We start from the raw sequence: 121,896 nt of genomic DNA, 5'->3' as shown, positions 1-121,896 counted from the left end.
ACCCTATCAGTGCAGCTACAGCTAATTGGTGTGAACACGGCCAGGGAGAAGCCATCAGGCAGGCAGTGCATTTAGCTCTGCTCTTTCTTCCCCCCTTCACTCATGAATTCATCTACACTATTTCTGAATTGGAGTCTCCAGGCGCCTTGTTTAATTTATGCTGCAACTTTCTTATCGTCCCCGGAAATGCGCTCGGAAAGGAAAAATCCATGCAGAGGATCTTGGCGAGGGTGAGGTGACGGTGATTATGTAGCGAGATGATCAGAATGAAGAGCAGCGAGTACCCCTGAACAAACAAGTTATTGGTAAAAAATGGCAGCTTTGATCAATTTGTGTGTTCATTTGCCTGCATGTGAAGCTGTAACTCTTTAACTTCAAGTCCGGCCGTTGAACTGAAGCCGCTGTTTCTTAAAAAAGAGCTGTGCAGAGAAACCTCTCCTCCCCTCCACCTCCCTGTTTCAGGCATTTAGGATTAGCACAGCATCTCTGAGCTTATGGCCGGTGATCTCACTGTTTCTTCACCTCCTTCTGAGCTTAGGCTTTTGTCTTTGGCCTGTGTTGCTTTCCTGTGCTTTGTCCTGTTTTCACTCATACACAGAGCATGAAGAGCCCACACGTCTGCTGTGCCTTGGGGGCTGGCGAGCACACAACCAGCAGGGAATACACGCCGGGGAAGGAGGCTGGAGCAAGACCTTCGAGATATTGCTTGGGGGTGCTTCTGTGCTTGTTGCCTGGGGTATCTGCAGAGCTGCCATCTGCGGGGGGAGCTTCTGCTGCCTCTCGGGGAGTGTCCCCTGGTGCCTGCCTCCAGGCCTTGTGCCTCCCGCAAGGGCACGGAGGGGGGGAACGTCCCCACATGGCTGTGCTGGAGGTCCCTGGCACCAGAGCCCTGGCAGGGGGGTGTTTGGCATTGACACAGCACCACCTTTCCAAGCAGCACTGCTTTTATGGAGTCGTGGTCCCCCGCAGGGCTGCAGGGACAAGGATAAATTAGCATGCATGTCCCCGTGCCTCAGGCCCACAGCATCCAGGTCTCATAACTCTCCTTTTCTCTGTGCTGTCCTGATGCCTCTATTGTTTCTCATCAGCTCTCATTATGTTGATTTAACATCTTCTGCCTTCCTTGGGCAGAAATAGCTCTTGTCCTTCCCCTGCATCTTCAAAACAGCACTGCCCAGCTGCAGAGAGTCCTTGAGAGTGCATTAGTGGCAGTTCTGACCCACAGCCATCTCTTACTCATCCCCCCCAGACAGCAGACAAGACTCCCCAGCCCTGCAGAACATAATGAAAAGATGAAGGGGAGACCAGGATTGTATTCTCTTGTTTTCTGGGTAAAGCAGAGCTGTCTTGTGCCCTGCAGAGGCACTGACGCAGCTTCCCCTTGCTGCTCCACTCAGTGATGTTGACAACCAGGACAGACTGCTGCCGGTTGCCTGTTTGGGCTGTGTGCAAATGTGCAGGGCCTCCACAGGGCACAAAATCCCTAGAAGTGCAAGAGTTGGCCTCCCATGCCGCCTGCTCTTCTGGTGCTGCTTGTGTGCAAGGCGCTCCATGGAGTGAGGAGGTGCCCAGGCACTCTGTGGAGAGAGAAACTGAGGCACGCGATGGCTACAAGGCAAGGCACAAGAACAGCGGGTTTAGTTTGTGCTGAAATGACGTACATGTGACTGTCCTAAGGCCATATACTGTCATAAAGGATTCCTTCTACACAAAGCTTTGGCTCCCTTGAAATGAAGGACCTACTTTGCTGGAAAACTGTCCCCAAAGTCACTCAGAGATGTTGCTGGACTCCATAGCTGAGCACCTCCTGTAGATTTGTTCAAGAGGTAACAAGAAGCTCATCTGAAATGTGGCCTGAGGCTTGCTGGGAAGCTAGCTCCAGGCTGGGAAGCCTGCTTTGCCCAGCAACACCTTGGCCCAGTGCCTTTCGCAACCTGCCTCCGCCCGAGCTGCCTCACTTGTAGGGCAGCCCCAGGCTCCTGGCAAGCCCAGCACCTCTGTGAAACATTCATCAGGCCTGGAGAGCCTGCAGCAGAGTTCATCTTTGTTCCCTGCATGAACAGAAAAGCCAAAAGCATTTCCCTCGGTTTCTCTGCAGCTCCTGTTCTTGGTCTGTGCCTCTCATGCACGTCACACTGTGTCGGTACTTGGAAGCTGCTGGGAAACCCAGGGTAAGAGCTGGAAGCTGGGTCTTGTTTCTGGGCTTTCCAGAAATGGGCACCACTGGGAATACCGCAAGCACAGAAGGTCAGGCAGCCGCGGACTCTGGCCTCAGACAAGATCCACCTGGTGCCCTGCCAGGAACCCTCATCCCTCCCCTTCGGGCCTCTGCCTGCTCGAGGAGGCAGGTGAGGGGATCCTGGGCACTTGGCACCAGCACAGAGCCAGGGGGCACCAAGGGCAAGCAGCTGATGATGGGAAGCTTCACAGGAGTATGCCAAAGACAGGAGGAGAAACAAAACGAGGGGGGAAATTTCGTATTTAAGCCTCTGCTGCAGTTTCCAGGAAAAACAACCTTATTCTCAGCAGTGAAAGGGTTAATTCCCTTGACAACCTCTCCCCCTCCTTCCCAAAGTATGTTTCAAAAATAATCAAAGTATTTAATTAATATTGCAGTAGTCCAAATAAGTACAATCATCTTCCAGGAGTATTTACATGTCGGGCTATAATTAGAAGCCCCCTTGGCACCAGCCCACATGAGCTGACAGGTCACGGTTTCCATTACATACAACATTTTTCCATATCATTGCTCAGTCATGAGTGACTGTGAAGTGAGTTAGCCGGGCTCAGCAGAGAGGAGGGATTGAGTGAGCCATGGTGGAAGAGGAACAAGTAATTTTTCTTGTCAGGAACTTGCTGAGACTCACCAACACCTCAGTTAAATGAATGCTTCCTAACCTGACAATGAGCCATTTCTTCCCTGGCTGAGCTGCGGTGGAGGGTAGTGCTTTGTCCAGCCTAGTGGAAGATCTCTCCTGATCCAACAGAGGTGGGTGGGTGAAGGAAGAATGGCACTTAAAAACAAAACAAAACAAAACAAATGTTCTTGAATGCCTTTAAAAAAAAAACAAATGTTCCTGAATGTCTTTTCCTCCTAGACCCTGAGCTCAGACACGATGGACCATGGAAGGAAGCACAAGAAGCGTGCTTCAGACCAGAAATGACCTTCTGCCCAAGGAGGAAAGTTATTTGGTAGTGATCAGAGCTGTTGGGAGGCTGAGTCCCTGAGCATTGGTGTCCCAGCACTGCACTCGCTGTGGTTTTCCAGCTTGCAGTGTCCCGTACATGGCAGTCGGCTGGGCTATGCTAGGGATGCAGCTGAGAAGCAAAGGTCGAAATAAACCTTTACATATCTTACTTACCAACACTCCCCTTTGCCTAACCACTTAAAATGGAGCTTAATTAATAATACATTCTGGAACTGTAGTCAACACCAGCTTCACAACATCATCATCATTATTTTTTTTTTCTCTCAGGAAGGACAGCACCAATATTATAGTGAAACTAACCAATGCTTTTATTTAGTTTATCAATAACCTATTGCATTTTGGGGGGTAATATTTCTGCTTTTTTCCCTCATTCCAAGAAACTGTTACTACAGATAATCTATACACATGCAAAGAAGTAACAGCTTTTATAGAAATGCCTGATTATAAGTTGCAAAGCAGTACAGGTCTTTGCCAATAGAATAAATAAAGATACAATTTTCAGTGAACAAGTAAGATAATTGGACATTTTCCTGTGGAAGTGGATTTTTTTTTCCCATTGGAAGATAATTCAAAAACTGAAATTTTCCACAGAGAGATGGCAATACAATTAATAACAAACTCTTTTAAAACAAATGAAAAACCTGATTTAAAAATATTTCAACTTGAAATGATCACTTTTGATAATCTTAAATGTCATATTTTAAATGGTTTTCTCTTAATTACACTAATTTAATATAAAATTGTATTATATAATAATAAAAAAAAAGTAAAATGAAATAGTTTCTTTTTAAGTCCAACCATTGGATCAAAATGAAAGCCATTTTTTTTACTAACTTAACAGAATTACTAGGCTTTTTTTTTTTTTCATTGAATTTTGCAACAAAAGAATATTTGAACCATGAAACTCCTACCCTCGAGTGAAAAATATCATTTGCCATGTAGTTCTTGGGAGCAATGACAGCACCTAAAAGATTCCCAGTGAAAATATGAGGTCTTTGCTGTGTCTCTGGAGTCATCCCATTGGCATTTGAAAGATTTGTGATGCTGCAGTAAAAGGTACAGGGAATCTGCTGAGGACTGCAAGGCTTGGTGCTGGAAAAACATGGAGTGTAGAAAGAGTTCATATTTATTATTTTACACAATAAAAAAAGTTACTCAAAAATTTTCAAATTAGTAGCAAGCATAAAACTAGAAAAAATAGTGAGCGGATTCTTACCTTTTTTCTTACAAAAACGAAATGACAGCATCTGAATTTTGTCACTCTGATTTACATGTGGTACATTTGCAAAAGTAGATAAGCAGAAACCTGGTGAGGTGGGCACGTACACTGAAGACGGTCCTCCAGTTTTCCTGGGTGATTTTGCTGGAAATTTGCCCCAAAATGAAGTACAAGGGTTTCTGCAGAAATGGTGGTTCTTGTTTTGGTACCATACTGACTTCTCATTTAACTGGGTTTCTGCTTGGAAGGGGAAGGCTATGAACCACCCTAATGTGATCTCCAAAGATGCCTTCTATGCTTTGCTCCTCACTGGTCCGTTCAGAAGAAGACCACACCACAGTTTAGGTGGGACACAGCAGCAGTGTGTTTCAAGAGAGAGGAGGGAACAGAAGGATGCAGCATTTGGAATCAAGCTGATGCCCTGTCTGACTCCTGTGAGGAGACAGAAATCTGAATGCTGACCTTCACCTACCAGCTCTCTTGCAGCTTCAGCTGGACAAAGATGCCTGTAAGGAAAATGCCTGCGTAGAAGACAGAAAGCTGGGCAGGCAGTGATGGGGGCAGTGGGCTGCCCTTCATGCCTCGGGGCGCGCTGGACTCCGTTACGCACTTGCATGTCTCCCTCCAAATTGGCACCATCTGGCCCACCACCTGAATGCTTCTTTTTTTTTTTTTTTTTTTTTTTTTTTTTTTTTTTTCCCTGCACAGCCTCTCACATGGTTTGCCAGCTTGCATTTGTGATTTGGAGGGGGGCTGAAAAGGTGGTGAGATTTGCCACAAATTATTATTATTATTTTTAAATTATTATTATTATCATCATCATCATTTATTTTATTTTTTATTTATTTATTTATTTATTTATTTATTTATTTGCATAAGCAGTGCCACTGACAGGACTTTTCTTTAGGTTTTGATTGATCTCTGCACCTTTTTGGAAACCTGTGTTGCTTATTGAAAGGAGCTCCCTAAATCAGTGTTCCTCAGGCTCCAGTCAGGAAGATGTAGAGCACTGTGGTCCTGCTACGGGAACAAACACATTGCCTAGCCTAAGGAGACAACCTTAAAAATATTAAGCAGCATTTTGTTTGTAGTGCTTCTGCCGGGGAGAGAGTGTGGCAGGGGCAGTCCGTGCTGGGTGACTGATAGTTCAGGCGGTGTGGGACCCAGCCAGCATCCTTGGGATCAGCTCTCGCTAACCACCAGACTCTGCCCAGGTGAAAACAGGCTGCAGGGAGTGAAATTCTTTGCATACACTGGTAAAACACAGACTAGGAAGACCCACTAGGTTTAACAATTAAACTCTTGAAATACAGAAGTTTAATAATAAATGTTAAATAATATTAAATACACAACTTCTAAGAGGGAATCTCAGAAGGGAAAGATTTTTCCCATACTTCTAGGTGCTTGTGAGCAGTGAACCCAAGGACAAGGATGCCTGGCTACTGCCTCTCTAATGACGCTGACAGAGAGCCAGAAGCCATGGGGAGCAGCAGCATCTCCAGGAAGGGGCTAGTCACGTGGAGTTTGGGTGATGCCTTTCTAGCATTAAGAGGAGAATTTGCTGTTTTGGTTCTACCTAATTACAAATACACTAAAAAGCAGGAGTGGCACAGCTAAGTGGAGTGGGACTGTGGGTCTGTACTGACCAAAGGTTTTGCCATGTCCTTCTGCAGCCAGGCAGGTCGAGGTCAGCCTGCAGATCTGGCACGGAAGGGTCCTGAGTCTCAGCCTCGTACTTGAGGCTTAACTTCATTGCAACATCAAGACCTCGAGTGCTGCTTCAGCACAACCTTAATTAAAACTGTATCTTACAGCCCTTTAATGAATGGTGTAACAAATGGGACTAGACATTTACTGCACACCAAAAGTCGTTTTGTTCTGTCTGCTCTGGTAAAACATGAACGGTGCTTGCACATAGCTTCAGACTGACTCTGAGCCTGACACACACATGGTTTAAGACATAAATGCAGAGGTAATAACTCCAAAGAAACTTAAGGAAAAAGGCTTTTGATCAAGGTATTTGAGAATAGATTCTTTTTCTCCCAGAGTGCTTGTCCTGAATTGAGAAGTAGAGAAGGGATGGATGGATGGAAGAAATAAGACAAAAGAAATGACTGAAGTCACTGGAAGATTACCTTTTTTTTCTCTCTCTCTCTCTCTCTCTTTTTTTTTTTTTCTTTTTTTTTTCTTTTCTTTTCTTTTTTTTTTTTTTTTAACCAAAGGAGCTGTCTTTTTTCAAAAATAATCAATGACATTTCCCATGAAGTTCAGGGACCACAGCTCTTTGCCTCCTAAAAACTGAAGAAATAAAATACTAGCCAGTGGCAAGAAAATGCAGTTGATTTATTGTACACCTTTAAAGTGAGTAGTATTTTTTTTTTCTATGTACATTAAAAACAACAGCTTTTTAATTACAGATTGCTTACTTCTAGTAGCCTTAAGATACAATTATTATCTGTCTGAATGAAAAACCAGCTGGGTGGCAAAGCTAGAATACAGGCCTGCTGGTTTTGCCCAAACAAGGAAACTCCAGCAACTGCCATGGAAGTTTTAGCTCCATAAATACTGCAAGCACCTACCCTGTGTCTCAGGCATGGCGAATGACACCACAGGTTTTTTCAGCAAACAAAAACCCAATGATTTAGCTTTGGCTGTGTTCACACCTCTTTTCTTTCCAGGAATATTCTGAGTTAGTTAGAATTTGACTTAGAGAAATGTTTACAGAAACAGTCAGATTAAAACAAATCATAGGGAAAGGCTGAACATACCCCACTGTAACACTTGTATCCATGTTTTTGGGTGGCAGACACCATACCAGGTGACCTGCATGTCCAAGCAAAGCTAAACAAAGCTCCTTGAGTTTCAACTATTCAATGCCAGTAGTAACTGCTTCGCAAATGAGCTGCAGATCAAGAATTCCTCCAGGAATAAACTCTCTGGCAAGTAAATATTTGGCAAGTATCCTCAAATAGCGAATAAATCTTGGAGATACTGCAATCTACTTGCAGGCAACTTGTTAACACAAGAAGAGATGGAATTTGTCAAAGACATCTTTGCCCAGAAGCAACAGACTTATGGGCTAATAGAAATTAATTTTCCATCTCTAACACTGGGCACTATTTCTGCCTGGTATCACGGGCCTTGACACTTTTTTGGCATGTGATGTTGAAAATGGCCAGTCACAGTTAATTCACTTCTACATTCACAGGTTAGCCAAGGCGGGGGCTAGAAACGCTTCCTGTTGGAGTGACTTTGCCCCTCTGCCAGGCCTGCACAAGGCTTTGAAGCCTCCTGTAAAACCTCGCAGCAGCCCAGGTGTGAGGTGAGACACCCCATGCATGACCCCCAGACATGGCTGGGGCAGGGGAAGTTGCCTTCAGTGGTCGTAACCTCACCACTGCATGCTCTGCCTGCATTGCCAAGCCTTAGAGTTTTGTGGTGGTAAAAAGCCTGGTATGGACGATGGTACTGTAAGGAGGTGATGCTGTTCTGCTCCCTCTGCAGTACACCTTGTCAGTGGAGACCCTGTTGTCCAGGTGCTCCTGGGGTTTTCAACGGGACCAGGTGGATCATTTCCAGTGCCTTCCCACCCAAATGCTCAGCTGGGGTGGGTCACCAGGAGCAGGTGACAGCAATGTCTCATGCCTGGCAGTTGTGCTAGCACAGCACTGAGTGGAGCACCTGGATAAGAGCACCTGCAGGGGGTACTACAGGAAAAAATGCCTGACATGTTTGCCTTATTTTACAAGAAACTTGCCCACAGAAGTGACGTTGGAAATATCTGCATGTGCATATGCATGTGTTGACCAAGCATGGCAATATGGCGTTGTATAAAGCTTTCTCTGACATGACTGCAGGATGGCTGTATCACATGCAAACAAAGAAGCCCTGAGTACATTATGCAAGCCAGTCCTGTGGAAAAACAATTCCAGGAGCAATTTACGTAGCTTTAGCACATTTGTTTGGGACTATTTCAAAAAGACCTTCACTCAGTGCAGCCAGGTACATTAGTTTCCATGAGGACAAGTGTACAGTGTATTGAAGGTATCATGCATGTCACACAGAATTATTTTTTTGAGACTACAGATATTACAGCTTGGAAGCCTTTGAAAATCTGCTCTTCCTGGTCCGGGCACAACTGCTGATTCGTCTCGCAGTGCTGGACACGGCCCCTTTCAGACAGGACTCTGCTCCCCTGTTCATCTACTGCAACAGCATTGAAAACGTGCCCAACAGGAAAGCTGGAATGGGTTTGGCATTGACTCTGCCTTCCCTTGGCACTCTTGCTAGGGTAAATTTGCAACTGAAATTCCAAATTTGGCAAGAAAAGGAGGAACCATTTTCCTGGCAGCCCTCCATAGGTACTGAGGAGTGTGGACTGGGGGAGGTAAGCCACAGAACAGATGGCAGTGTAGGATGGAGGTAGGCAAGGTGGTCAAAGATGGCAATCCGTAGATGTAGCAAAATGTGTTACACCACAACATGTGTGACACATGGATGCACAATGCTAGGGTGCTACCTCGCTTGCAGAAATGATGGGGTAACTGTGCCGTATGGACTAGCACAGCCCTTCTGTCCCACTTTGTTATGTTTTTCTTGACTGATCTTTTCAACAAAGAGAAGGGCAGCAAAGTTGATAGCAATCTTTGAGAAACTGGCATATGAAAAGAGCTTTACTCAGATTTATAGCCTGAGCTGGGGAAAAGACAATAGCCCACAAGTACCTACACTGACAGTGCACAAACATCTGCTCTGTGTCGTGATGCAGGGTGAGAGTGGACGGTGGTGCAAGGAACAATAGGCTCAAGACAGTGCAAAAAAATACATTACGGGAACTACTCAAGGAAAAAATCCACAGTGCTGAACACCTTTGCTATTTGTGGCCTACAGATGGCTCTCACTGTTTTTAAACTCACTCAGAGATGGCTTTTTATGTTTTAGATCAGAGGTTTGGGTTTTATCCTTGCAGTAAGAATGTTTCAAGTATGGAAAAATGTGTTCTTAAGGGCATCTTTTGAGGTCCCATCCCTGGAGATTTCAGAGGCATGGTACATAAAGCAACCTCGGTGAATATTCAGTAGAGAAAATCCTGCTGATTACACAGAGCAATGCAAGATTAGCTGCCAGGTCTTTTATTATCTATGACTCCATGACTATTGGTAGTGAAGGGAGTTCTTACACAAAAGCCTTTACTGGTTTTATTTATGCCAAGGCTTCTTCCAGGAAGGGGAAATCCATCATGTCAGAGATGAATGCAAACACAGAGCTTTCTCTCTTGCCCTCTCTTCCCTTTTGGACTGTCCTGTCATCTGACACGGAGCCTGTGGTGCTCTGCATATGCTCTGCCACTTGATTTGCTTAAGACTCCCCAGAAACAAAGAAACAGCAAGGGCAGGATCAACTTAATATAGTAACACGGCTGTTTTCTGGGAACCGATGGCTTGGTTAGAAGAGAAAGTCGGGGAGGGAAGGGTAAGCTGGGCAGCAGGGAGCCAGCAGGAGGATGCTGGTCCGGCTCCCTTAACCTGCAGCCAGGGCACATCATTTCTGTGACCCAAAGAGACCTCACATTGCTGGCAGATGAATCAAAAGGTCACTCCCACATCACTGCTACAGCAATGCACAATTACTGCTGCGTTCATAACACCGAGGATAAGAGAGAAAGCCCACGTAACCAATGTCATGTTCAATTTGGTGCAGGTAGCTCTGGTGCTACTTGTCTGGTCACGTCCATGGTCAGAAGCCTGTGGTTTGCTGGGCTGCTCCCCACGAAGCTCCCCCTGGGCTGCTCTCTCAAGTGAAGGACTGCAGAGAGCTGCTAAGCCCTGTGTGGTGTTGGCTGTGAGCACTGTGTTGCAGGGTGAGAGGCAAGGCGCAGTGGGGAACTTCAGCGTCACAGCAGAATGGCTTGGTGTCCAGTGGTGGGTCGACATGGGAGGACAGATAATTTGGGGCCGGGTAACTCAGGGAAGAGCCCTGCAGAAGCTCAGGAATTTGGCACCAGGAAAGGACCTGCAATTTGCAGGTGGCCCACAGCAGATGATCCGTCATGCTGAACAAAGAGGGTTTTTTGTTTGTTTGTTTTGTTTTTCCTCCCTGTGTTATCTGTGCCTGTGTACGTATGTATGAGCAGGGCTGGCTGAGGGGCCTTTTTGGCATGGGCAAAGCAAGCTTTCTCTAGGCTGCAGAAAGCTCTAGTTAGCTTGAATTAGCCAGCACATGCCCAAAATATGTCTGTGCCCCAGCATGGAGGATCTAACATCTGGTCTCAGCCATCGACTGCTGCTGGCTGCACAGACAAATGTGCAGCTGCAGAAATGTCCCGGAGGTGGCAGAAGGGCAGTCCTGGACACAGCCAGCAGCCTTTGCTGAGGTGTTCCTACTGCCCTTGCTCAGGACAAGCCTGTCCTGCTGACAGGCCAGGCTGCCCTGTGGCTCTGAAACTGGGACAAAGAAGGGGTGAGTCCAAGCCCACGTATGCATCACCCTCCGCCTGTTTCTTTAATTGCAGAGCAGGTACAGAGCTCAGCCGGCTCCAGCGGGGAAAGCTCAATCTGGCAGCCCCTTTAGGAGCTGCACAGATGAGCCTAGGAGAGGGCCAGAGAAAACAGGAGTGATGAGGCAAAAAGGCAGCTGGGAGCCACAGGAGCTGAAGCAATCACCACAGGTGCTGGGGGGTGCCTGAGGAAGGGTTAAACAGCCTGACGGTGCCCTGAGCAGCCCGGCGGCAGCACCGCAGGCTCCTGCTCGCTCCCCGCCGTGGGCGCAGCTGCGGCCCAGCACCGGCCAGCTGGCTGCCCGCCCTGCCCAGAAGTGTCCAAAGTCTAAATCCTGAGCGGCTGCCATGCCTGCGCAAGGCCAAAAATACTCAGTGGCAGTGACACGTCCCCACTGTGCTGGGAGGTCATGCAAGGGGATGCGTTTTCCCACCTCCCCAGCCTGGGCTATTTCGCCCGTAGCAGGGACCCACAGAGCCCGTCTGTCCCCTGGGAGCGCCCCTTCCTGCACCCTCGTGCTCTCCTCCTGCAGCAGGCCCTGTCCCCACCACCCCATGGGACACCCCCCAGGTCCTGGCACCAGCGAGCCTGCTGTACTGGGCAAGTCCCTGTGGCCCGAACCCAGTGTCCAGGCCTTCAGTTGCACACAGCACATGGGTCAGGAGCCCTTCAGAGTGCTTTCCTTGTAGAGAAATGTCCCACAGTGCCTCGTTTCTCTGTGTTTGACCCCAAATGACCTCACAGTCGGGCATTTCAGAATCCCAAATGCTTTTAGGGGAAGTGCTGTGCCGTGTAAAGCATCATTTGAATGTTTTTATGTGGTGTGCCTTAACCCACGTGGCATCAGGCTGACACTGAGTATGACAAGAATCAGGCCCCAGCAGCACGGGGCTGTGAAGCTATGCGGCACGCAGGAACAACCTGCATGCAGATGGACGTGAGACGTCTTGACAAGGATCCAAAAGGGACCGATCACTCCTGACGTCCCAGCCCAGCCAAGGATTTCCTAGTGCAGCCATGGAAGGAGCAGGCCAGGTCTCTGCCTCCCACAGTTTAGGGAAAGGACGGCTTTAAACTTAGGGACGACTTAAACTTAGGGTTTAAGTCCCCAAAGACAAGAGATGGAAGCTCAGTGTCATGTCTCTGATAGGCAGCAATAGTCAGGGGTCAATGCAGTTGCCCATGGGGAGCTGTTTTCTGCCACACAAGGAGTTCCAGGGTACCTTTGTAGGCCTCCAGTCAGGATGCACTGGTAAATCCAATGACATTGCTGTCAGCCTCATGTGGATGGCTTGGGCACATCCGACCTTCTCCAACAGCATTAAACTCCTTTGCCTGCAACACATTTGAGCCCTGAGCCTGCAAGCTTCTCCCTAAATTCTGCCCACTGACTTCCTCCCTCTGTGCAGGGTGAATCCACAGCTTCCTACTGCAAATGCGAGAGGGCAGCCACACTGACACTTGTGGCAATAGCCATAAATTCACGTTAAAAGGCTGTGAGTAATAGCATTGCTGTCTAAGGCAGCCTTTTCAAAAGCTTGTTTTCAAATGCTCAGCAGCAGGATTAGAAGGTTGCTGGCTCTTAGTGGTGAGCTTTGCAGATGTTAGGGGCTGGCAAAGCAAAATCTGTATCACATGAAAAAGTTGATCAGGTCTGACTCTCTCCTGCCGTGAGATTACTTTTCTCACTACAAAGCATTTCTCCTCACCAGTAAGTTCAAAGTACATATGGGCATGAAGATAGTGTATTGTTCGACAGCTCACTGTTCTGCTGTGCAGCTGCCTCACTTGTTCTCCATCTCAGGTTATAAACAGTGCTGAGAAGCTGCAAAATTGCTCACAGCTTAAGCTATGAAATCATGATAACCCAGCCTATCTTACTCCACTGTGAGCTCTACTTTAATAATCCTACTTAATCATTAAACCACAATAAGAGCAAGCCAAGGAGTTGGAGGAAAAAGCCAAGCCAAGGCGTATCAGAGCACTGCTCAAAATCTGAACCGAGCTCCGTCAGCTCTAGACAGAGGAAGCCATATCAAGGGACAGCAAAGCTGTTGTGTTAGGGGTTGGAAAGACGTGCCACAAAACCCATATCTGTTGGGACCGGCTGAAGGAGCCAGAGCCAGCTGTGAGCTGCTCCCACTATTCATAATTTGCAGTGGTGCCCTATTTACATCCCCTCCCCAGGAGACCAGCTTGTTATCTAGCACACACACTCCAGTCAGGCTTCACAGTTTGACATAGATGCTTTGGCTCAAACCTTATGCCTGATTATTATTGAGCATAGCAGTGGCTTCTGCTTTTTTTTTTTTTTTTTTTCTTTCCAGCACGCTTTACCCTTTTCTGAAGGGTACAAAGACAGCACATGGACACACCTGCTCTTTGCCCACTGTGCTACATGTTGTCTTATGGCAGACTGATTAGACTGATTTTTTCTAATGACATTTCACATAGAGATGATGCTTTTTTTTTTAAAAAAAAAAAAAAAAGGAAAAGCAGGAAAGGCGATAAGAAATAAAACCTGCCTCAGTCACCCAGCTGGAGACACACTGAGAACAGGTCCCACGGGTGCATATGGGACTCACACTGATTCCAGCAGGATTATTCATATACGTGTGTGTGCATGACAGACAGAACAGATTTGGGCCTCATTGCTTTGACTTTTCCAGGATGCTCAATTTATTTGTGCATTTCAGGAAACAGGCCAGTACAGTTGGATGTCCTGTACCTGGGTTCTCCTTCCCCCACCCCAAAACAGAAAGAGTTGTAGGCTGAAAGCACCACCCATGCCAGAAGATGACAGAGCCAAATCCTTCCCAAGGCAGAGGACCACTGAAATTGCTGGGGTGTCACCTGAGTAAGGACCAACCGAAGAACTTTGCCACCACCTGTGACAATTTGGCCAAAGAGATGAGTTGATTTTGTATTTTCAGACCAAAATAATAGACTGGATGGGGGACCTTTCTTGCCTCAGCTTCCTTAAAAGCAGGGACTGATAGGATCAGTATTGCCAAGATTGTTCCAGGATTTTGGTTACTCTGCAGAAAACAGACCCATTATTTGTGGTCCAAAATGGGGCACATTTTGCCTTCATTGTCTTTCTACCATGTCTTGTAGGATTTGACTGCAGCATGGAAGCATCCTGATAGAGCTGTACAGTGCATCATGTTGCTGTTACTGTAGTAACTTATTACTAGAAGACCTCGTGTTATCTTTATTGCTGCAGTACCTGGTACAGATGTACCACAGTTTGTCCACACACGCTGATACTACAGCCTTATTCCCCAAACTAATTTACTGCAGCGCCCTGTTGTCTTATTGCTGCATTATCAAAATGCTACTTCACTGCAGTGGCCTGTGTTACCTTATTGCTACATTTATCCTGGTATTATGTCAGCTTACCGTGACTTTTTATGGCTGCCCTGCTACCATTTTATTACAGTACTCTATGGGATCCTAGCACTGAGTTATACTGAGAGTATATTAATCCATTTGCCTTAGCCTGGCACTGCACTGACTTGTCGAACCTTCCTCGTGCTCGTCCCGGTGCTGATCCACCACAGTAGCTATGAATGCTTTGGATACTCCATTATCCAAATAGCATTGTACGGACATATTTCACAGCCATAGCCCTGCAAGCATGGGACGCCTGGTGGCTAGCTTTCACAGCATGAAGATTGTAAAAGCTTTCCAGTTCTGCCTTTCCTTGAAACAATGCCATTTAGAACACAAATAGAGGTGGAAAGCTGATTTCCTAACTCATCTTCTGGGTGATGAGGTAGTTGGAAGACATGGGATGCTTATAAAGCAGCAGGTTACTGCTTGCAGCACTCAGCGGGGTACTAGTGAGTGTGCAAGAAAAGCATCACTTGCAATAAGCAATGTCATTAAAGAGCAATAATTCAAGGATGCAGTTCATGTGGAAGTCATTATATGTTAGTATCGTCATGTGTGAAGTAAAAGACAGGTGAAGAGCAGTTCATATGTGCTCCCAGGAGGAGGCCTTGTCTTCTCTCATGATGTTTGTTTTAGAGAAATTTGGTCAGGAAACAAGGAGGGGAGCTTTCCTGTCTCCAGAGCATATTGAGCTCTGTCCGCTCAGCTCGCCATTGCGGAGCAGATTAGCTTGCACGAGTGTGCATGTAGATGGCAAGCTGTTCAGCAGCCAGGCCCCCTGATGTACGCCCATATGCATGCTCTCTGTCTCCTAGAAGCTCCCTCCATGCTCTCAACTGTTCAAACACAGCCTGTTCCCTGCGGGCAAAACACTGCGGCAGCTGACATGACTGTCCTGCAGAAGGGGAGAGGGGAGAGGAGCCGGGTACTTTGCTTACAGGGCAGCGGCACGTCTCTGGGTCAAAGCCTGGTGCTGCTGCTCTCTGCATGGGCCAGACCCCGCTCTCATCCATCCCACTGCCATATGCAGCTTGCACAGCACAATGGGGCTGGCAGCCCTCAGCACTGCCTGTGTGCAGGTGACCCTTTGTTCCCCAGCACTGCTCCTCGCTATGCACCAGTTTCATGCTTGATGTGTGCATCCTGCTCAGGATTGCTCTGCAAACTGGTTTGGGATTCACAAGACAGACCTCCCATGAGAGGAACTGGGGGAGTGCCTTGGCCCAGAGTTGCTTGGGGTGTGAGCAGTCGTTGGCTTACAGACCTCCAGCAACGTGTGGCAACGGTGGGCTTAGCACTGAGAGGAGCCAGCCTTTGTTCTTCGGGATGACAAAAGGGGGCATGTATGAATGTGCTTGGATGAACAGCTGGGCCTGTTGCACAAAGCCCCACCATTGCCAGAGGGGAACCTGTGGCTGGGTGGCTGACAGAGAACAAACGGGTCCTGCCAGGACAGCTGGGTGACCATTTGGAGGGAACCAAACACCCCCTTCAGAGGCAGGACACCACCTGAATGTACAGGCACATCCACGATGGTTCTGCAGTCCTGAAGCTCGCTTGTTTGCCAATGAATTAGGCCTGAAGACCTCAGAAAACAGCCTGATTATGGGAATTAGGGGAGTGTAAAGAACAACTATCATACTCAGTCTACTTACAGTCATGCAGGTGTAGAGAGTCCTATGGACCTTAGGTAAAACTGTTAACAGGAGCTGTCTGGGAAAAATAATTGAGGTATCAAAATGAGAAATTTCATGGGTAAAGAGGGAAAGTCCTTTTACTGACAGAAACTATGCTGGCCTGATTTTGTGCATACATAGGCCTTGAATGTTAGGATAATACTTGCCTCAGAAGTGGATATTGTTGGTAGCCAGCTGTCTACTTAGCGAGATAGATAATTTTGCCTAGATAGGAATGCAGACTTGTAGCCATATAGCAATTTCTACCACCTGCACAAAAAGCCAGCTTGGCTTGGCATGAGTGAAGAAGACCAAGTGTCTATTTTCAGATACACTTCAGATCTGAACGGCTTGTAAAATACAGGAGGTTTTGTGGCACTAAGTCAACTGAGTCCTGAAAATTTTGTATATAGGCAATATACTGTATATGAATGCAGTCCATTTTCCATATCTGCAGCTAGTATAACGTGGGTTTTAGCATTAAACAAGTCACTTTAGTTCTGTCCTTATCCTGACCTCCAAAATCCCAGTGTTTTGACACAAGCTATTTGGTCACCTCTTGCAGTTGTATTCATGGGCTCTACCTCAGATGGGAGCTCATTTCCTCGAGTGGTGAGTGCGCTCTTACAGCGGTGCTCCTCAGCCGGGTCAGTTACCTGAGGGTGGCAGCTCGGCCAGGGGTGCTGCTGCTCAGGAGGGGTAGCTGGCACCCAGTGCCTGCCCAGTCTCAAGCTGCTTCTGCCAAGCCCGTCTCCATCAGTTCTCTCCTTGCTGTGGACTGAATTTTGCTCTCCACTACACCTGCCCTCAGCAGTTACCTTTCCCTGTATACGCATGAACAGATTTTGGCTCTAATTAGAGCTGGAGTTATATCTAAGTGGTTCAACTCTATGTACTCGCAGTAAAACTTGAACATCCATCATTGAATAAGTATGCAAAACCTTAAATAAATAGAAAACCAAATACAATATAAAACAACTCACTTTTAAATACCGCATGTGTGTGTTTGTGTGTTTGTGCATAAGTGCATTATACATCTAAAACATGACTCTGAGCATCAGGCAGACTCTGATCACACTTGCACTAAATGTACATGCAGAGCAATCCCGCTGATGTCAGAGGATTTGCATCAAAATCAGAGTCTGACTCCATAGGGCAGATCCTCAGGTGGTGAAAGCCACTCATGCTCTTCTGCCTACAGCTGAGGATCTGGCCATTGTCTTTGGACATGCTACATGCCATTGGAAGGACAGCAAGTGACGAACTTGAGTAGTGCCTTTCTTTCTTGTTATTTTAGATGAGGAGAGACATAGGAAAGAAAAAACAACGCTAAAGTCAATGAATCTGCAGGAGAAATGCATTTGATACTGTGTGGAAAGGAGAAGGAGCTTCCAGCAGATATTTTACTGGATCCAGATGGCCACAAGAAAGGGAGCAAATGGGATTGCGGTGGCATCTATTACAGCCGTGTCTGTGCCAGGGAGAGAAGAGGTGAAGGAAAAACACCAATCTCTCTCAGCTCTTCTTCCTCCAAGCTGCAGTTGGGTCTGTTTCCTTACATAACAAGACACCGTGCGCTTATCTTGTTGCCTCCTGTGTGCAGCGGCACGTGCTCCCCCAGAAGCAAGAAGGCCCCCAAGTACCCGTGCCGAGCTCAGTGTCCTTGCAAGGCTGTACAGGTAAGAAAGTGCCGATGTAAACGGTGACGAGCAGGCTCTCCCCCGGCGAGTTGCTCCCTGCTTTTCCTCGTGCTCTCCCCCGCAGCACCCTGCTCTCCCCGAAACGCTGCAGCTCCGGCAGGGCGGCCGTCGGCGGCTGTCAGGAGGACTGCATCAGGCCCGTCAGGCGCTTGCTAGTCAGAGACTTTCCCTGCAGGAAGGGACAGACAGACAGTGAGAAGAAGCCTGGAGCATGAGTGAAGCTGCCGCCACAGGATGGGGGCTGTGGGATGGTCTGGCTGCAAGTGAGGGTGTTTTGGGTGCTGCATTTTTGCAGTAGAGCAGGTCTACTCCATTCACACACAGTAGGAAAGGAGTGCAGGGGACATTGATGGCTCTGCAATGGCAGCTCCAGCAATGTAAAGATGTTCCAGGTACTTCACCAGGTGCTACACAGCTTTCCTCTTGAAAAATGCTGTTCTTCTCAGAAAATAAAAATTCCTGGTTGAAATAGACATCTGGGGAGTACCAGAGAGTTGTGCAATACCTGGGAGATCTTAACCAACCTCCTGCGTGTTACTCTGTGTAGCCAAGATTTCCTTCCAGGGTCTTGCTAATTGCTGTTTGAAAGAAAAGATCCAGGCAAAGACAAACATTATGCAGTGAAAATGAGCATGTACAAAATGTAGGAAAATTTGAAATGTAAAATTTAGCAAGTAATCTGAAATAATCCTTATTTAAGATGTTAGCACTCCAAGAAAAAAGGACACCTCCTGCTCCTGCCCCTTTGATTTCTCATTCAGGGCTGCAGCGGGAGGATGCGGCAGCTCCCTGCAGAAGCCTGAAGTTGCTGCTCAGATGCGTGCCCTTTACCAAGCAATTTGCTTGGCTGCACAAACACTCGCAGCCTGATCAGACGGGTTTTTGCTGTGAAAAGCACTGCTGTCACATGGCCATCCTGCCCAGGACAGGCATGCCACTGCCACCGCTCTCCTGCCTGCCCAGCCCTGCTAGGCCGAGGGCCGGCTCCCTCCGGGCCCAGCTGCCCACACAGCACAGCCGCCATTTAAGGCAGGCCTGCTTTCCTTCGCCATAAATCAAATTCCTGGTTATTCTTATTTTTGAATGTGCCCCAGGGAAGCCCGGCCTGGTGCAACCCCAGGAGGTGGCCAAGCCTTCTGTGGGGCTTGGGAGCTGCGGCCAGGGCTGCAGATAATGGCAGGCAGGTTTCTCCTGCTATCTTCCCTGAGGCAGGTGGCATGGGGACATGCCAGCTCCTGCTCACAGCTTTCTGTGGCAAATGTTTTCCTCTGTGGGCTCCACCGTCAGCCACCCTGTGGATCCAAGGCCCAGCTCTGCAGCACATGTCCTGCTGGAGGGCAGGGGGAGCCCCGCTCAGCGCAGCACCACCTCCCCAGTAGGGCAGGTGGTGAGAGGATCCAGCATGTGTGGGTTGATCTGAAATTTATGGCTACAAGTGGGAGCCATAAGTATATAGGGGCTAAATATGAGGTTCGGCTTTGGCCACAGAGGCCCCAGCCACAGGCATGTTCATGGGTGGGGTTGTGGGCATCTGCAGGCTGGAGGTTGCTGGGATGCAGGCAGTTGGTTTGGGAGTCTCTCCTTGAAGACATCCTCAGTATAAAAAATAAAGAAAGAAACAAAAACATTAAAAAATACATAAAAAATAATAAAGAGGAACAGGAAAAAACTGCTCTTCATTAGGAGAACAGCTATCTGTTTCCTGTTATTAAAACGAACAGCAAGGGAGTAAAACGTGTCTCAGGTGAAGATGCTGATGGGATCCATTTGCTGAGGGCAGTCACTGTAACTTGGTTGTCTTCGGAGAACTGCTGCTGATTTACACCAGCTGAGGAGCTGGCCCACGGTATTACCGATGTAAAACCAAACCCCTCTCGCGTAATGAGCTTTTGCATGTCTGGAAAGAAGGGCACCTGCACCAGCAGTGGTCAGGTGAGAGGCCAGGCTGGTCAGTGTCCCCTCAGACAACAACAGCGAGACACACGCCTGCATTTTGTGGCCGGAGGGTGGACCTGCAGCTTGGCCACCTGTGCTGGTCCTGCCCGAGGCTTGTGCAGCTCTAGCACCTAGGTTGGGCAGGCAGAAGGCTGCTCCGGGAAGCTGGATGTGGTCACATCAGTTCATAGCTGGGTGCAATATGTGCCAAAAAAATTCTCAAGTCATTTTGGGTCTGATCCGACATTCGGTCAGGATTCCTTTGGTGAGATCATTGACAGAGAGAGGAAGTTTCAGATTATTATGATGTGAAAATTTGGCCCAAAGACCTCACCTTTTCTTTAAAAAGGTTCAACCAGGATAAATTATTTTTTCTTTCCACACGTCTTTGTTTAGCAGGAAGCCAGCTGCTGCCCCCACGTTTCTACCTCTCCTTTCCCCACTGAATGAAAATGTCAACAACTCCTGCCTTATTTCCAGAAGAAATTGTGTATAAGCTGTGCTGGCAGGGGATTTGGAAAGCACAAGATTTTAAGCTCGGCACACTACAGCACTTCTTGTACTCTGCCATAAGCATACACTGAGTAACCTAAGGCAAAATTAGAGTGGATGTAAAGAGAAAACTTTTTACAGAGGGTCTAAGCTTATGAGGAAATCCCCAGTCCTCCAGTTGCAAAATACTTGTCACTAGTAATTAGGGTTACAACAATTAAAAATCCAGGCTGTTGTCACTCAAACAGCATAGCACACGCGGAAGGGCATACGTTGCAGGGCATATGCTGTGTGTCCTGTTGGATTCAGGAACACTTTCTTTTCTCATCGTTTCCACTGTCACACAGCTTCCTGGCAGGGGTCACACACAGGTTCACCATGTCTTGGAGAACCTTTGGTCCTCTCTATGCAGCTCAGTGAATTTTTCACCCCTGACCACTGGAAGCACAGGAGCCTCAGTTTTAGAGGCAGTGTAAAACCTGAATTTGGAGTAGCCTAAGAAAAACGTCAAGGAATTTTTAATAAACATGAAATTTCCCCCTAGAATGTGGCCTCCAAGTTATGTAGCCCATTCTGCTGCTCAGCTACGTGTCAGGCAGGGGACCAGGTCCATGCACCTGGGGACCAGAGGGGTTGTGAAGGGTAACCTGCAGGTTGCAGGTTCTGCATAGCACCTTCGATGGCTGAGCCTTTGATGAGCAGCTACTAAACTAAAATGTAAAATGTAATTAGCAATTATTTGAATGAAACAGAATTCAGCAATTTAATATAAGCAAGAAGCCAAATACGAGAAAATGAAAGTCTGGGATTTGACACAAAAAGGAAGCAGCGCTACTTTCAAACCTCCTGTATGAGCCACCAGTTTCCATCTGGCTGTTATTTTTTTTTGTGTTTTTTTTTTTTTTTTTTTTTTTTTAATATAATTTTAGATAGAAAGTTTAGATTTGCCCCGTACCTGTGGTTTCACACAAGGTCCCAGAGTGCAGCTCACGTGTCTATCATGCAGCCACTCACCACCACCAGCATGCACGGGTTGGCACTGCCATGCATACCATGCACTTACCTGAGCCCCCAGCAGTGCGTGTCCCACAGGGAGCTGTGGCTGCCACTGCAGGGAGAGGAAGCACGCGGGACGCTTCTGGTGCTCCAGCACAGGCTCCCCTCTTGGCCACATCAACACAGACCAAAGTGCTGTCACGCTGTTCCCCTCCACGCTCCCCACCGACTTGGGGTTTTCTAGGACCCCACTGCTTGCTTGCCACGCACTTTTGCCCTTGCTGCTGTCCTTTCCCAGCCCGTTGCCCAGCCAGAAGCATCTGCTGCACCCCCAGCCCTCTGTAACAGCCCAGCAGAGGACTCACAGACCAGGGGCTGGTCTGGGTCTCCGTTGGAGGTGAGCAAATCTTACTTCCTTCAGCTTCAAAGTATTCAGTTTGCTTGTTTTCTTCACATGGGGACAGACTCCGATTTTGTACCTTTTAGCTAATGTACTGCAATAACTATGGTAGTGGGCAGGCAATGCCTTGCCACCTAACATCTCTCCTGAAGAAAGATTTCTAGGGCCCTAGCCCTGCCAGCACTTTTTTTTTTTTTTTTTTTTTTTCAATGTTAGAATACACTGCAGATCTTGAGGAAATTTTATTTTTGTGTAATTAAAAAAAAATTTTATTAGACTTTTTTTCATGAAAAGATACATGGCAAACACAAAATAAGTAACATAAATTAACCAAGTTAAATATGAGAGTTAAAAACATAAACAATAAAGGAAAATAACTTAGTTCAACACAAAATAAGCACGGACACACAAGCTCTGAACACATATCACATAAATTAGCACACAAAAACCATGGTGCACACCACCGCTGATGCCATGCTGACACAGACTGAGAACAAGGAGCTGCAAAGTGGCCGTGGAGGGCAAGCACAACAGCAGCTGCTCCCTGCGTGCAGGATGCTGCCCCATTCCCACCAGCACAGTCCCACCAGTTACCCCCAAAATGCTGCTGCTGAGCGACCCCAGGGTAGGTTTCTACATCTGATGCCCCTTTTTGCTTTTGCACCTTATGTCACGATAGGAGCAGATCAGTGCTTTTTTTAATTTGACTAAAACTGGTATTATCCACACCCATTTTATTGGGAATTTCCCATGCTTCCTGCACAAGTACTCACCCCTCCGAGAGCAGCTTCACGAGCGCTGGAGCTCTCGGCCTTCCCACAGCACTGGGAGGCAGATCCTCTTCTGTTGAGGGGCACTTTGGGCCCTTGTGTCTGAGAATGTGTTAGAGCCCATTTTGGCATTAGTTCAAGCAGCCTTCAGACTGTTTCAACTTATCTCATGGTGGGATGGCCCTAAGAGACCACAAGGGCCAAAGCCCTGGTCTTTATCATGGTGCTGCATCAGGCAGATAGCCCAGGCTGTGTCTCAGCAGAGAGAAGCAGCTTAGTGGTGCTTGAGAACCTGCCCTGCGATGTGCACCATCCCCAGTTATCTTGCAGGGCCCTTCTAGATGTTAGCACATCCCTTCTTTGGCCTCCTCCCTTCCCTATTACCAGCCCAGAACAGTTCCCATGCTGGGGACATCTGAGTACCCAAACTTCGGGACTTTGCTGGGGCAAACACCCTACTGCTATGCAGTAACGGGTGGCTGTGGAGCTGGCTGCATTACAGCCCTTCCACCCCACAGCCACCCCCAGCAGCACGCCTGGTCTCACACACCACATATTGGTGTTTCTAATTTTTTCTGAACGTCCTTCTTCAAAAAAAACCCTGCAAAATGGCAACATTCTTTACAAAGCAGAAATTCCTTTTACCTGTTCCTAGTATTCAGCTGCTAAATCACTGCACAATGGTGTAGTAAGGTGCTTTTTTCAAGCCACCCCCAAAAAATACCCTTCCCGTATGTTGCTGGTCCAGCTCTTGGGCAGGGTGCGATTCTGTTTTTCTCCCCGTGTGCAAAGGACTCGGTTTGTATAACTCCCCCTTCAGTCGGACTGGGAACCAGATGTCTACATAACGTGCATGGTCAGAGGAAAATAGAAATACCGCTGAAGTATCAAACCCCTCTGGGATATCAGAACAAGCTTGGCTGAAATCACAGTGGGGTCTAAGCCCTTTCTCCCCCCAAAACCCTTGCTAAGGCCATGATTCAGTGTTTGCAGCTAGAACTGTCTGGCATGGGGAAGGTACAGTTTTATCCTTTTTTTTTTTTTTTTTTTGCATATAGCTGGAATAAAAGGCAGTAAATGCATAGTAAGTATATCCTGAACTCCACACAGTGCCTTTTGTCCAGAAGGATCCCAAAGACTGTACACACAGGGATCACTCACCCACGGCAGGAGTGCAGCAACCTCTGGGGCTAAGGCAGCTGCCGTTCTGCGCCAGCAGCGCCCCACAGCAGTGTTTTAAGAATGGGAAGTGAAGAGAAACTTATCCATGGGAAATGATGAACACTTATCTTTTCGAGGAGACCTGCACACAGAACAGACATGCAACATGCATGCAGTACATGCAACCCACCATTTCCCGATCCAAGAGTGTGCAGCACAACCCTGTACAGCGCATGCATCGTACAGGCAGGGCACTGTGCTGACACCAGGAAGAGACGTGATGCATTCCAGCATGCAGCCACGAGTCCTCACATGCTCTGTACACCCCATGCCCATGGCCCTCCGTGGGCTCAGGTACCGGCTAGTTGCTGCACACAATAGATGACAAGTTGTGAATGCAGACTGGATCCCCTCGTGCCGCAGGTACATGCTGGTGCTTTCCCCCCCCCTGTGTAACACAGCTACCTTTTTCCCAGTAAAAGCCAGCATTAGCTAATGACTGGAGTGCTGGAGCAAGCAAATTTTCTTTTAGAGCAAAGTATCATCCAAAGATAAAAATAACCGTTTTCCAGATGGCTTTTCTTCGTGCCAAATCTAAGAAACTTTGGCATCCATTCCTACATCCTTCCCTTCTAGCTGTCTGTTCCTGACACCCATTTCATCAGCATCTCAGGGTATCACCTTCTTCTACTATCCACAGTTTATCTGACTTTATTCTCTAACTTAAACTTTTGGCTTTATTACATTGCAGGTCATAAATACGTTCCATGCCCTCAAATGCAGTTATCTCTTTATGCAATTAGGTAGCGCTGCAGAAATGAAAAAGTGGAAAAGCTGGTAAGTATGTCACAGTTCTATGAGATTATCGAGGACCCAGTTAAAAAGAGAGTCCTGATGATATCAGGCAGCAGCTCCTCCTCCAGCCTTATGCCTTCTCCTCTATGTTCATGGGTTAGTTTTTGTAATGCATCACAGTGTGAAATATCACACAGTTCACCTGAGAAAGGTAAGATCCTATCAAGGCATTTTACATGTATGACACCATGCTCATGAATTAAGAATAGGGACTGGGACAGCCAGAGTGTGACTTGGACTCTGATCCAACAGCAGACAAAAGGAGAGGACATAAAAACCAGGACAGCAGGAGACAGCAGCAGTAGCCAAGGGATGAAGACAAAAATTGGGATTTGGGGAAACTGGCATCAGGGAGAAACAAAGGTAACAAGATGGATCTGGAAAATACTGCTGAGAGCATCTAGGAAGGGACAGCCATGCAGGCAGGACAGACACTGAGGCTATCATAGCTGCATAATGCAAGGGCACAGATAAACATGGAGCTGAAACTAAGCATGGGACTTCAGGTTTGCAGAGTACTGTGGGTTCACTACGCTGAATCATGATGCACTTACAGGTCTAAGCCAAGAATAGTTCAGCATGAAATAGCCAAAAGATACCGGAAAACTAAAGCAGAGGAATTGCTCCTGTGAAAATGCCAGTTTGCATCGCTGCAAGGAGGAGGGCGCTTCAGACGCCAGGCAGAAATATCAAATATACCAAATACAGATCAAATACAGGAATCTCCAGTCATATTCTTGTACCTGGAAAACTCTTCCCTGCATGAGAAACCATGGTGGGGTACTGGCTTCACAGTCACCAGGGATGTATGTGTGGGACTCTGCCCACAAGGCTCCTGGAGGAGAATACAAAACTGCCCAGCTGCTGCAGGCACAAGGACTTACAGCAGCTCCTGCTGACCAGCCACTGCCTGCTGCCGACTGCAGTTCTGTCTCATATGGTTAATGAAGCTGAGCCTCTCTGTCGATTCAGTTATTCACCTATGCCTGGGAACAGAGACAATCTTCGGTCTTCATTGACTTGCTGTCCTGCACAAAATGCTCCATCCATAATGTCCAAGATTCTTTAAATGAAAGCTCATTAGAGAACTTCTATTCTTGTAATCTTAACCTACAGTCTACTCCTCACGCAGCCCAAACACAGACCACCTCTTCCTTCACCTTATTCTCTTGCTGCAGCGAGCTGAATTTACCACCTGGAAAAGCTCCCTGCTTCTTCATACCCAATTCCTTGGTACATTTCACAGCGCATCACTTTCCTCTATCTGGTGTCTTCTATTGTGCTGACTTTCAAATAAATTTCCCGACTCTCTTAGTCTCACTACATACACACATTTCCTCTAGGATGTACCAGGAGGGCTCCTTTTCCTATTAACTGTTGCACTTATGAACTGTAACAATGAAAGATAAAATACAGGCAGCTATGCAAGTGGCTGTGACACACCTCTACAAATCACACCGCAGCATACGCTGCACTGGCCTACTATTGCTCATGGAAGGAGGCAGCACAAAGAAAACAGGTAAGGGTACCCTACAGACTCCATTCTGTAGCCAGAAGTCTGCCATTTGCCTTTTTGGTCCCCCACAGCAGCTGCTGGTTTCTCCTGGGAGCTGTCAGCTCCTGCTACTGCTCGGGCTGAGGTCCACGGGGGACTCTGCCAGCAAACACCTCCCCTCTGCCAGGCTGAACCACTCTTCTTTTATACTCCATCAGTGGAAGAGACACACAGGAGCTCTTATATCAGACGTTATAAAAATTCCAGGTAAACACTGTATGCCTGATCTGTTAACTCTCTTGTCCATTAAAGCACGTAGATTGAGAACTCTGGTGCTCTCAAAAGCTGTGTGAGTGCCTTTTGTTCATAAACAAATGTGAGCTGGGAATAAAATGCAGAAATCTGTTCAGTACTGGGTTAGTGCTTTGACACTGCGTTGGACACTTAAACACTGGTTTACTTACGGAGGAAACTCCTTCCTTGAAATATTACAGTTTTAGGAAAGTTTGAAATCAAGTCTGAATATCATGGCCCAGGTTTATCTTTTGAAGGTACCCACTGAGGCTGGTATCAATTGGTTTAATCATTTTATTGCTGGAGTAACCATTGCTGCTTTAGAGTGAAACCTCTACATGCTGCAAGGTGTAACAAAGGAAAATAATAATAAACCCTCCTGTTTTCCCACTCATTAAATGTAAATGACCACCAGCACAAGTTAGGCAGAGACTTGGTGGCTTCTTCTGCAAGACAAGAACGCCAGTGGTTTCCCTAAATGTACTCATTAAAATATATTTTCCTTCTACTCTTGGCCCTGAAGGATCATCTCAGCTTATGAGAACTAAGCTTCTGTCTATCTGATTATTAAATCATTTCTAAAGCAGATGGGAAACTACAGTGGTTTAAACAGCTAGGCTGAGACTGCATAGCTAAAAATAGGGTAGTAGGCTCCTTTTAATTAGTAAGATGATCAAATATGACAGAAGAGGAAGATGTAGATATATGGATTTGTGTGTATGTGTGTCTTTAAAATTAAGTTATTACCTCAATACCAGGTATTATTTATAACATATATGATACATGATGTCTGATTTTTATGATGCCATTTATCTTCACTTGGAAGAGAAGACAGACTAACTCTACTTTCATAATGTCAATCCTTGCTATATTCAAAAGGAAAATTGTAATAAGATAAACCTGCCACCATGTGCAGTGCCATCATTTTTTAAATGAGGTGGATTAGTAAGTGCTCTGGTGCAACAGACTGTCAGATCTCAAACGTGCCGCCCAGAGCGAGCAGAGCTGCCTGAGATCAATCCTGCCCCGTCTCTCCTGAAGCACGCAGAAGAGCCGATCCAGCTCTGCACCTGAGACTTCACACACAGCAGCAGGCACAGGGCTGAAAGGGTCAGGGACTGCTGTATCTACTCTACCATTGCACTGCCCACCTATTTTTGAGGACTCCTCAAAGCCTGAAGAGGGAAGAAAAGATATTTGCCACTCCTCCACTCCTGCAGAGCTGAGCAATGTGTGCCCTGTAGGGTTGTGCTCCATCACACAGAAGCGGCCCTTCAGTGCCCAACAGATTGCCACTTGTGACATTTGGTCCTGAGGCTGCACATCTGCCACCCTGGGCCTCCCTGGCAAAATCTGTCTGTCTATCCTGCTCAATGCAAACCAGATAATACCTGGCATCCAAAAAGATTTGGTGCAAAAACTTGGTGTGTTGGTCAGTCTGATTTTTTTTCACTTCAGAGGAGAAGATTGACTTTCTAAGGAGCCTGGCATGTTCTGCCTATAAACAGGCCTCAGCTGATACAGAAAGCTCCCTGCACACACAGCATCATCAACAAGGGGCCCAAAGCAATCCAACCCCACCTCCACCGGGCTGCTCTGGTCCTACTCCACCTCCACGGTTAGTGTAACTGGGTTCCCCAAATTTGAGTAAAATGATGCAAAAGGAAACTGTAAGATCATAAGATTTGTTTCCCTGTGTTGCTTGTCACAGGTAAAAAGTTATAGCAGATTGAAAAAAAACAGTAACTGCTTTATTTGAAGGAACAGTGAGGTAAAGATTATTTGGGGGAGATTTCAATAGACCTGAGGTGCCAGAGTGCCACAGAAAACAACAACTTATTGATGCTGGAAGAGAATTTGCTCCATATTTTAAAACATATTCTGAATATCCTTATAATCTTACTAATTGTCAAGGTGGTGCAGAAAGAACAAACACAGCATGGCCACTTCACTCTCCACTGTAAGCATCTGGGAGCTATTACTCAACTAATCATTTCCTGACGCTTTTCCTAAATGGTGTTTGTCTTCAAATTTTATTCTCACAATCCACATTTAAATTGTGAGGTTCACATTCAACCTACCTGAAAGTTTACATTTTTATCCAGAACCAAAGTTCCTGGAACTCTGAAATCCCACCCCAAATTTTGTGTTACATTTTGACTGCCAGTGCTGAATCCTGTGCGGACCCTCAGGCCTGGGCCTGGCAGCCGCCCCAGGAGGCCGCATGTTTGCCTAGGCCCCGAGCATCACCAGGTGCAGGACCTCTCATACAGGACCAGGCCTTTGGTGACCCCAGCTCAGTCATTTCCCCAAATGCTGGGTCACACACCACAGTCAAATCTGGAAATTTCTTGGGGGCCTACTACGGTCTCCCCATGCCAAACTGTGCGCAGCCTGGAGGCGGCCTGGTTACACGGGCAGTTAACGGTGCAGCCAGCCTGGCAGCCACCATATCCCACCGATGGCTTCTAAAGACAAATAAATTCAAGCGTTGGCTGTTTTGGGTGTTCTGCTGACAGCCACCACAGGAAATCTGACCTATTCTATTTGTGAAACAGGCTTAGGGCTCCCAGCCCAGCCTCAAGCACATGCTTAGCTTCAGCCTCCCTAACACGAACTGAATTGCTTGACTCCTGCGCAGCCGGGGACTGCAGTGCATTTCAGAGAACTAGAGCATGTAGAATTAACTTTGTCTTAATTTGGGTCTCCTGAGTAGGTGATAAAGTTACTGCTTTGGTAATGCTGGCCTCTGAGGAGATCACGACATGCCAACAGGGCAACTTTTTTCTCATCTAATGGTAGTGACAAACCGTCATTATGCAAAGTATAAAAATTCTAGATCGTTCCTAGTTCTTGTGGCTACCGTGTCATCACAGGATGATATTTTATATCTGTATTTAGAAAAATGAAAGAAAATGTTTACAGTATGCTAGCCAGTATGACAAAAATTAACTAAAGGGCAGACCAATCTACAACAATTACCTTTACAGGTACATTATAATTCTGACCTCCCAAACTGTGGCTTTCATGCTGCCCTTCAAATCAAATTTAAGAGAAAAATCTGGTCTTGGCAGTGTTGCTATAAACTCAGCCAGCCTAGTAAAGTGAGAGTTACTCTTCTATTTGGTGAATCTGGGAGAAGAATTTACCACTCAGTGTAAATATTTCTGCATAGTTTGTTTAGAAAAAAAAAAATCTTGTCTGCTCCTCTTCTGGCAAACTCTTAGAAAGTAGTAAATATGCAGATGGGCATAGTGATATATTTTGTATCAACATATTTTAAATGTGTGCATATGCATTAGCTATATAAATACATTCCTCAGGAAGCCTGCCAGTGGATATACTACAAAGCTCTACATTTGTTTTGCTTGTGCAGTTAGTATGGCAGCATCAGAAAGAACCCCTCCAGGCTTATCTGCTATATAATAGCTCACACTTACCTGTGCAGCTCCCCCTTTTCTATTTGGACATACAAATGCTTTATATTTGTACGCTGTCTGTGCATATAAAGTGTATATATATATAAACATACATAAATACACACACAAATGCAAGCATATGTACCGTATATACATATAGCCCAATACCTTCATTATAAAGTTGTTATAATGCCATGACAAGGTTTATGAACTTTCTACAAAATATCGTTCTGTACAGTAGCATATACAGGAATCAACCCCATGACAACTCTTCTGTCCAGGTGACACCTTACAGCTAATGATGGGCGATACACAAACATCAAAGCAGTATGCCAAAAGCATGTGCTGTATCAAGTCAAAGTGTACTTGATACTGAGCAATACTAGAGTGACTGACCCAGCTGCTGTCTTCAGTGCTAGCTCTCTGCCACCCCATGCACACAGCTGGTTGCATCCTGCACCCTTCCCCTTCCTCTGTCCTCCCTTCCTAATGAGCCAGCTGCACTACTGCACAGCAGGACACCCCAGGGAGGACAGACACACCCCAGAATATACACACCATGCTGGGACCAGCAGTAGGCATCAAACATTGTCCCCTTTTTCATCTGTTCCCTGAGACAAATTCCTGAAAGCAAGCAGGAGAAGTGTGTCTTGCCCATCCCTGGGGTCCTTCTCTGGGGGCTAACACAGAGCCCTGGCAGTGCCCAACATACCCCATGCTGTAGCACCCTTCTAGAGCAGGATCAGATCCCTCACTGCCCAGGTGGCTGGAGGTTGGAGTCTGGTGAAGGACAAGAGGAGAGGACACCTGTCTGCTGCCTCTGAGGTCCCACCGTCCCCTTATCTAAGCTGTTTAACAGCATCACATTTCTCACTGTCACTGCACTCCTTCTTGGGTGTCACTACCATGGTAGTCAAAGGGTATCGCCCATCACTATTTACGCGAGCACTGACAGCGTGGGCAGCTGAAGGAGCATCTGCAGTGCTGTGGGTGGCTATGTATGTGCATATACACAGGGAGCATGAACCATGCACGGAGGTCAACATGGATCTTTTGCAATGGCGCTACTAGAACCATGCTCTTCTACTTCACTGCGCAAGGAAAAGCCACAACAAATACTGTAGTGGGAACGCAGCAAAGAGACATCCTTCCATTTAACTCAGGACAAAAATCAATTTGCTTTTGCAATGATGATTAGCTAGAATGAGCATCATGATGGAATTCTGCTCCCACCCCCGCTTTTCAGAGCTGCTATTTAGATGAGCTACAGTACTAAAAGAGAAGCTGCAAAGATGCTATCTGCAAAAATAAAAGATGAAGTAAGATAAGCATCCGCATTCCCCCCAATGAAAAATGAAGTTCTGAGAAAAGAGAGGAGGGAAAAGAAAAGGAACTTACCACGCTGCGAGTGAACTTTTCTAGAGAAGTTCTACGACCTTGCTCATTCTCTGGCTTAATGGGGAAAAAAGTGGGGAGAAAAAAAATACAGAAAAAAAAAACCTTCAGCTTAAATGCAGTTTTTCAAAACAGCAGCAAAATATGAGGAAGCAGCAAGAAGAAAAAGTTGTAAAAAAAGTAAAAACCAGTAATCAATGTTTGCAGCAGCAAACATAAGAAACCAAAACCCCCTACAGAATGAGACATCACTACTTCTACTCTTGGAGAATGTCACCTTTTCTCCTGTGAGTTTTTTGAACGCTTCAAACAGCGTCTGTGCATTGCCGTGTCTCACAGCTATTGGTATTGATTTCTTGTTCATTGAATTTTCCTTCTGTAGCTGTTTGAGCTGGGACCTCTGATTCTGGTTAACATCTGCCAAACAGCTGATTGGAGGCTCCCATCTACTTGTTTAGAGAGATGAAAAAACACACAGTCACTTTTACAACATTAAAAAGCAATGTGTGAGTGAATACAGTGCTGGAAGGAAAATCCTGCTGAACTCATTGCCAGGGAACCTATACATTCCTCTATTAACCCAGAGGATAGAAGCAGATTTCCAATACGTTTCCCTACTTCAAAACATAAGGCAGCATATGTATGTCTGTGCAAGGCCGTGGAAAGACGCATGCAGATTTAGGGCACTGCTACTTTTGTATCTAGAGAACAGGACTATTGATATGCAAGAAGATATTCAACTTCACCGTGAGAAGACAAGCGTATGTATCATGGCTTTATTAACGTATCCCTGAGAAGGTTGCTCACTGCTGCGCTTCATTCATTTGGCACAAGGGAGATCTAATTGTCACTAACAAGGAAGAACTAAATAATTTATTGGCATGTTTGTTGGCATATCTAATAGAAAAAAATGCTATGGAGAAGAGAAGAAACTCAATAACATGAAGAAAAGCTTATTGCAGTCAGAAAACTGTGAGCACTGGCAATTTCCAAGAGAGAAAATTATTTGAATATGGTGAGTCAGTGAAACGGAGATGATAAGGTGGAAGTAAAACTGAAATGAGGGGGATAAGGAACTACTTTTAAAGGAAAGCCACAGTGGTGCATGGTGCATGATACTGCACTGGAAATAAGCGCTGCACTCGAGCTCCTCAGGGGGGCCCACCCACCACAACATCTGCCACATCTTCAGATGTTCAGCAACAACCCCCAAGAGAAAGCACTCGAGCACAAACAGGTAGAGAAGATGTAAGGAAGCCAGAAATATATCAGATAAATTGGATGAAAACTTGTGCTGGGGAGTCTAGGCAAAGCCTTTTGATTCTGCTTTGTTACAGCTGCCATTAACAGCACCTCTCTGGTGTCCACAAGATGGGTCTGAAGGCCCAGGCAGAGGTGGGCCTGATTCTGCCTGGTGGGTCACCAGAAACAAGAGAAGAACACAAAGCTATTTCAAGACCCGAAGAAGCAGTCGAGCAGTCTCCCTGCTTAGAGCCATTTGAGAAAGCCACAACTTCAGCTCTGGTGTCCCGAAAGTGTTACTGAAAGTGAAAGCTAGAGGTGCTACAAGGACAGATTTTTAGAGCTGCTGAGTGACTTGATTAGACTGTTTTAAAGCATACTGAAACATTTAACAGTAAGGACAACATTTCTGTAGGGATAGAAGTAATCTGAGCTTACTCGATACCAAAGTTCACACATGGGGCTTGTAGCACCACTTCCAGAAACCTATTTAAAACTCGTCAGATGAGTGCTTTGTAACAAGGATGACATAAAATGGCGGCTGCAGGTCCAAAGGAGAGGGGCTGCTCCTTACACCTTACCTCTGACTACCAAGGCGGATAGAGATGGGTGAGAAAGGAGGAATGGGGAATGCTGCCTGGCCCCTACCACAGGCATGGGGTGTGCTGTCCTGTTGGCTCACCTGCACCACCAGCAGCCATTAAAGATTCACCACAAGACAGCAGCAGAGGCTGATGAGGTCCCCTGGGAAGAGCCCCATGCAGAGACCTCTGCCAGGGACCTAGAGGAAAAGCTGAGGGCAATCACTTTCAGCAATGCTGTTACCGCGATCAGGCTTGGCTTTCCCTGTGGATGCAGCACCTCTGGGCTGCCCCATGTCAGGGCCCTGGGGCCACGGGGACCTGACATCAGCTCTGTGTGGCAGACGTCACTTCAGCCAATGCTAAGGACAGAGCCAAGACACGTGTCAAGGGACAAAGCAGGCTCTGTGGCTGGTGGGGAGGCAGTAACATACCCTGGCTGCCACCAGAGCACACGCTGCACCAACCCTGCACCTTTGGCATGGGGATGGCAGGCTGGGACCAGCTGAACGTGTGGAAAACCCATCACCATAGCATCCAGCTCTGAGTCAAAGTGTGACATTTTCTAATAAAATAAAAAGCAGCTGAGGCTGGCTGGCTGCAGAGCGAGGAGCTGGCACAAGCAGATTTCCTGGCACCGGGTGTGGGTGCTGGTGCAGGCTCCCCAGCTTCACCTGCCTGCATCTCTCCAGCACAGGGAAGGAAATTTAAAAATAAACTAAAAAGAAGAGGGAAAAAAAAAAAAAAAAAAAAAAGAAAGAAAAGAGGAAAAGAGACCAAGTCAGATGTTTTTCAGCCCTGTGAACACATCTCGGGTCCAGTGCAGGAAGTGTCTGATGAGGCTGCGGACCCCGGAGCTGCAGCACACCGGCAGTGTTAGCACAAGCGCACACCGCGACCACAAAGTGCCCAGGCAGAGAAACACGTGCACGGCCAAGGTCAGGCAGTCCTCGTGGGTGCCGAAAGGAAAGGGGCCATCCTGGCCAGCAAACACACCAACAAGCTCTGCCAGCTAATGACAAAGGACATGAGTATTTAGGCAAAATATGAAACTCCCACCCCCGCTGCAGATGAAAACATCTCAGCCCAGGAAGGTGCAGAAAAACAGATCTTGCTAATTAGCCATTCGCTAATTATTGACCATCTCCTCCGAGTTTTCCTTTTTCCACGATTAATTATTTATCCAACCATCCCAATTTTAAGTTCCTTTGTGCAGATTCTGCTGGCACAGGGCAGCGTAAGTAGAAAATCTTATGAAAACCAGCTGACACTGATTACTAAAAGTAATTAGGAGAAAATTGCTCAGCATCTTTAATAACATTCAAGCCAAGTCCTGTCGCTGAATCAAACTGGCCATGTGTGCCCTGATGGGATTGAGGAAGGGACAGAATCTGCAGTAGGAAGCGAAATGGACAATACAGAGCACTCAGGACAGAGGCTCTGGATAAAAACAGTGCTTCAAAAAGCGTGTGCTAAAAATGCAGCCTGCTCCTCACTGCACGAAGCTCCTAGCCATTGCCTTGCTGACATTTTATTTATTTATTTATTTATTTATTTATTTTGCCAGGGATTTGAATAGGGGTAAGAAAATGCATCCAAGAGCTTGGTCTTCTGAACTGCAGGTCTGCAGAAATCCCTCCTTCCCTCCCAGGATTCACTTTGTTGGCTATCGAAGGAGAAAAATGTGTGTTGCAGAAAGGCGATGCTGCACAAGAGTGAAGGATGGATAATCACTTCCCTGACACCGGCTCAAGAGAAGGCCAGAAGCAGGTCCCCAGCTTCTCAGGCAGCCATTTACGCCTGTCCAACGTGAGGAAGCGAAGGGCACGGACAATGCTACCAAATGGCTGGAACAGCAGCTTGCATCTGCTCTGTGTTCATGAACACAGGACCCGAGCCAGCTGGTGAGGAAAGTAACACACCAAGCCAAGCAAATACCAACCTGTGCTTCCCCTGGTGCGATGGAGCTCACTCCTGTGACCTTGCAGCCCTTCTGGGATGCTCTCCTGCCTGCAGGAGGCTGCCCCGTGCCAGGCAGTTAGGAACACCGGAGCCGTGACAGCTCAGCTGCTGCTCAAGCTGGCAGCTAATGTGGAGATGCCCACCAGCATCATCACTTCACCTTGCTTTCATGCACAGTAATAGAAAGCAGCTCGAGGTCTTTTCTGCTCCTTTCACAGAATCAGAGAATCATCTAGGTTGGAAAAGACCTTCAAGATCATGAAGGCCAAGCGTCAGCCTGATCTACTCAGTCCCATCACTAAGCCATGTCCCTTAGTGCCCTGTCTCCCTTCTCAAGCACCTTGCAGAGCACACATCTGGCTGGTCTTTCATCATTAACAAAGCCCCTGTGCACCTCCACCCCTTCCCAGATGCACTAACGAACCTACACTGCTCTTTGCCCTGGGAATAAATCCCTGCTCTGTGGCCAAGCCACCCAGCCCAAACTCCTTGGCCTGAGCGAGGAGGTTTGTCACAGCACACGTTCCTGCACAAGGTTCGCTGCCATCTCAGGACGTTCAGCCACCACTCTGGCTAGCAGGGAGGAGGGCAGGGGCGGTGTGGAGGTCATTACCTGCTGCAAGGCAGTCTGCATCATGTGCTATCAGCAGAAACAGGAGCAGGGCGATGCTCGATGCTTGCCAGCGCAAGTGGGGCGTGATGTTCAGATACACAAATAAAAGGCAAGGAGTTGGCTGGGGATCTCGGCACCGTCCAGCTCTTGGCCATGGAGCTGGCTGCTTCCAGCAGCCCTGTGCCTTCTGCCTTGCTGCAGGGCGAGGCTGGCACGGAGGCAGTGAGTGCAGGTCAGGCCAGGCTCTCAGCCCTTCCTGCCTCATCCCCCTCAGCTCCCTCCTGGCAGGGGAGGAAGGCTTCTGTGTGAGGCAGGGAGTTACACCCAGCTCTTCTCCTCTCCAGCATGCTGCTTCCAATCACGCCCGTGCTGGAGGCCAATCTCATGCTCCCTGCTGAGCACCATGAATCTGCAGGACTGAGGCCAATGGTATTGTGGTTGTTTGTAATAACGACACTGTGAAGAACGAAGGGGAAAAAAATGAAATAAAATGGAATAACAAAGTATGTATGTCTGCTCTGTACACAGCCTATGTCCTCCACTGTCTTGCATCAGTGGTGTCAACAATGTGTTCCTTTTATCCTCCCTGGTCCTTCTCATAATTCTGTCATTGTATCTCAGTGTTGACCCACAACTTTTCCTCTTTCTCTTCCCTTCATTGCTGCACTCCCAGAGCAGGGAGTGGAAGCTCCCACATGTGCAGTTATTGTATGATGCAGAACTTATAGTGCCTTCCAAACTCCACATCTCAACAATGTCAAGAATCTTTTGAGGCATTAATTCATTAGTGCCTTGCAATGTTTCCGCTGAGCAGGTCACTCTTATTCTTCCCATTTGACAGAGAAAAGAATATGAGGCAGAGCAAAGCTGAACTTTCTTTTCCCCAAGACCACACAAGAAATAAGTGGGGGAACCAGGGGATGTGCATGGATTCTCTGGCTCCTGGCCCTGTGCTTTAGCCACACGGCCAACCTTTTCCTTTGGCCTGCCCTCACAGCTTGCCACGGCCCAGCTCTGGAGCTAAAGGACTAAAGATACCAACTGATATAAACATACCTATGAAATATTTCTGCATGAATATCAAGCTACAGTCAAAAGCAAAGTTCATTTGCTTTGTGCAAGCAGCTCTTTTAGCCCAAGTCCACACTGCTGTTCCTTCAATAAGCTTATATTTAATAATAAAGCTAAGGCTATGCCATATTGGTGTTGCATACAGGCAGTGTTAGGATAATATTTGTGGGCCAAGGCATACCCATGCCCCAGAGAGATGTACTCACCAAGTCTTAAACAACTGCATTGTATATCTACTTGTAGCAGTGAATCCAGGACATTGTGTGCAAGCCCTAAACAAAATCCTGCACCACTGCAGGCTCTGCTAGCCTGCTGTGTTTCCCTTTCCCTTCCTTCTCCTTTCCAGATATTTAGAAGAACTTTAAAGGGATGCCTCTCAAACAAACACCAAAGGCACTAAAGATCTTACCGTGTACTTCAATGCACAGAAACGTCATGTTCTTTCTGTTAGCATCTCTGTACCTATGCTGCTTCAGAAATGTTCACATGCTAAGCACAATTCAGCACGATTGTGAAGAGCTGGATTCTAGAGTAACATCAGTCCCCTCCTGCATGGTGTGAAGTTGGTGCACAACACATCCACACCGATCTCCTACTGCCTTTTTTTTGTGCTTTGCTGTGTTTACTTGTGCACACAGATCTTTCTAAACGAAACTCGAATCTTGCTTTCATGGCTGTGTTAACATGACGCCAAGTCCTGCTCCTCCGGCATTTTGCAGGGGGATGAGGATTTCACACTGACACATCCAGGGCTTGATCTGACAGCAGACAAGGACTGCAAAAAAAGCCTCTGGTATGAATGGGCTCAGCTGTGAGGAGAAAACTCTCCTGATTTGAAGCACATGAACCCTCACGTGTTCAACAGAGATTTGGGGGGAGGATGGGGATGGCACGATGTAAGCTTATGGGCTCAGAGGAAGGCAAAGGTTTTTATGCTTTATACCATCACAAGACTTTGCCTTGCACTTCCTTCTTTCCCCACAGCCTCTGAACTCTAAGTCAAGTCTAACCTTTTCAAATGTAAGCAGCACTGCTCTGTGCTGTCTCAAATCAGACGTTTTGAAACACAGGGCTGACTGCTGCCCCCTGTTACCTTCCCTAATCCACCTGCCTGTAGTCCCAGGCGTAGTGAACAGAGGGGTTTGTCTCCTTTTGTCACAATACGCATGGTTTTAGGACACACAGTGACAATCAGGACAAAAATATCATTGGGATTTCATCGTATTGTGCCAATGAAATGTAATTTGGCAGCACACAAGAATGCAGCAGAGTAACAGCAGGGAAGATGGTGATGGAAAACCCCACACTCAGGCTGCAGGTGCCAGCTTATGAGTGGTCCTGGAAATCAAACAAGAGAAAGACACATACACGTGTACATGCATGCACATGCACACATGGACACGCAGATTTATGGAAGTCAGGAGGTGCAGGAAGCATTTGAACAAAGCCACAAATGCGGGGAGCAGCAGCTTACCTCCCAGCCCCTCAGGAAGGATGGAGATGTGGGTAGGAGCTGCCACAAATCTAGGTGACCGCCCCTCTGCTACTCTGAACTGGGGGTCCTGGCAGAAAGGCGATGCTGGCAGAGCACATGCGGGCACCAGAAAAGCTAAAGAGCTCAAACCCAGTCCTCCCGTGAAAAAATGTGGCTGAAAGTCTTGATTATTGCACGGGTTGCAATTACTTCTTGTTTCCAAGGAAAAGGAAACATCTCTTGGGTGCCAAGCGCAAGTGAAAGGGAGAAAAGAAGAATGGAAATCACTACAGGGCAGTCTAGAGGTAAGGCATCCAAAGGGAAGATCACATGGGGAGGCTGGGGAGGTGAAAACCAGAAAGGGTGAAATTTGCAATTAATAGATTGATGGGTTCTGCTTCTTGTACCAGACACCATCTTTGTCATGAGGAAGAGGCAATGCAGTTTTAATTGCCTGCACTGCATTGGGAAACAGCTGTGCAAGACAAACATCTTTTTTTTTTTTTTTTTTTTTTTTAATTGTGGGTCATCATATTTTCTCAAAAAAATAGGTTGAGGCTGTGCACACGGATGCCATACCCTGTGCCCCTGGTGAGGAAAACAAAAGTTCTTATTCCTTTCATAAATAAAATTTAAAAAAAGAGACAATATTTTCATTTTCACACTAGCAGCAAGCAGCAGGCGAGAATCAAGACGTGCAAAGAGATGCAAGCATGTCCTTTCCAACAGATACCTTCTTCTTTGCCAGCAATAAGTCCTGGTAAGCGTTTGAACGGAGGAAGCGCGCGTAGCTGTCACTCTTCATCAGCTTGTAAATGTGCTCCTGTGGGACGGGAGGAAATGAGAGACAGAGAATTGTTATCAAACCTCATTTAGACATCACAGGGATTTAAAACACAATGAATTAGAAGGAAGAGAGACTGATCAAAGTTCTAATTAAGTCTGCTATTATTGATTATGCGTGTTGTGGTGGCGTACAGGAGGTCCATCCTGGGGCAGGACCCTGCTGTGCTTGGGGCTGCATAAACACAAAGCACAAAGATGGCCCTCGCCCCAAAGGCTGGCACACATTATTCAGTAATCAGTGTTGTTTTGTGAAGACTGCAACTCTCACCAGTCCCCAGATTACAAACAGGTGTCCAGCCAGACTGAAACTACTGGGATGGCTCAAGGAGGAGGAAATAAATGTCAGAATATGTCCCATAGACTGGGTTGCATTTTACCACTCATAGATACTTGCGCTATCACCCAGCACTCCCCATATTGTTCATGGAGGGGAACTGATACTCGGACACATTTCGCCTCCATTTAAGACAGACACTCAAAATAAAGCCAAACTGTTCATGTCCTGAAAAAGCCTCTCTCTCTAGCTGACTATGCATGGAGTTTATAGGCCTAGCTCAGGCGTGAACGTCTGCATTGTGTGTATAAAGTTGCATCAGATGAGTCCCTCATCACCACAGGGTCTGTTTTCTCCTACCGAGTCAAACTGCTCTCACCAGTTTGCTCCGAGAGTACAGCACCTACGGCATGCATCTTCAGTCTTACGAGGGCATGTTTCACTGCAGCAGAACAGCATGCCCACTCTTTTCCATTTGCCTTGCTTAGTTTTACTTGCCTGATGAAAATCCCTTATTAGAGTCAGCTCTTCTAATTGTCCCTGGATTTGTAAACAGGTATTAGTCCAAACCTCAAAAAAATCAGATCACAATACTTCGGCCAAGTAAGGACTGAGAACGCACTAAGGGAACTCAAAAGAAAAACAGGCACTTTGAGCATTTCTCTTAGACTTTGCCCATGAAAGCACTTTTATAGAGTTAATGAGTTGTTTTACCTATACCGATTTATACAACATGAAATATTCTCTCCTGCCCTATGGACGTTGCAGATGGAACTCTGGAAGAGGCAAACCAGGCTGAAGTCACAAAGCTTATTTCACAGTGTTAATAAGCCAAGCAGAATTCCCTTATCGTCCCCATCACGGCCGATTAGCGATGACCTGTCTGTACACAGAACTGCTTAATTCAGCTTTCTTGCACTATTCAGTGTATAGTCAGCCCTAAGATGGGCAAAACTGCCACCGGTGTTACTCAGATTCAGAGTAAAATGTATCCTTTGAGCTACAGCCTGGCGTGGGACAGTTTTTAATTTCCACATTTGCTTACAGACCTGTCAAATCCTCCTTTCTGTGAAAATATCTGAAGGATAGCACAACATTTCATGAGAGAAATGCTTGTACAAAGTCATTTAGCAAACACGACTCCTTCTCACTGCAAAAAACAAACAGAAGGGAGGGCACAGCTCCACACTTATCAGCACAGAATGAGCAAAGCAGAAGCTGAGACAAGGACAGGGAAAATAATGCAAACCACGGATATGGTCAATAACAGGTTTGTATTTCTCTGGTATGAGTAAGGATTTTCAGCATCAGCTCTCTCTCTCAAGCACTTCAACTAGTAGAAACTCAGCATTCAGTTGATGTAAACCCAGCCACAGTGCAAAGAGCTCAGCTGTATTGTTACCTCTTAAATCTCTGAAGGAGACTCCATCTCCTCCTAATAAGTTCTTTGTAATTAATTGGAAAAAAAACTCACCACCTATCTGCATACCTAAAAGGCTTTTTCCTTCCTCCTCCGGGACCATGGGTGGCTGATGAGTAACTGGGGCAGCCACCTTGCAGCCCCATCAGGAGTAAGGGCTGGAAGGGTCTCCAGAGCCTTCCTCCTCCTGGTGATCCTCCCTCACCACACCCCGTACATGCAGGGTGCCGGTGGGATGGGGTGCGGAACTGGGGAGGAAGGAGCTGTGGGGCTGAGATGAGGCAGCAGGTGACAGAGACATTATGATTGATATTTTGATATACAGGTGATTACATTTTTGACCACCTTTGAACTCCCTGTGGTTTCTTTACCTGTGGTCAGACAACTGGGTCTGCTCTGAAAGGCAGAGATAATATTTTTGGAAAATAACATTAACTTTTCATTTTTGCCCAGGGAGATCACGTTAGCTACTTTCATGTAAAGAGGAACACAGTGGAGCAGAGACTGCTGGCCATATAACCCACCGGCATGCAAGCAAAACCCATCATTCTTACTCAAGTCAAGGTGCCCTCATGTACTTGACCTTAAAACAGTATAAACTCAATAGCTGACTGTTGGAAGGGGGAAAAATTACCTTGATCCTGAGATGAAATAAACCACAAGCCAACTTCTCAGGTGAGGCCACTCCATGAAGAAGAGGAGTACTGCACGCCACATCCCTAGGTAACTGCTATGAGGGATTTCTCTGCTTTTCACATCGTGGAACTGCTGAGCAGCACTGCTACCTTTCAGCCATTCTCCAATGATATAATCAAATGGGGAATAGCTATTGCTAGGCTTTGAATGCTAAGGAAGAAAGAAGGCCAGGCACAGGGAAGGGAGAGACATGTACAGCTTCAGATGCAAACTTTCCTGCTTAATCACAAGGGCTGGCTTTGAGAGGCTCTGGGCTGGAGGCACAAATGAGGCACCGATCATTTGTTTTATAGCACTGCATTTCTGAAGCATCTAGTGGAAATCCGAGCCACTTGCTCAGGTCAGCAGAGACTGCTTACCAATAAGCAAAGGACAGCTTACACCGCTGCAGCCAAACTCCCCACTGAGACTGCACCACGAAGGTTCCTGCTGAAACATGTCCAGCTGCCACACAGCCATCCTAGCTGCAGGACAGGGAAACCCTGCTGACCAGGATGTTTGTTTCCATCTTTATCCTTCCTCTATTCTTTGTCATCAAGCTGTTTTCTGTTACACCTTCTGGAATCCAAAGCTTCCTAGGAGGTGGTGGATCTAGGGTGATCCTCATGGGCTCCTTCCAACTCCGATGTTCCAAGAATTTACGGCTAGCACTGAGCAGCTCCTCATTTCTTAAATGCACTGAAAGCCACCAGAGGTCTAGCAACTGAGGATAATCTTTTGAGACAGCCTGAGCAACGGGCATATTAGCAGAGGTGCGTGCACGGATTTAGCTGCCCTGTGCAACTTTTGCAAATTGGCTTGTCCCCATGCATCACAGATTTTTAATTCACTCGGGATCGCTGCAACCCCCTGGTCTCTCACTTCCTAATTTACCGAGCAGCTGCTTTTGTTTCTTCATTTTATCACACGGTGAAGAGGGAGCATCACTTCACCAAAGACTGCAGCCAGCATTTCCAAGGACTGCACTTGATATGCATGCATGCTCCTTGACATACCTGAGGCTGCTGGCAAGAAACGTCAGCTTCCTATCCGTATGCTGAGAGAACTCTGCGTTTTATAAACTTGCTTATTATAGGGGAATGAGCTCATTATTATTGACTCCCTGAATACACAAAGCAAATTGACTATTTGTGTAATTTTTAACAACGCAGCTGCAGCTCTGGACATCGCAGTCTGTTGCACTGCGAGCAGTCTGGCCAGAATTATCGCTCTGACATTTCTTTGTGAGTGCCATGGGAAGCTGCTACGCCACATGTGCACAGCAGAAGGAGAAGCATTTCACCTCGGAAGCACGGCAGCTCCCAGCCATTTCTGGGTATCACTTCCCAGGCAGGGCTCAGAGTCCCAGCTCGCTGCTCTAGCCTTCAGACAGCCCTCCTTTAGGGAGTCACACTGAAATTAAAAAATACATAACATCGTCTAACAAAAATTGCCTAAGTGATCTATTAAACCATTAAACAAAGTAGCACCCTGCTTTTAAAACCCAATAAAGGGTGGAAAAAAAAATCTTTAAAGATTGGTCCAGGAGTCCACAGGCCCCACACACCCCACTGCTCTCCCCCTGTAGCCCTTCCAGCTCTCAGTGGTGCTTCCCTGGTCCTGAGCCAAGATGCCAGGGGTGATGGGGTCTGTGTGCATCTCCTTGTTAGAAAAAGGCAGAGCCATCTGGTGCCTCGTGCACCTGAACCGCATCTCGTCTGCGGGGGGAAGAAGCAGGCAGAGGGGCTGAGGGCTGTGCAGCTGCACCAAAGCTGCTCCCTGTCCTTAGGCTTGTACAATGGGAGCTACACTTTGGAAAACGCAGCCGTCCCACTTGCCATCACCACCGCAGGATATAAAGGAGGACAAACAGCAAATTTTAAAGGGGAAAAGGCTATGACTTCTGTGAATTAGATAGCAAAGGAACCATAAAGGTAAAGCGCAGCGAATTTATTTTCTACTGTTTTAAGTAGAACCAAGAAGAAATCCCACCTCAGCTCCAGCTGAAGCACAGGGAAATAAAGCCAGATAAGCTCCAGCAGCATCTCTTGGTTTGTTTCCATTCACAAGCCCTATATTTGGAAGGAGATGAAGGACAAGCTCTGTAAATTTTCTTGACAAAAGGGGAATGGGGGGGGGGGGATAAAAAAAAAAAAAAAAAAAAAAAAAAAGAAGAAGAAAGTTTGCAATCCAGACGGGAATGTGGGAGGTGGCTGCGATAGAAGAAACCATCCCAAAGCTGCACCTGCTTCAAATCAATGTGCTGCAACGTGATCGCAGGGCTCTCCCCCTCTGCAGTCGAAGCGCAGTGACCCTGAGGAGGACGGGGTGGCAGCCAAGCAGGACCTTGGGAAGATCCAAGAAATATGTGGGAAAAACCTGAACAACAAAATGTCAGCAGAAAGCGGCTCTCCCAAAGCACCTGGCAGACCTCAGGACGCCTGTTGTCTGCTATGAACAATTCAGCCCAATATCTTGGTTCTTTCCTTGGAAACGTGCATGAGACAAGAGCTGTGTTGGTGGTTAAACATCTCCATTTCTAATCTCACCGCTGTCTTACACACTGGCATTCTGGGACAGGTCTGAAACGTTTTGGGGATTGTGAAGGCCAAGCACAACACGCCCTTTGCACACCAGCTGGATTCCAGCAAGTCCTTACATTTTAGCTTGCTGATAGGAAGTTCTCCATGTTTGTGCCCGAACACAGCCGTAAGCTTTAGATGTTGAGGGGGAGGAGGAGGAAATCACCAGTTCTTTGCTTGTTTCAAGCCCAGGCTTCTTATTTAGCACATTTTTAGCCCATTCTAGGGGAATTAAACTGCAGCTAGATAGCTACTCAGAGTCATTCAAGCCCCATGGCCCCACTTTGCCCTTCACAAACTGGTCAGGAGCTGCCTCGCTGCTCTCTCCCACTCACATCTTCTGGATTGGATTGGCACGTCCCTCACCCTGCCACCAAGATCTGGCATTAAATGAGTCAGGGCTTTTTTGGAGACCTCTTTGTAGTGCAAGCAGGCAAACACAGCAGCTGGCTACAAGGCAGCTACAAGGCAGGTTTGCAGCACATCAGACAAATCCATTCAAAGAAAAGCCCCAAAGCAATGTAAAGCAGTAGACTAAACAAATAAATATACAACAGCAAACCATAATGAATGTTCTACCTGAGTGCTGGGCACTGGGGGAGAATTTTCTGCAAATTCACACATGAGAGAGCAGAGCCTCAGTGAATGCCTTGTGGCCTTCGCTGGAAGGGTGACAGCAGATGCCAGCTGAGACCTGCCTGGGGTTTGTTTGCCAAAGGGATGCCTCTGCTGCACGCAGAGGATGCAGGAAGGAGAAAGCAGGGAGATGCTGTTCTGAGCACACAAAGTGTGACTGCTGCACCTCAAATTAGGCTTGGCAGCAGCCTAATGCCTTTCGGCCAGACCCTCTGCCCTACACGGACACATCTGTGGCAGGTCAAATCCTGTGCCCCAGCACCAGCACACGTGCTGCATGCAGCACAACCCCTAGCCAAGGGCTGGACGAGAGGTACCCTATTCGCTCTGCCATACTTTTCCCAGCCCGTGCTTGGGACACCCCATCCCAGCACCACCAGGATCTTCCAAAAGGTCTATGCCAAAGCACAGCAAAGCAAAGCAGAGCAGCCTCTTGCTTTGGAGCAGTTACCTGTACCATTTCCAAACAGCTTTTAGAAGGAATTCTGATCAGTTGCCATTCAGCCTAAGTGCTGGTGCCAAAACATCCTTTGGAGAAAGTGGAAAAAACCCTACCATATTGACATTGGAATTCAAAGCAGCTGGTAGCAGGCACCGCTGAGGCAAGGCATGCAGCACCCAGCAGAGAAAAGATGTTCATAGTTAGCCTCACTGAACCCAGTGGGAAAACACCAGTGAGGGGAGGAGATGGGGAAACATCGGGGTTTTACCCCAATTCCCCTTACATCTCCAAATCCCCACTAAAAGCACCTCTGCATCTGCTTACTGTGGTCCCTGCATTCAGGATTTTACTCTTCCCAGTGATTCTGTACTGCTTTTTTTGAGCTGTCTGCCTGCATAAACCAGTGGTACCTAGCAGTACTGCCACCTAGCACGGCTAGTGGGGAACGAGTGCTCTTGCTGCTGCTGGAGCGCTGGACTTGCCTGATTTATAGTTTAGGAAAGAAATGTTTCAGGTTGGTAAATGACACATAAGGGTCTTGGCCTAAGTGTGAATTGGTCTGGAAAATTTGAGCAATATCTTTTTGTCCACTCTCGAGTTATTTAAGTGACAAAATTATTTACACTCACAGTTTTAGCTGGTGCATTTTCTTCACACTCAACCAAGTTGTTTTTACTACTACAGAAAAAAAAAGAAGATGAATAATTATACCATAATATAGACTAACCTCCCTGCTAAACTAAAAAGCATAAAACCTCTTTTCAGACCACAAATGAAATTACACCAGGCTGAAGGCACAGTAACGTAAGAAAGAGCTTTAGCAGGAGAAATCACTGTAAGCAATGAGAGCTCATTTTGAGTAATACACAGAAATCCTTTGTTTAGCCCTGTAGATACAGAGTTGGAAACCTAATGTAAATCTCTCTTGTGAAAATGCATTGATAAAAGTAACACATCAATTTAGCCCCGGCTCCTCTGGAAAGGGCTGAGACAAGTGGTTTGCTTCATACCTTCGGAGGTACCAACGGGACTGCAGGGCTGCCGGGGGGCTGGCAGCAGACGCACTGCAGAAGCCTACAGAGGCAAAGCCCAGCTGAACGCTGCGCGGTTTAGGGGTCAGCTTGGTACTGCAGGAGGATTTAGTCCTAAATATAGCAAGGGCTATCCTGGGAGACCAGAGCAGGCTGTCGGGAGCCTAACGCCATATGAGCAGCTTTAGGTTTAGAGAACAATGATCGTGGCTAAGAGGCTGATTCTCACAATGTGGGCCAAATCCTGGCTACTGGCAGAAAGCCCAAGTGAACAGGTTTTGCCTGGGAGGAGGGAACAAGCTCATGTAACATTTGGAAGACTGGCATCTCTTTTCCAAACAATACAGGATCGAGGAGACACAGCGACAAAGATGGCTTTTTGCACTCCTGTACATGCTGCAGTACAGCCAGGAGATGAAATTACTCAACTTTTTGGCTAAGACATTTGCAAAGCTGTTTGCAGCTTCCCCTTTCTGATTCCTCTGGAGAAAATTCCGCCACAAAGTTGACTTCTGCCCTGGGTAGGGATATGCAGCATCCCTGCCACAACAGAAATTAAACTGGGGCCATCTATGTCTGCTAGGAGATGGTGACAGCAGGATGCAGCCTTACAGAAGCAAGCAGCATCCAGCTTCTGAGTGAAGGTGCTGATGCTGAGGTAGGCATGACCAGCCCTGGTGACAAAGAGAATACATCCTGGACACAAAACCAGCCTTCCAAATCTCACAACCATTTTGTCTGTAGGGTAGCTACTGTTGTATCACCTTGGACAAGCCTTTAAATGATTGAGCTCCAGCTCTTTGTCCATGCTACAAATACATATCAAAACCTTGCATCTGTTTGCCAATTAACTCCATCCGTACCTGCTGTGGTCTGAGAAGGGGAGAAGTGAAACGCACTGCTGATAAATCTCCCCAGGGATTTTTTTTTAAATTAGAAGGACGAACACTTTAAGAGATAACAAGCCTTAGAAAAATTAGAGACTGGCGTTCCAGCAGCACATGGGTTTGGCAGGTGTGGAACTGAGCTATCTGTAGGACTTCTCACCCACTGTGCACACTAACGGGACTTGTTGTTTGCCGGTGGAGAGCGATGCAGTTGCAAGCATTTTGCTCACTGCCTGAGAAGCAGAATAGTGTCGGCTACTTCCTGACTCTCACACGAGCAGGAAATTCCCTTGCTCTGCAAGAAATGGTCATTTCTTGCAGTCCAGAAGCACAGTGCACATTAATGGCACAGGGGTCCCAGAGAACCAGAGTCTGAGTGCTGAATACAATTTTAAGCGAGCTAGAGGCTTTCCCATGGCATCCATTTAAAGGCAATCTTTGGTGTTAGGAGATGTCTGACAAAGGCTGCACGTTAGGACATTTTTTTTTCATACCACATGACCACTGAAGCACAAATGAAAATGAAAAGAAAGAATAAAAGAGGTACTTTGCGATGCATGGTGTGTATATACATTTAGGAAAAAGTCTCAGTAAAGTAGGAACACTGAATACCTGCTCCTATATTGACCTCTGCATTGAGTCTTTTATTTTCTGCTTTGTGCAGCACCAGGCACACCAGCAAAACCCTCCACGATCGCTTTCCTATTTTTGTTGCAGGCACCTAATTGCTCTTATGGGTGTACTTGTGGGGCTCTTTGTTTCAGATTCAGTTTCGTTGCAGGTTGTTCTGGGAAATCCACAAAGAAAAGAACTTACATTTTTGTTTGGACGTGTGACAAACGAACAGCAACAGCGACGCACTGGCTGCTGAGGCCTCAGCCCCAAGCACACACCAAGCCCTAGGACTCGCGATCTTAAGATGGCTCAGAGGAGGGCAAAAGGCCAAATTAAGCCACAAAGCGATCTGCTCTCCAGAGCAGAGGCCTAGTGCATGGTAGCACAACCCAGTGCAAGACTCAGGTGAAAGTCATCCTGCTGGGACACATGAATGAGCATCATGCAAAGCTATCAGCTCACGGGGAGGCACAGGACACCTGACCACACTGCAGCTTTGTGCCCACACCACGGCAGCCCTTTTAATTCCCTGCAGCACAAGCACCAGGTCGCTAAGTAGCACTGGCTCAGCTGGACTCAAGACATCCTTCAAAGCTGGACACCTGGGTCTGCCCCACATCCCCTCCTGGCTGCCTTCCTGCCAAGCAGAGCTGCTTGGTGCTACCTCAGTTTGCCATCCTGAGACACCTTCCTTTACAGACGTGCAGGTAACCGGAGTGACTAGGTGAAACTTCAAGAAAATACCACTGACATTTCCCCAAGTTCTCACACAAAAGGTAATACAGATGCACACAATGAATGATTATTTTCATGTTTTCTTTCCATGCTGGGAGTTTGCTCAAGACCTACAAAAGGAGTTCTGTATGCTCAGTGAGTAGGCACCATGCATGTGCTGCTGTACATGTATATGCTTGCTTTTACATCCTGTACATGCTTGAAAACAAACCTAAGTCGGTGGAAGAAAGGTCACCCCTCATTTTGCCTTATTAGAGAATGACATTCCACTTCCAAGAGATCCTTGCTCTCACTTGGAGTTCGTTTTTAAATTCAAGTGTCCTGTCACCTCACATCAACACAGCGCCTTGATAAGACCAGAACAAAACCTGAGGACTGACTGACAAATCCTGCAAGGGCTCATCGACCTGTTACAGCCCAGGACAACCGGACCACCACCTGGGGATGCTGAGAGCACAAACTGGGCCCAGATCTGGGCCAGCTACATTTCTGGTTTGAGCAGCTCAGAATTTGGCATTATGGTCTAAATCTGCTCTGGAATTAGCCAAGGATCTGCACAGTACAGTCAAAATCCCTAACTGAGCCTGGATTAGAACTGAATTTCCCTGAATCATCTTCACAGAAAACACAGCCGATCAGTTCAGGTAGAGGAACATCAATCTAAAACATTATTTCATTTATTAAAGAAGAAAAATAAACAAAGCAAGTAGAAAAATTATTGCAAAGACAACTACGTGGCTTACCTTATTCTAGTATGCCTGGCTGTGATGCCCCTACAAGCAAACATCAATATTGGGCAACAGGACACATCCCTGCAATACTCGCTCACAGTACCAAGGTCTATGGGACTGATGGGACTGAGGCAGGGATTAAAGACATTCTAAAAGCAGAAAGACATTTCAGGACAGGGAAGGAAAAACTGTTAAAAAATTAATATGTGGTACAGATAAGCTGTAATCAGCGTACAGCTCTGGTTTCCCATGTTAAAGATGAATTAGTTGGTCTGTCAGCAGCTCCATCAGCCAAAAGAGGCCATTTGGATGGAGCTGAGCCTGTTTACTTTCCAAAGCTGGCTGTGCCTGCTTCATATTGCAGGTCCCCACATGGGCTGCACAGCGATGCTGATAACTCCCTGGGGAGCTCCAGTCCTGCTAAGTAGTTCACTGTTTAATTGAACTGACCTTTCCCGACAGTGCCCCATGTATTAAAAGCTGCTTCACTCCCAAGTGAAAATGGTTTGATAATCATAATATTTTACTCAGTGGACAGTTGTTTAAGAGCAGAAAATAATCAGCTCGATGACTAGGCTCTCCTCTGGAGGGGCCCAGCACCCAAATGACAGAAGGTGCTGCAGGTGAAGGTAGCTGGCAGAGCCAGCAGCAGGAGCTGTGCTGCTGGAGGATGAGGGGTGTGTGAGGGGCTGGGTGGCCAGGGCGGCTGGCACAGCTCATGGGGGCACACGGGTGGCAAGGCCAGCAGGAGAAAGTGGCTCTGGGCAAGCAGAGCAGTGCAGGGCTGCAGGGCACAGCAGCAGCAAGGGACACTAAACAGGGCAAATTTCATACCCTGAGATTGGGAAAGGGCAAAATGTGTGCTGCTGTGATTTTCAGTGTCACTTTTTTTTGACTATAGACACCACTTGCCTTCAGAGCTTGAGTGGTCTTAGGATGAAGAGATTTCACGTGAGAGACATGTTTGTCAGGAGCCCCCTTTCTCCCCATTTCCTTCAGGTTGTCTTACCAGATTTATCTCTACTGCCTTCTTTGTTGGCCTTCATGGATGTACAGCATCTGGGAGAGCTCTCTGGGGCTGGGAGCCAAGGTTGTGCAAAGCAGCCCATCCTTGTAGACTGTTAAACACCTGATAACAGATGATGCTTTGCTTTGCTTTCAACTTAGAGCTATAAGGCAGTTACCAGCCTGAAGAATACTGTGCTCTGCTGCACATTCCCCTTCCCAGTGTGTTCGTTCTCAATCCTTTTTATATACAACTGGCATTTTGTGGGTCTCCCAGGTCAGTGTAAGGGCTACGGTGCAACATCACTTTGTCCTATTTTTCCACTGCAGGAGCTGCAATTTCCTTTCTCAGGAAAACCCAACCCTTTTCTTTCCTCTTAGTCTTCATGTCTCAGAGTTGCAGGCATTTAAGGAATGCGCTGTTCAGTAAACTAATTTTTTCTTGTCCTTTATTCACAAGGACATTTGTGTTGTTTTCCTCTTTTTGCTAAAGCTACACAGGACAGGGACAACACTCATATTTTCCCTCCCACAGAGGGTTGTTTTGACTGGTTGTGTCTGGTTGAATCCCTAGGAATGTGGGATGTGTGCGAGCTCCCATGGGCTCCTGGTGCCAGCGTGCCGAGATAAGGCAGCTGGGCTACCACCAGCTGCAGACTCGTGAGACAGCAGAGTCCTCGAGGCAGTGGGGCTGACCTGGGGAACACACCAGAAGGACACCTGAGAGACTCAGGAGGACCTACATGGGCTGCCATGAAGAGGATATGCACTAGGAAATTTGGCAATGTCCATTTTGTCTCTGCTTTTGTTAGCCTTCGATATCCAGTCAAGCAATCAGAAACACCTTGCTTGGCCTTTGTGGAGCTACCAGAGTCCACTGCAATGCACAAGCAGGTGAACCAAGCTCACCTTCCACCTTTACCAGCTATCCTATTGTGGCAGACACTGTCTCCGAGACAATCACAGCTGGGCCTGAAGGTCTATCTTTGCTTTGTATTTGTTTCCATGAACCCAAAGAGATGAGTTGAAGACATCAGTCAGCATAAAAATCCTCTGAAATAAAATTAACCCAAGGAGCTAAAATTGCAGTTGAACTGCAAGAGCTCTGGCGTGATTTCATCAACTCCCCTTTGAATGGCAATTACATTGTGAACAGATAGGTTCAAGCCTAAATCCTCAGTGTCTTCTTCTGATTAAATACTCATTGCCTAAACATCCATCTTATTCTCAGTACTTCTACTTATCTATTTAATCAATTCTCCCATTATTCACCTATCTTCTTTAGTCTGCATTTTACCGTTTTTTTGTTTTTTTTTTTTTTTGTTTTTTTTTTTTTTTTTTCAGGTAATGTAAATTTACAGGAGTTCTAGTTCACTACAACAGCAAAGCAAAAACAAAAACAAAATAAAAACCCCACAACATCTTAGCCAGAATGTGTTTATACTCCTGTGTTTCTCAGCTTTAAAAAGAACATTTACGTTGTCTTATATTCACAGGGGATTGCCTTGAGACTCTGCATACTTTCCTTCTACATGGGCCCCAAGGAGCAGGATTGCATTCAGGAAAATATAGTATTTGTTGCTGGTTTGAAAAATTCATTACCTAACCTTGTATAAATGGTCCTCAACATCTCCCCTGAGACGGAAATATTTTGTTAGTGGAGTATTTTGAAGAACTGCCTTTGAATGAAAATTTAAAGAAAATATAAGAACAAGGATTCTTTTCTTTTGTTGTTGGTTTTACTACATGCTTTTGATAAAGAATATTTTAAGGAGAATATCTTATAATTGTGTCCCTAGTAATATTTGCCAAATGATCCCTTCTTCCTTTGTCCTTTTTTAGCCTTTATAAAATGACATTTTCACTTTTTCAGAAGGTTATGCAGCTTTATCCTGGCTTGTAAAAGTTTTTCACAGATTATCTGTTTTCCTAAAGGCATTTTCTGTATACAGTTTATCTGTAAAATTTCCCTGATAAATCTAGGGCCCTTAGGAGGGAAGGATTAAGCTCACTGCATTGCTTACTGTCCTATCATTATTCTAAGGCATTGTCTGCTAGACAAGTTTCTAGTCGTGTTGGAGTGAGATGCTGCATTTGGGGTTTGGCTGGGGAGATACAATTAGTTATAAAGGAATAAATGATAGAACAAGAGTATTAATCAGCATTTTGATATGATATCAACCATTCTGTAAATATGACAGACTGTTGTGACAGGGAGTAGAGAGCCCAACTGAACTTTATAGCACTCTTTCATCTTTGCTTTCTTTGAGACATGGCTCCAGCTCACTGCGCCTTGCAGACTTGTAAATTTTCAAACATCTGTTCCCAGAGGAGCATTAGCCTGTTATAACTGATAGATTCAAAGAAAATATCATTTGCCCAGCTTGAATAGATATCCTCAAAGTCACTTCCAACTGTGCCTCTCCTTTTTCTTACAAGTGAGCAGTGACAATGTGATAGTGGAATATCACGGTAAAACTGAGAGTTTTATTAGCAGTAGTTCTGTACAATCAAAAACAAACCTGTGCATCTTCATATGTGTATCTCCCTGGGTCTTTGACATTTTGGCTTGTTTTCTCATAGCTGTGGGAATCCAGGTTGATAGCACTCTGGGCCCCAGGAGCTAGGAACTCTTGCCAGATTTCCTCCACTCTGGTGGTCACATCCTGTAGAGGTTGTTTTTTCAGATCTTGGACAGCCAACCAAAACCTGTAATGGACAAAAATTGAAAGTGGAAAGAAGAGAAAAAGAGAGATATAAGTAAGACTGTGGATAAGCCCAGGCAGTGTCCAAGATGACAAAGCCAGTATCTAGCTGTATTCACAGAAGACTCTCCCTTTAGCATGATTTCAGGGGAAGGTGTGATAGACTTTACACCAAGCCATTATAACGTGGCAAAGATCAGAAAAGGGACTTTAAGAAGTGATATATTTCTTATTCAAACCATTCCTGCAGAAGTGTGACATTAGGCACACAAACAGGAAACCTCCGGAGCTCATGCAGCTGGAGTGGGCTCTGCCTCCTGCTGCCCCGCTGCAATCTGCTGGTAATTTCTGCCTGCAGGATCTGTCGTCTGGCAGGGATGCAAAATGCAGAACAAACTTAATATTCATATCATTTCCAGGGTGAAGTAGCACTGGCACTTAGAGAAATCTTTTGTTTTGTTTGAGATTTGTAAACTGACCTGCATTCAGATGGATGCCACAGGAAGAGATGAAAATAGAACCCAGTTATACCCATGCCATTGCCCTCTGTAGGAAGAGCCAAGGTTGCTACTTGTTGAGGGCATCTGAAAGTGTTGCACAACCTTGAAAAACCCATGTCCCCCACTTGTCATTATGGGAGACTACTAAACCAGCTGAACTTTTAGCTGAAAGCCTATTTTCCCATCCCAAATTATATAATGGTGCCAGCCTGCTATCACTGAGGCAAATGCTGGTAGGAGGACAAAACTGCCTCTCCTAAAGCAAAACCCTCCTGGCAATGAGGATGGCTTGAAGAGCCAGCAGCCTGGTGGCTCCCGTGCTCCTTCGGTCTCCTGATCAGCTGCCGGCAGGGTTTCCTGGTGCTCTGTGTAACTGCCGCAGAAACACGGGTACGTGTTTAGCCTCATCCCATACCTGCTATACATACAAAGTGCCTGTTTAGGGAAAAAACAACAACAAAAAAACACAGCTGATGACATGAATACTGCATACAAGGCCAGGCCGAGTCCTCCTTGCCCAGCCCCTGCTCCTGCCCTGCCAGGCAGCTGTGTGACAGAGGCAAGGATGCTCGCAATACCCACGTCCCTGCTGCTGTCAGACCAGCCCTGTCCTGTGCACTCCCCCTGTCGCTGCTGTCCCTCTCTGTCACCCAGGCGAGGTACTTAATCCACCCCTGGAGCATGTGATGTCCTGCCTCGCTACACCTTATTATTTGAACACGGTGACACCCCCAGCTATCACATGCTCACTAAGAGTGGCGCTCACAGTGAAAACCTGACACCGTACGCGGCTGTCTTTCCATTACAAATATTTTACCGTTCAATTTCAGATGTGAGGGTAACAAGCGAACACAGAAAAGGCATGGAGAAGAAAGATGCTAATCAACCCAGAGTAGCTGGGACATTTCAGACAAACACTTGGCTAGACGGAAAATTTTCTGCTGGCGTATCTTCTGCCCTGGGAGCCTGGGAGGCGGGCAGGCAAAGCATGCTTGCGGGAGAAGTGGGCGCGCCGCGAGGTGACAGCTTGCCAGCACAGGAGCACCATCCATTTTAATAACCACTTGGCTCAATCTGAAAACCACCCAACCAAACCAACCTGACGCTAACAAGAACAAGCTCTTCCTACTGCAAGCAATTGTGAATTCGTGCCCAAGGCTGGATGGCCTCTTCAAGGCGAAGGGGAGTTTTGTCTCGGTAAAAATTTCAAAGCTGCTCGCTAGAGCTGGTATCTGGAAATCAAGGAACATCAAAGAGGGGTACCCAGCCCCACAGCCACAACTGCCAGGCAAATTCTCTGCCAGGAGAAACCACCCCAAACCCAATGCATAAGCTGGGCTTCCTATGAGATTTCTAGAGCATTTTCAGGGGACCGATGGGTATTTCTGCCCGGGAAGGATGCAGACACACCAACAGCTGCCCTGGAATTTGTGTTCAAAGTGCAAATGCACTCCCTCAGTCAGTCCTGCAAATTTTGGGGCACAAGCCCAGCCCCACGCCCATGAGCTAGCAGTAGAAGATACCACACTGGCTCCCCATTTCCCCTGGGAGGTGCCGGGGCTGATCTGCAGCAGTCACCCTGTGCAGGGGAGGGGGGAGATGCCCACCCACATCCTCCCTGCAGGTGTCCTGGGGAGAGCAGGACCAGCACGAGGTGTGTGCGCTGAGGGGAGGGCAGCATTGATCCCAGGCTCTCTGCCCTTTACACAGCAGCACATTAGAGCTGGAGAAGGCTGGCAATAAGGCATTCCAAACCGTTGTCAGAGGCACAAAGCATTCTAGCCTCATCCAGCATGTAATTAAGCTGCTGTCACTTGCAGGAGATTTCCTGTAATGGTGCTTTACCCCGTGCAGCCTCCTTAAGGCACAGAGAGCTCCCGAACCTCCTGCCTGCTCTGCCTCTCCACGGGGTGCTGCGGGGGTGCTCCATCGCTGTGGGCAGTTTGCAGATGGCCCTTGGCAAAAAGACGGCTGGGGAAGCACTGGGGCTGCTCCTGAGGTACGGTGCAAAACAAAAATGAATTTTAAAACCTCATAAGACACAAAATATGGATGACTCTGGAGACTGGGGAGAGACTGTGGGGAGAGACATTAGGACAGTGTTGTGACCCCATCCTGGGGCAGGATGCAACACCCCTGCTTTGACAGCAAAGTCACTGAGTGACTGGCAGAGTTTGAAATGTGACCACACTCCCCTCTCCTTGCCTCAGTAGCCCATCGTGCATCCCTCACCTTTCACAACCTTGTTCTCACTTCACTTCAGTAAGAGAAAAACCATCATTTTAACTGCACAGCTGGTGGGGGGGAATGTAGGTAGGTAATAAGCACAAATCAACAGGAGGTTCAGACAGGGGAGGCGCTTACACCCTTGTATAGCTTGATGGCCAGATCCTTGGCATGGGGAGTGTAGTGTGGCTGAGACCTGTCCTCATCAGTGCTGGGGGTAGGTAGTGAGGCTGTGTGCTAGTGGCCAGCAGAGCCCTGGGCCATCGCTGCTGCAGCACGTCCAAGCAGCCTGCAGAGCTGGGGCGAAGGAGAGCAAGCTGCCTGCTGCCCAGCTGCCTCCCCCTCCTCCTAGCGAGGCTGTGCACCCCACTTCCAAGCGGCAAGCTCCTCGTACTGCTGCCTTTTTGTTTGCCGGGTGAGGACACGGCTCTCCAAACTCCGGGATGTCCCGGCTCCCACAGCTCGGGATGCCCTCCGGGACGCGCAGCGCATGAGAAGCAAAGGCTCACAAGCCACAGCCGGCGCGGAGAGATGCGGCCACCTCACTCCTGCCTCCCAGCCGAGTGTGTGCGATTTCCCAGGGCAAAGCAGCGCGCAAGCTGCTCGCACCGGGGATGCTTCCCTCGGCCGTGGAGCGCCCGTGCCGCCTGGCGGCCGGCGGGGACCCAAACTCCGCTCCCCGGGCACCGGCACCGGGCGCTGCCGGCTGCGGGGGCAGGCAGCGAGGGCTGCCCACCTCATCTCACGCTACAGCGAGCGCTTGGGATGGCTTTCGGAGCAGTTAGGAACTCTCTGCGTAACTGGTTTGGGTTTGGAGAAGCTTTGTAGAAGATTTTTTTTTTCTTCTTCTTCCTAGGTCTGCTTTCCCCAGTGTCTCAGAATTTCATTTCCTGATGAAAACTAAAGAAAAAAAACAATCTGGCAACAAGTTTCAGCCATTAGGTGTCCTATAAGATACAAACGCTTTCTGCAGATAAAATTGTTTCCCAGCTAACTCCACGTGCAACATGTGTTCACAATAACAGGCAAACCGCCTGCCCTGCTATATTGCAGGCTTTGCAGTACGCCCTATAAAGGATCATGTGTTCTCTGTTTGGGCCCATAAACAGGTGTGCAGTCTCATTTCCCTTTGGGTAAAATTAGCATGTCCCATATTCCCACCTAGCTTTCTCTTTCCAGCTGACACTCTTTGAAGCTGGAAAAAATCAATCCACCGGTTAGATGAACATCTCAGCTATCTCAAGGTGTCTCAGGAGATTTCCAGGTCATAAAAAATGTATAGAACTCTCTGTTGACTTTTTTTTTAATTGAAGCTTGGCATATTCTCTGCTATAGTTTGGGTACTTCAAAAATCAACAGACGCAAAACACATTGTAGATGAAAGATGGCAATAGAGACAGAAGAGAAGAGAGCAAGGAAAAGAGTTAAAACAAAAACAGAACATAAAATATCCAACCGCCTGACTTTCCTGCTCTCACATAAATAATGGACAGCCAGTAACTAAGTAAGTTGCAGGGCTCAGCCAAGCCCAGGAGACTGGTGGACATGATCCTGCAAGTTTATTACAACACAGAAACACAGCTGGAAGGAGACCTCGGAGGTCACTGAGTCGAGTCTGCTGCTATCTCAGGCAGTGCCTCTCTTGAGACCCCCACCAGGACCAATTTTTCTTGGCTAGGAAGACACGGAAATACCCCACCACAATCAAGCCTGTGATTTTGGACTTGCACCACTGGGAATAAAAGCAAAATTTGGTCCCTTTGCTGCACCACTGAATTACATTCAAGACACTCTCAGTTGCATACTTTATGAAATCCCTTTTCTAGCACTACCAGGAATTGCTAGGTTTTCCAGCAACCACTTCCACAGATCTGTCTTGAGGATAGCACAGTGGCCTACAGGACTGCTGCCAACATTAATGAAGATCCTCCTGACATTCCCAAGGAAGAATATGTTCCCACTGTGCCAATTCCCATATTTCTGGATAGTTACTGGGAAGAGGGTCCAAAAGTATTTTTTCCAGCAAGTGCTGTGCTCTCAGAAAGTTCCTTACAGCTTCCAAGAATTTGGGTGGGATACATTGCACTTAGCTATAGAAGCCTACCATGCAGACATTTTAATTTCAATTAGTGTCAGGCTTATAGATGGTAGAGAAAGATGGGAGCTTTCCTGTGTAATTTAGTTGCTTATCATTTTGTTTCCACTTAAAGATAAACCTTCCATTTAAAGATTCCACTTTCCCTGGTAATTTACTGACTTCTCTTCAGCTTCTCTCACTTGAAAAGGAGACTTGGTAGTGGATGGTGTAGAAGGTTTATGCTTCTAAGCTAACTACTTAGGTGAGATAGATCCCAGCCTTGCTGTTGGGCATAAATTAATCCTTACTTGCATGTTTAAGCATCCAGCAGTTATTTTCCTTTCTACTACACACTCTTAATAGGAATTCAGGAGCTTTCTCTGCCACACCTGGGCCTTAGGGAGCCACCTTTTGCTTCTCAACACTGTTAACAATCCATCCTATTCCAGTTTACTTTATGACTGCTTGCGCCTTTACGTCCTGTTAATTATTATTTACAGCCCTAAGCAGGTTTACTAATACTGATCCAGTATTAGGTCATAATGACACCACATTAGCCAACGCCGTGATAATGATACCGTAAGAATGATCGTAATGGTACCATATTAACCAATAATGACACCAGAATCTTCCAAAAAGGATGTGGGATTTAACCTCTTTATCACAGCCCACTAATTTGCAGCCTCCCATTGCTACAAGCTTTCTCATAACCAAAAAGAATGCACATCTGCAGGAGGAACAGCCCTGATTGACCGCAAAAGGCAAATGCTTACTTGGTAATAATGAAAATTCCTCCATTTGTTTGAGTAGGATGAGCCTGGGGGACACCCGCCAGTGGTAAAACCTGATGGATTTCATTAGTGCAACCCCACACATATTTCAGAAAAACCATTTGAGGAGTATTTCAATACAGTATCTTAATTTTGCACTTCATCACTATGATTTAATTGCAAATGAGCATCTCTGTACATAAGTGCAGTAAGTATATACAAGTTCAGTACCTGTTCAGCCACACAATGTCAAGTTCATTTATGTAATTTAGTAACACTCCCTTGTTTATCTTCAAAGTAACTTTTGGGTTTTTAAAAATGACAAACATTAAAGTGCATTGATTTTTCATTGTTTTGTGACTGGCATGCTTTCCGTATTTCTCCCTGGGCAAGCAAATAGGATAAATATGACAAGTCAGTTCCAATGTCATTTAAAGTCACTTTCTGGGGAATTTCACTTTCAGATCTTACAGGCTAGCAGACTGCAATAAAATGGCAATTCTTCACATGCTTTACTAATGCATATGATTGTTGAAGTGAAAGAAGTTTAACAAAACATAAAGTGAAAGCCTGTTCACTTGAGTTCTTAGCTGGTGTAAAGTGAGAGCAGCATCAAACCTTCTCATTACAGCAGCAGCACTAAACCCAACTGCATGTTCAGCTGATAGCAGATTTCCCCCATTGCCTAAGCACGATTCTGATTCCACTAAGTGGGAGTGCTCTGGCTGTGTCTGCCAACGAGCACTAGGACTACTGGAATGGGACTGGGCCCTCAGTGGGCCCTCTGCCCATCCATGTGCAGAGATGGCACCAGAGAACCACAACATGGCCTCAGGGATTCAACTCAGGCTGTGTAAAAAAGTGTTTTTTACTGAACACTACAATATCTAGGGCAGTCAAATGACATTGCTGCTGGGCCCTTCCCTGTCTTCCAGACTAACAAAGTGCAGGTGAAGACCACTGCAGTTCTCTGTGAAGTGCCTCTACGCTGCTGTACCTCAGCTAAGGGGAGAGGGTAAGGATCCCACATGCACAAGACGCACTGACCCCACGCCAACTCAAACCCTCATCCTTCAGCACAGGTCAGTGGCTGCAGCCTGCCCTGGTGCCAACCACAAACCAGGTGGCTGTATGTAGGTAGGGCTGTGGGTTTAGCTCAGGATCTATGGGGGGTATCTAGCTGGACCTCTCTTTTTCTGTCAACATGAGAAGATACCTGGCATCAATAAGGGAAAATGCCTTACTGTGTTAGTTCTGGGTTATGCAGTGTTCACTGGTGAATCCTAAGGCACAGGTAGGTGTGAGTTTAGCCCCTAGTTTTGCATCTGGAAGGGCTAAAGATACATGCATACTCTGCTACACCAGAACAAAGTGTGCTGTTGGTGCTCCCGACATTTTTTAGTTATTAATTCTTCAGTGGGGCTGTATTTTAGGGCAATATGCTAAGGCCAGATATTGGGTTTAAAACAGTGTTACCAACAAGGCTGGGGGGGCTGCATTTTCTAGCATTTCACCCACACGAGACATTATGATTAGCCCCATTTGTTTAGTTTAAGTAAGAAAAGGTTTCACCTGAGGTTTTCTGAGCTGAATTCTGATTCCAGGAAGCGAAGGAACTGGTCTCGTCCTACTGGGTCCTTCAGCACCTCATCCATGGAGAAACCCCATCTTTTCACACGCTGCTGACTAGGTTCTTTGCTGTTTGTAGAGAGAAAGGAAAAACAGATGGAATGTGCATTTCTGCCTGCTGTCCAAGCAGCTGCTGCTGTTTCTGCTAAGCAGCAAAGGGAGGAAGATTGTCAGACGAGGAGATGGTGGTGGCTTTTTCCTCAAGATTTTGCAGAAATACAATTTATCAAATAACATATAAAAAGAAGCTGTAAAGGTCATGGTTAAGGCAGTTGTATTATCTGGGTGCTGCTTATATGGCAAAATGAGAGAGACAGTGAATTATATTATTTTCTGTGACATTTCCTGTACGTTTCACATAAAGAACAATTTCTTCTATGTCGAAGCAGAGATTTGCCAGCAGTGCTCTCTGGGTCATTGGCGAGCTCCAGCGCATCTCCTTGTGCCCCACACAGCACTGGCTGGTCACTTGGAACTGGCTTCAGATTTTCAGTTGCACATTTGCATTAAAAAAGCAGTTTCACTAAAAAGCAGAGAGGACAAGAGTTCTAAAAATGATTACTGGTTTGTGGTCTTTTATTTTTCAGTGCCTCTGATTTTTGGATGCCTGAGTCTCCAAGACTAAAAAGCACCCCTGTCCTCCCCTCCATGATAATCAGACACCATTTTGTGTCTCAGCTGGGACACTGAGATGCAGAGGCACCCAAAATGACTCACAACCTTTCTGCTACATTATTTCTTAATACAACCCTACTTACATAAGCTGTTGTTTGGATTGCCAGACATGTTGCAGAGATGCCTATGGGGAGAGGCAGTGCCTGGGAATCACAATGAGGATCCTACAAGACAGTCTGCATCAGAGTGCAATCTGGATTCACAAAGTGTTTGAAAGCTTCTGGTATGATGGCGTCATACTATGAGACAACCACTAAAACACAGCTCAGCTGCTCACATTTGTGACAGTGGAGCCATTGTAAACAGTACGTATCTATTAAACTGCATGTCTTGTCATGTCCACAGCAATTCCTAATCCGGGAGCCTTAAGGGACGGTGGCGATCTGTGCTGAAGACAAATAAGCCACAGGGGTAAATAAAATGCCCACTTTGATTTCCTCTCGGTATAAAGACTAAGCAACATTGATGGGCACGTCCTCGCTCGAGGCACAGAGCACTGAGGCTGGCTCCTCCTCTCCTGCGTGAGCCAGCCTGGACATGGGGACACGAGAGCCGCGCTGGTGCACAGCTACGCACCAGCCAAGTCCAGGGAACTTCCTGCTGAACACAGGGATCAGCAGCTGCTCTGCTTGCCACTGCACAAACTGAAAAGGCCAAAGGGCTGTCTAAATCCGAAGGCTTTCCAAGGCATTTCCCCAGTGCCACGAAGGATAAGCTGCAGTGGCACAGAGCTGTCCCTGCTCAGAAGCTGCCTTTGCCATCAGAAGGGAGAGGGGTTTTGTGCTCCTGAATGAGGGCTCTGCCCTCCTCACTGAGGAAACAGCCTTGCAGGCAGCACAAGGGCTACCGTAGCTCCTGGGGCTCATTTAATTATTCATGCAAGTTGTAACTAGATGCAGATGCATGGAGGTCTCTTACAATAGGAAATAAAATAGAAATATAGAGATGTTTGTTCTCCTGTCTCTCAACAATATATTTTCTCTTTTCACCAGCAGGAGAATCATCTTCCTTAACTCTGAAATCATAGCAGAAGCCATGCATCTACTTTATATTCCCACAAAGGTCATGACACCGGGTAAATTGTATTCCTCAGGGACACAAAAATATTTTCTGGGATTTCTGGCTACCTCAGAAGACCCAGAAGTAATGGATGCCTGGATTATGTTGTAGGTAGGGTTTCTCCAGAGAAGTATTTTGCTCAAGTTGTATCTGTTCCTAACCCTGCTAGGGAGGATGGAGAAAATGAGAAACTGACTAAAAAGGAAATCCAAAATATTGAATTTATGTAAAAGGAGGCATAGATAAGGGAACTAATTACCAACTTCTGTGACCTTCAGAGAAGCAGGTGACAACACCTTTCACATCCCAGATCACATGGGTTTTACACAGAGAAATAACTTGCCCTTTTCCTGGAACACTGACTCACTATGAATTGGCTCCCTTAGGCTACCAGCATCTTAAAATTTACATTATTATTCAAGTACAGAGAGAATTAGATTTGGTATTTTCAAAGATTTGCTAAAGGGAGCTCCCAGTTCTGTTCAACAATGGCAGCTCAACAGCAGGAGAAGCTGCTGAGCACTTGCAGTAGTCAGCCAAAGGACGCATGAGTGAGCAGCGAAGGTGATAGGGAGCGTGGTGAATCAGAGCAACTTACTACACATCCGGAGCTCATCTTGCTTTAGGCTTACGCTAAAGGCCTAAGAAGCCATAAGCAAGCACTGTCCTGAATCAAATGAAACCAGGTAGCGCTTTTCAGGTACCCTGTTCTCTTGCATGCTGCTGGACACAGAAACAGGTTGACCTTACCCATGCTAACCCAGTAGATCAGTTGGGCTTTGACAAACCCTAGGTTTCATCCAAGTCTGCTGTCATATAGCTGCAAGACAGAGAAGCAGACGGGACAATTCCAGTCCTGCTACAAGGACTGCAGATAGTTACTGATGGCAAGACAGAGAGGCTGGCTGGGTTTCTCTTGCAACAGCATCACATGGGCAAAACGTGATCTAAATCGCAGCACTGTGCTTGTTTTGTTTTTTTGGAGAAACTCTCTAGGGTGCAAGGCAGTGGAGGTCCTACACTCTTCCTCTTCCTTTTCATCTCCAACACTACACACCAGAACAGAGACAAGCCAGTTTGTTCACTAAGGTGAGGTGAGGCCCAAACTCACTTTGTCATTCTATTATCGTTCTGACATGCCAAGTTTCATACATACATTGTGAGCTGCACTGATCTGGCGCCTGTACCTAACCTACCTCTGTGCAGTGGGTATGGCCACTACTCCAACCCTTCCTGTCCTGCCAGTGGAGTCTTGCACGGGGTCCCAGGACTGGGGGAGGACCTGAGAGCTGGCTCTCAAGTGTCCCAGGAGGTGCACTGGAACATGCATCTCTGAGCAGTACTGTATATCCACGGGCTCTCACAGTATAGTCCCTGTATGTCCTTGATGGGCATGAGAACACCCATTACCTGATTTAGAGAGTAATGCACATCAAGTCACATGGAAGTGGAAGGGCTGTATAATCCACTGAAGAAGTAATAGAGTATAAGCTTCTGTTTAAACTTGAGCTATGTGAGTATCTGGTGAAGTTACAGATGTCCAACTTCCTATCCTGTGGGAAGAGCGTACAAATAAAATTGCAAGACAACTCTAATATTACTTAAAACTGCCAATTCTTACCTCATTTCAATGTCCCACAAGGCTGCATCATCACTTATCCAGGGATTGGAAGGCTCAGCAGGAGTTATAAAGGGGTCATATTCCACATACTGCTCTGTGTAGGCTATTAAACTGACATATTAAAAATAAATAAAAAAAAAAATCAGTGCCTGAATACTCAGTCACATGTCAGAGCTATAGATTTTTTTTCATTTTTTTGTGATTTTTTTTTCCTTTTTCCCTTGCTTGGATCGTTCAGTTTCTCAGCACCCACAGGATTCCCTTTTCCCAGGGAGGGTGTATGCAATGATTTCACCCACAAATTCACTACAGCATTTTCCTCAAGCTTGGCCCTGTCGAGATGCTGACAAGAAGCTTGATGTGGCAGCAACTGAATTGATACGTTAGGACTTTGTGCAGGGAGCAACATGACTACGAAGCATGCGTCCTCTTCATTTGTTGCATGCTGCTACTGCCTCTTACCCCCTTTTTATTTTTTTTGCAAAGACTTCTGCACCCACTTACCTTTATGCATTGTGAATGACTCATCAAAATAGAATACACATACACCTGTGAAGGATCACAGTCCTGAGTGTCAGATCTTCACCCTATAGGTTGTTTTGTCATGTTGGTATACTATTTAGCATAAAGGCTCAATTGCAATATACTTCAATGGTAGTTTACAATAATTAATTTAAACATGTAGTAACTTATATAGATATTGGAAAACCACCTAATATTTACACTAGGTTTGCTTTGTGCCTAGTTAGTTAAGAAATACAGGCTCTAATCCTAAGAGCTTCCTGGGAAAAAGGCTGTGCTTGAATAGGCAACTTGGGCATTCCACTGGGGTTGGGACCTGGGGGCAATTTTACAAAAGGTAGATGGCATACATGAAAGAATCAAAAGAAATTTGTCCTAGCCTACATGTGAAATACTCTGAGGCACTTTTTCATTTTTCTGTCTCTGTCTGACAACTAATTAAATAAGTTAATTGAGTCTCACCATACTGAACAACTAATCTACTTTCACTGTGATTGTCCATGGTCACTTTACCTCTGGTCTTCCACATCTCAAAAAGGCAAGAGCACGAAAAGACCCCGTGAAACAAAGGGCCACAAAAGGCAGAAAGTTTCCCTGACCTGCTCTGCAGTAATTATTTCTTTTTGTTTGTCCTAGCTCGTATCATGAGGCATTAAAATCATACACTTTTGTAACCACAGCAGGTTCCCATTGCCCCTCAGGGCACTCAGGGCTGTCTCATCTCATTTCATTAATTACATTTCATGACTGCTGTGGGTCAAGGGTTGGAGGAGAGAGCAGCGTCCAATTTCAGAGAGCAGCAATTCCTGAGACATCAATGAGAGAGAGGGTTGGTTTAAAAAAAAAAAAAACAAAAAAACAACAACAACAAAAAGGATCAATCAGGAGGTATCTGCTGTGAAATTTTGAATTGCTCCTAATAAAATAATAAGGCGGCATCAGAAGTGCTAAGAAAAGTAGCAGCAAAAATAAAAGGGGGAAAAAAAAGCTACATAAAATGAAAGAAGGGAGGATTTGCTAAACACATTTTGCTGATTCAGTATAATGACAGCAGCTGAATCATTGTCTCGTTGTCTAAACAAGGCTACAGTGGGAATCCTACAGGAAAGCATTTCTGCCAAAATGCAAACCTGGACTTTTGGCCTTTCAGGTGCTGCAATGTAATTCTGGCAGAAGAGATGGTGGTTAAGAGTTCGCTGAAGGGTGCGAAGCTTGCACTGAGAACCTGACTGCCTCGCAATCAGGGGGCCCTGCTAAGCCCTCACAATAATTTGGGGAAACTGTGAGAATAACAGAGATTTGTGACAGATTTTCAACTAGGGAGCTGAGATTACTTCCGGTAGGAAGATGCTCGGGTTTTCCCCAGCCATTTCTATAATGCCTCATGTATTGGGATTGCAGCAACACTACCTGATGCAGTCAGGGAAAATAGTAGGTAGAATTTATTCACAGTTTTGCTCAAAAGTTGTCAAATCTCATCGCCAAATCCTAAACCTGACAGCATCCAGGTCTCCCAAGTGGGGAGAAAGGATGTGGAAGAAAGATAAACTGTTTCCCAGGTGCCTGGAGCAGATGAGGGATGCCTCTGGCCCAAAAGCTGGGCCCAGCCTGAAAAGTGCCTTGCTAGTAACAACACCTCCTTAATCAACAGATTTGCTCATGGAGTGTGCATTTAATGTTTTGGATGCAGCTTTCAGTCCACACAGGTTTAATTTCAGGCAACAGATCAACTTAGGCTATCTAAACTCATTTCCCCCCACCCATCCCCACCACTGCTGAGCTGCTTGACCCATCAGCCCATTCCCACCCCTTCCCTCCTGCTCCCTGACCATTCACCTGCAGGCTGCCCTCCCGGCTGCTCCTCATGCCAAACCCTGCAACACTACAGCATCACTGCCACCCACAGCCACTGCATAAAGAGCCCCAAGCCCTTCCAGACCAGGACAATTATTTTCTGTCCAGTTTTATTGAAAACAAATGGATTCTTTTTTTTTTTTTTGTCACTGACATTTGTAAAATCAGTATAACTTGAACAACAGGTTCAAGTTATATCGGTCCTGCCATGTGGACAGGACCTGATGTTCAGAAGTCAGTGAGTTTTAGTGAGCCCCTCTTATTGAAAAAATACCTACCTAGAAAAAATTCAAGCAAAACACAACCGCTTGCCTGCAAATTACCAGCCTGGAAATTATTAGTCTCAGTATATTAAGGTCTCTGTAAGTGAATTCAATACAAAAATGACATTTTCAGTAAAGGAAAAATTTATCAGAACAGAACCAAAAAGCCGAAAACATAAATATGGATGCACTACATTCAATAGAACAAAATAGTGTATGCAGGATTTCAGGAAGCCTCTGAATATTTCCTTTGTAACTGGATAAATTTTCATTTAAATTGTTAAACTTTATGAGCTACTAGGAACTTACTGTTGAGCTCTTGCTATGTAATTTGCCTAGTGCAGTGTACACATCGTAATTACAGGAGCAGGCATGGCAGAACACAAAATTTTATAGGGTAATGTCATTTTAATTTGTTTAAATAAAAAATCTTTTGTTATTTCTCCATAAGAAATCAGCCCTTATCACGCCCATCACGTTCAAGACTGTTTTACTCTAAAAGCAGTTACTGAAAACCGTGCTGATCCCCGCATCTGTCTTAACGATTTTACTGCAAATGTGCAGAACTAACAAGTATCTATCTGAGTAAAGGAGCAGTCATCCTCAGGAAGCTAAGTCTGAGCTTGTTCTTTACTTGTTCATAGTTTCCTATCAGGACTAAATTTTCTGCAAGCCAAATTGTGCCTTGATTTGCCTCTGTGAGAAATCTACTTCTATAAAACCCTGCCTTGGGTAGTCCAGATACCAACCTAGTACTTTCCATAGGGTTTCATGCGAGTAAGCGAGAGCAGAAACTGGCCCTACAACCCCGGTAGGAATAAACTCCAGTATGCATATGAACACCACGCACAGCAAGATGCAAACACAGTACCAGTCTAACAGGAGATGAATAAAGGAAAAATGGATGTTTTTGAACTGAAAGAGGAAAGACTTTTCTGTAAATGAGCTCTAGGCTTGTGAAGGGGTGGGAAACAAAAGCCCAGCAACGGTTCTTTCCTTTGTGAGTCATTTCTTTTGCTTTTACAGTACAACATGCTCATTTTTCACCCATTTTTTTCTGCCTTCGGTGGCAGAAGGGTGAATGCCAAGTGTCAGTGGTCAGCAGACAGGCAGTATGGTTGAGCAATGAGGGAGAAGGATTTGCTGCACAGAAATGGGACCAGACTTTGTGTGTTCCTGCCCACTTGCTGTTTCTGGAAATGGCAGTTTTGAGATGAGGAAGTAATGGGAAATAATGAAAATGGCTACACTCACCTTTCTGCTACTTTGGACATCTTTAAACAATGCCTGTCTATCTGCAGGTTCAGAAAAGTTATCTGAGGAGAGAGATGACAAGGACATTAAGAATCTGGGAACTCCACAGCATGCATTGATCATATCCCAACCCACTATTGATTTCTCATTCCAAACAGCTTGAAAGTAACTCAAAAAGAAATGAGACCCTTCCCTAGGTAGTAGAAGCAGCTTATTAGCTGCTTCCATCAGGAGGCTCAATTTCATGTGGCGAAGTCCCTGAGGGGAGCTTCCCAAGAAATATGTAAAAGTAGGAAAGGCACATAGCTGGGGCTGAGGCTGCTAGACAACTCAGGGTTCAATGTGATCCTCATTTTACAACATACACTTCCATCTCCCTAACCAAGAAAGTCATGGTTTTACAGTACGTTTGTACCGTGCTATAAACTAGCTCTTCACAATACTCTGCAGCCTATGTTGCCTACAATGGAAAAAGCTCAAGAAATGTAGTGTTCCAACTTAGTTCAGAAGATGACCCTAAAACTTGCAGCCTAAGAAACATGTCTAACTGCCTTTACTTAAATGCTGACCCATCGAATCTTGCCCATAGTTCAGTGAGTGCTGTTTGTTGCAGGAAAGCAATTCTGAAGAACTCTGTGAGCAGGGGCAAGGACACACAAGTTGGCTGGCCATTCCTCAGAGTGATTCTTAGTTTTCATTCCTCACGGTGATTTTTCCCGGTTCCCCAAAAGCTTTGACAGTACAGCCTGTAACAGTCACGCACTGAAAGATGCTTTTCCTTGCCCACCCCCAGTCTGTGCTTTGAGCACGCTGGTTTCTTCCCTAGCCTTTGTCGATGTCCACTTTTCTGACATCCTCAGTGATCTGGAAATGAATCTGTCTACTCGCCCACAGACAGAGTAATACTAGAGTCAAAGGTCAGTACTGCCCATAACACGTATCATCACATCACTGCTCAATTAATATGCATCTTTAAATATCTAATGCTTTACATAAAGCACATGAGGATCAAGCAGTTAAAAAACCAGTTGGTTTTACTGATTTCTCAATACCATTAATGCTCCATCTCCCCGATAACAGCTGTCTGATTTTTCTAGATGCACTCAGTCTCAAGAGAGTTGCCACGTAGCCATCTTCTTACCTGTTTCCGGAAATCCTCTTTCGTAGTTTTGCGTACAGGTTGGGAGGGCACGTGTACGGGGCTTTGGGGCTGAGACTCCTCTGTAACCCCATACACTGACTGCAGGGAAGCAGTAAACAAACAGAAGAGATTATGGCCTTTTTCCCTGTTATGCAATGAGGAGAATTGCAGTATGCAAAACAGTAAGACAACAAGCCAACGATTTCCTACTGTTTATTTTCATGCAGGTCAACAATCATTCTGCCTGGAGCAAAACTGACAGATCTGACTGTGCTGCAGATGCCTGCACTTGGGACATCTGCAGGCATGCCAGCGGGATGCTTGGGGCTTCCTGCACAGCCTGCTTTCCAGCAAAACTCTCTCACCTGAGACCTTCCCATTATGTGTGAGGTGGCTGCTCTGTGCTGCTGCAATCTATAGGTCTGTTTCACAGTAAGTAGAAAAAGATTTATCTTAAATATTAAGATGCAGATGATAATTTTCAGGAGCTCTGAGGGCTGCACCTGCCAATATTTGTAGGATGAACCCTGGGAATGATCACTGTGGTGAAATGAATGAAGAAAGGACTAGAACTCAATCACAGGACATTTTCTTCCATTTGGTTGAATTTCTTGTCATAAAAAAACCTACACATTTTAGAAAAAGCTTAACCAAGTGTCTACAGGTAACCTACAGATTGAGTCGTAGCCATTTGTTTTCTGGACAGAGACTTGCACTGAAAGTAATACCAAGTATCCCATCACTCAGTACTTCTGCTTTTTATTTAATGTTCAAAAGAGACGTGAATAGCTCTTCTGCAATTTAACTACCAGGAATCTGGTGACACCTAATTATAGATTCCTAATCTGGTGTCACCTCTAGAACCAATACATACCTAGAAGCTAAGACTTGCTGGAAGTCAAAGGCACAAAAGCTGTTAATGATCAAGCCTTTGAAATGATTAAGACAGGTAAACAGCTCTGAAAAACCTGTGCCCAAATAATTTCTGAAAAATAGTACCTAGACACTTTTGCCAATCGATTTTAGTTTTACGGGAGTGCAAAGCCAGCAGACATTTGGGGCACAGAGTTTCTTATAACCTTCTCAGCTTTGCCAGTCACTCCGTCTGTACCTCTCAGTTGGTAAAACTGCAATAGTAAATTCACCAATTAGATCAAAAATGAACTGACACTTGCAAACCACTTTTTGTTTCTGTTATGGAAGTCTGATATACTATAGGTGTTAAGTGTGATTTACATGAAAAATAAAGAAAACCAGAAACTCAAACTGACCTTTTTAACCTTCTGTGGGTTTTTCATACGACGACACTTTCTAATGTCCATTTCTGTGGTGTTTACGCAACCTGGCTGAAAAGAGATGGTTAAAAAAAGATGGTTATCATACTACTACTTCCTGTTTACAATCTACACGTTACCTTACCTTCCTAAAATATACAGTTAGATCTTGTCTGAAAGTCTTTCCTTAAGTTTGCATCCCATAAATTACGCTTGCTAAATAAGAGAGTGCAAATACCCAAAGCTGGCATCTCAGCATCAAATCCATTTGCTCATAACTTTGGCACTAAGAGGAAATACCTCAGCTAAGAGAAGAGCTTTTTCTAGGAAGCCTGTGCCAAACCGGGTAAGCTGCTTTTCTTTTCATATGCACAAAAAACATCTTCAAAACTTCACATTTATCGCATATTTCTAAGTCAATAGTTCCATGCATGCACAAACCTAAAATGTCTGAAATAATCTTGTGGCAACTTGTTTTGAATTGTAAGGAAAACCCATGTGGTGACTTTAAAGGCAATATCTTTGTGCAATTCATGGCACAGTGTTTACTAGCATTAAAACTTTCCTGTCAAAACCTGGAAAGCCTCATAATTTAAAAAGAGCTTTACCACAGGCCTGTGCACATCCCAGAATGCTCTCTCCTGGCTGTCCAAAATTTTCCTTTCTGTTTTATCCTTTTTCCTGTCGATTCTGAAAACAAAAGCATAAACATGAGTCACCACACAACTAATGTTTTCTTCCTTGTTATACTTCCTAGATGGTTTTTTTTTACCCAACAACAAAAAACATTTTTTGGTGTAGAAATGTCACACACTGTCTTGCAAGGCCATGTGTCATGAACAAAATACGTCACTGATGTTTACTCCAATATATGTCACGAAAAATTTTCCTATTAAAATGGAAAATTTAACCTTAGCATCTCTTTTTTTCTTTCTTTTTTATTTTTCCCCCCCCCATCTGGTGAGGAAAACGCCCTTTCCTGACACACTGTCCCCAGATCTGTAAGTTCACATTTGGCTTTGGCTCTGCCAACTCCACCTGGTCTGTACCTGTTGGCACCTCTTTACTCCGGGTGTAGGCCCACCTTGGGAGGCTCCGTTGCACCCAGTGGCACAACTGCTAAGATTTCAGACTCCTATGGGGCAGCTCTCTGAGGCATCACCCGCAGTGACAGCACAGGCAGCACTTGGGGCCACCTCGGGGATTCCAACAGCCTGGCTCTGCCTGTCCCGGTGCTGGCAGAGGGCAGGATGCCAGCACCAAGGGACAGGAGCCGAACTTGCCGCACGGCGCTGTGCAAGCCAGCACTCATCCAAAGACACGTGATGGGGTTGGCACAGGCCTAACTCGGTAATTTCAGCCCTGATGCAGCCAGTACATCGGCTCGCTCAAAGCGCACACATCAAAGGCCACTGGAGGTTGTTCAAAGCAGCTGTTCCCCTACCTCTCAGCAGCATCTAGCCATTCGCATCTGGTGCTTGGCTCTACACATGAGCACAGCAAATCACCACCGGCTTGCAAAACCCGCCTGCAGAGAGACTAGATGAGATGCGGGAGGAGGAACTGCCCTCGCCTCCAGAGCAGATTTGAGAAGCTGTGTTCCTGTGCTGCCTTCCTGCACAGCTGCCACCGGGCATAATGAAAGCAGCGAGGGCAAAAAAAAACACACCACACAATCTAGAATTTCTGACCCTCAGGTTCTCCCCCTCCTGTTTTTCTCTTGGAGAAGCAGTAATCCTCAGCTGAGTCTGTGCTAGAAATGTATCAAGGGGATAGGAAATGGGGGACAAACTGAAGTTTCTGAGCACCCCTTCCCACCCCACAAAGACCTCGAGTCCTCCACAGTTACCTGTCCCTCTCTGAATAAGCTGAGATGAGAAACCAGCTCCTCATGAGCTCTGTCCCCACAGAAAAGACAGCAGCCACCAGACAGCAGTCGCTGTACTGAGCTGAGTAGCAAGCACGGACACCCAGCCCAAAACCACTTCTGAGCAGCCTTCGTGCCTAACCAAAGAGGAAGGCGAAGCCTTCTGCCTGCATCACCCTGCAGAGCACACGTGAAGTGGAGACGCTCTTCAGAGGCTCCAAGAATTGTCTACGTGGGTGCTTTGTGCTAGACCCAGATTCTTGGCTTCTGTCCCCAAACTTACTGATAACTCAGTGTTCCGCATTTCAAAATATGATAAAGACACAACATATCTAGAGGCTCTGTGGCTGCAGTTTTGGAGCATGACAACAAGTTTCCCTCAGAAGGTGTTTTGCTTTGAAAATACTGTGTGGTCATTGATGTTCTCCTCACTTTGTGCTGTCCCTCATTTAGTGTGTACAACCTGAAGGTTGGTATACGAGTGGAAATCCTGTGTGCAGACAAAGATGTGGGAGCCAGAGCAGAACTTGATAACCAGAGAAAGGTTTCCAGGTGTTTTTGTTTTCTCTTTTAATTAATTTGCTGCCATGCGTTACACCATGAATTCCAACCCAACTTTTCTTCATGAAAAGATGAATAAGTAACGGTGACCATATTAAAAAAAAAACAAAACACACGGAATTTAAATGTCTTTTAGGTGATAATTTGTGCTGTAGACAGAATACAGAATTTTGTTTAGACTTAGATTTTATTTTTCCTCTTGGCAACAAACCTTTACGTAACTGAAAGTACAATTGCTATTGTAACTTCTAATTTTCTCTTCTAAACAGAAAGCTGGTATTCTGTTCAGAAAAAAAATCCCTTAATTACCTTGTTATTTTGAGGATAATTATCATGTGATTAAATAGTGCGTAATTACAAGATGATTAAGCAAAAAATTAATCAAAATTCCAATGAGTTAATCAAAGATAGAGACCAATCCCTCAGCCACACCCTCAAGAAATATTATTCCTTAACTTTTTAGCACCTGATGCTGAAAGTGCAAATTCTTTCTAGTGACACAGACTGTCAGTACTGGTGTTCTGATGTTCTCTTCTTCATCAACCTTTCAATTTTACTGGTGACAATTACATGAACAAAATGGACACGCAGGCTTTTAAGTAGACTAGTCTAGAAACCCTGGACCATACCCATTTTGCGGCACTAATGACAACGTGCTAAAAACATTGAACTGTTTTCAGAAAGATGTGAAAAAATGTGGATTTCAATTATATGTAGAAAGTGGGAAGAAAAGTATTACATATGAATAAGTTTCATGTAAGCGGCACTCGACTCTTTACACAGTTAGGAGCACAAGCTGCAGAGCAGAGAACAGACGTACAACTGAGCTGACTGGGGAATGGTATAAATGAGAAAACTAAATACAGTCTGCTGTACATACCACCTTTATAAAAGTACTTTTAAGTAATAGCATTTATGAACTTCGAAATGCTTAAGCACAGAGTTACACAGACAGATGACGAAGTTTTGTTCTTTCCATTTATCCGAAACAAAAATACTATACCAAAGTAGAAGCAGAATGTGCAAGTGAATCGCCCAACCTCACACAGACAACTCAGGCTCAGGAACTCCCGACCAACATTTCTACACACTGCTTAGCTGCAGTAAAGACAGTGGCAGAGAAGTTTTATCCTCACAGAGCCCCCCTCCCTGCCCAGCCCCAGATACTGGTGCAGATCTGCTCCAGGACTACTCACTTCACTTGGGCCTCAGCTTGCATGAAGATGAATTCCCACTTCCTTGCAAATGCTCTCTGAAGCCTTGCTAAGTTTTCCTGACAAAAGATGAAAATAGTAGAGAACAATTAATTCTGGTAATTATAGCAATTGCTTGAGAGCATAGTTAGCATGTTGGGAGTTTATTTTAATTTATTCTTTTTTTAAGCTGGAAAATTCAAGACATGGAAATCAGCATTGGTTTCAGGTGAATTATCCCATAGGCAAAGCAAGGTTTTGACACATCTTTTCAGTCTGCAGCCAAGAGAACCCTGTCAGGAGAAGTAATAGAATGTGATGAAGACAGCCCGAGCTCTATTAGTAAAATAATGATGGAGTTGTTCCCAAAAGATAGTACTGAGAAGATCTGCAAAGCTGACAACTTTCATTTCTGAGAGCAGATGGCTGCCACCTGCACGTTTTCTTCTCTTCCTACTTTCCCTTCCTCCCCCCTCTGCTCTCTTCAGGCTTTTGCTAAGGTGCAAAGCCCGAGCATCCCTCGCTCTGCTCAACCCTGGTCACTGCGGAGAGCACTGCGCAGCTGCACAGCACTCAAGTCTGGGAATTGCCAGGATGATTCACAAAAGGAAATGGCTTGTTTGTCTCCACAATGAAAACAGCTAACTGTAGGGACCAGATCCAGATGCAGCCTTTCTCTGCATCTGAAATAAGAGCTCTGGTCTAGATCCATTATGGAGAGCATCATGATCTGCACATTTGGAGATGGATGTGACATTCTCACAGCTCAAGGTCAAACTCAGGACATGGCAGAATTTCAGGCACAAATGGCACCCCAAAGTCAAATATCCACAACTGCTTGGAGAAAGAGGCCTACGAGACCATTAACCTGACTCTCTTAACCATTACAGCTGGTTCAACTGTTCCAAATTTTCCTTGAAAATGAACACTGTTAGTTCTACTGCTGTTCTTGTTATGTCTATTCTCTTTGCTTCAAGAAAATGCTTAAGCACAAGCATTTCAATGCTAGGAGAATTCTCCCAGATTTCACTTTGAACTGTCATATAACACATAGCTTGACTCAGTTATCATCAAGTCCACTCAAGAGTTTCAGTCTTATACATGGGGGAAAGCAGTTAAGCAAATGTTTTACAGCTGCACTGAGCTGCGATGATTTCCTTTACTGTGAACTACTTGTAATATCTGCAAAAACAATTTTTTGTGGGTTTAATTTTTTTAATATTTTAAATCATGTTCACATGTGCCCTCTGGAGTAAACATGCTGAAGCCAATGAAACATCACCAAGTGAAACATTATTTGAATCATGCTCATGTTTGGCCAATTATAAACTAAGCTAAATGCAATCACGCAAGCTTAATCATATAATGAAGAACCCTGCTTTAGCACTATAAACTGGGGGTAGGTGCCTATGAGTGATTCAAGCAGAACCTCAAATGAGATGCTGTCCCAAGATGCTTTTTAGTGATTCTCTTTGGAAATGCCAGGTCAGTGCTGATGACTGCAGAGAAGCATCCTATGCTAAATCACCACAAAAATCATTAAACGTACGGAATTCCTTCCCATTCCCGTATGCCTATTTCTCTCACTTGTGCTCAGCTACATCTCCACTGCTGGGTCTGCTTCAGCTCTCATAATGACTAGGAAGAGTTGGTGCCGCACTTATCTGATTGTCTTTAATTAAGAGAGCAAACTTTGAATGCAGAAGCGATCTCTAATTGTGCAATGCAATATTCACAAGAAAAATGAGAGACTGCCAAGATCTAATTATTTGCCATCACTGGTGCATTGCTACTCTCAGAAGACAATGATGTGCAAAAGTACTTAGTCATAGCCTCACTGCATGTGTGTGGGAGTGTGTGCTGCTGAACAGCCTTTTTTTTTTTTTTTTTTTTGCTTTATGATAGATCTTTAGAGTACTTACAAGTTAATTGGTTGGCTGTGAGCAATTTTAATGGTTTTAATAATGAAATCAACAATATGCAGAAGGAAAAATTCAGCAAAATGAGGTATAAATGCATATGGACTATTATATTCATTCCTTTATGTCTGTACTTTGAGATTAGAACTCATGGGAAGTCTGGATACATTAGACAAGTGCCAATTTTTGCATGCTCTTCACTGGAAGGACCAAATGGTGTATATACGTATCTGTGTGTACAGAAGACCTAAAATTGTAAAAGGCGTGGAAGAAATAAGAAGTCTACTCTAGGAAAAAAAAAAACAACTTGCAACATATGCAATACAAATGCATTCATCGTAACAAACATGAACACACAAGTCCACTAGAACCAGTTTTGTACACAAAGACTCCACTGAAACACTCCACACTGGAAATTCAAGTGTTACACCACTGAACTAGAAAGCAAGAAAAAGGCTGTATGATAGAAAGAAAGTTCAGCTGGTCAGCATTACACTGCCAGCATGAAAAGAAACCCACTCCAACCCTACCCCTCCTGCCTCCATTTTCCTATTCCTATAGACCCAAACCCTGCACTATCTGAAGCTGAATTTGGGGATTTTTTTTTTTTTTTTTTTATAATAACTTCATAACAGAAAACACGCCCTGAATAGGCCTGGTTCATTATTCTTACATAGTGCACTGAAAACACAGTCCAGGCTTACTACCTGAAGACTTTCCCTTTAAGGTCTGCGACTGTATGCTACGGGTCATTAGCAATTTAATTACTTAGTAATGCACATGAAAATCCACCATTTTGTGTGTTGGTATCTGCAATATAAACCAGGACCCGTTAACTGGAAACAGGAGGCCTATGTAAGCTTGTGTGTTATTTGCTGCAGTCTTGGAGGGCTGGCTACAACAGCAGATGCTTTAACTGGAGATGCTGCAAAGCCAGTGACGTTCCCCATTCACCTGCCTGATGTTGTCTCCAGATCAACCTTCACACAATTCTGACAACTTAAATAAATAATAATAATAAAAAAAAAGACACAGGAAAGGCTGACCGCAAAGCATAAAACTGCACGATTCAGTTGGCAAACAAAGCCCTCCCCCTGTACCCCCGCACTTCAAACTCTAGCAGCAGTGTACCTACGGCTTCATAATCCGCCAGCTCCAGCCTGGCTTTGTTCTGCATGGTCCGTTTGCAGAGATAGATGGCTAAATGGAGAAACAGAACGGAAAACAATTACAGACAGATTATAAGTACAAGATCTTAAAAAAATAAAACAATAATAATATTGGTCCACGTATTGTTCCTTCTCATCAGAAGGCAACACGAACCAAGGAGCGAGAGGGCTGAATACTCAGCTGACATTATATACTAGCAATCTCAGAGGCCTTAAACATCTGGGATATCTCATTTAAAAGTGCTGAGAGTAGATGCCAGGACCTAACGAGACATCTGAGAAAGGCACAATTACTTCTGGGGCTGGTAAAAGATTTAGTGTTAGCAACCTGCTCTTTTCAGCACTTTAGGAATACGCCTGCCAAAGTGAGCAGCCTTGCAGCATAGCTCTGCATTTCTTTTCCCCTAAAATAAATAAATAAATAAATAATAAAAAATATTCAGGATATTGAAATGAAAACAGAAATACGGGCTAGATCTTAAAGGTACCATGTGACATTCTTTCATCTGCTCCATCCACATGTTCTGTAAATTTCAAACTGTTAAGAAAAGCCCTCTCCCTTTTCACCATAAGCAGACGCTGCCAAAACTGATGTGGTTTGGGATCCCAAGGGTCAAGAGGAGCCCAGTGCACGATTACAAACCAGTCCCAGGCTGCCTCCTGGACAGCCTCGGCTGGATGGCCAGCTCAGCTCAGTTCTGCTATGGGCTGAAACAAGGTCCCCAGCACACCATGAGTACACGGGCAGATCTGAATTGCATAACAGAGGTCCAGTACTCTCATTATGGGATGGATCTGGAAGTAAACTGTACAGCTGCCTTGTGTTTTGGCCCTCTCTCTCATGTTGCTGTGGCAGGTACAAATCATGTCGTGTACCAAATGGTGAGGTGTACCAAACTGGACTGGGGCAGAATGCAAAGCATCCTCTACAGAAAACGACAATAAATCTTGTTCAGAAAACTTCAGCTTTGAAAACCATGGAGTTTTGATTTGCTGATAAAAGCAATTTTCTGACACCTCCATGCATGTTTTTCATGGGATAGCACCTCCTCTATTTAAAACATGAGAAAAATGGTGCTTTGGTGTAATTCTGCTCTATGCTATTCCTATAATTTTAACATTCATATAATGAGCCTACATTAAACATGGTAACCAGAATGGAGCAGGTCACGTATATTTATTTTCATACTTCTCAAGAACAACTTCACTTGTAAGCCGTTTACACCACCAAATAAATTGAGAGCCAGTCATCTCGCAGTACTTCCTCATGTGAGGCAGTGACCTGCCGTTAGCAAGTTCATTCCTGTCCTGTGAGCAGATCCATGCAAATAAAAAAAGTAGGAAGAGCTGCTGGGATTTCAGCTTTACTTGGGCCTACTGCTAGTTTGGGATTATTTCCTGGGAAGACTCCATCTGCACAGACCCCTGACATGCAAAGGCTGATTATAAGCATATGTTAGAGATTTGTGGGATAGATGAAAATCTGTCACTACAGGGCTCAGAGAGCAGTTGCATCTTGTCCAGCTGTGGGTCAGCTCATACAGGGCTTGATTTTGAGGAGTATTGTTCCATCCAATGCCTTTGCAGCACAATAACCTGACAGTGAAACCCAGTTTCTTATCAGACACTACGGGAAAAAACAGAACTCCCGTCTTAAAATTGTTATTCTGATATTTACAGAAAATGTGTTTAGTGCAGTTCAGACACATATATGGTGACTGCTTGTAAAATCTGGAAATTATTTTGCACATAATGAACAGCAACACATTTTCTCCTAAGCAGTTGCCTCACTGGGATAAACACATAAGTCTGTATTAGCTTCCCTGCAGATGAGGACTGCAAATGAACTATCATATGACAGACACCATTGCAAGCTACTTCCCCACCCCAGCAAATGATTTCCAGAATCCATAATGGTGAGTAATTATTGCCTGGGAAAGAAAAAATTATTATTCAGGGAGGAGTTATAAACTGATCTTAGATTATGAGATATTTCAGAAGAGGCATTTCCAGAAGCTCCTGCTTTATGAGCACGCACATGGATTCACTTCCTCTTCCAATGCCACACCAGGATGCACCAATTGATTTTATCATTTAGCTGTGAAAGAAGTGTAGTTCTGGAAGAGACAGCAATATTGCACGGAGACAGCTAAAGATAACAATACTGACATATTTTCTTTATGTATTATCACTGTCTGCAGGCATTCACATGTTTAATACCCCATGCTGCAGTTTATTAGCTCATAAACCACGCTCAGTCTTCTCTTTTTACCAGCTATCAGCTGGTAATCTTAAAAAAAATAGGAGGAATAAGTCTGATGTCATATATCACGGAAGCTTAACTATGGGTTGTCATCAGTTATATACTGGCTTATTGATCAGCCAGATGAGTGCCCAAATGAGGTAACTTTTTATTGATCAACATATCAAATTCAGCTACAGATCAAAGTATATTCTCCCACAAAAGCAATACTGATATTATTTAAGATTCCCGAGGAGCAATATTCTGCTTGCCATAAATCTTGCTGAAACGAACAGAGCTATTGGAGAATGAAGGCAACAGTACGTAACAACCTGGCCCCACTGAACTCATAGGCTAAAGGACATTTTTTTTCCCCAATCTCAAACTTTGTGTACCAACTTTCTGCAATGAAATAATTATAGCCTCACCATAATCTGTGTTTTCTGGTTCCCAGCAGTTTGAAGGCCAAAAGTACGGTGCCTAAGAAACAACATATGCATGTTCATAATTTAAGAGATGAAAAACAAATCAGACGCAGAAAAACATTTTGAATACAAACAGAAGAAACACAAAGTCTAAGGCCCAGTCTCTGCTCTAAGGGGAAACACTGCTACAGGTCTGAGGAAAAGTGAGGATGCTTTTCCGGAAAGGTATCATCACCAACATTCCTCACTGAAGGCAGAGACTCTGTAATACTGATTGAGGATGTCCACCCTGATGACATTTTAGACAGTCTTGCTATCTTATCTGAATATGGACCTCTTACTCTCTATCCCCAGAACCTCCTCTTTCCCCAGAAATTCACAGTCACCCTGAACCTTTTTCTTTTTTTTAGGACCATGAGAAAAAAACAACTTTGTGGCCTTTTATATACATCACACACCACTTGTTTTTTTTGGAGCAGCTACCAGTGTGGTTGACAGCCAACAAAACAATTTACTTTTAAAATAAATCAGATGGCAGAGCTCAAAACTCTTCTGATTACAGTTGTTTTGAAAGCAGAAATCCTGCTGAGTTTACTGGTTTTGTTTTCTGTCCAGGTCTCCATATTGCAGTTGCTACAATTAATTACAAGATTACATGTAGCTGCATTTCAATTTTGACACAAATGAAAAATAATGTGACCACATAAATTACAGAACAGTGTTTTGCATTACTGATGCAATTCCACAAAAGAGCACAGGACATCACATGTATACAAAGACGATTTCTTGCACCAAGGCACAGCGAGAAAACGCGGAGGGATGCAGCAATACACAGTTCAATGTTCCTCACTGATATATATATTCCCTGAACTTCACAACATGACAACTGTTAAAGGATGGACTGATGTTGATGTAGAAAGCAGCAGCAGTGGAATAATGGAAAAGAAAAATGATTTTATCAGGTTATTTCTGCAGAAAGCTGCTGAGGAGAACTGTTGCAGGAAACGACAACAGGCAAGCAGTAAGCAAAATTGCAAGAAAAGATAAGGGAAGAAAAAAGAAAAGTCAATAAGCAGTCAAGACTACTTGATGGCATTGTTTACAGGGGCTTAAAATAAGAAAAATAAATTAAATGATACTCTGCTTTTGAAATCTGGCTTTTGAGAGCTGCACGGGACAGCTTGATAACTTAACTTCCTATGGCATCTCTCTTAAAATGAACAAAAATACAACTAAATAGGCAATCAGCAGTGTCCCTGCTTCTGCCAAGTCTTGCACGATAGGAGGAGTAGGACTTTGTGAAAAGCAAGGGAACTGTCATGAAAAATCTTAGTCTGAGTGACACCAGGTAACCAGAAGGTGCAGAGAGATAAGGGGAGGTCTGCGATTTCCTGTGTTGTTTTTTTTTTTGTTGTTTGTTTTTCCCTGTGCTGTTGGTCTTACATGATAATAAAACCACATTAGCAGTAGGTCTGAGAGCCTGAGCAGCAGATGCAAAGATGAGAACAAGATTTTCAAATAAAAGCTAAAAAAAACAACAAACAAATAAGCAACACCAACAACAAATGAAAAGGAGGAATGGTAGAGTGAATAGAAGTAAGGTCACAGGAAAGATAAGGGAGCTGACAGAGATCATGTAACAGAAAAACAAATTCAACCAGCAAGATTAGACAGTAGGTTTGAACTTACTGCTTCTTTTAAAGTTACCCAATCTGTCTAAAATAAGTTGTGGCAGCACAAGCTTTTGGTTATTGAGGAACTTGACAGCAGCAGATTTTGGAAACGGCATTGAACTCAAGCACAGGATGCTTTAAAAATTGGAGGCATCCAATCTGGGGGCACAGACACTACGGGATAAAGGTGTCTCAGCTAAGGTGACTGACAAGGTCACACATCCTCTGTAAAAGATCTGAAGCCTGAAGTTTGCCCCCTCCCACCTCAATCTGTTACCAGGAGAGGATAAAAACATGAATGTTCTGCTCTACTAGAGCTCCGATGTCCCACTCCAAAGTTTGCCCTTGCCCACTTTGGACAGAAGGGTGGCTACGCAGTTCTGCAGTAGCCAGCAGACAGCAGAAAGGGCCACAAGGAAGGCTGAGGGCTCACCAACCTGAAAACGATAGAACGTCCCATCATCTTTCAGGGTAAGGACGTGGTCTGAGATTGGAAAGACGTAACCCTGTGCAGCAATAAGACTTCCCAAGTGTATTGCTTCCCCTATGAATGAGAAGGAAAAGAGAGAAAAGAGCAGCGATACCTCAGGATGATGTACAACATGCAATCCTCTGCTTTCAGCAGCAGGTCTGGTGATGACTTGCATATGACCTCATGCTCACAAGCCACGTTGTACCCGTGCTGCATCCTTACACCTTCCAGTGGAATCACGCAAAGCAGGAGAGCAGAAAGCAGCCTTACAATACAGATGAAACATTACTCAAACATTTAACCTGCTGTTTTTGTGTATACAAAATGTCTCGCACCAATTCAGCTCTAGAATCTGAATTTCACTTCAAAGCAGATTATCCACCACAGGTGACAGCTGACAAGAAGCCTGCTCCATCAGTGAACCCCACTTGCTTCTGCCAAATTAGAGGAACATCTGCAGCACCAGATCATTATTCAGCATCTTTGTTCATAAAGAGAAATCCTAACGCTGCAGCACTGCCATTTGTTAGAAGAAGCGGTGCTGAGGTAAGAGGTGCTAGCATATGTTAGCTCTGCCAAGGCAACCCTCACCACCGCAGAGGTACCTCTGCACAGATTTTCAACTGATGTCAACTGTCAAAAGCTGCACCTACTTTCTCAGAGTTGCAAAATACACATCAGATGATCATGTGTGCCCAGGCAGATAATAAATCTATTGTTGGCAGCTAAAGTGCAGGTTTGGGATTTGACTGGATTCACGAGAAGGGATGTGTGGAGAGGGTTGCTCCATGTGAGACAACGCTGCCTCTATTTCAGGTTTTACATGGTGACAGCAGAAACAGACTGCGAGATAAGTTGTTGATTTTTAGTCTTTCCAGGAAAGAAAAAGAAACTTCTGGACCTGCAGAAATCATTTCTTTCGTTCTCCAATAGTTCTCAGCTGTGCAGAGGTGATTGTTTTTTCTGAAGTGTGAACTATTTGGACTGCACCCATGCACTGATCACAGTTTATGGCTCATTATTCATGTATCTATCTGACACAATACATCAGCAGCCACCATCTGATCCCGTGCTAGTGCCCATGTCATCCTTGACCAGCATGCCCTGTTAGTCGTGGCTACCTTTCTCCACACCACAGAATCCTGTCGCTGTTTACGTGGTTAACCACACACATCTACCAACTTCCTTTCCAGGTCTGGGAACAGCCTTAGAATAAATCAGACTTTCTTAGCTAGCAGCAGTTTCACAGACAGGCTAGGACTCCTACAAAGCGCTTTCTCTGTGTTGTAGAACAAGGTATTAGACTTAATTAAGTTGTTGATTCTTATCTGTTTTCCTCCTCCTTTTCTTCAAATGCTTAAATCCATCTTGTTGTTCTGGTATATACACTCTGCAGCAAAATAGTACCCACTGTCCTACAGCACACACACAATACAGATTAAGGGTCTGTTTGTCCCCAGCTGTAGTCACCTTACCTGGATCTTCGATGCTGAGGTTCTTCATAAGCCACTGTACAATATCAGCACCTGTAACAACAAAACAAAAAGGAAATATAAAAAGAAAAGAAAGTGCTGAACACCAAGACCAAAAGGTTTCTGAGAGCCCTAGAGAGAGATAACATTGAGATGAGATACAAAAGAACTGACATAATTTTTTTCCATTTTCCTTTTTAGCTCTACTGAGATTTCAAAATGTCCTTCCAGTGCCACACTGTAATTATATATTTATTGATAGGTACTAAGCCCAAGTACTCCCGTGTGCAATTGCAGACTTGCTATACCTTAAGTCAAATATTACTCTAATGGTTCCATGTAACCTCTTCTTTCCCAGTAGCTTCTGTCACCTCAGCATACAGGGAACTGTTTCTGAAAGCACTGCCCAGCAAGGGGACAAAGGAGCAGTTACTGTCACCTTGCACCTTTAATGTCAGGGGCAATCATCTGTACGTCTAGAACTGAGTTATCAGTCAAAAAAAAAAAAACAAATAAAAAAACAAAGACACAGTGAAAAGTCTAGCACATGTCAAAGACAAGTGCTAGAAAGTGGGACTAAGTGTGTCTGAAACCAAGCTAGTGCTGAGTTGGCACTCACTAGCGATCCCACCAGCAGCATGGTGGCCAGGAGCAGAGAAAAAGATCTTTAGATTCCATTTTTTCTTTTTTTTAAATTAGGTTTTCAGGGGTCATCAAGTAGTAACAAAACTTGTTATGATCTTATAAACAGTGGTTTAGGATCCCTCTGTATGAACAGTCAGTGCTTAGCACACTGAGCGTGGATAAGAAATATCCATATGGTCATGAGGACACAGAGCACATACGAACATTGGACTGATCTTAGAGCTGTTTTCCACAGGTTGGAGCCACCTAGGAGTGCTGTGTTGTGGCTGGGCTGGTGGTAAATCTCTCTTGATATCGTCTTCTTCTTCTGGCACTAAGGAACTCGGATGACCCGCAACCATTCACACGGCAGAACCCCAACAGAGCCCATTTGAACTAATTTACAGCCTCACAGACCTCAAGAGTCCTAGCTGACCACTGTTTAGCTCATTTTCTCACACCCTGCATAAACAATAGATAGCCAAGAAATCAGCGATCCTTTCACTAAAGTAACATTACACAATTGAATAACAGAATACATTGGCTCTCACCCATAAAACGTTGTGCTTTAATGTCTGGTGCAATAAACCAGATTTGTAGTGAGCCCTGACTTGTCCACGGACATCATTCTACATGTTCAATACGTGGGACATTTTCTTGTTGTTTTGCTGGCAGATAAAAGCATGTTAGGCAGGGTTTGAGCCAGCCAGAGATGAACCACCCCTGGCCCAGATGTGCTTTCTAGAGCTGAGCCCAGCCCAGCTGGGTCACAGTGTCTGCCTCTGAAATATCATGTAGACATACTGTTACACTGGCTAAGCAGCAAAGACTCAAGAAGAGTTGAGTAAAACTTTTACTGAGTAATAAATTTACTTAGGAAAAGAGTTCTGAGGGAGCCAAAACTACCTGCTAAATGAAAACATGTCCAGTGAATAGTCGGAGCTGAAAAATATATGGGGAAAATATTCAGTCAGTAACTGTTGCGTTTGACATGTTTATAAAACAGAAAATGTTATTAACAAAGAAGGATTTTCCCTTTTGCCTTTTATAACACAAAAATAGCCTAAAGACATAACAGACACTTGGGGCTACAAGAATATTTCAAGAAGACTCAAATTCAAGCACTTCTGTATTGCCAGGAACCAAACAAAAACTCACAATTGTTGTCTTGGTTCAAGGTAAACCAGAATCTTTCTTGTTCTCCCAGACTAAGAAGATCCACAATTTGTTCTGATTTTGGTCTCAGATCACAGGCTTGCAGTACTCTCTTAGTCATTTTATTCCCAAGTGATGTGACAGCTCAAATCTGAAAATCTCCTAGAGAAGTTCATTGTCTTGCTCAAGAGCAAGGGAGGTGAAGTGCGTTCTGACCAATCCCTTTCCAAATATACAGGAATACTTAATGCAGAATTAACTCTCCACAGTGTGATCATGACCCCAGCTCTACTTTTCTTTTGAGGAATTTGCATCAAACTAAAACACAATGCTGAAAGCAGATTCACCAGCCTTCCTTCCCCAGCTTGTTAAGGTTTAAAAAAAGAAAGGTTTAAAGTGGCGAACCGAAAACATCAGCTCAGCCAGAACTACTGCCATCAGTCACCGCAGCATATAGGCAACACTTGAGATCACGGATTTTAATTCCTCTCTGTTAAAAATATGAAGTCATTCCTGAGTGTTGCCAAGAGCCTGGAAGATTTTATAGCTGTTCTCCTGTTGTCCTGAGGCAGACAGATTATCTTTCTGCTGAGTTTGCTGAACCATTATTTATCACCTGCCAAGACTGATTACTCACCCTCGGGACAATGACAAGTCTTTCCTTCCTCTGTTAATTACTGTCATCATTAATAGCCATGTCACTAATTAATATTCAATCATAATGAAAACTCTTTGGTGACATCTCCCACAATACTTTCAATTTTTAGGGTTACCCTCACATTGGCTTTGCTTCTGCTTGTGGCTGTTCCTATCAGCACAACCTGGTTTTGCCCATCTACAAACTTTGTTTATGCCCTTTCTCAAACTAGAAAATTCAGAGTTAGCCTTCTAAGATGCCATGAAGATGTGAATGAATCCTGTACAAGACCTTCCTCTATCAGATCAAGACACAGACTCCTTATCTGTAAGTTTTCCAGAAAATTCATTCTTAATCTCTTCCATAGATTAGGCCCAACTGACAGTCCCCTTTTAATTCACCTTCCCCAAAAGATCTTCTCTGGCTGATTTTCAGATCCCACATTTCACAAGCGCTTTCAGAGGACACCCAAGGGTAACCCTTGATCCTGACACATCTCCACTAAACCCCAACGGGGCATTGGAGATCTTCTGAAAACAAATAGTTGGACACGTTTTCATAGTACAAAGTGTTGCTGGATCTAGGTAGAGGAATGGCTCACATGTTCTCTATGCTCCTCTCTACGTACCTACGCTTTCTCTGAGTCAGTATGCTCAGTTCAAGGATAGACAACAGCCTGGGAACATCTATTTCCTCCTCACCTATTATGAAATTTATCTCATTGCTTTAGGGTTTTCTTTAAAGCTGAGGTAGATGAGGTTGCTTAATGCCAACGGAATAGTTATATCCTCATGCTCAAACAGATTCACAATGACCATTTTTTTCCACCTACCTGGTTTAGAGACAGAGTAGCAGTTTTATACTGCTTGCTATTTTCTCCATTTTCTGTTCAGCCTCAGTGATCCCATAAGAGTAACCAGTGTTCTCACAAGGCCATTGCCTGTCAACATGACAAACGACTGGCCAGCCAAAGAAAGATAAATTAGAAAAAAGTTCACATGGTGTGAGGCCATTGGCAAGATGCAGTTAATGATGTGAGTCACCACCACTTTCCGTACTCAACCTAAGTTGTTCTAGCTCTGCCAGAAAATCCAGGGTTTACTCAGAAAACATAGAGCCATCCCTCTTCTACTCACTGTGTGAAACAGCCAAACACCTCCAGTGCTTTCTAAAGATCTGCTGCCTGGAGAGGAGACTGAGTCTCTGGGCAGAGGGGCCAGGACCAACAGCTTGGGAATGTCCCTAACAAAGTACACACACATTCATGTTGTATATGTCTGTTTAAAGAAATAAAAAAAATGCCAGAGGACTTCTAAGGCTTTAGCAAACGTGTATCTTTGCTTTTTTTTTGAGGCCCAACCGGACAACTGCATTTTTTTCTGAGTATCCTGAGGTGGCAGAGCTGGTAAGTTCTGTGGAGAGGAGCCCCACGGTGACCTGGCATGGACGGGATGCCACATGTCACCCAGACGTGGCATGAGGACTGGGGTGATTTGGGCCTCAGGATTGTTACACGGCCTCACAGCACACTGACAAATATTAGCAATGAACAAAGTGGGGTCTTACTACAAATTGAATAAACAGTGTCAGATCATGCTACAGAAGAGTTTGTCTCATATATACACCTCCGGAAGCAGGCGTAAGATTTCATGGTTATCTCCTGACTTTGTTTTGTCAGTGCTAGCGTAACCCTGATGCGCTCTTGACATATTTTAATGTTTTAGTAGTAGTAGTAGTATTTTTTAAAAAGGAGTATGAAAAAAAATAGTGAAATGTTCAGATCTTTCCTAGACATTATCTACTCACTCCATGACACGCTACATGAGCAAACAAGCTGCGTGCCCAGCCTCTTTCATCAGTCATCTACAAACTCAAGGTTCAGACAGCATTTTGATGCAGGGGTGAAAATGTGTTCTCCTTCCTGTCACTTCGTTTTTGAAAACAGATGAACCCATTTTAGCACCATATTTTCCAAACAATTTGCTCCTGAACTCAGACCAATCTTAAAATATTTCTATCAGAAAAGTAAGCCTGAAAAAAAAAAATCACAAGCAGTCAAAAAGATTTATAAGAATACCTACACGTGTGTATGAGCAGCCACTCAAGCTGCTTTCTACTCTGCCAAACACCGCAATCACACCAATAAATGGATCAAATGGTTTCTTTTTTTTTTTTTTTTTTCCTCTCCACAACAGCAGTGGGTCCTCGGTAAGTCTAGGAACAAAAGGCTAATTAACTGGGGTTTGTGAAAATAAATACATGACACCCATAGTAAAAGGCAAAATGATTTTATACTGAGTTTCTCCAAGCCTTCAGCACTCTCTGCTACCATTTTTCCCCACACAGATCTCCCACTGACTTCCACAGTGATTTCATCTAGGTTGAAAGCACAGAATCCTGCTCACAATAAAGATTTAATGCAAAGCTCTCGTTTTTACGGTACTGGTTTTAAACAAAAAAAAAAAAAAAAAATCTGGGTCTCTCCCTCCCTGGTATTGTGTTACAAATAATGGGGAAACACTTTACAGAACTTGCCTATGATACGCACATAAATAAATACCAATAACAGAGTAAAAAACCCAACACTCAGCAGCTGACTCAGAAAATGTGGTAATTGCACCACTCAGTGTCAGCAAGGAGCATCATCAAAGCTACAACAGCTTCGAGCTCCTACTTACAGAAATTTCCCTTTACATTAGGCTCTCTTTAAAATTCGTTTGTGAATTATTAACATCCATTAGCAGCAGAACTATTACCCCTTTTTGACCACAGCAGCTAAAGGTTTTAAGAAGTATTTATTTTTATTCATCATAACTTTTGAGTGCTTCAATTCACAATTCATTTTTCTCATAATAAAAAATGGAAAATATAATACTTGTGTGAAGCAAGGATGCTGCTTGCTGTAGGGTGGCAAGCAGCACGTGGCACTGAATTGTGCATGGGCACTCCAGGATGATAAAAACAAGAAGAACGGAAGGTTTGTAAACAAAATGGGTTTAAAACCTGCAGGTCCTCTACATTTTCCTGACAAGTGTGGGTTACTTATCACAGGGTTTGGGCTGATATGCCATTCCAACCACTTATTCAGCCCCTCTCTGTCTCCTTTACTGTTATCTACAGAGAGCTGTTCTGCATGCTTGTCCACTTATATCAAATGTCAATATTTCAGAGGTAAGTTCCAGAGAAATACTAATCATAGGTGTTTGTATGTTGCTTTTGAACTTCAGAAGCAAGCTGTGCCTCTGTCACACGAGTGTCCATGCCTGTGTAAACAAAACACTGTGAATCTGATTACAGATTTATCAAAACCCTATTAAATTAATGGCCCTGACATCTGACTCTTGCTTGTTCCTGTTCCTGCCACCAGGCCCTGAAGCAAAATTAACAGCAAGTCTATTAATAAATTCTTTCACAAGAGGGAGCAACGACCCTCAGCTGCACTGCCAGGCATTGGCACTTGTGTTTTAGGGCAAGGGACAGAGGAAAAATTTCCAGGGGAAAGCAATGCCACGGGCTCACCCTGCTAATAGCTCCTTCTGGACTGCTATTTGGAGGGTGTAAGGCTGGCAAAACACACACACTGCTGCCACATAGACCCGTGTTGGCTGACCTGCCTGGGTAACACAGGCATATGCCAGGCCGTAAGATCGTGGAGGTACCAGACCTAGACAGCTCCCGTTATGATGCTGCCCTCCAAGAAGCGGTTCAGCTTTGTACCCTGAACGAAAGCAGCGTGAGATACACCCAAAGACAGGCATCTTGCTTTCAGCACTCTCCCATCAACACCACCTAAGGGCAGGCTCAGCCCCTGCTGAGCAGCTGAGAGCAGTGGCCTTGAAGTGATCGCACGGCGGCCATGTTAGCAGGGCTGTGTCAGTGAGCCCCTTAATGGACACACAGTTAATCCCAGTGGAAGAGGTCTGCCAGCACAGCTTAACCTGGGTCCTCAACTGGAAAAAAAGCAGAACCAGCAAAAGGTCTTCTTCCAGCTGACCTGCACCGACACAAAGCAGTTGGCAGTCGGCATCAGCCTTCTTCTTACCCTGGCCTTCGATAGTGCAGCATCACTTCAGCCTGGGCCCAACCCATGTCATTCAAATGTGTACCTGTAACACCCACAGAAGACAGGCAGGCTGTCTTGAGAGGCATTATAAATGTATACGAGAGGCAGGAAAACTGCATTCCCGGTCTCCCAGCAGCAATAGTTACCACGTGCAACAGTACCTGAAGTCACCTCCTTTTACAAATTGCTAAGAACTGTAGATGTGTTAAGACGTAACTTTACACCTGCAATTTATCATAAATTTACAGTTGCATTTCAGGCTGCTCTGCCTTTACGTTACTCAAGCTACCGAAGTGGCTCGTATAGCTCCACAGCTTGGCTCCATGCCATGCAGCAGCGCTTAGACCCCGTTCCCCGTGCTGTCAAAACAACTCAGCAGCAAAACAGCCGGGGAAGCAACTTCCAGCACTGCTGGAATTGGGGCTATTGAAGGCTCCCGTGTCAGATCTTGTTAGGGCTGAACCATTTTTACTCTTATGCAATTCATGCGCACTGTCTTCAAATCAAAGGCAATCTCTCTGCCATTTCTATCATACTAATATTTTTAATAGCAAATCTTCTCCTGAAGGAAAGGGGAAGATCGATAGTGCACAGAGCTGACCGGTGTATTTCAGCATGGGGTTGTCAGGTCCCTTCACTTTGTGTCCTCACTCCCAAAGTGGTTTCAAATGCTGTCAAATGAAGTTCCCCCCTGCCCTCGCCACTGCTCTCAGTTTCCCTGCAGAGGTGTGAATGTCACTGACTTGTCTATGACAGTGTGTACAGCGCACCCAAAGCTACAGCATTTTGATGATTCTGGTACTGTATTTGTTTGCTAGGAGATCTGACCCTGTTGTCCTTGCATGAGCCAGGTTCCCATGAATTTTGACAGAATTCCTGTTTGCAGCAGCACTCAAATTCTCAGCCTCCAGAAGTGCTCAGGCCATGACAAATCTCTCTTACACAAGATCACACACTCCTGTGTTAACTATGACAACGTTTTCTCTCTATTACAGCCAAGAATAATTAGCATCATCAAATTTTCTAAGAAACCTGCTTTGTCCTGACACGTTGCTACTCTTTTCTTTCCCATTCTTCAGGAGAGGTTGGGAACCACACGCAGTGCTTGTGGTGATGCAATAACAGTCACATTACCTGGAAAATGAAATAACCTGACATCTGAAGCTCTTTTCCCTCCAGGAGTTCATCGTCCTGAAAATGAAATAATCAGGTCTGTACAGCTTTCCCCCCTTGTTTGCCTGCCAGGCCTTTCAATCACGCATTAAGCAGGGTGCACCAGAGAGCAGTTAGCCTCATTGGACCTCTGCACTGGTGCAGCGGTTGGTCAGGAACAATTCTCCAGCAGGATTAAGGTTGCATGTCTAATAACTTCTAGCCAAGGGTAACTCTATATGAATTATGATCATTTAGCAATTGCTGACAATTTACTTAGCGCCACACAAAACAAAAAGGTAACATTAGCACCAGCATTAGAGGCCATAACTCAAGCAGGGCTCCCAAAGCTGTGCATTAGAGGTGTTTGTACTGGCAAGCAGCAGCTAGCTGATTCTGCTGGCAACACCATTCAAATGTGCATTTTAAATACGGGCATTTATCAGTGTGGATTATAAATGTGTAGAACAATTTTATAACACTGAAACAAATCAGCAAGCATAAATCTGTCAGTATTCATAATTATGTTATGAGTTCAAAATGGGTAAATCGTTTTTTCCTTTCTCCTGTTTGATGGATTTCATAGGGCCGCACGTAATAACAGAACCACTAAAGTCAACAGTCTGCTTGCTTCTCTTAAATAACCCCCAACTACATTTTCTGTTAAGTACTCCGAGTGTATTTTACTGAATAATTGAAAATAAGCAGCATTTTGAAAAGCTAAAACATACATTAAATGACTGCCATTCTGTTTAAACAAATGAATCCAGTGTCAAAACATCACATAGCTCAGAACTACAAAATATCCGTCTATATGATATATAAAAGGCATTTTTGTTTCCTTTCTAAGAGCAACTCTAGCTTGTAAAATACTTTTCTTCCTTTTAATTCCCCACTAAGAAGCTGAAGATCAGCATTTTATTTAACTTCTTTCTAGGTAAATGTGGATTTAGGGTTGACAAAGCTGATGTGCTGCTCTGAGGCCATGATGATTTCAGGAAGCACCTGGCACAGCCTTTGTAACACTGTTCACCGGGCAGTGCCCACCAGCCTTGTTTGAGGTGTCAAGCCCTGAGCAGGCGGCGCTTCTGCTCTCCTACCTCTGTCCAGCACAGCCTCACATCTTGAGGCCCAGCAGCTTCACTTGCATCTTTCCCATGCCACACCACACGGTGGTGCTTAGCAGCAGGCACGGCCTGCCTGTGCAGATTTGTAAAAAAAAAAAAAAAAAAAAAAAAAAAAAAAAAAAAAAAACACAAAAAACAACCTTATGATGCAAGAAACCATGTTCTAGTATTTTTAGTTTCCAAATATATAAAACCTCAAATCTTCTCTCCACATAACACATTAAGAAAAAAAGAAGAGCGAGCTATACTGTGTTGTGTAATGCCTTGGGAAGTATTTTGATTCATCAGAAGCTTTGCAATGTTGAGAGTGAGAAGTCTTAAAAGGTCTTCAGAGGAGAGTTATACAACCAATCAGAGAAACTAGAACTACATAAGATACTTTACCAAAAAAAAAGCTGATTGTAAATATCAAAATGAAAAGAAAAGCAAATACATTTCACCAGTTATCACAAGTCTCCCGTATTTGCTTTCCATATTCAGACTGCAGTATCGTCAGGGTGCCAGCAGCAAGCACTGTGCGAAAGCAGACAGAGTTAGCCTGTCTCTGAACTCCATTCCTGGTGTAAGCTGAGTGATGGATCGTCAGGGCAGCGGTTAAATTTCAATGAGCAGTGACAGAAAGCAAGTGCTGCTTTTGCAAACACCTGCATACCTGCTAGAAACCTGTTTAACAAAGTCACAGGCAGAGACTACAGAACAGACACACCGCCACGTGGGCTTTATGGCAAATCAATGCTTACTTAAATAAAAGCAAAGCTTGTCTTAGACATGGGACAGACCAGGCCAGATTACGATTCCCTGCGTCCTTTCAGCCGACACCTCGTCCAGCACATGCTGCCTCTGCTCCAGCCCCTTCCCACTGGCTCACCCCTGGTGGAAGCAGGCAGCCCACGGAGCTGTGGGGTGGAGGGCGGCTGGTGGGCACCCTGAGGGGCTCCTCCTGGGGGTCACAGCCTGCTGACCCAGTACCACAACGAGCTTCTGGCAAATCAGACTGACAGCACCACTTCCAACGTTCAGGTGCGACTCATGACCATCAACAGGCTGAGAGGAGCAGAGGGAGCGGGCACCGTCCTTGCCCTGCCCAGGGAGACACGAGGGGGAGAGGGGACAATGTCTGCGCTGAAGCCACTCACAGGGTCACAGAGAAGCGAGACAGAAAGGTCCCAGCAAATCACCCTGCAGAATTACAGCATCACAGCCAAACACAACAGGTCACACCATCGGGTGGTGCGTGAAAAGAAGCATGGAAAGGCAGAGTGAGGAAAGGGTTTGTTTTTCTTCTGTTTACTTCGCACCGTCCCCCCAGGACCACGCAGTTGGGAGGAAGAGGCTCAGATGCGCGATGCTCCCCTTGTCTCTGAGTCACCAGCGCCTCGTAGGAACAGCCCCCAGAAGTACAGAAGCATGCAGAAGTGTTTGTGAGGTCTTATGGGCTACAGACCTTGCTTTTTATAAATGTATTCGCTTCTGGTTTATCGGGGAGGTAAAAGAAATCGGTTGCTTCTGCAGATCTCAGAAATACAATCACATAAAAGCCTGGGTTAAGGAGGAGGACTCGTGCAGTTGAACTTCTGTAATATGAACGTTTTCCTTCCTCCCAGAGGAAACCACCCAAATTTTAATGGGTTAAAGGTTTGACCTCATGAATTAAACTGAATCATTTATGAGGGGTGAAATGTAAGCAGCAAAAGATACAAAATGCATTGAGAGAAATAGAAGTTTTAAAGAAAACAAGTTTCAAAGTAAAGCACTACAGCAAGTTTATCTAAAGAACAGTACAACAAAAACAGTAAAGAGAGTCAGTTCCAAAAGACATTATGTTAAACCTAGGGAAAAAGTTTGACAAAAGTCACTTCTGTCTAAAAAAGGTTTTGCCATATAGATAAACTTAAAAAAAAAAAAAAAAAAAAAAAAAAAAAAAAAAAAAAAAGATAAGAGAAGTCTCTGTCTCATTATTCCCCCCCCCCCCCCCCCCTTCCTCCCCAAGAGCACAGGCCAGAGAGCAATTAGCTGGACTGCTCACTGTATGGTCTCTGCTGCAAGAATGAGCATGGAAGTGATGTGTGGAAGAAGTGGGACCAGAAATCCAGCTGCACAAGTGTGTGGTAACTTGGAGATCGTTAATCATGAGGTCTGAGTGTAATTACATTGAACACATGTAGTAACGTTATATATATAGATACTATAAATACTATGTACATTGCAATGCAATATATGGTTTCTGAAGGCCACATAAAAATCGTAAGTCCAATCAACTCTGACATTGTAAAGACTTCCCAAGCGGCCTCATATTTTCTATGGAAAGGTACTCCTCCCTTGGGAAGAGTATGGGCCAGCATTTGGGATTCTGTACTGCAAATAACACCGTTGTGACTCTGCTGATGCCAGTCTAAAGCACGGCTGGTCAGTATTTATGGCTGTGGTATCTCACAGACTCAGCAGATTCTGTCTACTATACTGATTTATTCCAAAATAAACTTTTTATCCTGTTGACACTGGGATTAGCAGTAGCTTACGCTGCACACGCACAGACGAGTGCAGACGTACTGGAAAGCAGAGTTCTGCAGTCCCTTATGCAGTGAGCACACAGTTTAAGTCACACACTCTCCTCGAGCAACTGAGATTTGTTCCCCTCTTGCAGTCAAAGAGTAAAAGAGTAGAACTGAAGGACGAAGGGGACTGTTAGCGTTAGGTCAGAGGTTGGACTCGATGATCTTGAGGTCTCTTCCAACCTAGAAAATTCTGTGATTCTGTGAAAACATGCAAGGAGCGAGAGGATATGCATGTAAAACCCAGTCACAACTAATAGCAACACAGATGTTGAAAACAGTAGGTATGCAAAAATGAGTTACTTTTGCCAAACCTAAATGGTTCAAATGCTACTCTGAATAGGAGCCTATAAAACCACTCCCAGCAAATACCTAAACAAAGAGAGTGGCCTCTGTTTAAGAACACATGACTTAAATGTCCTATGTTTCAGCATCAGCAAGGTTCACAAAACTACCTCTAATGAACCTACACCAATACACTAGTCACTCATCATTCATTTGTCATTAGGGACAGCAGTTCAACCAGCGTGTCTGCTGAACAGCAGCGCTGACTCCCCTGAATCACGTATCACAGGGTTTCCTCGTGTAACAAGGACTTTTCCACAGTAAGCCCCAGTGTTGGCAATACCTCCATTTGACACCCAGCTTAGCAACCTACTCCAAATGAGCTTCTGCAGGAGTCTTTCCCTCCCTGTTTTCCACAGGAACCCTAAGATGTCTAAAGCTATGCAGTGCACCAAACAGAAATAATACACTAACACACTACCCCCAGCTACTTGCTGAGGCTCCCTTTTCAGGCTAACATTTTCAAAGTTTTCTCAAAGCAAAGCCTTGAAAATGTGAGTCAGAAATATAAAAGATGACAAAGTCCTTTTCTGCTGCTCATCGTATCTGGACTTCCTCACCTACTATTCTGGAGCTTGGCATCAGGCACGTCTAAGTTTCAGTTCTGGTATGTAATCATACAACTTTGGAAAGACCGTACATAGTGTCTGTGCAGGTCAATTAACTGACTGAAAAAAAAAAAAAGAGGTAATTAAAATATTGAGGTGTCTCTGTGGGTTGTAAAGATTAATGAGTTGCTGTTTACATGGCACACTGAAGACATAAAACACCAGACAGCTCCTCAGCGTGTTGAACATTAATACTAATTCCTGCCAATGGAGTTCCCAGTTCTGCTGTCCTGTGCAGCCTCTGCGCCTTGCAAGTGCTTATTTCTGGTTTTACTTTCACAGACTAAGCCTGTCAGTGCTTTGCAAATTTAGCTGCATTATGCCCAGAACAAACCACAGCAGATCCCATGTCAGGTAAATCAGGATATGGTTTCCAGGCTGCGATAACAAACTCAAAGGCCAGTATTCTCCTTCACTTGCCAGTTTACTCACAGACCATCCTGTGCAAACAGGATCAGTCTAAGAAAAGGCCATGCAAATCTCAAACCAAGATCCCAACCAAGTAACTTACAACTACAAGATGTTACTCAGCATTTGTTCTGTCCTGTCTAGTAGCATTGGGCAGATCCCTTTTGTAGGGCACACAGATACCAAGCTCATTTGGTCAAGGACCACATCCTTTATTTGGCCCGTTCTTCTCACAACACGCAATGCTTCAAGAGTGCAGCCTCACAGCTTCACTCCATGACCACGTTAGTTGTGCTGCACACGTTAGAGCAAAGGCTGCCCACATTAAGGCAAAACCAGCAACTTACTGTCAGGAGGTGGTCAGGAGAGAAGAGATCAAAACAGGAGCTGATATTTGCTTCTCAAAGTCATGAGGATCTTCTAGCCATTTAAATTTGAAAACACAGAGACACATCACATATGCAGAGGTGATACCCTCATGATAAACTGCAGTACAGCATGACGAGCTATTGGCCCATTTTGTAAAGATACAACTCTCACACGAGTAACATTTCATCTTCCTTCAACATACCTTTCCAGTATCTAACACTGCAAGCCACAATATCTGCATTTTAAGTTTTCCTTCTGTGTCCCATAAAAGATCAAAAGTTTTCTTCAAATTACACCTACAAAACCCCACAATGTGAGTCTAGCCAAAGATACATGTGTTTCTGCCAGAGTTGCTTTTGATATTGTGACTTTAATTCTCCTATTTTTTTTTTTTTTTAATTGTCTCACCTATTATGCAGAGTTAGAAGTAAACAGCTGAAAGCCTAAGAATGAAGGATCTTACCCTCATAACAGAGAACAGTCACTCCTCTTATTTTTGGAGTCCTTAACACAGCAGAGCTAGTTATCAGAATTTCTTTATACAGAAAAAAAATGACTTTTTGAAGATTCAAGGAAGGGGAAATGTGCAACTCTACTCCCTTGGCTCTTGTATGGGTTGGTACCATGGGATGCCATGTGCCACTTGCACAGTTCCTACATGTCTGGGGCTTATAAAATGGGGTCAGGACATTAGCTATTAGGCTCCAGTCTGTTGGCACGATACTGTTACCTACTCTGCAGCACCAGAGTTGCCTAGCTAGCCCACTGAATGTTTGCCATCACATCAAGCTGTCCTGGGGGGGCAATAGCTGGTTGGGCTAAGTTTTGGTATTAGGGAAAAATGTAATTGCCGATAAATACAGACCAATCTGACCGCTAATTAATTCCTCCCTAAGAAGGCTGAAAGCTCCATGCAGACCCACAACATCCCCTGCCAAAGTACATGCTAAGGAAAACAGTCACACTGTTGATGGGGCTTAATTGCTTCCTTACTATTAAAAATGATGTAAGAAAAGTTGATCTATAACAGCAATAATTAATTTTTTAATAATCAAGTTTTCATCCTTTCCAAAGGAAGGATAACCAGTGGCTACTAGGAATGGATATGAATAGGACCCCGGTTGGCTTACATTTTACTTTTTTTTTTTTTTTCTTCCCTGGAGATCTCTTCAGTTTTATCATTTTGTTATTAAATGCACATTTTTGCCTTAAACCTATTTTGGAGTAATGATATGCATTATGCTGGTTTAGATTGCTCCCTTTTATGAAAGGGAATTGTTGGGTATTTCTGTGCTGTCTGTAATCAGTAAAGTATTAATTCCGAAAGCAAAACAATGCACCTCCTTGCCTGCTTCTCCTTTTCTTCTACCAAGCTGTTTGCATCCCTTTGCCTCCCTGAATACAAAAAGGCATAGATCTTTCTCTCTCATTACTGCTGGGTCATGGCAGCCTAATAGCCATGTGTGCTTTTGAGAATTTCCCCCAAGTAAATACGTTACATCATTTAACTGTAAATAATGATAACCTCATATAAAACATCAATGCAACAAAAAGGTGTCCTATGTGCAACCCTTCCATATTTTTAAAAGATGATGGTGGACACAAATTTCAATAATGCCAAAATTACTCCTACCCGTTATTCCATTTTCAAAACTGAAAGGCCCTTAGGAGGCTATATCCTGTTGACTATCAAAAGAAGATGCAGTGCCATAATAGTTAAAGCCATTTTTTTTAACACCAGATTTGTTTTTTCAAAGGCACTTCATGTGTTTCACCTAGCCACATAGATACTGGAGGACCTTACCCTTGGTAACCAGCATTCATTTTTTTCTTGAGTTGGCATATAGTCTCGACTAAGCTCCATAATTCATCAGGCTATTTCTTTTCCCTTTACAATTTAGTAGTCAGCACTCTGTAAAATAGATGAACATTTCTGGGAAAGGCTGGGCTCATTTTTCTCCAATTACACTTTCATGGGTCATTATACATTTTAAAAAAACAAAACACCCCAAATATGTACACATTTTAGTTCATACACAATAAACAGCAATATAATTCACATCAGTCTTCTAGCAATGCAAAGCTTTGCTCTAAAATGACCAATGATATATGAAAATTATTTTTTAAGTGTAAGTGGGTAATTTCTTGCATGAATGTACTCACTAATACAACATTAAAGGGACAAAGCAGTCTGTAATTCACATATTTGACTAATAACTGTAAGGCACACACTTCAGACCCTAGTGGACTTTTTTTTTTGTTCACTCCAGACATATCTATAACTCCATGTTTAAACCTAAAAAGCAATTAACAAGCACTGCACCAAATTGCACCATGCAGCGTGACAATCAAGTGTAAAAGGGCAAAACTTGGTGTCTTAACCACGTCCCAGAAATGGGGGGAGGAAATAGAGATAAGAGTGAATGAGAAGCAAGCTAAGTACCACAGAACAGGTCAAGTGTGTCTAGGTGGGATGTGTTGGGATAATAAAGGGAAAATCACTTCCTTAAACTAGAGGAAAAGATGAAACTTTCACACGTGCCATGCTAAGGGTGAGACGTCCTTATTGCTCTGCACAGGATCCTCCTGCACAGAGCAGCCGGTTCCTACACGTCGCTAGCAGTACCACCAGCTATGGCAGCATGTTCTCAGCCAGCCTCTCCATCTTCAGTTAAGTAGCTGAGAGAATAACTTGACCATCACCTGCTGTTTTAGTTAGGTTATTAGCAAATAACTACTTTAAATATCTACATGTTAACCTGAATGTTCTTTCAGTCACACGCTAAAATCCAGTTCTATGGGAGTACCCGTTTGTATATGTCGTACACAAAGAAAATGTACATCTGTACACTCACAGGATTTTATGTAATGCAAAATGCTGCCAAAGAAACAATCATATTTCAAACTATTTTATAGAAGGCTTTTTTGTTGTTGTTGTTAATATTTACTGCAAGCTAAAAACATCTGTTCTGCATATTTAAGAAATGAAAATATAATCAAATCTAAACAGAATGGCAAAACATTTGTCTGAGTCCCCCACTGAGAAGTCCCTTGTAGCAAAAGGCTGGAAGTTGAAGAATATACTGGTACAATATTTCTTTTTTCTTTTTTTTTTTGGTTATATCCTAACCCTAGGTATCCACTACTGGATGTGTGACTGGTAAGAATATTGGTGGGCACTGGTTTGACTTAGAGCCTACTGTTTGCAGTTCATACCTGCTAACTTCTTCCACATTAGTTAAGAGCCCTACCTCTACAAAATCTTCTGTACAATTATTTCTCATTAGGAGAGACCAGTCCTCTCAGGATCTGCAGGTTACAAAGAAAAAGGCAGAAACAGAAGGGATGGGACACAGTTGACAAGGACACATCTTATCTTCTGTCCCTCCCAGCACCTGGAGAGAGTTTGCAAATGTATCGTCTTCACCATAACGATTCCGAGGGCAGCCACATGCATGGATGTCCACAGCAGCCTGGCTTCATTTGAAGCTACCCTTTTAGAAAACAAGTGTCCCAATGCCAGCAGAGATCCTGCAGTCTCTCTCTCGTGACTGTCCTGCAGAAACTCACCTCACAACAGAGTGCCTTACAGGGATTTCCCTAAACAAACACAGTACAGCTCCTCTGGACTCCAAAGCCCCTTCAGCAAGTTCCCCCCCCAAATACAGTATTGCACATAATCTTCACTACTGCAGCCCTACCTAACAGCTTTAATTATCTGTAGACAGTAGCTTGTATGCTATCCTGTGTTCCCCATAACATATCTTGGCATCTGTCTTCAACTCTGAAAGTTTAATAAAAAAGGTAAGTTTACGTGACAAGACCAAACGTAGCTGCTATTCATGTTAATAGGCAAAACTATATAAACCTATATAGGTTTTCGTTAGAGAGGACAGTGGAATCCAGTAATACCTCTCAAGAAACAAAGTTTGCTATGCAATATGGCAAAACAGGACAAATGCTGAATTCTGCATCCTTAGCAAAGAGAGGCAGAAGCAGGCAGAAACAGTCATGCTGATCAGCCCCTACCAACCAGCCAAGTGACGGTGAAGAAGAGCTGCTGAAGAGCAGATGCTGCTTTCCTTTAATTTAGTAAAGCCAGCAAGGTGGCTCAACAGACCAGCGCAGACATGACGCAAAAGCACCGCAGGTTTTACCGCTCACTGGGGAAACATATTAATGTGCATCTCAGCATCACCTGGAAAGGAAGTCCCCTCCTTCTACAGTGCAAACCTCCAGGTCCATATTAATGACCACTGTTACTCTGCAGTAGGCTGAAGTGAAAATACACAATGCCAGGTGACCGGAACAATCAAGATGACTTTTCAACCTGTCCTCACATACCCCCAAGCTCCTGTTTCTATGTGCTCCGTTGTCACACACATCTGCTCCGATCCCTGAGACACATGTACTATTTTAATGTGCCTCCACCAGGATCCTGCCTGCCACATCTCCATCCTCCCACACCCGTGGGACCGAACTCAGTAAAACTGTCCCCTGACAAGCCCACCAGAGCGCACGTCCTGCAGCTGGTTCCGACCCGCAATGCCCCCCACATCCCCCTAGAAACACAGCTTGCACCAACAAGCCTTCTAAGCACAGGGTTAATCCTAACCACCTGTGTACTTGGATTAACTGGTTAGAAGTGACACACAAGCTGGGAGAGAAGGCAGCTCCAAGGCACACTGAATATTTGCTGGCTTTACCTGAGATCTGTTGTTCCTCCTGGAATCCCAGGGAAGAGGAGTAGGTAGTGACAAAACCAGAAAGCTGTTTTTAGATAATCTCTTTCAACCCTAACAGAGTGAACCCTACTTTAACGACAATAGCGACAAACACCAAATATTGACAAACCTTCGGCCTGACAAAGCACATCAAAAGTTTTTTTTTCTTTGTCTGGTATTCTGCACCCTGATGGGACTTTTCCAGGGCCCCAGCTTTCTGCTGTTATAGTGTTGGTACTAATTTGATTTGCATGGATCTCTATTTCAGAAAATGCTTGTCAGCCTCAGACTATTTTGAAGAAAATTCATGCGATTCATCCCTGAATCTATCCAAAGTGATAGCAAATCCTTTGCTGAAGTAATGAGAGAGAATTTAATCTTGACATTCCTGGATTAAGCAGTTGAAAAGCAAAGACTAGAGGAACCGGTGGCACAAAAGACAGCTGTTTCCAGAGCTGTAGATAAATTGACAGAGTCTAGACATTATGAATGAGAGCTCAGTAGAGCTAGAGAAGCTTGTCACAGCAGAGGTGGGAATCCAGATTTTAATGACTCAATTAAAGAAAGCCATGACTGGTGGAAAACACGGAGCTATTTCTATCTCCTTGTCCCTACAACTGCCCTCATACTGCTGTGGGTGTAATTACATAAGACACACAATCCTTTAATGGAAGGTGGAATTATTTAAGGAAAACAGCTGGCAAATTTAGAACTAAGTAGGAGCAAAGAAACGTCAGCGCTGAACCGAGAGCGTGTCAAACATGACCCAGATACCTAATTAGAAGTTATACTCAAATCTAACTTGCAGAGGGATCAGGAAACAGGCTGGCTGAATTCAGCAGAGAGACTGCAAGAGGTGTGTCCTTGAGCTTTACTGTCTGCTTGTCTCGGTACTGTTCTGATCACCCCACTCTCCCCTGGCTTTAATTTGACAACGCTAACGAGCTTGCCAGGAGAGCGTCAGTAGGGAATAATCACGTGAAGAACCTCACCTGTGAGCTCCTGCAGCTCGGCAAGGTGGGAGCTTTAGCTTCAGGCCTGTCCCCAGCTGACCCTTTCTGAGCGAGGATGCAGTCACTGGAGCCACAGGGCCAGAGGCAGGCGGCTTCCTCAGGCTGCTGGCCACAGGAGCCCTCATGCCTTAAGCACCTGAGCCCACAGGACATCCCATTTCCAGAGAGCACTTGTAGAAAGAAAATGGGGGAAGGTGGAGGAATGCTACTCTGTCTGGAGTCTGTGTTCACGCACTGAACAAGCTCCTGTCACTGAGGTGCAATCCAAAGGCATTCGCAATACAGAGGAATGTAACACATTAATTAAGAACAGCTCCGTGAAAGCTAACCAGAGTCAGTCAAAATATTACTTTCTATTAAAAATAGATGTCCCTAAAACCCAGCACTCTGCAAAACGAAAGCTCTGGCTACGCTTATTTTAATTTTCCCTTATGCTATTCTCCACAGGGGCAGAGAAATAAGTTCTATTGTGGTTTTAAACAAAAGTATTCAAATACAGATGGATATATTTGTGAGTGTGTCTGCTCAGCTGATCCTGCACAAAAATCAGGTGAAGCCACAGACATCTTCAGTCATCTGCCAACGTCTGAGATGGTCCCCATGGGACAGCCCATACAAGTTAATGGGAAAGAACAGTCTGCAAAATAAGATTGCAGCATGGCAACATGCTCTACTACTGGAGCCAAGACATGAGATAACCTTTGAAGACTACACACATTTCCAAACTTGATGCTCAAGGACCACTGCTGGCAACAAAAGCAATATCTTAATGGGGAACAAACAAGCAGCAAGTCATTGACAGAGATGGTGCTGAGATATGCTAACTACTTAAACTACCACATACACTACATAAAATGCAAAAATTCATTAATTTGCATGTATATCACAGATAAGAGCAAAGGTGATGGAAAGCTTACCAGGCCCCTTTTTGATAGGCATCTTCCTGTTGTGAATTTTCAAACAGGTAACAAGAGGTGTCAGCGTGCTGCTCCACCTCTGAGGGAGGACGTGGCTGCAGAGCAGGGCCAGGGAGGTTGTATTACCCCTGCGCTTGGCACTAGCGCAGCACTTAATGGAGCACTTCAGACAGCTCTGGGGCTCACTGTTCAAAATGTTGTTAAAAACTTGGAAATTGTCCAGAGAAGAAGCACAGGAGGAATTAAAGGGCTGGAATACATGCTTTGTAGTCAGACATCCTTTTTGGGACACAATTTATTGAAAACTTCACAAAGAGAAAGTGAGGTGACTACGTCACCATCATTGCAGTGATTAAGTATCCTTATGGAGAGGACAGATGTCTTCGCTGTCAACCATAAAAACTATGAGGTTCAATCAGGTGATCTGGACAAAATCAGACCAGAAACAAGGAACGTATTTGGGGTATATTATTATTATTTTTTTTTTTTAAAGGGTAACACTAACTTCTTTAAAGGTTACAGTAGATTTTCTTACCCCAAGTATTTTTTAAAATTTGATACTTTCCGAGAAGATGCATAGATGTGAAGAGGATTCCAGGCAGGGAAGCAGACTGAACTGAAGGACCACCACAACCTCTCAACCTGTGTGCTGCACAGGTCAGCACGATGAGCAAAGGTCTCCATCCTTTCTCTGCACTGCAGTCACTGGTCCAGGACATGCATCAAGACTTATGAGCCTTTACATCTCTATTATTTATTGCTGGGCACAACTGCTGCGTCTAAACTGATCGCTGTCAGCTCCTACTGGGCACAACACAGTGCCCATGTACACCACCAAGCTGTTGTAGCAAAGCAAGTTCCTAAAGCAGTAAACTGACAAGCTCATTTTGTGTTTGTTTTTGCAGTTTCAGGTTGTTACACTTCTTCCATCTTCTAGGCACATGTCATTTCCAAGTACATCTTATAGCTCTCCAAGAAAGCAAGCTACTGGTTTGGGTCAAGGACTCAATACTCTTTGGATGTTTAAATTCAACACTTCCTACCTAAAGGAAAAAATGCCTATTATAATATCCATATAGCAATGACATAAACGATGCTACAATGCAAAACTAGCCAGTCTTCTGACTATACTTTTTCTATGTGAGCAAAGAAATAACACTGATTTATATGCCACTGTCCATTTCATTACCTCCAGCAATCATAATCTTGAATAGACCAGTCACTAAAATTTTATCAGAGTTCAGTACCCCTTTATTTCTCTGTCATTTGTACTAGTTCTCTCACTCTCACCTCTCAGTGTCTCTGTCTGGTGAGAGGAAAACGCACAGAGCATTAAACAAAACAACACTGAATATTTAGCAGACGTTTGTTTGCCAGAAATTTGCCTTCAGTTGTTCTAACCTATGCAGGAAATAGAAATGACATTTACTGAATACTTAGAGCAAAGGTGAAGTATCAAAAACCAAAAACCCATCAGAAATTATTCACTCAGGTGAATTTGCACATTATTTTGGTATTGTCCAGCAAACAACTGATACCCTTAGGAATCAAAAAAATAAATAAAATAAAAGTAGGTGGGGAAGCAATTCTATCTGCAATAAAAATAGGACCAAAAAATACTAGAAAAAGTGACAATAAAGCACACAGTCTTCCACCACTGTAGACAAACATTATGTTTTTGTCAGTCCATGTTATAACTAGCGTTTTACATGAACAGACTTCTCAAAGTTTCTTGCACGTTTTAGTATTCTTTTTGGGGTAAAAGTTAACACAGTACCATTCAGGCCATATTATGGAGGTACCTGCATGGAGAAAATTCTTATTGTGCAAGTGACCTTGTAATGAATTAGAATCAATTCTGCTCTCCTGAAAAAGATTCCCTCCTTACAAACCAAGCAGCCATCAAACAGGAATTAACCGAACGAAGACCTAATTGCTAAGTTTTATTTCTCTGCAGGACCAAAATATAATTTTCTTCCCTGCATGTGGTAGTGAATCATACATCAAAAATATCCCAGCTCATCAATTCACACCACACTCAAAACAAATCCATGGGAAACCAGCATGCAATTTTGAGATTTATCCACACGCACACAGGAAAAAAAAAAAAGTTAAAGAAAATATGTAAATGTGTATATATAAAAAAAAGAGGCTGGTTATTTTTAATGATGGATATGTATGGAAAGTCTGAAAGTGTTTTTTTTTTTTTTTTTTTTTTTTTTTGTTATTCTCACATAGTATTCAATGCAAATAAACAACTGACCAAAGATTCTGCTGGAACAGGTGGAACAAAAGTTACTTATCAGCCATTCAGGGTATGCACTTAAGCCGGGCAATGCTGTGTCCTCTCTAGCACTACTCCAACCTGCTTCAGCTAGAACATCCAGGAGCGGTTTGCCTAAGGGCTGCATCTCCACATACGCCTTAGTGGGTATATGGCTCCTCAGGCACAGCAGGAGCAAAGATGCTCTGCTGTGTACTGAATGCTCAGCAGCCCACAGGAGTGTTGGAGGCAGGGCAGAAACAAGGCAAAAGGTGTGAAAAAACAAACTCTGTTGGTAGATCCTTCACCACGCAACTCCCAGGTTGCCACAAGGTGAAGACAGGTGACAGCATTGCAGCTTGAGTGCAGCCTGCCCCCCAGTCACATGCAAAGCACAGAGCCCCACAGTTCTCGTAATTAGTCCCCGCTCTTTTGCTGTGTCATTCAGATCTGGAAATAAACTTTTGTAATAATGCTGCGCTTTTGAAGATAGCGCGATGAATGCAAAAATGCATTAATCATTCACTCGTATGAATTTCTACAGGCATTAAAATATTGTTGACTTTTCTTTTTAATGCTTTATTCATTAGCCACAATATTCCACCAGCTAAATGTTGTGTTTCAGAATAAATCTGCAGTCAGCAACAAGAACACTCTTAATATGTAACTTTTGTTACTATGGCTGAATTACCAATTCATCTAAATGCTGGAGTTCAGCAGGTAATTTATCACCAAGTCTGCCTCTACTCCCACTTTTAGTCTCCACTGAAAGACTAAAAGGCCTACAAGCAATTCTTGAAAAACATGAAACCACTTTTAACAGACCTGCTTTGTTCCAGGCTCATAGCTTTCATGTGATGCCTTCAAGCCCACCGATTTTCATGCTTATATTCTTCAGCAAGAGAAATTATGGTTTTGTGTTGTTCTAGCTACTGCCCAGGCGGCTGGAAGGCTTTCTTGCTTTTGTTTTTCCTTTTGACCTCACCTCCGGTAACTTGAAGAACAAATAAGTCACTGCAAAAAGATGAAGCTGGATCATTTGGTGATTTTTTTGTTGTATTTTTATTGTCCACAGGAACATCCACATAGCATGGTAACTTATGCTTCTGATTTATCAAATCTTAACTTGATGGAAGCAAAGTTCCAAATCCAGCAAGGACAGATTGGACCAGAGAGGACATCCATAATTCTAATGCAAGGACGTTATAATTTTGCATAACATCCAGTATCAGGGCCTTTTGGATAGTACTTTACAGGCCATTTTACTAACCAGATCGTAAATTTCTCAGGATGTGTTTCAGAAGCTTTCTGCGGTGACCCAAACCAAATTTTATCGCATCCACCTCTGTGTGATGGGCTTTTCTTCCAGTGATCTCCACCTTAGGGCTGGCTACTTGAGGTGCTGACACATGAATACTTACACATAGCTATGTATAATGTCCAGTTCTTGCAACTTAAAAACTATGCTTAAATTCATTAAGTCGTTTAAGATTAATCCCATAATCCATGTGCATATTTTTAAAGATTGTGTAAGCTTCACATGATGCATGAGCAAGCTCTGCGTGGAGACAACCCTGACAAGAAGGGAGAACTATGAATAAGACGCACAGAAGTGGCATCAAGAGCCAGCTATGGAAACAATTCTTCCTCGAAAAAGGTCGAAGTAGCTGTGGAGTCGCACATCCTGCAGTATTTGAGCTGAGTTCATGCCCCACAGGCAGGGAGGACCACTGATGGACCACAAAACCTACTACCCAAGCTACATTTGGGCTGGGAGAGCAGCACCCACAGCGTGGCTTGCGATCAAGGTGAAGCTGCACGCACTGAAATGAAGCTTCTCTGCAGCAGAGGGCAGTGACACACAAATGCTAGCGTTCATCATTCTGCACAGCACCGACAGGTAATGCAGAAGCCTGCCCTTACTTATCTCTAGCGTACAACACTTGCCACTCTTCGGCTTATTCTTATGAATAATCACATGCTCTTTATGCATATGTGAGCATGCACACATCGCTGTGGGTTTGTGCAGATGCACAGACATATTGAATGTTCACTTTTAAAAATATTAATTCTGGTTGCTTTCTCTTATTTCTTTGACAACTATATCCTATTCAATTAATCTACCATCCCCCGATCTGAAAATCAAATCCTTTAAACTTTTGCTTCACAGGGCACTGAGTTACATCTTAACAATAGGCAAGGAATTACGACACTGCAGGGAACTGATTTCAATCTTTCCCTCTTCCATTCCCCCCCTTTGAAAGGTAGAAAGCCGGATGCACTTGAAGAGAAAAAAAGGGAGGAGGGGAGAGCTGTAGATGAAGACAGAATAACTCTTCAGCTCCTTAACTGGGTTAATTTGTCTCCTGGCATTAGGATACAGAGCTTAAGAGAACGCTACAGATAAAAAAAAAAAAAAAAGTTGCAAGGCATGCGCTTCCCATGTAATAGCTGACATGTCTAATACTGTGTGATTCACAGCAGCTTTGAAATACTAGATTAAAAGGCATAACGACCTCCTTATTGAGGGAAGGATGGATTGCATTTCCATTGGGTGCAATTTGAAGACAGATGCGTAAGAGAAGAAAATGTAAGTTATGATGAAGAATTCCAGTCTTAGCTTGAATTAGTTTAAATATAAGTGGCTCAGAGCACTTGATTTTTAGTGAAAAATAAATGGATTTGTATGCTTGACCAGTGTTCCCAAGCCAACTTCCACAAGGCAACTGCACACTGGTGAATTTACTGTGTGGCACCTTCTCTACGCAAATGTGGAAAACAATCAGAAATGATATAGTACTGCGTGCATGTATATAAATATACATTAATTTTTACTCAAGAGCAAGTCCTTTTTATTATTTATGAACCAGTAAGCAACCTCACATTATTTTGGACACTGAATTAAGTTTTGACATTTTTTTTCTTGTTTTGTTTGTGATTTAACTAATTGGGCTCGTTATTGTTTAGCAAAAGATTGCACTTGGTTTAGATTTGGGACTATCTATCAGTTCTGTCTGAAACAGAGCCAGTACTGCATTTCAAGTCCTCTGCTTCTCAAAGCGAAACTGCATAGAAAAGAAAAAAAAAAAAAAGAAAGAAAGAAAAAAGGGGCTGATTTGGGCTAAAAATCTGATTCACACACTCATTTTGAAAAGAGTTTTAGCTGCTCAGGTTGAGAAACTGTTGCTGTCCCAAATCCAGGGATGTATATTTTAGATCTAGAGTGAAACTACACAAGTGTTCAATGCAGCCTGCATCAGAGTCAGTTCTACAGTTAAAATCCTACGGTCAGGTGATGAAAGGAGCTCAACAGACAGCCCAGGGGGAGCCAAACCCATCTGCAGCCAACTTGCGGAGTTATGTGGTCTCAATGAAAGCACTTTCTGGGAGGCACTGCGGAAGGTGAATGAGCATTAAGGCAAAGCACTCAGCCTTGGAGCTGGCTCTCTGGGACCTGATAGGTGATGGGTATTGCTGCTCGTCAGCCCTGCCAGTCCTGGTCCTGCTGCATTCACCACCAACCTCTTCCTTGGAACAGTTTTTCTGATCCAGGCCCTTTCAAACACTGTAGAGAGGAATCTGCTCTTCTCCCTGGCACCTTTGGCTGTCATGTCTGGATGAGAGATACATTTGAGCTTCTCTGAAAGGAAAATGCTGCAAATATCCCTCAGACTGGCTTCTGAGGAGCTCATCTCACAATGGGTTCATGAACTGTTCCAGAGCTTAGGTGCCATGAACTACATGGTTAGAGAACATTATCAATAATAAATCCCCTCTTTCACGACACTGTGGGATTTCAATTCCCCAGCCAAATGCATTTTCTTTGAGTGCGTGACATTCTGAAGTGTTCTGGGACAACTCTATAAGCATTTGCCAAGACACACGCTGGCTTCTTCAGACAGAGACACATGGCAGTTTAAACTTGGTATATATCATGAGTCTCGAGAAACGACAGGCCATCTGGCAGATTTCAGCAATACTGGCACTTTCTGCTCAGAGAGGTCCAGGACTTAACTACGAAAGACATGGTAGGTCACAAATGAAATACATTGGCAGGACTGCGTACATGAAGCTTGTATGGCACTTAACCCAAACCTGTACAGCTGGGTTGTCACCCGTCAATCTCAGAGCTACGCAGGCAGCTTTGGGAGCAGAGCAAGGAGGCAAGCATTGGGGTAAGGGTAAGGGTCAGGAGTAGTGCACAAGTGAGGTGACAACTAGGGGAGTGCTGATGGAAGACAGAGGTATCACTCAAAACAGAGCTGTGGGGAAAGAACTGCTTGAGGTCAGTGCGTTATGGGTCACGAAGTTGTATCAAAACTTCTCAAGAGGAAGGCAGGATGGTGAGAGACTTGTAGGCTGCACATATCCCTTGGGTCACAACAGCAAAGATCTTGGCACACAGGATCAGATGGTGAAATCTGGAATGAGGTTGGGGGCAGGGTGAAGATTGGAAATCATAAAGGAGGCTTTTTGCACTGGAAAGCTCAGCTGTTACAGGTCAGCACTGACTTCTGACTTGTTTCAATAACGTTGCACAGGGCAAAGTCTCAATCTTTGGTAGAAGTATAGGCCTTTGGTCCTCCAACCAAACAGGAGGTTAGTTTTGAGTATGGAAATCAAAAAGATTAGAAAGATGGTTTTGTTGCCGAATAGTGTAATGAGATATTCTTACAATAGCCTGACGACCAGGACAATACAGAATTGCTAATTCATTTGCAGAAACAAATTATTACTGAGCAAATAGTTTTCTCATTGAAAGGTGAAAATCTATGACAACAACTGCCATCCATCACGGACATTGTCCGATGACCCTGTCTGTGCATGGATCACAGCACTACTCAATACCTGCTGTCAGTCAGCTTTTCCTTCCCTTTGTCCATCATGTCAGTGCTGTTCTCCACACGTACTGGGCAATCTCTTTCAGGTACATACACACAGATGTAAAACGGTCCGGTTACGTCTTAGTTCCACTCTCTGCAGTTTGCCTGCAAAAGCGAAGACTGAACCACGATAATGGTGTGATGTGCTTTCCTTTGACTGACCTACTTTTAGCCAAAAGCCAGGGAAGAGGATACACAAATCTACTTCTAATGCAGATTAAAACGTGCCTTTGGCACAGCATCCTCACACAGACTCATCATACATTCAAAAAAGGTTTTTTCATCCTTCTCCTAGACTCCTGTTGTCTAGAGAGGACCATTAATGATAACTCCCTGAGGCTCCTTCTCCTTGTGTTGCAGAATGCTTCATTCATAACTTAGGCATCTGGACAGACGAAAGCAAAACCCAGACGAGTGGTTCTTTCCCTAGTATTCAAACTTTAAATCAAACACCCACTTTGCTGTACTATAAACAGAACTGCAGGTTTAGAACGCCAAGGCGCTGCTGTACTGTTTCTTTTTGTTTAAGATTTTACATTTCTCCTGTGAGAATCCATTACAATAGAAGTGTCAAGCAAAAATAAACCTCTGTTAATCACAGTCACTGAGAACCTGCCAAGTAAATCATGTCTCGACATTGCTGTTCTACTTTTCAGGTAAAAAAACAAGCGTACAAGAATGCCAGAATCGGGAAATTAAGTTCTTCCCAAGAGAAGGGCTGTAAAGGTAGGCCCAAGGATTTTTTTGAAAACACAAGCTCTTCTCTTGTGTTCGTGAAATTTAACAAAACTAGAAAAACACTAAAATTGAGTATCCTATGGCCGTAAGAATAATTCAGGTTGCAAGGATTCCAAGGATTCCTTAGAGGTCACACCGAGTCCCACCTCTACTCAAAGCAAGGCCAAATGCAAAGCCAACACTGAAATCAGATACAGATTTCTTCTGGTTTTGGTCAATATGAAAGCAGGTATATGCATCTGAAGGGAGAAGTAAGAAATGGAGACACCTTTGGGCTTTCAGCCGAGTCATTATTTTCCCATACTTTTCAAACTCAGAGACTTCATGCACTGCGCAGCACATCACAAGGGAACTGTCTTCAAATCACCTGAAGTGAGTGTTACTGAGCTTGGTTCATTCCGAATTCAAGAATTTGCTGTGAGCTTTGGAAGGAGGTTATGTTTTTATCTTCAGCTTTTTGCTATTCCCTGTGCTGTTGAAAAGCAGCCATTTGAAGGTGATGCAGCTGCTGCTCCAAGAGAACAGTCAAAAGGGGAAGGCACCACCATACCAGGGTACTGCCAACCTGGGTGCTACCTAACGATAATCACTTCTTCAAAGATGCTGTGAGGTCTCCCATCTTTCTTCCCCCCCCCCCCCCCCCCCCCCCCCCCGGTAAAAGACGGCAACTTGATAACTAGATCAACCACTTAATCAATGTTATGAATATTAACAGGTATACTAGAAACCTGTTTTAGTTGAGTAAACCTCAAGACATCCAGTTTGCACATTGTAGACTATCACTTATGGAATGAATTTGCAAACCAGATATACGGTTGTTTTCCCCATGAACCTTCAAGAACAGCCAGCTCATACCTGCTCTAGCCATTAGCTGCAATTTATCAGTTTTCACATCTCATTCCAAATTCATGTTTCTCTCCCAGAGTAAAGCCCTAATCCTGCAACTGTCAGTTATATTGAGTCACCACCCTGAAACCAATTTCAGACATAAGAGCCTGTTGCTCAATAAAAAGGGATTAACTGGACTGAGCCTTATTTAAAACTTCAATTTCCATATTCCCTGCCTATCCCCAAGAGCTTGGCAGATTTGTATTCCATTCCTGTAGCTTTAGTTGGATGTTATTTTCCTGATACAAGGATATCAAATCACACTCCTGAATGAATCAACACAGTTTCAAACTCTGCCCAATCCAACATTTTTCACAGTAAGGACATTTCTGAAGTGCTTCAGCTCAGCTACCCTCCACTGCAGGGAACCATCTTTGCAGTTGCTTGACACCAGCTGTACTGCCAGTATTCCTGTTGACTACAGATATTATCCCATTATTTTACAACAGGATAAAGTACCCAAGAGCAAGAAAGATCCATTTGAACTGCCAGCTGTCTCTTGGTTTTTGGTGTGCTGCCCTTTTGCAATAATGCACACATGCATTCCTGCATTTTTAGTGATTGTTTGATTTTACTGAAGTGAAGATGCCACAGTAGCAGCCACAGAGAATGAAGTCCTTTAGTTTTCAGGAAAACAGAGGTGAAACTTCCCTAAACTGATGCATCATCATGTGTACCTCGCCTGAACTGGAAAGAATCTGTGCAGGACTGTGACAGTTATGTTTGCTTTACAACATAAATGAGGTAAGTTTAAGGAGTAGTTGGGTATTGGATATTGGACAGAAGTCTAGTGGTAGAGAGAAAGTAAAGTGCTTTTGTACTGCTGCCATGAATACTACTATAGAATTGGCAAAAGCAGGTACCAGAAACACAAGTATAAATCCCCCAACCATTTACACTACACCACCCTGAATAAACTTAGCACATAATAATGGCAAAATTCTTTGTTGCATTAGCAACTATTCTGTCTGAAAATATGGACAGGAATGTTTTTGTACTGACAGCCATTTCCATCCACACTTTTGCACATATAGTTTTAACAAAATGTCATAGAAGCACAAAAGATATTTCACATTCTTGTACACACAACAAATCTCAGAAGTATTTGAGTATAAGTGAGAAAACACTGCTTCAGCTTTCTTTCCCCAGTTCTTCTCTAAAATAGTCCTATTCCCATCATATGGAATGACTGTGCCTGATGATACTGTGATAGACAAAAAAGTATGTAACATACCTTTAAATATAACACAATGTAAGGAAATATCAATGTCTGCTTAAACAATTAGGCAATCTTGGTTCAATACTTCATGCCTAACAACAGTGTGGAAAAAAAAAAAAGCAGAGATGGGCAATTTTTTCTTTCATTCCTTCTTTTTTTGCGTGTTCAGTTTCTGTTTGCTTAGAGCCAGCTAGCACCAGCTCACACTCTTCTGTTCTAAGCAGGGTTCTTACCGGTGACGACACTGGGGATTTTAGACAGAAAGCTCTTAACAGTTCGGATGGGAACTCCACCTGTTTTGTCATCCTGCATTCTTGTGATGATGTCTTCAATCTGTCAAAAGGAAGGAAAGACTTAGTGGTTTATGCAAAATGGTGAATGTTATGTCTATATAACTTGATTGCTTTGGAGCCCAGCTGATAGGATGGGGATTAAATATGGCACATGTTACTGTACAAACACAGACCTAGAGAAACAGCCATCATCTCCCAAATCTAAATCCTGAGACAACAGGGTTCAAGACCAGATAGAAATATGGTGGTATGAGTGCACTGACAATCCTATTGCAGTCATTCTTTTTTGCTGACCAGCAGTGATAGACATGAACACATGTTGTTAGGTCTGCAGGTGAATTAGGTTAGACTCCATACTGCAGTCAGCTTCAGGAGCTTTAACTATCACCAAGTCTGATAGCAGAAAAACAGAGATCCTCTTGTCAGAAGCAAAAAGGCCACATGCAGCAGAAAACTCAGGAGGAAGGATTTTTTTCCTCCCTCTCTTCTCTGTAAGAATATTTATGACCAGCCAGCTTGGTCAGCCAAAGGCCCTCAGGCCCCAGGCCCAGCCCCTGTGAGCAGCCCGGCCACCAGAAGGGTGACTGCACTCCAGCTAGCATCAGCGCTCACCCCGCACCTGGTTTTCTTAAACTACGACCTTCCCTTCCAGGACAGTTTCTCCCTTTCTCCCACATTTACTGGAATTCTCAATATTGTGACCTGTAGAGGGCTTTCATTTTCTGGGGGAAGGAGCTTAATATGTGAGCTCCTGCTCTTTTTTCTAGAACAGGAAGGGGTTTTGCTCCTTCTGAGGATACCCCCGAATCTACTTGGAGGCAACAACAGGGAGAACAAAAACCTGAACTCAAGCACAATGCAGAAATCTGGTGTCTGAGGACTCTCAGCTTTCAAATCACAAGGTCTCAGACACCCAACAAAAATACAGCAGAAGCTGTTGGCTCTCCTGTTAGCTCGCGTGGTCCAAAGCAGAGCCCGCTGCCCGATGGTGGCAGCAGCCCCAGGCGTTCGGGGCAGAGGCTGGCAGCGGTCACACAGAGAGCAAAGCCCTTCCGAGGGATCACACCTCCCATTGTTTTCCCAAAGATTTTCTCTTCACAGATGATGTGAAAACATAACCTCAGCAGAAGGACCGTCTCTAGGAGGATAAGATGTGCGGGGAGCACAGCCCCTCTCTCCTAAATGCAGCTTGAGAGCTCCACCAGCTCCCTTCAAATGCCAAGGAGCGTTCTTCATTTAGATGTGAAAGTAAATTTGTTTCACAGACTCAACGCCTACATTTCCAAACAAGTTTAACTTCAAGTCTTCCCGAGGCGGTAAGAACATCTCCCTGCCAACTGCAGACGCTGCATTTGATCGCCGTGTTTTCAACCTCAGGCTATCACATAACTGAACTGTTCACACCTTGTTTACATGTTATTTTTAAGTTAACACATGCCCTGAGCAGATTCTCAGCAGGAATGAAGTCACAAAGACAAAAATATCCTGAAAAATTCAGTCGACTGCTGAAGGGTGGGTTATCTGGGCGACCCTGCCCGAGCGGGGAGGGCTGGCCCAGATGACCTTGATGTCCCTTCCAACCTCAGCCACCCCGTCAATCTATGAGTCTGATCTACAGCCTGTTTGTCATAGAATAATGCTACTTTTGCCCGAACCCAAATGCTAGGAAAATTAATACAACGTTTTTTCCCTTTACCTGAACTTTATGCAAGGTTATTTGTTGATTTAATTAGTTTCTTCCAGTCCAGGAACAACTGGAGGAGCAGCTGCTCCTCTCAGGCTCAACAATTAGCATTTCACAAGTGCTTCGTGCCTGACCTCAGAGCACCCCTGAGCAGGGCTCTCAGACCATCTTGTCCCAAACCCTGCCCTACACAAGGCTACTGTATTCCCTTGGGTATGCTTGAATTGCAATCTGAGAGAGATTTTCTGAGGAAAATACTCTGGAATGAGTCTCCTGTCTCCATGAACACTTACAGATTTTAAAAACACAGTTTGTCCTAAAGTCGTTTACTCCAATAGAAAGGTCACAATTAAAAAAAAAAAAAAAGAAAAAAAAAAAAGCTAAAATAATTGTTTTGGTACAGGAAAATAAACTTCTTGCTGTTTTGCTCACTGGACCAAACATGACTTATGGCATTCCAAGTTATAATAATTATGTCATCATAAGAAGAGTTCAATTTGAATAAAAATAAATATATATTTATATTATATATACGAATATATGTATATATACATAAAATAAATATATATATTTCCCTAAACCAGCCTCATTCAAAGCAATTAAGTTGGCACTGGTGTCTCAAATAGGACCACTAATTTGGGTTTCAGTCACAATCATAAGACCCTATTGCAATTTTAAATCAAATCAAAACTGCCCTAGAGATGACTCCTTCCCAAAAGGCTCTGACAGCTGCTGCTTCCTCTCGTCTCCCAGCCTGACTACTAGCAGCTTCTGCTCTCTGTCCAAGTGTCAGATGTTACTTTTCTGCCTCCCTTTCTATTCCTGTCTTTCTTTCCTCCCTGTCCTCTCATCCGATCCAGAAGCAACTACGTGCAGTGTCTTCGTACAGCACCCCTGCATTTGGAGTCTGTTGCTTGAGAGCCCACAGTGCTACAGGCTCTGCTTGCACTCAGCCTTCCCTTTCCCAAAATCCTTGCTGGTGTTTGCCAGCAGATTCCTGGGCTTCTTGAAGAAACATTTGATGGTCATTTAATCCTTTCTCAAAATCAAGCTGAAAATGAGATATAAATATATCAACCTAGGACAACCTAGGACAAGTTTCTATTCAATCTACTACAAAGAGAAGAACTGACCTGCACCAGCCTCTTGTTTTTTGCATCCACCCAAAGATTACAGATGTTGCCATGCTGGATCCCAACACCCAGCCAGGTATGGAGATGTTTCTCAGAGTAAGCAACATAGAGACAAAGGAAAAATGTGATCATCTTAGAGCTTCAAGCGTGGAGAAGAGTTTCTGCATATCATTAAATAAGCCTTATGTTTCCCTTTTTGGCCTGCAGAGAACACAAGTCCTTGGACAGTTCGTTTAATCACACTACGAGGCAGAAATGAGCAAAAGGGGTTCCTCCTATTTCTCACTTCCCAATAAGTGAGATGTCAGCACGGATGGGACCCTAGAGTATGTAGATTATAAGAGTTTACTGAAGCATCCAGTTATGCACTAAATCCCCAACACATCCTACTGCTGGGGGAATTTGCTAGTACATATTAGACTTTCTTTTCCACTGGAAAAGTAGATCTTGAGTTTATCAGAGCTGAGATGTCTATCACCTGATGATGGAAAGTCTCTTTTCCAAGGCAAGTGAAAATAAGATGATATTTTTATTAACGTGTTATAAAAAATAGCAATGCAACAACAAATGTAATATTGTGGTTCCAGCCATCTCAGAAAAGGCTGACTGTAGATGAAAAGATACTGTGATGGGCTCTGGAACAATAAACCATTTCTGTACACCATGCTCATGTATGAAGTACGTTTCTACACTGAGAAAAATCCCATCCCACAAAGAGACCAACCGAAGAAAAAGAAAGCCAAAGCTATTAAAAATATCACTGATTACACCAAATCTCTATATTTATTTTTTAAGATTTTCAGGAGTTTCCAGAAGGAAATAAAGACTTCCATGATGCCGGTCATATCACTGATCACAGCCCGGCAATTCTGAGTCAGTGCCACACCACATCCCTAGTGTTACTGTTCGAAAGAGGAAAGTAACTCGACTTTGCAGTGGCTTTTCTTTCTCCCAGCACCAAATTAATGCAGGCACCCAGAAGGCAGTGACGGGTGTGTGCAGCCTCGCTGAGCCCTGGAAGCATGCTGCTCACCATCAAGCCTGTCCTTGGCCATGACATGCTGACAGAACAGCAAGTAACACACAAAAAAGAGAAGTTAACAGCTCCCATCCCATAAGATCCCCTGCTTAGACCCCCGTAACAGCTTACTGATGCTACCTGCCTGAAAACATGGTTCAGTGCTACTCAGCAGCTACCTCCTAATGATGTCAGAGGTCACCCCAATCCTCTTTTTCCAGCTCATTTTTCTGTGAGCCATTAGGAGAAGCAGTGCCCTTTTCATATGCTGCAGGCATGCACAGCTGCCTGCTTCTGAGTATTTGGGTACCCACGATGTTCCTAATTACAAGTACTCTGCTCTTGGGAATTCCTACCCCCAGCTAACCTGTGGCAGGACAGTGTGAGCATCACTCATCAGCACCACCACTGAACACACAGGGCTGGGCAGACAGCTCTGGGCACTGCCAAATACCCTCTTCACCCTGGCAGGTGAGCACTCTCATGAATATTGGCGGAGCTGGATGATACACAGGGGAATGGATCAATCTGTTGTGAGCTAGCACGCTGCTAACAATTATAAATACATTGATCTTTTACTCTCGTCAGAAATACAAGTTTAAAATAGATGATGCTTCTCACGTTGCCATCCTCTACAAGGCCCGAAGGTGTCTCTGCCCACCTACCTGGCAGTGCTTGTGCTGCCGTGCCCCTTCCACCTGCTGGCTCCTGCCGGGCAGCCCCACGCACGGGCAGACGAGGAAGGCTGATTTGACAAGCCTTCAGAAGCCCACTTGCTTCACCTGTGCAGACAATTTCACTCTGCTCTACCACGGGAAAAGGACACTGAAAAAAGGGATGATACGCCTCCCTTCAGCACCCTCGAGGGAAAAAGGACAACCTTGCCTCTGAGACAGTGCTGGAAATCAGCAGAGCAGCACCGCTGGAGAATTGCTTTGTGACCTTCAGCAAACAGCTTCATCTGTCTTTGTCTGAGCCTCCCCTCCTGTACAGCAGAGATAATAACAGATCACAGAAGGGCACTGAAACTTAATTCAGTGATGCCAGAGCTGCTGGGACATCGGATGCTACATGACTGTGAAAGATACGATCCCCGTCTCTGACAACCTTTCAAAACCCCAACAACTGAAACAAAAGCGAAGCGTGGCAGCACATGGATGCATCAGCTAGCAGGACCATTTGGCTCTTTCCCACATGAGTAATTTCCGATGGCTGTTGAGAGCAGGGGCAGTGATGCAACTTGTCCTCTTCCTGATCCAGCTTTTACCTCTCCTTCTTTGTAAATTTCAGAGCTAATTTTCAGATAAAGGCAGAGTATGCCACAGTTTCCTCACGCTTAAGTGTGTTGCAGGGAAGCCAGAAAAGAGCAACTACTTTTTTCAGATATTATTGGAGGGTGAAACTGAGTTGATAATGTCACCTTAATACTGCCAGCATACTTCAGCATTTTTATATATCTATATTGAATAGATTGAGAGGGTAGCAGTGAAGGAACGTATACAAAGGCACCTGTTGCAACTGTCTGTATAGTGCGGCTACTAGAGCTACAGCTTCCCAAACCAAGTATCTACTTGCAGTCATCACATGGAAGGATAGGATTCACCCCAGGATCATCTGAACCAGCGTTTAAGAAACTATGACCCTTATTCAGCTGCTGAGGAGCAACACCGGGGTCTGGGGAATACTCTGGCAACAGCTTTTTGATCAGTTTACATCTCCCATGGTATCGCCTACTTTATCAGCTGCGTGTGCACTGCACCCCTGGCTTGCATTGTAAGAAAATGTAGTCATGGAAAACAGGAGCTGCAGCTATTCCCCTCGTGAACTATATGCACAGTTGGAAAATATGGTTTAATAATCAGAAAAAAACAGTGCAAAAAACAAACACAAAAAACAAAGCTTAGCAAATTAATTCCACAAACAGAAGTTCTCCATATGACTTGAACTAATGTCATTTTCTCCCCCTGCAAAAATCAAGCTTTTTAGTCCATTAATGTTAACAGTTAAAAGCCAAAGATGTCAAACAATGTTTACCGAAGCTCCATTTTTCATTAAAAACATTTTGACAGACAACCCCTTGATGATTTCAATTTCTACATGAGCTATCATCACATGAAAGAGAAGACTGTTTTGTATCTTTGAAAGCTGCATAAAAATCCTAAAAGCGAACTCTTGCTTATTGACCATGCAATTTTAATTGTAGTAATAAATGTTTGGGAGTCTGTTGCAGTTTACAGGATAACAGAAGTTTCTTCTGAAGAAAGTGATCCATTTTCCACCATTCTTCTTATGGTTATGGTAAAAATATCACATATATGTATAACATCAGCTTCTTGAGCCATGTAGAGCAGAGCCACTCTAATCAGAAACCTTCTCAGCTCAGCTGCAAATTAAATCAAATATTTACTTTGCTGTGTAATCAGAAGCGTTAAGCTTTTTATGACTGCAGGAAAGTATCACAAACATCCAGGGAAGATGATGCGCATTTTAAAGCACTACATTGGAAGCCAAGTGGCTGTACTGTACAATTATCACTAAGGTGTGATGCAAGTCACAGTTCAGTAGAAAAAGTTATACCATGACTGCCGGACAGTACGTAATGAATATGGGTGGCTTTTGTGCCACCTCCTAACTATGCACACACATAGCAAACCTATGCACAGGTACATGCATGAAAGTGGAGACTGTTCTAGCCAGGAAAAACACTGTGCAACACTGCACTGTTATCATCTTAGCTCCAGCTCCAATGGGAATGTGCATTTTGTTACTACTGACATTGTCTTTCTCCAGTTCACTGCACCTGGTTTATGCTGTTCTCATCTCTCTCCAAACCCTACTTTCTTTCTTTCTGTAGAAACTCAGCAAAAGGCTCCAGAACTAATGATCCTCCCTTTGAGGGGTTCACTTACAAAGTGCTTCTCAGTGCGCCTCAAGCTGAATTGGACAAACCACTTTGGTGAAAAAAGGCAGCAATTCAGCGCCTGTCCTGTAAGCAGCACTGCTAGGGGAGCTGAAGGTGCTGCCTTACCTGTGGTGTTGGGATCTGTCAGATCGTGACAGCGCCAAACCTCCTGCACCATTTCACAGAGGCCACCAGGCACCTAATAACACCTCCTTATGGGCAAACCATCTCCAGCAGAATTTGGCTGGATAATCCCAAAAGGCTCTTCAGTGACTATCTGCAGATGGAAGACTGAATCAAACCAAAGCCAAGGCATGGGATGAAATAGGTAGGAAAAAGTTATGATTAGGAAACTACAGCTGCACTTATGTTAATATATTCAGCTTGGTCATTAACCAAGGGGGTTAGGGGAAGAGCATGTGCTTTCTTCTGATGAGCTTTTACTGAAGTCACCGACTGCAGCGACTGGCAGCAGTCTGCTGCCTCACTGCCGACAGGGTCAGACGCACAAGTTGCCTTGGAAACACAAGAGATTTTCTTTTCTGTTGCATCACTGCACCTAAAACAAAACTATGCAGCTCTCCAGATTACTTGCACAGTGATGAATGAAAGCATGAAGGAGACGTGCCTACCATAGCCCGCATGTGGACTAACGCAGAAGTAAACTCCATACATGACATGAAAAAGCACCTTTTTGTGCCCACTCCCTCCAGGCACGTGCATGCAGCCCCTTGTCACTGGGGTGAAGCTCCTTAACCCAACCTAAGGACTGTCCAAAGGCAAAGCTGTGGCCCAGCTGCCATCTAGAACAACATTACACAAATTACTTCAATTAGCAAGTGCCACAATTAGGACAACAAGAGCAGTTTTAGTTCAACAGCTTTGATTCAGCAAGTGATTCTTTTGGGGGTTTAGCTCCTGAAGCCTGAACGTCCCCTCGAGTTCTGGCCATGCACCAACCATCCTAACGCAAAACAAAATTGTGCTGAAACCTGGCTCTGTGCTGGAACAACTGAGAAAGCCCCAGGAATTGTAAACCCTCCAACACTGGGCTGAGTAACGTGACGTGAGGCCAGTTTTTCAAGCCTGCTTAGAAGCAGGAGTTTTAGTATCACACTAGATGCCATGAAGCAATCAATGGACAAGGTGACACCACAGCCAAACAGCCACAGGGAGATGCTGGCTCCGGGACTGATTGTCAAGGCTCACGTTGGATCCAGGACATCACTCCCTCCCCACTGTGGCTGGGGGGCACCAGCAAGGAGGCTGCAGAAACGCACTCTGTGGGACCTGAGATAAGGCTGTCACGAGCACAGACATGCCCGTTTGTCACCCAGCAGATAACACTCGCACCCCATGCTTCAGACTATGGGCAATACTTAATCGGGCCTTCTGCTGCCACTGCGTCCTTGACCCAGTTGTCGCTGCTGCCTGCCAAGTGTACATTCATTTTTTAAACCAAACCTGGAGTGGTGTATGCATGACCTCTCGCTCCTGTGATGTTGAACTACAGAGTGATAAATGCAGTGCTTGTAGAGGAAATTCTCTTTTATCTAGAACGTCAAATACAAGGCCCTTCTGGATGAAAAATGTTGGACTTCGGTGGGTCACCGATCTGTTTCCAGAAAGGAACTTGCAACTCCCCAAACCCTGATACAAATGAAGAGCTGGTTACAAAATGCACCCGAGACACTTCAACCCAAATCCCCAAAGCCAAAGAGACTTCCACGTGTACCCTCCCAGTATCATATATACATTAGAAGTATTTTATTTGATTAAGTGCATCATTCATTGACATAGCGTACAAGTCAAGAATAAACATAAAGCAGAAGAAAGCGGGGATAGAGCTTGTGGCTGTCTGATCAGAGTTTTGGCATTGCTATTGTTGTCTTAAAGTCTGTGCACTGAAAAATGGAATGTCATTGAATCACCGCAGATGCTCAAAGACCACCAAGCTCTCCCTTTTTAATTCAGAAATATATATTTTTTAAACTTCAGGTAGCACACCTGAGGAAAAGTTCTGTGCCTACACCCTCCTAGATAGGCTGAAAGATATCTGTAGGGAAAACAAGGACAGTGCAAGTCATAAGACAGGACTCGTACATGGCAGACTCTTATTTCAACCTGAGATTCAACAAAGCACTACCAACTGCAGGCAAAACCAGATGAAACTGTACAGTAAGAACTGGAAACTATTACAATAAACTCAGAAATGCAGTGCACGACCATTTTCTCCTCATTTTGCAGGGCTTCCCAAACACACACCTAACTTTTCCCACTGTAACAAGGACACTTGAAGCCGTTCAGAAAATAGTTCAAGAACTACTTCCAGTATGAAGCATGGAAGTTTGGTTTGTTTCTAACAGAAAAGGTAGGCACCAAATGTCAGCTGTTTGCTTCTCCAATGAATTGCTGAGGGAAACCATCCAGCACATCCCTTTCTTTCTTGGTAGGTGATGGGCTCCCATGGCTAACCTTAAGTAAATTATGCAGAAATATATATACGATGAACATTTCTCTTCAAAGCAACAAAAAAGTACTTAGGGAATTGTTTTTTTTGACTTTTTTGTTAAAGAAAAAAGTATTCCTCTGTATGTAATACCGTGGCACATAATACAGTGTGACAGGTCATTTCATGCATCATTTAACTCTTTGCACCGCAAAGTGCCATACCACAATAAAGATCAGATTATCCCCCTCCCCAAACGCTCTGAAGTAGAGGCAAAGCAGAACAGACACCAAATTACAGGAAAGAGAGGCAAACCTATTTACCACCCTCAAGAGATCACATTTTTTGTTTCAGTCCCTTTCCACATGATAGTGTCACCTTATTTTTGTGCATTTATATCTAAATATATATATATAAAATAAATATATATAGGCAGAG

The 121,896-nt window shown here is 44.5% G+C and overlaps 1 protein-coding gene across 5 annotated transcripts; it reads right to left on the bottom strand.

The window, feature by feature from the left end:
- Positions 1 to 17,815: 17,815 nt before the first annotated feature.
- On the bottom strand, positions 17,816 to 112,306 carry RGS6 (regulator of G protein signaling 6; the record flags this gene model as incomplete). Of its 5 annotated transcripts, XM_084287390.1 has the most annotated exons (16): positions 112,213 to 112,306; positions 82,298 to 82,348; positions 80,788 to 80,894; positions 78,681 to 78,732; positions 75,977 to 76,041; positions 72,926 to 73,002; positions 69,910 to 69,991; positions 69,299 to 69,373; positions 68,028 to 68,126; positions 66,887 to 66,948; positions 62,994 to 63,104; positions 59,582 to 59,707; positions 52,254 to 52,440; positions 38,586 to 38,675; positions 30,913 to 30,966; positions 17,816 to 17,866 (listed from the first exon to the last, which is right to left on the bottom strand). In XM_084287390.1, exons 1-16 carry the CDS (start codon positions 112,289 to 112,291, stop codon positions 17,816 to 17,818), a joined length of 1,368 nt encoding a protein of 455 aa, XP_084143516.1. In that variant the 5' UTR covers positions 112,292 to 112,306. The 5 variants fall into 5 exon arrangements, with proteins under 5 accessions (XP_084143516.1, XP_084143517.1, XP_084143518.1 ...); XM_084287391.1 differs by lacking the exon at positions 30,913 to 30,966; XM_084287392.1 differs by lacking the exon at positions 62,994 to 63,104.
- Between the last annotated feature and the right edge of the window lie 9,590 nt (positions 112,307 to 121,896).

The sequence above is a fragment of the Netta rufina genome, assembly GCF_964035555.1.
Source record: "Netta rufina genome assembly, chromosome: 5".
Classification (NCBI taxonomy): Eukaryota; Metazoa; Chordata; class Aves; order Anseriformes; family Anatidae; genus Netta; species Netta rufina.
The sequence above is the reverse complement of the archived record's forward strand: the minus strand, read 5'-3'. Positions and strand labels throughout refer to the sequence as shown.